This window comes from Homo sapiens, chromosome Y (genome assembly GCF_000001405.40).
Source record: "Homo sapiens chromosome Y, GRCh38.p14 Primary Assembly".
Lineage (NCBI taxonomy): Eukaryota > Metazoa > Chordata > Mammalia > Primates > Hominidae > Homo > Homo sapiens.
This window is the reverse complement of record NC_000024.10, coordinates 1,589,205-1,730,793: the sequence shown is the minus strand read 5'-3', so window position 1 is coordinate 1,730,793 and position 141,589 is coordinate 1,589,205. Positions and strand designations below refer to the sequence as shown.

Sequence of the window (141,589 nt, the reverse complement as noted above, 5' to 3'; positions counted from 1 at the left end):
TGCGCTAAAAAACCAGGCTACATGCTTTCAGACCGTTTTGTTTGCAAGACAGAGCCTTGCTTTGTCGCCCAGGCTGGAGTGCAATGGCGTGATCTCAGCTCACTGCAACCTCCGGCTTCCAGGTTCAAACGATTTCTCCTGCCTCAGCTTCCCAAGTAGATGGGACTACAGGCATGCGTCACCGCACCAGGCTAATTTTTTCTTATTTCAGTAGAGACAGGGTTCCACTATGTTGTCCAGGCTGGTCTCGAACTCCTGACCTCAAGTGATCCACCCACCTAGGCCTCCCAAAGTGCTGGGATGACAGGTGTGAGCCACTGCGCCTGGCCTCCAGGGGGTTGTTTATTTTTATTATTACTATTATACTTTAAGTTCTGGGGTACATGTGCAGAACGTGCAGGTTTGTTACATAGGTATGCACGTGCCACAGTGGTTTGCTGCACCCATCAACCCATCATCTACATTAGGTATTTCTCCTAATGCTATACCTCCCCTAGCCCCTCACCCCCTGACAGGCCCCGGTGTGTGCTGTTCCCCTCCCTGTGTCCATGTGTTCTCATTGTTCAACTCCCACCTATGAGTGAGAACATGTGGTGTTTGGGTTTCTGTTCTTGTGTGAGTTTGCTGAGAATGATGGTTTCCAGCTTCATCCATGTCCCTGCAAAGGACATGAACTCGTCCTTTTTTATGGCTGCATAGTATTCCATGGTGTGTATGTGCCACATTTTCTTAATCCAGTCTATCATTGATGGGCATTTGGGTTGGTTCCAAGTCTTTGCTGTTGTCAACAGTGCCACGAGGGCGTCTTTTAAAGCCTGATGCTGACCGGTAGATTCCGGCGCTGTTGACCACTTCTGCCCCAAAGTGCCTACCCTGGAGACAGAGAGAGAAGACAGCGTGGGGCTGCAGGTGCACAGCCAGTGTACCTGCTCCTCTCTTGGATGTGCAAGATCTCCCCATGCAAACACTGAAGCAAGATTTTACTCTCCCAGCCCTCTTCTTCCCCACGCTGGCAAAGTGCTGAATTTTGGGGGTGTTCACCCAGACCTGGGTGCCTTCAACAGCCCCAAAACGTGAAAGCACATCAGACTAAAACACGCGTGGAAATGTGATTGTCTGCAGAAATTAGTTTAGGGAAGGATAGTGTGTTACAAGCAATGTCTGTGTTCTTTACCCCTGCAAAATAGGAATGAGACAGCTTTTGGAATAGGGTCTATGAAGATATCCTTCTTTTTTTTTTTTTTTTCAGATGGAGTCTCACTCTGTCACCCAGGCTGGAGTACAGTGGCGCAATGTCGGCTCAGCGCAACCTCCGCCTCCCGGGTTGAAGCGATTCTCCTGCCTCAGCCTCCCAAGTTGCTGGGACTATAGGCCCACGCCACCACGCCCAGCTAATTTTTATATTTTTAGTAGAGACGGTTTCACCATGTTGGCCAGGCTGGTCTCGATTCTTGACCTCGTGATACGTCTGCTTCAGCCTCCCAAAGTACTGGGATTACAGGCATGAGCCACCACGCCCAGCCATGCCCAGCTAAATTTTTGTATTTTTAGTAGAGATGGGGTTTCACCATGTTGACCAGGCTGGTCTCGATCTCTTGACCTCATGATCCATCTGCCTCAGCCTCCTCAAGTGCTGAGAATACAGTCGTGAGCCACTGCGCCCGGCCGGATGTCATTCTTTTGTTTCTGTCACTTGAGGAACTGATGCTTCCATACTTTTTTTGGGAATTGCACAGAGCCCTAAGTCTCCCTCTTTCTCTGTTATTAAGATTAGGAGTTGCTTGGCCAGGCATGGTGGCTCACGCCTGTAATCCCAGCACTTTGGGAGGCCAAGGCGGGTGGATCACGAGGTCAGGAGATCGAGACCATCCTGCCTAACACGGTGAAACCCCGTCTCTTCTAAAAATACAAAAAAAATTAGCTGGGCGTGGTGGCAGGTGCCTGTAGTCCCATCTACTTGGGAGGCTGAGGCAGGAGAATCACTTGAAACCGGTAGGCGGAGGTTGCAGTGAGCTGAGATCACACCACTGCACTCCAGCCTGGGCAACAGAGCAAGACTCAGTCTTTAAAATAAAATAAAAATTAACTGAGCCCTGTCTCAGATTTTCTGGGTTCACATTTGGCTGTCTGAATTCTCTCCATTTCTGATGATGTCAGCCTTTGTTTCTGCTTTACTTTAAAAGGCATTTTCACTGGTATGTTATTCCAGGCAGACAGATTTTGTTTGTTGATTGTTGGTTTACCTTTCAGCACTTAAAACAGATCACTCTCTGAATTCTGGTTTGCATGACTTCTAAACAAGAAGACTGTTGGCATTTGTATTTTTTGTTTGTTTGTTTGTTTGTTTTTTGAGACAGAGCCTCACTCTGTTGCCCAGGCTGGAGTGCAATGATGCAATCTCGGCTGACTGCAACCTCTGCCTACCAGGTTCAAGCAATTCCCCACCTCAGCCTCTCGAGTAGCTGGGACTATATGTGTCACCACCATGCCTGGCTAATTTTTGTATTTTTAGGAGAGACAGGGTTTCACCATATTGGCCAGGCTGGTCTCGAACTCCAGACCTCAGGTGATCCACCCACCTCGGCCTCCCAAAGTGCTGGGATTACAGGCGCCTGTAGTCCCAGCTACTTGGGAGGCTGAGGCAGGAGAATCATTTGAACCTGGGAGGCAGAGGTTGTGTGAGCTGAGGTCCTGCCACTGCACTCCAGCCTGGGCGACTGAACGAAACTTTGTCTCAAAAAAAAAAAAAAAAAAAAAAAAAAAAAAGTTATGCGTGCATTTCCCACATACCTGGGATATTCACATACTTGGAAGACAATGGAAGTGTCTCATCCCTCAGACTGAGCTGCCTGGAAGGAAGACACCCTCTCTTTCGGAGCCTCCAGGATCCCTAAGTGACCTGTCTGAGCTCAACTTCCCTAGAAGTGATATCCGACGTGCACCTGCCAGATCCCCGGGGAAACCTGGAGAAAGCACGGCCCCTCCTCCCCAGGCTGCCCCAGTTTGGGGAAGAAGGTTGAGTCATGGCTCTGTCCTATTAGTCATGGGCTGTCTGCTCTAATGAGAAATCAGTTCACCATCCAGGCTTCTCTGCTGAAGCGGCATCCACCAGCCCAGGGAAATTCCGACGAGGAGGGGATAGCCGGGAGCCATTAGCAGCCAGGACTCACAGCAGCTGGGACTTGCTATGAGTCCATCACATGGCTGGGGCACCAACACAACATCCTACTGAAGCCTCATGTGTGAGGACGAAGCTCTGATTTTTTTTTTTTTTAATCTTGCCTAAATTCCTATCTAAGGGGTCTGGGGGGGAGTCATGTCATACAAACCATAATACATTCTCATCAGATGGGTTTTATTTAACCCCGTAGATCGTGACTTACTTTCCCATCTGACTCTGGCATGGCAAGGAAGAAAATCAAAATATTTTACCCCCAAAACACATTTCTCTGCCATATTTTTTTTTATACTTTAAGTTTTAGGGTACATGTGTACAACGTGCAGGTTAGTTACATATTGTATACATGTGCCATGTTGGTGTGCTGCACCCATTAAGTGGTCATTTAGCATTAGGTTTATCTCCTAATGCTATCCCTCCCCCCTCCTCCCACCCCACAACAGGCCCCGGTGTGTGATGTTCCCCTTCCTGTGTCCAAGTGTTCTCATTGTTCAATTCCCATCTATGAGTGAGAACATGTGGTGTTTGGTTTTTTGTCCTTGCGATAGTTTGCTGACAAAGATGGTTTCCAGCTTCATCCATGTCCCTACAAAGGACATGAACTCATCATTTTTTATGGCTGTATAGTATTCCATGGTGTATATGTGCCACATTTTCTTAATCCAGTCTATCATTGTTGGACATTTGGGTTGGTTCCAAGTCTTTGCTATTGTGAATAGTGCCACAATAAACATACAAAGGACATGAACAGACACTTCTCAAAAGAAGACATCTATGCAGCCAAAAGACACATGAAAAAATGCTCATCATTGCTGGCCATCAGAGAAATGCAAACCAAAACCACAATGAGATACCATCTCACACCAGTTAGAATGGCAATCATTAAAAAGTCAGGAAACAACAGGTGCTGGAGAGGATGTGGAGAAATAGGAACACTTTTACACTGTTGGTGGGACTGTAAACTAGTTCAACCATTGTGGAAGTCAGTGTGGTGATTCCTCAGGGATCTAGAACTAGAAATACCATTTGACCCAGCCATCCCATTACTGGTTATATACCCAAAGGATTATAAATCATGCTCCTATAAAGACACATGCATACGTATGTTTATAAACATAAACTCACACCCTCAGCTCTCCTGGGTCTCAGGACTTCAGACTCAGACTGGAACTCACACCATTGGCTCTCCTGGGTCTCAGGCCTTCTGACTCACACTAGAATTCACACCTTCAGACTCAGACTGGAGCTGACACCCTCAGCTCTCCTGGGTCTCAGACCTTCAAACTCACAAGCCGTCCCTTGCAGGGAAAAAAAAAAAAAAATCCACATTCTACAGAGAATCCCCTTTCCCCTGCCTTTTTTTCTCCTTCCTTTCCAGGACCAGCAGATAATCAACTAAGAGCCAGGCACCCTTTTAGGTCCGATAAGAAACATTTTACAGCCAGGCACAGTGTTTCATACCTGTAATCCCAGCACTTTAGGAGGCTGAGGTGGGTGGATCACTTGAGGTCAGGAGTTCGACACCAGCCAACATGGTGAAATCCCGTCACTGTTAAAAAATAAATATATATAAATTAGCCAGCCATGGTGATGGGTGTCTGTAGTCCTAGCAACTCAAGCGGCTGGGGCAGAAGAATCGCTTGAACCCGGAAGGCAGAGGTTGCAAAGAGCCAACATCTCGCCACTGCACTCCAGCCTGGGAATCATAGTGAGACTCTGTCTTAAATAAACAAACAAAGACACACACACAAATGTAGTATCTGATAGTTTCGGAGATCAAAAGTGCAGTGGACTGAAACTGAGGTGTCAGCAGGGCTATGCTGCCCTCAAAACTCGAGGGGAAAATCTTGCCGATTCCATTTCTAGAAGCCACCTGTATCCAGTGGCCCCTTCCTCCATCAGCAAAGCCAGCCACGAGTGCTCTTTCTCACTCTGCAGTCCCTCTCGTTCTGTCTCCCCTGCCTCCCTTTTCCACTGATAATGATGTCTGTGATGACATTAGGCTCTCCCCAGAGAATCAGGATAATCTATTTTAAGATTGCCTAATTAGAAACCTTAATTCCATCTGCCACCTTCATTCGTCTTTGCCACGTCACGTCCTTGCAGATTCCAGGGATGAAGATGCAGACTGTTTTGAGAGGGTATGGGGGAGCACTATTCTGCACCTCACAATCAGTAACTTTATTGTCTTCTAATTTATGGAAAGGCAAATAAGAATGTATTGATCTCTGCAATATATTCAAACCCTCTTCCATTTAAAAGTCCCCAAAAAAATCACCTCTGGTAAAAAATAAATTAACTTCAGAAATATATCTTCTTTCATTAAGTGCTCTGGAGCAATAGAGTTCTAATATTCTGACTTAGAGATACTTTCTTCAGTGAGCCAGTCATATAGCAGCCAGATTTCAGCTACTGGTTACTTTGAAAATCATTAATTAATTGTAACTTTTATCTACCAGAGAGAGAAAGAGAGGCAGGCAGGCAGGGTAAGTGGATGGATTAATGGATGGATGTATGGATAGACAGATATGCACATACATACATACATACATAGATACATAGACAGGCAGGTAGGGTGGGTGGGTAGATGAATGGATAGACTGATGAGCTTGAATAGAGATGGAGAGAGAGAGTGAGTGGATGGATGGATGGATGGACAGACAGACGTATGGATGGTTGATTGGATGGGTGGGCAGATGGATAGATTAGATAGCTAGATAACTAGATAGATACATACATACATACACATACATCAGTAGATAGATAGCAGGGTGAGTAGATGGATAAATGGATGGTTGGATGGATGGATGGATAAATAGATAGATAGTCAAGGTAGGTAGATGGATGAGATTGCATAGACAAGGTGGGTAGATGAATAAATGGATGGATGGATGGATACATGAATGGATGGATGGTTGAATGGATAGATCGATGGATGGATGGAAGGATGGATGAATAGATGGATGGGATAGATAGATGATTATGACAGATATATATATAGATAGATACCTCATCTACCATATACAGTCATTACAGACATGTCATGGGTCACTTGGATAGATTCTACGAAATGCATGATGACATGATTTCATTCTTGTATGTGCATCAGAGAGTGCACTTACACAAACCTAGATAGTACAGCCTACTCTACACCTAGGCTACACAATATGGCCTATTGCTCCTAGGTTGCAAACCTGGGCAGCATGTGACTGTATTGAATACTGTAGGCAATTGTAACACAACAATAAGTAATTATGTATCTAAACATACCTAGACATAGAACAGGGTACAGGAAAACTACCATATTGTAATGTTATGGGACTACCATTGTATATGTTGTCCATCATGGACTGAAATGTTATTATGTGGTGCATGACTACATATGTGTGCAGATGGATGGAGGGACGGATGGATTGGTGGATGGATGAGAACATAGATACATAGAAATATAGATAGACACGTCATCTATCATTTATCTATAGCTGTCTATGTATGTATGTATGCATGTATGTATCATCATCTATGTATCCATCTATCATCTATTGATCTATGTATGTATCTATCATCCATCTATAAGTCCATCTATGTATCTATCTATTCATCCGTCTATTATCTACCTATCATCTACCCACCAATATCTGTCATCTATCTATCATCTATGTATCCATCTATCATCTATCTATTCATCTATGTATGTATCTATCATCCTATAAGTCCATCTATCTATGTATGTATCTATCTATTCATCCATCTATTATCTACCTATCATCTACTCACCCATATCTACCTACCTATCATCATCTATGTATCCATCTATCATCTATCTATTCATCCATGTATCTATCATCCATCTATAAGTCCATCTATGTATGTATGTATCTATCTATTCATCCATCTATTAGCTACCTATCATCTATCCACCCATATCTATTTATCTATATATCTATCTACCTATCATCTATCCACCCATCTATCATCTATTCACCTGTGTATGTATCTATTATCCATCTATAAGTCCATCTATGTATGTATCTAGTCATCCATCTATTATCTACCTATCATCTACCTACCCATATCTATCTACCTACCTATCATCATCTGTCTATCTATCATCTATCTATTCATCTATGTATGTATCTATCATCCATCTATACGTCCATCTATGTATGTACCTATCTATTCATCTATCTATTATCTACCTATCATCTGCCCACCCATACCTATTATCTATCTATCTATCTACCATCTGTCTATACACACACACATAGACATACATGGAGAGAGAGAGATGGACAGAGAGACACCATCTAACAAACCTACCACATACTCCATCCACTATATGGGTTTGTATATGTGTGCATATATACATAAATAAAATAGATGAAGGTTATTATTAATTAATGATTGCCCAAGTCAACCAGTAGCTAACATCTGGCTGCCACATAACCAATTTACTGAAGAAACTATCTCTACAAATGTTAGAACTCTATAGCCCCATTGCAGAGAAGTCAATGAAAGACTCGCAGTCCCTGGAAACCAGGGATCTTTTGACTGTCCCCATCATTCTGCATTTTCCAGAATGTCATGGAGTTGGAATGCTACAGTAGGTAGCCTTTTCAGATTGACTTATTTCCCTGAGTAATATGCACTCACAGTTCCTGCGTGCTTATTCATGGCTTGATAGCTCATTTCACTTTAGCACTGAAAATCATTCCATTGTCTGGAGGCAGGTTTTACTTATTTATTTATTATTTGTTTTTATTATTATTATTTTTTGAGACACAGTCTTGCTCTCTCCCCAGGCTGGAGTGCAGTGGCGCCATCTCAGCTCACCGCAACCTCCACCTCCCAGATTCAAGCGATTCTCCTGCCTCAGCCTCCCCAGTAGCTCAGATTACAGGCGCATGCCACCACGCCTGGCTAGTTTTTGTATTTTTAGTGCAGACGGGGTTTAACCATGTTAACCAGGCTGGTTTCGATCTCTTGACCTCATGATCCGCTCACCTCGGCCTCCCAAAGTGCTGGGATTACAGGCGTGAGCCACCGTGCCCGGCCTATTTATTTATTTTAAGGACACATTTGCAGGTTTCATTGCAATGAATGGTGAGAGTCAAATTTTTTAAATCTAAGCATTTTGAAAAGAGAACAACCATTTGACCCAGCCATCCCATGACTGGGTCTATAACCAGAGGAATATAAATCATTCTATTATAAAGACACGTGCAAGGCCGGGCATGGTTTTGGAAGGCTGAGCCAGGCAGGTCACGAGGTCAGGAGATCAAGGCCATCTGGACAACATGGTAAAACCCCATTTCTACTAAAAATACAAAAATTAGCCAGGCGTGGTCATGGGCGCCTGTAATCCCAGCTACTCAGGAGGCAGAAGCAAAAGAATCGCTTGAACCCGGGAGGCAGAGGTTGCAGTGAGCTGAGATCACACCACAAGACTCTGTCTAAAAAACAAAAAAAAGACACGTGCATGCATAGGTTCACTGCAGCACTACTCACAATAGCAAAGACATGGAATACACCTAAATGCCCATCAATGATAGACTGCACAAAGCAAATGTGGCACATATACACCATGGAATACTATACAGCCATAAAAAAGGATGAGATCATGTCCTTTGCAGGAACACAGATGAAGCTGGAAACCATCATTCTCAGCAAACTATCGCAAGGACAAAAAACCAAACACCGCATGTTCTCACTCATAGGTGGGAGTTGAACAATGAGAACACATGGACACAGGAAGGGGAATATCACACACCAGGGCCTGTCGTGGGGTGGAAGGAGGGGGGAGGGATAGCATTAGGAGAAATACCTAATGTAAATGACCAGTTAATGGGTGCAGCACACCAACATGGCACATGTATACATATGTAACAAACCTGCACATTGTGCACAGGTACCCTAGAACTTAACGTATAATCATAAAAAAATAAAAAAAATTAAAAAAAGAAAATGTAGCACATAGACACCATGGAATACTATGCAGCCATAAAAAAGGATGAGTTCATGTCCTTTGCAGGAACATGGTTGGAGCTGGAGGCCATTATCCTAAGCAAACTAATGTAAGAGCAGAAAACCAAATACTACATGTTCTCACTTATAAGTGGGAGGTAAATGATGAGAACTTCTTCACACGAAGAATGAAAGTAGGGTCCACTTGAAGGTAGAGGGTGGGAGAAGGGAGATGAGCAGAAAAGATAACTATTGGGTACTGGTGGCTAATACCTGGGTAAAGAAATAATCTATACAACAAACCCCCATGATAAACTTTCACATGGTCCCTTGTACCTCAAATAAAAATTTAAAAAAAGAAAAACTTTTAAATAAAGGTAAATTTTGACTTTCAAAAAACAAAGTAAATAAAAATAAGCATGGGTTCTCTGACATATAAGCTTCAGTTGAACCACAAAATCATTATAATGAATGCATTGCTGATATTTTACTTCAGAATCCTCATGCTTTTTGCAGGCTAAAGCAATGTAAGACTTCACTTTGCAATAGGCACAATTTGCGGTTGATGACACTTTATTGCTTCTCAGTGGTTTAGAAACATAAATCACTTAGGGGAAAAAAGAATGGCTGCAGTATGATTAAAAAAAGAGAGAGAGAGTATGAAATGTTTAACGACCTCAGCAGCTTTGACAATCCTTGTACATTCTCACACAAAGCTGACAGTGTCAGTTCCAGATGCAGGCCTTTAGACTCAGACTAGAAATCACACTCTCAGCTCTCCTGGGTCTCGGGTCTTCAGATTCACACTGGAACTCACACCCTCAGCTCTCCTGGGTCTCAGGCCTTCAGACTCAGACTGGAACTCACACCCTCGGCTCTCCTGGGTCTCAGGCTTTCAGTCTGGATCTTATACTACATTCACACAGGCATAGACACACACATAGACACACACAACTAAAGAGAGAAATATAGCAGCGGCTCAAATGCGGCGTGCAATGGAGACGGCTATGTTTTTCTTTCCCGATTGATGACTGTTTTCTCAGGCATCTTCCTGGACAGATGGGCATCTTTTTCTCTTAGGAGGAAAGAGCATTTTGCCAGCATTATTCCAGAGAATGTCTGCCACATCCCAGCCACCCACATGGCATCCATTACTGTACACTCTTTGCAAAGGAAGACCCTAAAGAGTAAACCATATAATTGACCAACCTGCATTAAATGCATAGTTGCCCCTAACCCAAGCTCAATTGCGTAGACACCCCAGCCAAGGAAAGACAGCTACCGGCTGGGTGCAGGGGCTCACACCTGTCATCCCAGCACTTTGGGAGGCCAAGGCGGGTGGATCACCTGAGGTCAGGGGTTCGAGACCAGCCTGACCAACATGGTGAAACTGCATCTCTACTAAAAATACAAAAAAAAAAAAAATTAGCCGGCTGTGGTGGCGGACACCTGTAATCACAGCTACTCGGGAGGCTGAGGCAGAATTATCACTTGAACCTAGGAGGCAGAGGTTGCAGTGAGCTGAGATTGCACCACTGCAGTCCAGTCTGGGCGACAGAGCAAGACAAGAGGAAGGACGAAAGGAAGGAAGGAGGGAGGGAGGGAGGGAGGGAAGGAAGAAGGGAGGGAAGGAGGGAGGGAGGGAAAGAAGGGAGGGAGGGAAGGGAAAGAAGGAAGGAAGGAAGCAAAGAAGGAAAGAAGGAAGGAAGGAAGAGAGAGGGAGGGAGGGAGGGAGGGAAAGAAGGAAGGGAAAGAAGGAAAGAAGGAAGGAAGGGAAAGAAGGAAGGAAGGAAGAGAGGGAGGGAGGGAAAGAAGGACTCCACAAGGGAATGAACACTTGCAATGCGTGATTCCAGGTAAACAGGAATGAAAGCAACTCTAGACTCTCCTGACTTCTGGGACCAGGATGCCCCACCAAGGAGGCTGCTTTTGAGGTCCGGTGATGTCGTGCTGCAGAGGGGATGCCTGTGACATTTTTCAGCAATGCAACCTAACAGCCCACTTGCTTGTTTTTTGTCATTCAGAGGCTATTGAGGCAAGAATGGCATCAGGATGGCCAAGCCCCACCTCCTCCTGGACCCCTCCTGGTACCCTGCGTGGCCCTGAAAAGGACCATTCTCTGATGGTAGATCAAAGTCCAGGCAGGCAAAGGGGAGGAAGAGATACTGGTGTTTTTTAAAATTCCCCCGCCCAACTTAGGAGTCACCCAGCTGGAATGCAGTCTCCTGATAGCTTCTGAGATACCTCCTCTTCCTCCACTCTCATCTCTGAAACCCAAGGCCACCAGCATGAAGGAGGAAATAATTAGGGAATGGACTTGATTCATCTTTCAATAAGAATGATTTCATTATTCTTTCTACCTTGGCCCAGAAATAAACACAAATTCACACAATCACATGCAAATGTACCAGGCTTGATAAACTCAGAAGTGTGACGACATTGAAAATACAGCTGAGAACAATAATCTCAATATGGACAAATGGATTTTAAAAGCACTGAAAAAGCTCTCTGATTGAGCTGAAAGATCAGGCCTTCAGACTCAGACTGGAACTCACACCCTCAGCTCTCCTGGGTCTCAGGCCTTCAGACTCACACTAGAACTCACACCCTCAGCTCTCCTGGGTCTCAAGTCTTCAGACTCAGACTGGAGCTGACACCCTCAGCTCTCCTGGGTCTCAGGCCTTCAGACTCAGACTGGAACTCACACCCTCGGCTAAGGAAAATGCCTGCTCTTGAGTTATATGTTCCTTAGCCTTAACCACAACCTAGACAAGATGTTCAGCTTATGGCCATGAACAGAAAATCCCACATTAAAAGGAAAACCATGCAGTAACTATTCAACCTGCTCATGGCCACATCAGTAAGAATACAAGATATATATATATATACATATATATATATATTTTTTTTTTGAGACAGCCTTGCTGTGTTGCCCAGGCTGGAGTACAGTGGCACAATCTTGGCTCACTGCAAGCTCCGCCTTCCAGGTTCAAGCCATTCTTTTGCCTCATCCTCCTGAGTAGCTGGGACTACAGGCATCCGCAACCACACCTAGCTAATTTTGTGTATTTTTAGTAGAGACAGGGTTTCACCGTGTTAGCCAGGATGGTGTCGATCTCCTGACCTTTTGATCCACCCGCCTCAGCCTCCCAAAGTGCTGGGATTACAGGTGTGAGCCACCGCACCCGGCTAAGATATATTTTAAGGACTAATAATGACCATTTATTTGTATAGTTTGACCTCCTGTGTATCAATCAATCAATCAATCAATCAATGTAGAAAAGGTCTCAGAATTGATGAATGCTAGAGGCTCAAAATATACACCATTGACATTCATCATGATCTTTCCAAGTTCTGCTTATGTTGAAAATTATTTAAGGAGAAATTCAGAAACAATATGCACAATTGATTTAACAACTAGACAGAGAACAGTTAAAGAAAAATCATCTTTTGGCTGGGTGCGGTGGCTCACGCCCATAATCCCAGCAGTTTGGGAGGCCGAGGCTGGCAGATCATGAGGTCAGGAGATTGAGACCATCCTGGCTAACACGGTGAAACCCCGTCTCTACTAAAAATACAAAAAATTAGCCAGGCGTGATGGCGGGCGCCTGTAGTCCCAGCTACTCGGGAGGCTGAGGCAGGAGAATGGCGTGAACCCGGGAGGCGGAGGTTGCAGTGAGCCCAGATCATGCCACTGCACTCCAGCCTGGTGACAGAGCGATATTCCATCTCAAAAAAAAAAAAAAGAAAAAGAAAAATCATCTTTTAAATAAACATTTATTTCTCATCAACCTTTGAATGCTTCTCTGAATATGAAACACATTAGGGGCTTGATTTATTCTCTTTCTCCCTGGGTCAAGGATTTGACATTTCTGGGCTGTTTACAACAGAAAATTTACAACTTTCACTTAAAGAGCCAAGAGGCCAAAGTGCAGACACAAACATCGGTCAGACTCATAAGGATCATGGTGAGCACTGATTTTATTCTGAACCAAATGTGTTCAGAATTCTGACACGGCCGCTACCTTACCTCTAGCACTGAACCAGGACTGAGAAGAGAAAGTTGTCACAAGGTAACAACATTGGCCGTCACGCTTGAAGAAAATCTCTGGCAAACGATGTAATTATATCCCAGAGAACAGGAGATGTAAGAGGAGATTTTACATTTGATGACACAAGCGACTTCCCCAGGAAGGAAGCACTCCCACATCTGGGGCATCTTGAAGAAAAGTCAAGCAGATGTTGAGCATTTATTGGCGGCTGAGCATTTATTGCTGCCGCATATACTCATCACGCACATTCTCTTTGAGCCCGATTCTGTTCTAGGAGGTGAACGGAGCAGTGGTTGAGAACAGCCTGATGCCTTGAAACCTTAGAAAACTTGGCTTTTCCTCTTTTATTAACACCCATCTCTTAAGGAGCACATGGTTGAGTAACACTCTTTCTAGAAGCTTTGAGGTCAGATGTAGGGTATCGGTGCTGGGATCCCAGGCATCATTTCATGCTATCCCTGAAATTCACATTCCAACTGGATTCCTTTGAAGCCCAATGCAGAGGGCGGAGCAAAAAGAAGGGGAGGAGAAAAATTGATAGATAATAAATAAAGACCTAGATATGTAGATAGAGACATAGATAGGTAGGTAGGTAGGTAGATAGATAGATAAATAGGGTAGACACAGACAGATGATGGAGAGAGATGACAGATAGATGATAGAGATGATAGATTGCTACATAACTGATCAATAGACAGATGATAGAATGATAGGTACATAAGATAGATGATAGGTAAATGGCAAGATAAGTAGAAAGAATACATGAACAGATGATAGATGAATATGGATAGGTGATAAGTGATGGGTAGATAAATAGATCTATAAATAAATAGCTGGGTGGATGGATAGATGAGGTAAATGATAGATAATACATTAATAGATAATGATAGGTGATAGATAGATACATAAATACATAGATACACAGATGATAGATGGATAGATGATAGGTAGGTAGATAGAAGAGGTAAATGATAATATATGAATAGACAACGATACATGATAGGTAGATAAATAGGTAGAGATACACAGATGATAGATGGATAGATGATAGATTAGATAGGTAGATAGATAAATAGGTAGACAGAGATACACAGATGATGGATAGATGATAGATTAGATAATGGATAGGTAGATATTAATGAAGGTAGATAATTATGAAGATCTATATAAATAGATGATAAATATTCTTGAATTACAACATCTTACAAAGCAATGACAGCTTTTGCTAAGAATAAAATGGCTGACTTAGACACTACACACAAATCCCCAAAGAAGGGATTATAGAAAATAAATGAAGTGAGCTTGAAATTCATGTAAGATGCAGAGAACTTCTAATAGATGAGTCTGGGATTCAGTTAAAGATCTTTGCGCCACCCAGCTCTTGGAAGGGTTCAAAGTATAAGGCAAACTCCACATGGTTAAGTATACAAACTTTTTTTTTTTTTTTTTGAGACGGAGTCTTGCTCTGTCACCAGGCTGGAGTGCAGTGGCGCAATCTCAGCTCACCACAACTCCACCTCCCGGGTTCAAGCGATTCTCCTGCTTCAGCCTCAAGTAGCTGGGACTACAGGCATGCGCCACCACGCCCGACTAATTTTTGTATTTTTTTTTTATTTTAGTAGAGACGGGGTTTCACCATGTTGGTCAGGATGGTCTCGATCTCCTGACCTCATGATCTGCCCACCTCAGCCTCCCCAAGTGCTGGGATAAGTTCTGGAATACATGTGTAGAACGTGCAGGTTTGTTACATAGGTATACAATAGGTATACATGTGCCATGGTGGTTTGCTGCACCTGTCAACCCGTCATCTAGATTGTAAGTCCCGGATGCGTTAGGTATTTGTTCTAATGCTCTCACTCCCCTTGTCCCCCAGCCCCCAACAGGCTCTGGTGTGTGATGTTCCCCTCCCTGTGTCCATGTGTTCTCATTGTTCAACTCCCACTTAATGAGTGAGAACATGCGGTGTTTGGTTTTCTGTTCCTGAGTTAGTTGGCTGAGCAGGATGGCTTCCAGCTTCATCCATGTCCCTGCAAAGGACATGAACTCATCCTTTTTTTTTTTTTTTTTTTTTTTTTTTGGAGACAGAGTTTTGCTCTTGTTGCCCAGGCTGGAGTGCAGTGGTGAGACTTCCACTCACTGCAATCTCTGCCTCCCGGGTTCAAGCGATTCTCCTGCCTCAGCCTCCTGAGTAGCTCGGATTACTGGTGCCCACCACCACGTCCAGCTAATTTTTTTTTTTTGGAATTTTTGGTAGAGACAGGGTTTCATCATGTTGGCCAGGCTGGTCTTGAACTCCTGACCTAAGGTGAGCCGCCTGCCTCGGCCTCCCAAAGTGCTGGGATTACAAGTGTGAGCCACGGCACCCGGCCAATCCCATTCTTTTTCATGGCTGTGTAGTATTCCATGGTGTCTATGTGCCACATTTTCTTTATAGACATATGTACACGTATGTTTATTGCAGCACTATTTACAATAGCAAAGACTTGGAACCAACCCAAATGCCCATCAGTAATAGACTGGATAAACTATATAAGCTTTTTGTTGTTGTTTTGAGATGGAGTCTCCCTCTGTGGCCCAGGCTGGAGTGCAATGGCACGATCTTGGCTCACCAAACCTCTGCCTCCCAGGTTGAAGCGATTCTCCTGCCTCAGCCTCTCAAGTAGCTGGGGTTACAGGCATGGGCCACTATGCCCAGCTAATTTTGTATTTTCAGTAGAGACAGGGTTTCTCCATGTTGGTCAGGCTGGTCTCAAACTCCCAACCTCAGGTGACCTGCTTGCCTTGGCCTCCCAAAGTGCTGGGATTAAATATACAAACTTTTTACTTTCCTTTTTTCTTTTTTTGAGACGGAATCTCGCTCTGTCGCCCAGGCTGGAGTGCAGTGGCACAAATCTCGGCTCACTGCAACCTCTGCCTCCTGGGTTCAAGTGATTCTCCTGCCTCAGCCTCCCGAGTAGCTGGGACTACAGGCACATGCAACCACGCCCGGCTAATTTTTGTATTTTTAGTAGAGACAGGGTTTCACCATGTTGGCCCGGATGGTCTTGATCACCTGACCTGGTAATCTGCCCGCCTCGGCCTCCCAAAGTGCTGGGATTACAGGCGTGAGCCACTGCACCCGGCCAAGTATATAAACTTTTGATGGACCTTTTTGGTGGTTGAGAAACAGGCACACCCAGTTCCCGTCTCTTGTCTTTCCCCCGATGCCCTAATACAGGTGGAAAAGGCTGGATACTCCCAGCCACCCCCCATCAGCGAGGGCTGATGAGGAAGACACAGCTCTGAAGACCAGATACAGGATGAAGTATGCAGGGTGTGGGGAGGTTGGGGAAACACGCCTCCCTGACCGAAATGCGATAATCCCCCAAGGAGATGGCTGTTTCTGCAACAATGATGGGAAGGCTGAAAAATCAGAGCTGCCGTCCAGCTCCCAAACCCTAAATGGACGTGCTCACCTGGCCCTGAATCTGTCCCCTGCATCCTTCACAAGTGAACAATCTCCAGGTCCTTGCTGCCAAAGGCACCACTGAAGCTGAAGATTGAGGCTCCTCCTCCTCTGCAGATGGAGTAATTCCAATATGTAGGACATGTGCCATGACAAAACGCAGCAGAACTGCCAGCCGAGAAAACATTGCCCTGTGCCTTGGAATTGTCTTAGTGTCTCATCAGCATTTGCTTCTCCTAGTTTGAGAGATGGGAGGCGCGAATCTTGACATATTCATCACCAGCATTCCGTCACTAGGACCATATATAAAAAGAGAACTCTACCAGCCTCAGCAACAAAGCGAGACCCCATCTCTAGTAATCAAAAACTAGTAATCAAAAACTAGTAATCAAAAATCTAGTAATCATCAAAAACTAAAATAATTAGCAGACCTTGTAGACATGTGCCTGTAGTCTCAGCTACTCAGGAGGCTGAAGCAGGAGGATCCCTTGAGCCTGGGAGGTAGAGGCTGCAGTGAGCTATGATGGTACCACTGCACTCCAGCCTGGGCAACAGAGGGAGACCTTGTCTCAAAAAACAAACAAACAAAAAATAACAACAACAACAAAACTAGCAGCCAGAAACATTATGCAAATGATGGGGTTGACTGCATTTCAATAAAACTTTATTTACAAAAAAACAAGTGGTGGGCCGTATGTAATAGCACGTCACACACAGGCTGTAATGTGAAAAAAGAGAGAACTCTGATCCATTCCCTCTGCAGCAATTGGCCCCCAGTGGCCAAGGCTTCATTAATACCTGAAAGCTTTCCTAATTCTTCTTCCCATTTCCAATTTAAGTCCAACAAGAGGAAGTCAAATATGCCCCCTAACCACTCACCCAGGACGCCACCATGCTTCCAGTGAGCTGCCTCCAGCTTCCCTGGAGGACAAAGCCTTTCTTCAGGGCACACCTGAGCCTCCCTTTTTCCACGATAAAGCTTTTCCCCTCCTCTGTCTGTCTTTGAGTTTCTGTGATGGTGGCGGACCCCTGCTACAGCAAGCACTGAATAAGTAGCCTTTGCTTGTTCTCTTTTGTGGGGGTCTTTATCTCATTTCCACATTCTGGCAAGGAAATAAGAAACTCAATACTCCTTGAACAGAAATATGGCCAGGCACAGTGGCTGACACTTGTAATCCCAGCACTTTCGGAGGCCAAGGCGGGTGGATCACTTGAGGTCAGGAGTTCGAGACCAGCCTGGCCAACATGGTGAAACCTCATCTCTACTAAAAATACAAAAATTAGCCAGGCGTAGTGGTGGGCACCTGTATTCCCAGCTACTTGGGAGGCTGAGGCAAGAGAATCCCTTGAACCGAGGAGGTGGAGGTTGCAGTGAGCTGAGACCACGCCACTGCACTCCAGCCTGGGTGACAGAGCGAGACTCTGTCTGAAAAAAAAAAAGAAAAGAGAGAGAGATGAAAGAAAGAGAGAGAAAAAGAGAGAGCAAGACAGAAAAAGAGAGAGCAAGAGAAAAAGAGAGAGAGAAAAAGAGAAAGAAAAAGAGAAAAAGAAAGAGAAAGAAACAGAGAAAGAAGAAAGAAAAAAGGACTGATGTGTTATGTATGTATTTATAATCCAACCACATCTGTTGATTCATCTTCCTGCCCCTTCTACACTCTGAATAAATATCAAAAATCTCTTATTCACTGTGAATGTTAAAATTACTGATGAAGAGGTTTAAGAAGAAATAGGGCTGGGCACGGTGGTTCACACCATAATCCCATCACTTTGGGAGGCTGAGACTGGAGGATCGCTTGAGATCAGGAGTTTAAGACCAGCTTAGACAGTATAGCAAGACCCTGTCTCTACAAAAAAAAAAAAAAAAAAAAAAAAAAAAAAAATTAGCTGGGCATGGTGGCATGCACCTGTGGTCCCAGAGACCTGAGAGGCTGAGAGGTGGGAGGATTGCTTGAGCCTCGGAGGTCAAGGCTGCAGCGAGCCGAGATTGGGCCACAGCACTACAGCCTGGGTGGTGACAGAGAGAGCCCTATCTCAAAAAAAAAATAAGAAGAGACGGGTGTGAGGGGAAGAAAGAGAAAGAAAGAAAAAGAGAGACAGAAAGAGAGAAAGAGAGAGAGAAAGAGAAGGAGAGAGAGAGAGAGAGAGAAAGGAAGGGAGGGAGGGAGGGGAAGGCCAGGCACAGTGGCTCACGCCTATAATCCCAGCACTTTGGGAGGCCGAGGTGTGTGGATCACCTGAGGTCAGGAGTTTGAGACCAGCCTGGCCAACATTGTGAAACCGTCTCTACGAAAAATACAAAAATTAGCCAGGTGTGGTGGCACAGGCCTGTAATCCCAGCTACTTGGGAGGCTGAGGTAGGAAAATCGCTTGAACCAGGGAGACGGAGGTTTGCAGTGAGCTGAGATCATCCCATTGCACTCCAGCCTGGGCGACAGAGCAAAACTCGTTTTCAAAAAAAAAAAAAAAAAAAAGAAAGAAAAGAAAAGAAAAAGAAACAGGACATTTGCATATAGTCTTCAAGTCTATACCCCCCAACCCATTGATTATTTCCAGCACATACCACCTTCACCATCAAGATTAACATCACTAGAAACAAGATGTCAAGATGTGTAGACAGGGCCAGGTGCGGTGGATCACGCCTGTAGTCCCAGCACTTTGGGAGGCTGAGGCAGGTGGATCACGAGGTCAGGAGATCAAGACCATCCTGGCTAACACGGTGAAACCCCGTCTCTACTAAAAATACAAAAAATTAGTCGGGTGTGGTGGCGGGCGCCTGTAGTCCCAGCTACTTGGGAGGCTGAGGCAGGAGAATGGCGTGAACCTGGGAGGAGGAGCTTGCAGTGAGCTGAGATTGCGCCACTGCACTCCAGCCTGGGTGACAGAGTGAGACTCCGTCTCCAAAAAAAAAAAAAAAAAAAAAGAGTGTGTAGACATCATGGTAACATCGCCTTACACTGACATCCTAACAAACAGAGGACTTCCAAAAATGCAAAGCCTCCCTCTAACCATGAGAAAACATCAGAAAAACTCAAAATGAGGGACACTGCACAGGTCACAATGCCGCAGCCAGTCTGGAAGATCTTCCCAAGACCAACCAATGGCAAGACTTAAACCATCTGGGCCACAGAGTAAAATAAAAATAAAAATTAAAAATAGCTAAGGATAGTACTGGGTTATAACCCACCACGGAAGGCAATCTCCAGCTAGCTCAAGACATCAGCTCTGTACCTTCCTGTTTGTTAACAGATAGCCATGAGTTTACACTAGTATATATTTACTATACTAATTTAGATGACTTTACACTGATGAGTTTCTACTAACATATTTATATTATAAAAATACTGAGTTTATACTAGTATATATAGGAGTTTATACTATTAATATATAATACAAATTCTAATGAGTTTATACTAGTATATGTGTTTATGAGTTTATAATATATACTAATATACAGATACTGAGTTTATACTAGTATATATGAGTTTATACTAATGAATTTATACCAATTTTTATTGGTATATTTGGTATATTAATTTATCATATTAATATATTATACAAATACTAATGAGTTTATACTACTATATATGTTTATACTAATGAGTTTATAACAATGTATATTTATTATACTAATATTATTATACAAATACTACTGGGTTTATTCTACTATATACATGAGTTTATACTAATGAGTTTACAGTAATATATATTTATGATACTAATATATATTATACAAATACTAATGAGTTTATACTAGTACATATATTAGTTTCTACTAGAGTTTATGTTGATATTTATAATACTAATATGTATTACACTTATACTAATGAGTTTATATTAGCATATATGTTTATACTGAGTTTATACCTATATATTTATTATGCTAATATATATTATACAAATAGTAATGGGTTTATTCTACTATACGAGTTTATACTAATGAGTTTACACTAATGTATATTATACTTATACAAATACTAATGAGTTTATACTAGTATATATATTAGTTTCTGCTAGTTTATGTTGATATTATACTAATATATATTACACTTATACTGAGTTTATATTAGCATATATGTTTATACTAATAAGTTTATACCTATATCTTTATTATACTAATATATATTATACAAATAGTAATGGGTTTTTCTACTATATATGAGCTTATACTAATGAGTTTACACTAATTTATTATACTAATATATATTATACAAATACTAATGAGTTTATACTAGTATATACATGAGTTTATACTAGTATATACATGAGTTTATACTAGTATATACATGAGTTTATACTAGTATATACATGAGTTTATACTAGTATATACATGTTTATACTAGAGTTTACATTAATATATGTTATACAGCCGGAGGAGCCAAGATGGCCGAATAGGAACAGCTCCGGTCTACAGCTCCCAGCATGAGCGACGCAGAAGATGGTGATTTCTGCATTTCCATCTGAGGTACCAGGTTCATCTCACTAGGGAGTGCCAGACAGTGGGCGCAGGTCAGCGGGTGCGCGCACCATGCACGAGCCGAAGCAGGGCGAGGCACTGCCTCACTCCGAAAACGCAAGGGTTCAAGGAGTTCCCTTTCCTAGTCAAAGAAAGGGGTGACAGACGGCACCTGGAAAATTGGGTCACTCCCACCCGAATACTGCGCTTTTCAGACCGGCTTAAAAAACGGCACGCCAGGAGATTATATCCCGCACCTGGCTCGGAGGGTCCCACGCCCATGGAGTCTCGCTGATTGCTAGAACAGCAGTCTGAGATCAAACTGCAAGGCGGCAGCGAGGCTTGGGGAGGGGCGCCCGCCATTGCCCAGGCTTGCTTAGGTAAACAAAGCAGCCGGGAAGCTCGAACTGGGTGGAGCCCACCACAGCTCAAGGAGGCCTGCCTGCCTCTGTAGGCTCCACCTCTGGGGGCAGGGCACAGACAAACAAAAAGACAACAGTAACCTCTGCAGACTTAAATGTCCCTGTCTGACAGCTTTGAAGAGAGCAGTGGTTCTCCCAGTACGCAGCTGGAGATCTGAGAACGGGCAGACTGCCTCCTCAAGTGGGTCCCTGACCCCTGACCCCCGAGCAGCCTAACTGGGAGGCACCCCCCAGCAGGGGCACACTGACACCTGACACGGCCGGGTACTCCAACAGACCTGCAGCTGAGCGTCCTGTCTGTTAGAAGGAAAACTAACAAACAGAAAGGACATCCACACCAAAAACCCATCTGTACATCACCATCATCAAAGACCAAAAGTAGATAAAACCACAAAGATGGGGAAAAAACAGAACAGAAAAACTGGAAACTCTAAAAAGCAGAGAGCTTCTCCTCCTCCAAAGGAATGCAGTTCCTCACCAGCAACGGAACAAAGCTGGACGGAGAATGACTTTGACGAGCTGAGAGAAGGCTTCAGACGATCAAATTACTCTGAGCTACGGGAGGACATTCAAATCAAAGGCAAAGAAGTTGAAAACTTTGAAAAAAATTTAGAAGAATGTATAACTAGAATAACCAATACAGAGAAGTGCTTAAAGGAGCTGATGGAGCTGAAAACCAAGGCTCGAGAACTACGTGAAGAATGCAGAAGCCTCAGGAGCCGATGCGATCAACTGGAAGAAAGGGTATCAGCGATGGAAGATGAAATGAATGAAATGAAGCGAGAAGGGAAGTTTACAGAAAAAAGAATAAAAAGAAATGAGCAAAGCCTCCAAGAAATATGGGACTATGTGAAAAGACCAAATCTACGTCTGATTGGTGTACCTGAAAGTGATGGGGAGAATGGAACCAAGTTGGAAAACACTCTGCAGGATATTATCCAGGAGAACTTCCCCAATCTAGCAAGTCAGGCCAACATTCAGATTCAGGAAATACAGAGAACGCCACAAAGATACTCCTCGAGAAGAGCAACTCCAAGACACATAATTGTCAGATTCACCAAAGTTGAAATGAAGGAAAAAATGTTAAGGGCAGCCAGAGAGAAAGGTCAGGTTACCCTCAAAGGGAAGCCCATCAGACTAACAGCAGATCTCTCGGCAGAAATCCTACAAGTCAGAAGAGAGTGGGGGCCAATATTCAACATTCTTAAAGAATTTTCAACCCAGAATTTCATATCCAGCCAAACTAAGCTTCATAAGTGAAGGAGAAATAAAATACTTTACAGACAACCAAATGCTGAGAGATTTTGTCACCACCAGGCCTGCCCTAAAAGAGCTCCTGAAGGAAGCACTAAACATGGAAAGGAACAACCAGTACCAGCCACTGCAAAATCATGCCAAAATGTAAAGACCATCAAGACGAGGAAGAAACTGCATCAACTAACGAGCAAAATAACCAGCTAACATCATAATGACAGGATCAAATTCACACATAACAATATTAATTTTAAATGTAAATGGACTAAATGCTCCAATTAAAAGACACAGACTGGCAAATTGGATAAAGAGTCAAGACCCATCAGTGTGCTGTATTCAGGAAACCCATCTCACGTGTAGAGACACACATAGGCTCAAAATAAAAGGATGGAGGAAAATCTACCAAGCAAATGGAAAACAAAAAAAGGCAGGGGTTGCAATCCTAGTCTCTGATAAAACAGACTTTAAACCAACAAAGATCAAAAGAGACAAAGAAGGCCATTACATAATGGTAAAGGGATCAATTCAACAAGAACAGCTAACTATCCTAAATATATATGCACCCAACACAGGAGCACCCAGATTCATAAAGCAAGTCCTGAGTGACCTACAAGGAGACTTAGACTCCCACACAATAATAATGGGAGACTTTAACACCCCACTGTCAACATTAGACAGATCAACGAGACAGAAAGTCAACAAGGATACCCAGGAATTGAACTCAGCTCTGCACCAAGCGGACCTAATAGACATCTATAGAACTCTCCACCCCAAATCAACAGAATATACATTTTTTTCAGCACCACACCACACCTATTCCAAAATTGACCACATACTTGGAAGTAAAGCTCTCCTCAGCAAATGTAAAAGAACAGAAATTATAACAAACTGTCTCTCAGACCACAGTGCAATCAACTAGAACTCAGGATTAAGAATCTCACTCAAAACCGCTCAACTACATGGAAACTGAACAATCTGCTCCTGAATGACTACTGGGTACATAACGAAATGAAGGCAGAAATAAAGATGTTCTTTGAAACCAACGAGAACAAAGACACAACATACCAGAATCTCTGGGACGCATTCAAAGCAGTGTGTAGAGGGAAATTTATAGCACTAAATGCCCACAAGAGAAAGCAGGAAAGATCCAAAATTGACACCCTAACATCACAATTAAAAGAACTAGAAAAGCAAGAGCAAACACATTCAAAAAGCTAGCACAAGGCAAGAAATAACTAAAATCAGAGCAGAACTGAAGGAAATAGAGACACAAAAAACCCTTCAAAAATTAATGAATCCAGGAGCTGGTTTTTTGAAAGGATCAACAAAATAGACCTCTAGCAAGACTAATAAAGAAAAAAAGAGAGAAGAGTCAAATAGACGCAATAAAAAATGATAAAGGGGATATCACCATCAATCTCACAGAAATACAAACTACCATCAGAGAATACTACAAACACCTCTATGCAAATAAACTAGAAAATCTAGAAGACATGGATAAATTCCTCGACACATACACTCTCCCAAGACTAAACCAGGAAGAAATTGAATCTCTGAATAGACCAATAACAGGATCTGAAATTGTGGCAATAATCAATAACTTACCAACCAAAAAGAGTCCAGGACCAGATGGATTCACAGCCGAATTCTACCAGAGGTACAAGGAGGAACTGGTACCATTCCTTCTGAAACTATTCCAATCAATAGAAAAAGAGGAAATCCTCCCTAACTCATTTTATGAGGCCAGCATCATTCTGATACCAAAGCCGGGCAGAGACACAACCAAAAAAGAGAATTTTAGACCAATATCCTTGATGAACATTGATGCAAAAATCCTCAATAAAATACTGGCAAAACGAATCCAGCAGCACATCAAAAAGCTTATCCACCATGATCAAGTGGGCTTCATCCCTGGGATGCAAGGCTGGTTCAATATACGCAAATCAATAAATGTAATCCAGCATATTAAACAGAGCCAAAGACAAAAACCACATGATTATCTCAATAGATGCAGAAAAGGCCTTTGACAAAATTCAACAACCCTTCATGCTAAAAACTCTCAATAAATTAGGTATTGATGGGACGTATTTCAAAATAATAAGAGCTATCTATGACAAACCCACAGCCAATATCATACTGAATGGGCAAAAACTGGAAGCATTCCCTTTGAAAACTGGCACAAGACAGGGATGCCCTCTCTCACCACTCCTATTCAACATAGTGTTGGAAGTTCTGGCCAGGGCAATTAGGCAGGAGAAGGAAATAAAGGGTATTCAGTTAGGAAAAGAGGAAGTCAAATTGTCCCTGTTTGCAGATGACATGATTGTATATCTACAAAACCCCATTGTCTCAGCCCAAAATCTCCTTAAGCTGATAAGCAACTTCAGCAAAGTCTCAGGATACAAAATCCATGTACAAAAATCACAAGCATCCTTATACACGAACAACAGACAAACAGAGAGCCAAATCATGAGTGAACTCCCATTCACAATTGCTTCAAAGAGAATAAAATACCTAGGAATCCAACTTACAAGGGACGTGAAGGACCTCTTCAAGGAGAACTACAAACCACTGCTCAAGGAAATAAAAGAGGATACAAACAAATGGAAGAACATTCCATGCTCATGGGTAGGAAGAATCAATATTGTGAAAATGGCCATACTGCCCAAAGGTAATTTACAGATTCAGTGCCATCCCCATCAAGCTACCAATGCCTTTCTTCACAGAATTGGAAAAAACTACTTTAAAGTTCATATGGAACCAAAAAAGAGCCCGCATAGCCAAGTCAATCCTAAGCCAAAAGAACAAAGCTGGAGGCATCACACTACCTGACTTCAAACTATACTACAAGGCTACAGTAACCAAAACAGCATGGTACTGGTACCAAAACAGAGATATAGATCAATGGAACAGAACAGAGCCCTCAGAAATAATGCCACATATCTACAACTATCTGATCTTTGACAAACCTAAGAAAAACAAGCAATGGGGAAAGGATTCCCTATTTAATAAATGGTGCTGGGAAAATTGGCTAGCCATATGTAGAAAGCTGAAACTGGATCCCTTCCTTACACCTTATACAAAAATCAATTCAAGATGGATTAAAGACTTAAACGTTAGACCTGAAACCATAAAAATCCTAGAAGAAAACCTAGGCATTACCATTCAGGACATAGGCATGGGCAAGGACTTCATGTCTAAAACACCAAAAGCAATGGCAACAAAAGCCAAAATTGACAAATGGGATCTAATTAAACTAAAGAGCTTCTGCACAGCAAAAGAAACTACCATCAGAGTGAACAGGCAACCTACAAAATGGGAGAAAATTTTCGCAACCTACTCATCTGAGAAAGGGCTAATATCCAGAATCTACAATGAACTCAAACAAATTTACAAGAAAAAAACAAACAACCCCATCAAAAAGTGGGCGAAGGACATGAACAGACACTTCTCAAAAGAAGACATTTATGCAGCCAAAAGACACATAAAAAAAATGCTCATCATCACTGGCCATCAGAGAAATGCAAATCAAAACCACTATGAGATATCATCTCACACCAGTTAGAATGGCAATCATTAAAAAGTCAGGAAACAACAGGTGCTGGAGAGGATGTGGATAAATAGGAACACTTTTATACTGTTGGTGGGAGTGTAAACTAGTTCAACCATTGTGGAAGTCAGTGTGGTGATTCCTCAGGGATCTAGAACTAGAAATACCATTTGACCCAGCCATCCCATTACTGAGTATATACCCAAAGGACTATAAATCATGCTGCTATAAAGACACATGCACACGTATGTTTATTGCGGCATTATTCACAATAGCAAAGACTTGGAACCAACCCAGATGTCCAACAATGATAGACTGGATTAAGAAAATGTAGCACATATACACCATGGAATACTATGCAGCCATAAAAAATGATGAGTTCATGTCCTTTGTAGGGACATGGATGAAATTGGAAATCATCATTCTCAGTAAACTATCGCAAGAACAAAAAACCAAACACAGCATATTCTTACTCATAGGTGGGAATTGAACAATGAGAACACATGGACACAGGAAGGGGAACATCACACTCTGGGGACTGTTGTGGGGTGGGGGGAGGGGGGAGGGATAGCATTGGGAGATATACCTAATGCTAGATGACGAGTTAGTGGGTGCAGCGCACCAGCATGGCACATGTATACATATGTAACTAACCTGCACAATGTGCACATGTACCCTAAAATTTAAATAATAAAAGAAATAAACTTAAAAAATTTAAAAAAAAAGCAATAATTGGGAAAGGTGAATATCTTACTTAAGAATCATTGTATTCTGGGATCTTACCTATTGGAATTCTAATGTTTCCATTTTTATTTGCTATATAATAATGATGACATTTTATTTCACAATTGCTGACGTATTGATCTTTCTTTTAAAGCTCTGACTATGCCCCGTTCTTGCTAAAGGACCTACTTTCAATGCCCCTCATTGCCTACAGAATAAAGTACAAAATTCTTGTCTGATATAAAAAAAATATATATATTATACATATATTACGTATACTAATGAGTTTATACTAGTATGTATTTATACTAATGAATTTATACTAATACATATATTTATACTATTTAAGTAATAATGAGTTTATACTAGTATATATATGACTTAATAGTAATGAGTTTATATTATACCAATGCTGATGAGTTTATTCTACTATATATGAGTTTATACTGAATTCAAATATATATTTATTATGCTAATATATAATACAGAGTTTACAGTAACATATGTTTATTATACTAATATACTTTATACTTATACTAGTGAGTTTATACTAGTATATATATGAATTTATACTGAGATCATATTAATGTTATATATAGATATTTGTATTTCTTGTGTATATGTATATGGCATATTTTATGTGTATTACATATATATATATATACATTATATATACCTTTATAAAAGGATTAACTCAAACATAAACATGGGAGAAGAGCCCAACCTCCCTTACAAAAGAATTCCTATTATTCCACCAGACACTTCCCCACTACTCCAAGCAGGAGAAGTCAAGTAGAATATAATCCCCGGTAAGAGAGAGTTGCTCGGATAGTTTGGCCTGGCTTCCAAGGAGGAAATGATAGAACGAGAAACATAGCAACTTCTCTGTGGAGACACCAGGCAGAGGCCACCTCCGCTGAGTCATCGACGTGGAGACACCTGGCAGAGGCCACCTCCGCTGACTCATCAACCCTGGAGACACCTGAGAGAGGCCACCTCCGCCAAGTCATCAACGTGGAGACACCTGAGAGAGGCCACCTCCGCTGAGTCATCAATGCTGGAGACACCCGAGAGAGGCCACCTCCACCGAGTCATCAACACTGGAGACACCTGAGAGAGGCCACCTCCGCTGAGTCATCAATGCTGGAGACACCCGAGAGAGGCCACCTCCACCAAGTCATCAATGCTGGAGACACCTGAGAGAGGCCACCTCCGCTGAGTCATCAATGCTGGAGACACCTGGCAGAGGCCACCTCCGCTGAGTCATCAATGCTGGAGACACCTGGCAGAGGCCACCTCCGCTGAGTCATCAATGCTGGAGACACCTGGTAGAGGCTACCTCCGCTGAGTCATCAACACTGGAGACACCTGAGAGAGGCCACCTCCGCTGACTCATCAACCCTGGAGACACCTGAGAGAGGCCACCTCCGCCAAGTCATCAACGTGGAGATACCTGAGAGAGGCCACCTCCGCTGAGTCATCAATGCTGGAGACACCTGGCAGAGGCCACCTCCGCTGAGTCATCAATGCTGGAGACACCTGGCAGAGGCCACCTCCGCTGAGTCATCAATGCTGGAGACACCCGAGAGAGGCCACCTCCGCTGAGTCATCAATGCTGGAGACACCTGAGAGAGGCCACCTCCGCTGAGTCATCAATGCTGGAGACACCTGAGAGAGGCCACCTCCGCTGAGTCATCAATGCTGGAGACACCTGACAGAGGCCACCTCCGCTGAGTCATCAATGCTGGAGACACCCGAGAGAGGCCACCTCCGCTGAGTCATCAATGCTGGAGACACCTGAGATAGGCCACCTCCACTGAGTCATCAATGCTGGAGACACCTGAGAGAGGCCACCTCCGCTGAGTCATCAATGCTGGAGACACCCGAGATAGGCCACCTCTGCTGAGTCATCAATGCTGGAGACACCTGAGAGAGGCCACCTCCGCTGAGTCATCAATGCTGGAGACACCCGAGATAGGCCACCTCTGCTGAGTCATCAATGCTGGAGACACCTGGCAGAGGCTACCTCCGCTGAGTCATCAATGCTGGAGACACCTGGCAGAGGCCACCTGTGCTGAGTCATCAACGCTGGAGACACCTGGCAGAGGCCACTTCCACCAAGTCATCAATGCTGGAGACACCTGTTGGAGGCCACCTCCACGTCGCATGGGCAGGTACAAGATGTCAACGGGACGTCTTCAGCGATACCAGCATTGATGACTCCAGTTCCCTCTGTGGTCCGCTTCCCACCCTCCTCAGCCCCTAGCCTGAACCTGGAAAAACGTGATGGACATTTCTCAGCACACCTGTACCACGACTCTTCAAAATCGTCAAGCTCTTAAAAACAAGGGAATTGGCCAGGCGCGGTGGCTCACGCCTGGAATCCCAGCACTTTGGGAGGCCAAGTAGGGCGGATCACGATGTCAAGAGATCAAGACCATCCTGGCTAAAACGGTGAAACCCCATCCGTACTAAAAATACAAAAAATTAGCAGGGCGTGGTGGCGGGTGCCTGTAGTCCCAGCTACTCAGGAGGCTGAGGCAGGAGAATGGCGTGAACCCGGGAGGTGGAGGTTGCAGTGAGCCGAGAACGCAACACTGCACTCCAGCCTGGGCGATAGAGCAAGACGGCGTCTCAAAAAAAAAAAAAAAAAAAAAACAAGGGGCGTTTGAGGAGCTCTGCAGAGACTGCAGAAAGCCAAGACCAGGCAGTGACTAAGTGCAATATGGCACCCTGGATGGGAACTTGAATCTAAATAAAAGAAAGGACCGGAAAATCTGGCGAAATGCAAACACACTCTGCAGACTTGCTAATCGTGTTGCATCGCCGTTGACGTCTCATTGTGATAAATGCACCCAGGTTATGTAAGATAGCAGAGGAAGCTGACTGAGAGGGGTGCGAAGGACTTTCTGTACTGTTTTTGTAATCCTCCTGTAAGTCTGCAGTTGTTCCAAAATTTAAAAGTGTAGAAGGTGCAGCTATGAAAATGAATGAGATCATGTCCTTTGCAGGGACATGGATGAAGCTGGAAGCCATCGTGCTCAGCAAACTCACACAGGAACAGAAAACCAAACACCGCATGTTCTCACTCAAAAATGGGAGTTGAACATCAAGAACACATGGACACAGGGAGGGAACATTACACACCGGGGCCTGTTGGGGGCTGGGGGGCAAGGGGAGGTATTTGTCCTAATGCATGCAGGGCTTAAAACCTAGATGACAGGATGACAGGTGCAGCAAACCACCATGGCACACGTGTACCTATGTAACAAACCTGCACGTTCTGCACATGTACCCCAGAACTTGAAGTAAAATAAAATAAAATTTTTAAAAGACAGTTTAGAAGGTTGACTTATCAATTTTAAAAACGCAAAGCCAAAGTGGATGACTGGCTTGACATTATCTGCCATTTTCCCATGAATATTCCAGTTAATAATGAGAATTTTGACAGCAAAAGAGAAAAAAAGTCAAGCTTGATTTTATTTCATAAAAGCTATTAGGAATGGCCAACTCATAACTAACATGGTTAGATATTCAGAAGATTCATTATGAGAAACCTGAATTTCTCTACTAATGAATTATGCAAATATAGGAACCCTATAGGAATATAGGAACTGCCTCAGCCTCCCGAGTAGCTGGGATTACAGGCATGCACCAACATGCCTGGCTAATTTTTTGTATTCTTAGTAGAGACGGGGTTTCACCATGTTGGCCAGGCTGGTCTCAAACTCCTGACCTCACGTGATCCACTTGCCTTGGCCTCCCGAAGTGCTGGGATTACAGGTGTGAGCCATTGCACCTGTCCTCCAATTTTTAAAAATGCTTTTCATCTGCATATTTTTCAAATCACATGGCTACTTTAAAACATGCTTATGTTCATATACATAAGACACTTACAAACTAAAAGGTCAATTGATCTCTAATCTTCCATCTGGATCTCTACCTGTTCTCTATACATTGGCATGTAAGGAAATTGGGGTATTTTTCCTAATGAAATCACAGAGAGACCATTCATTGGAAAGGAAAATAGAAAGTGTAGGAAACATGTTAGTTCTTGGCTGTTCCCTAAGAAAAAGAAAAAACTGGGAAGTCATAAACTTCATCATTGTACCTTGACATCTTGTATCTCGAATATTATTCAGCCAAAAAAAGGGAATGAAGTCCTCATCGTATTAGTTACAATAGCTACGATATGGAATAACCCAAGTATCTATGAACATGGAGGAATAGATCATGGTCCACCCATAGAGAAGACTATTACTCAGCCGTGAAAAGGAATAGGAAGTCTTTGTGTTATTCACAATAGCTAAGGTATGGGATAACCCAAGTGCCTATCAACAGATGAATGGAGGAATAGATCATGGTCCACCCATACAGGAGAATGTTACTCAGCCATGAAAAGGAATAAGAAGTCTTTGTGTTATTCACAATAGCTAAGAGGTAGGATAACCTAAGTGTCTATCAATAGATGATTGGAGGAATGGAACATGGTCCACCCATACAGGGGAGTATTACTCAGCTATGAAAAGGAATATGAAGCCTTTGTTATTCACAACAGTTAACGTATAGGATAACCGTAGTGCCCATCAACAGATGAATGGAAGAACAGAACATGTTCCACCCATACAGGGGAATATTACTGAGCCATAAAAAGGGAATGAAGTCCTCACTGCAATAGTTACAATAGGTAAAATATGGGATAACCCAAGTGTCTATCAATAGATGAATGGAGGAACAGAATGTGGTCCACCCATACGGGGAATATTACTCAGCCATGAAAAGGAATAGGAAGGCTTTGTGTTATTCACAACAGCTAAGTTATGGGATAACCCAAGTTCCCATCAACAGATGAATGGAGGAATAGATCATCGTCCACCCATACAGGAGAATATTACTTAGCCATAAAAAGGGAGTGAAGTCCTCACTGTATTAGTTACAATAGCTAAGATATGGGTGTCTATCAATAGAGGAATGGAAGAACAGAAGATGGTCCCCCCATGCAGGGGAATATTACTCAGCCATGAAAAGGAACGTGAAGTCTTGGCATTATTCATAATAGCTAAGTTATGGGATAACCCTAGTGCCCATCAACAGACGAATGGAGGAACAGAACATGGTCCACCCATACAGGGGAATATTACTCAGCCATAAAAAGGAAATGAAGTCCTCACTGCAATAGTTACAATAGGTAAAATATGGGATAACCCAAGTGTCTATCAATAGATGAATGGAGGAACAGAATGTGGTCCACCCATACGGGGAATATTACTCAGCCATGAAAAGGAATAGGAAGTCTTTGTTTTATTCACAACAGTTAAGGTATAGGATAACCCTAGTGCCCATCAACAGATGAATGGAAGAATAGAACATGGTCCACCCATAGAGGGGAATATTACTCAGCCATGAAAAGGGAATGAAGTCCTCACTGCAATAGTTACAATAGGTAAAATATGGGATAACCCAAGTGTCTATCAATAGATGAATGGAGGAACAGAATGTGGTCCACCCATACAGGGAATATTACTCAGCCGTGAAAAGGAATAGGAAGGCTTTGTGTTATTCACAACAGCTAAGTTATGGGATAACCCAAGTTCCCATCAACAGATGAATGGAGGAATAGATCATCGTCCACCCATACAGGAGAATATTACTTAGCCATAAAAAGGGAGTGAAGTCCTCACTGTATTAGTTACAATAGCTAAGATATGGGTGTCTATCAATAGAGGAATGGAAGAACAGAAGATGGTCCCCCCATGCAGGGGAATATTACTCAGCCATGAAAAGGAACGTGAAGTCTTGGCATTATTCATAATAGCTAAGTTATGGGATAACCCTAGTGCCCATCAACAGATGAATGGAGGAACAGAACATGGTCCACCCATACAGGGGAATATTACTCAGCCATAAAAAGGAAATGAAGTCCTCACTGCAATAGTTACAATAGGTAAAATATGGGATAACCCAAGTGTCTATCAATAGATGAATGGAGGAACAGAATGTGGTCCACCCATACGGGGAATATTACTCAGCCATGAAAAGGAATAGGAAGTCTTTGTTTTATTCACAACAGTTAAGGTATAGGATAACCCTAGTGCCCATCAACAGATGAATGGAAGAATAGAACATGGTCCACCCATAGAGGGGAATATTACTCAGCCATGAAAAGCGAATGAAGTCCTCACTGCAATAGTTACAATAGGTAAAATATGGGATAACCCAAGTGTCTATCAATAGATGAATGGAGGAACAGAATGTGGTCCACCCATACGGGGAATATTACTCAGCCGTGAAAAGGAATAGGAAGGCTTTGTGTTATTCACAACAGCTAAGTTATGGGATAACCCAAGTTCCCATCAACAGATGAATGGAGGAATAGATCATCGTCCACCCATACAGGAGAATATTACTTAGCCATAAAAAGGGAGTGAAGTCCTCACTGTATTAGTTACAATAGCTAAGATATGGGTGTCTATCAATAGAGGAATGGAAGAACAGAAGATGGTCCCCCCATGCAGGGGAATATTACTCAGCCATGAAAAGGAACGTGAAGTCTTGGCATTATTCATAATAGCTAAGTTATGGGATAACCCTAGTGCCCATCAACAGACGAATGGAGGAACAGAACATGGTCCACCCATACAGGGGAATATTACTCAGCCATAAAAAGGAAATGAAGTCCTCACTGCAATAGTTACAATAGGTAAAATATGGGATAACCCAAGTGTCTATCAATAGATGAATGGAGGAACAGAATGTGGTCCACCCATACGGGGAATATTACTCAGCCATGAAAAGGAATAGGAAGTCTTTGTTTTATTCACAACAGTTAAGGTATAGGATAACCCTAGTGCCCATGAACAGATGAATGGAAGAATAGAACATGGTCCACCCATAGAGGGGAATATTACTCAGCCATGAAAAGGGAATGAAGTCCTCACTGCAGTAGTTACAATAGGTAAAATATGGGATAACCCAAGTGTCTATCAATAGATGAATGGAGGAACAGAATGTGGTCCACCCATACGGGGAATATTACTCAGCCATGAAAAGGAATAGGAAGTCTGTGTGTTATTCATAATAGCTAAGGTATGGGATAACCCAGGTGCCCATCAACAGATGAATGGAGGAACAGAACATGGTCCACCCATATGGGGAATATTACTCAGCCATGAAAAGGAATATGAAGTATGTGTGTTATTCACAATAGCTAAGGTATGGGATAACGCAGATGCCCATCAACAGATGAACAGATGAAGAAAATGTGGTATATACTCACAGCAGAACACTATTCAGGCTTTAAAAGGAAGACAATCCTGTCATTTTTGACCACGTGGAAATGAACCTGGAGGACATTATGTTGACTGAAATAAGCCAGTCACAGAAAGACAAATACCACATGATCTCACTTCTACATAGAATCAAAAAAATTGAAATTATAGAATCAGAGCATAGAACCATAAATCATAGAATCATAGAATGGTGGTTACCAGGCGCTGGAGAAGGTTGGAAGATGTTGGTCAAAAGATACAACGTGGCCCGGCGCGGTGGCTCACACCTGTAATCCCAGCACTTTGGGAGGTCAAGGCAGGCAGATCACAAGGTCAAGAGATCCAGACCATCCTGGCTAACACGGTAAAACCCTGTCTCTACTAAAAATACAAAAAATTAGCCAGGCGTAGTGGCACACGCCTGTAGTCCCAGTTACTTGGGAGGCTGAGGCAGGAGAATCACTTGAACCCGGGAGGCGGAGCTTGCAGTGAGCCAAGATTGCACCACTGCATTCTAGCCCGGGTGACAGAGTGAGACTCCATCTCAAAAAAAAAAAAAAAAAAAAGATACAAAGTTTAGTTAGAACGTATACATTAAAAAGCTCTATTGTACATCATGGTGACTAGAGTTTATAATGATGCATTATTATTATTATTATTATTTTTTGAGACAGAGTCTCGCTCTGTCACCCAGGCTGGAGTGCAGTGGTGCGATCTCAGGTCAATGCAACCTCCACCTCCCGGGTTCAAGCAATTCTCCTGCCTCAGCCTCCTGAGTAGCTGGGATTACAGGCACATGCCATCCACGCCTGGCTAATTTTTGTATTTTTTGTAAAGACAGGGTTTCAGCATAGCGGCCAGGCTGGTCTTGAACTCTTGGACTCAATCGACCCACCCACCTCAGCCTCCCAAAGTGCCGGGATTACAGGCGTGAGAGCCACTGCGCGCAGCCACCATGTATTATATTCCTGAAAATCACTAATAGAGTACGTTTCAAGAGTTCTCTCACAAAAATAGTAAGTATGTGAGGTTATGCAAATGTTATTTTGCTCAATTTAGCCATTTCACGATGTATACATATTTCAAAACATCATGCTGTATATAGTACATCTGTACAATTGTCTGTCAATTAAAAAGTTAAATCATAAATAGGCTGAGTGCAGTGGCTGACACCTGTAATCCCAGCACTTTGTGAGGCCAACACAGGTGGATCACCTGAGGTCAGGAGTTGGAGACCAGCCTGGCCAACATGGTGAAACCCTGCCTCTACTAAAAATACAAAAATTAGCCCTTGTAGTGGTGTGTGCCTGTAGTCCCAGCTACTGGGGAGACTGAGGCAGGAGAATCACTTGAACCCGGGAGGCGGAGGTTGCAGTGAGCTGAGATTGCATCACTGCACTCCAGCCTGGGAGACAGATTGAGACTGTGTCTCAAAAAAATAAATATATAAAAATACATCAGAAATAAACCTTTGAAAATATTCCAGATCATTCTGCAAATATAAAAATAGTAATACCTCCATATAAAATTTTTTAAAGAAAGATTTTAAAAAGTCCTGATATAGGAAACAACGGGAATGAACCTTGAAGATATCATGGCCAGTGAAAGACACCAGACACAGAAGGCCACAGAGTGTCTGATTCCATTTCTCTGAAACGTCCAGAAAAGACAAATCCATAGAGCTAGAAAATGGATTCGTGCTTCCTCGGGGCTGAGGGCAGGAGAATGGGAGCAAATGATTAATGGATAAAAGAGTTTCCCTTTGGGGGGATGAAAATATTTTGAAAGTAGAAAGCAACAGTGGTTGTACAACATTGTATTTGCTTGTTTGTTTTGAGATGGAGTCTCGCTCTGTCGCCCAGGCTAGAGTGCAGTGGCACAATATCAGCTCACTGCACCCTCTACCTCCCAGGTTTAAGCGATCCTCCTGCCTCAGCCTCCTGAGTAGCTGGGACTACAGGGTTCCACCACCATGCCCAGCTAAATTTTTTGTTTTTTTTGTTTGTTTGTTTTCAGAGATGGAGTCTCGCTCTATCACCCAGGCTGGAGTGCAGTGGCGTGATCTCAGCTCACTGCAACCTCCGCCTTCTAGGTTCAAGCGATTCTCCTGTCTCAGCCTCCAGAGTAGCTGGAATTACAGGCGCCCACCACCATGCCCAGCTAATTTTTGTATTGTTAGTAGAGACAGGGTTACCCACATGGGCTATGCCTGTCTCGAACTCCTGACCTCAGGTCATCCGCCACCCCCACCCCCAACCCCAGGTGCTAGGATTACAGGTGTGAGCCACTGCACCTGGCTAATTTTTGTATTTTTAGTAGAGACAGGGTTTCTCCATGTTGGTCAGGCTGGTCAAGAACTCCTGACCTCAGGTGATCCACCCGCCTTGGCCTCCCAAAGTGCTGGGATTACAGGCGTGAGCCACCGCGCCCGGCCTGTGCTTTTGTTCCCTGGTACTCACGGTGAATTTTGTGATGTGTATTTCACAATTAATTTTTACAAAACCACAACAGACAAACTTATGCAGGCCTGACACGCCGGCTTTTCCACTGTGGTTGTAGTTCAGCTTTCAAGAACATCGCTCGAGGGAGAGGCGATTGCTGGTGAGAAATATTATAAAATAAGCCAGATATGGTGGTGTGTGCCCGTAGCTCCATTTACTCAGGAGGCTGAGGTAGGAGGATCGCTTGAACCTGGGAGGTGGAGACTGCGGTGAGCTATGATTGTGCCACCGCACTTCAGCCTGAGCCACAGAGTGAGACACCATCTCTAAGAGAAAAAGAAAAAGGGCCGGGCATGATGGCTCATGCCTGTCATCCCAGCACTTTGGGAGGCCGAGGCGGGCGGATCACGAGGTCAGGAGATCGAGACCATCCTGGCTAACACGGTGAAACCCCGTCTCTACTAAAAATACAAAAAAATTAGCCGGGCGTGGTGGCGGGCGCCTGTAGTCCCAGCTACTTGGGAGGCTGAGGCAGGAGAATCGTTTGAACCCGGGAGGCGGAGGTTGCAGTGAGCCAAGATTGTGCCACTGCACTCCAGCCTGGGCCACAGAGCGAGACTCCATCTCAAAAAAAAAAAAGAAGAAAAAAGTCAACATGTATTCTTGCAGAATTCTTTTGCTTGCTTCACTTAGTGAAGGATGGTGCAGGGGAGTCAAAAATCTCTTAGGAAAAAAGAGCAAAATGCTGACTTTCTTTTTCTCTTTCAACATTTTTAGAGATGGGGTCAGACTATGTTGCTCAGACTGATCTCGAACACCTGGTCTCAAGCGAGCCTATGGCCTCAGCCTCCCAAAGTGCTGGGACTACAGACACAACCACACATAGCTAATTAAAAGAAAAAAAAAAAGGCCGGGCGCGGTGGCTCACACCTGTAATCCCAGCGCTTTGGGAGGCCGAGGCGGGTGGATCACGAGGTCAGGAGATCGCGACCATCCTGGCTAACATGGTGAAACCCCGTCTCTACTTAAAATACAAAAAAATTAGCTGGGTGTGGTGGCGGGCGCCTGTAGTCGCAGCTACATGGGAGGCTGAGACAGGACAATGGCATGAACCCAGGAGGTGGAGCTTGCAGTGAGCTGAGATCGCACCACTGCCCTCCAGCCTGGGAGACACAGCAAGACTCGTCTCAAAAAAAAAAAAAAAAAAAAATTGGGGCCGGGTACAGTGGCTCCCGCCTGTAATCCCAGTACTTTGGGAGGCCAAGGTGGGTTAATCACCTAAGGTCAGGAGTTTGAGACCAGCCTGGCCAACATGGTGAAACTCCGTCTCTACTAATAATATAAAAACTAGCCAGCCACAGTGGCAGGCACCTGTAATCCCAGCTACTCAGGAGGCTGAGGCAGAAGAATCGCTTGAACCCAGGAGGCAGAGGTTGCGGTGAGCCAAGATTTTGTATGAACACTTCTATTTTTTTTTTTTGGAGTTAATTTTTTTTTTAATTATACTTCTAAGTTCTGGGGTACGTGTGCAGAACGTGCAGGTTTGTTACATAGGTATCCACGTGCCATAGTGGTCTGCTGCACCCATCAACCCATCATCTACCTTATGTATTTGTCCTAATGCTATCCCTCCCCTAGCCCCCCGACTGGCCCCAGTGTGTGACATTCCCCTCCCTGTGTCCATGTGTTCTCATTGTTCAACTCACACTTATGAGAACATGCCGTGTTTGGTTATTTTTTTACTTTTTTTGAGACAGAGTCTCGTTCTGTTGCCCAAGCTGGAGTGCAGCGGTGTGATCTCAGCTCACTGCAACCTCCGCCTCCCGGGTTCAAGCAATTCTCCTGCCTCAGCCTCCCAAGTAGCTGGGATTACAGGCACATGCCACCACACCTGGCTAATTTTTGTATTTTTTGTAGAGACAGGGTTTCAACATAGTGGCCAGGCTGGTCTTGAACTCTTGAACTCAATCAACCCACCCACCTCAGCCTCCCAAAGTGCTGGGATGACAGGCGTGAGCCACCGCGCCCAGCCACCGTGTATTATATTCCTGAAAATCACTAACAGAGTACATTTCAAGGGTTCTCTCACAAAAATGATAAATATGTGAGGTTATGCGAATGTTATTTTGCTCAATTTAGCCATTTCACGATGTATACATATTTCAAAACATCATGCTATACATGGTACATCTGTACAATTATTTGTCAATTAAGTTAAATCATAAATAGGCTGGGCGCAGTGGCTGACACCTGTAATCCCAGCAGTTTGGGAGGCCGACGCAGTGTGTTAGTTTGCTGAGAATGATGGTTTCCAGCTTCATCCATGTCCCTGCAAAGGACATGAACTCATCCTTTTTTATGGCTGCATAGTATTCCATGGTGTGTATGTGCCACATTTTCTTTATCCAGTCTATCATTGATGGACATTTGGGTTGGTGCCAAGTCTCTGCTATTGTGAATAGTGCCGCAATGAACATACGTGTGCCTGTGTCTTTATAGTAGCATGATTTATAGTCCTTTGGGTATATACCCAGTAACGGTGACAAACGTTGCCATTTTAAGTTCCTGCTCCCTTGCTAACCTCATGCATTTCAAGAAAATCTCTTCTAACAACAAGCAGCCAGAAAAAGCAAACTGTAAAACACAAATAAAACAGCTCGGGCACAAAGGGAGGGAGAAGAATTTCTTGCTTAACCACCAAACTTCAAACTCATACAATGGGCCCTAATAAGCACATTCCTTTCCTTTTAGGTGCACTAAAATAGAAAAGCCGAAGGGAAACTTGGGGGTGGGTATGCCTGCAGCTGCAGGAAAAAAACAAATTAAAAAAGGAAAAAAACAAACACAGGCCAGGGGCAGTGACTCACGCCTGTAATCCCAGCACTTTCGGATCACCTGAGGTCAGGAGTTCGAGACCAGCCTGGCCATCATGGAGAAACCCCGTCTCTACTAAAAATACAAAATTAGCCGGGCGTAGTGGCGGGTGCCCGTAATTCCAGCTACTCGGGAGGCTGAGGCAGGAGAATCGCTTGAACCCGGGAGGCGGAGGTTGCAGTAAGCTGAGATCAGGCCACTGCACTCTAGCCTGGGCAACAAGAGCAAAACTCCGTCTCAAAAAATAAATAAATAAATAAATAAATAAATAAATAATACAAAAATTAGCCAGGCGTGGTGGTGCATGCCTGTAATCCCAGCTACTCAGGAGGCTGAGGCAGGAGAATCACTTGAACCCGTGAGGTGGAGGTTGCAGTGAGCCAAGATCGTGCCACTGCACTCCAGCCTGGGCAACAAGAGTGAAACTCCGTCTCCAAAAAAAAAAAAAAAAAAACAAACACACACAAAACTCTCCCTCCCAAATAAGCAAAACAAAAAAACCCACAAAAACATTCCAAGCCTGTAATAAGCTCACCCACCCTAAACCCTTAAGAACTCTTAGGTCTGTTTAAAAAAAACTGCTCCTAACCAAAATTGGCCCAAATCGTCTCTCAGGTTTATTTACCAAAATAAACCTGTCTTTAACTGTTAAGCCGCTTTTCCTATTTCTTTCCTCTTTCTTTAACTCTTACAGCCAGGGGCTGTGGGAGGGGAATGAGGAGGGACTGTTTTTTTGTTGTTGTTGTTTGTTTGATTGCAGAGGGAGTCTCACTCCGTCACCCAGACTGGAGTGCAGTGTCGTGATCTCGGCTCACTGCAAGCTCCTCTTCCCGGGTTCAGACCATTCTCCTGCCTCAGCCTCCCGAGTAGCTGAGATTACAGACGTGCGCCACCACGCCGGGCTGATTTTTGTATTTTTAGTAGAGACGGGGTTTCTCCATGTTGGCCAGGCTGGTCTTGAACTCCTGACCTCAGGTGATCCACAGGCCTCGGCCTCCCAAAGTGCTGGGATGACAGGCGTGAGCCACCGCGCCCGGCCCTGAGAGTGTTTCATGAGGACATAGTTTCAGTTGCGGAAGATAAACAAGCTTGGGAAGTGCAGGGTGGTGAAAACTGCACAATAATGAGAATGTCCTTAATGCTACTGAACTGTACATTTAAAAAAGGTTAAAAACAGGAGTTCAAGAGCAGCCTGGCCAACATGGTGAAAACTCATCTCTACTAAAAATGCAAAAATTAGCCGGGCACGGCAGCACACGCCTGTAGTCCCAGCTACTCAGGAGGCTGAGGCAGGAGAATCACTTGAACCCAGGAGGCGGAGGTTGTAGTGAGCCGAGATCGCGCCACTGCACTCCAGCCTCGGTGACAGAGCCAGACTCCTTCTCAAAAAATAAATAAATAACAGGAAGGGGAATATCACACTCTGGGGACTGTGGTGGGGTGGGGGGAGGGGGGAGGGATAGCATTAGGAGATATACCTAATGTTAAATGACGAGTTAATGGGTGCAGCACACCAGCATGGCACATGTATACATATGTAACTAACCTGCACAATGTGCACATGTACCCTAAAACTTAAAGTATAATAAAGAAAAAAAAAATTAAAAAAAATAAATAAAAAATAAATAAAAAATAAATTACCTTAGGGAAAACTGAAAAATAAATAAATAAATAAATAAATGGCCGGGCACAGTGGCTGATGCCTGTAATCCCAGTACTTTGGCAGGCCAAGATGGGCGGATCACAAGGTCAGGAGATCGAGACCATCCTGGCCAACATGGTGAAACCCCATCTGTGCCTCTGGTCCCAGCTACTCAGGAGGCTGAGGCAGGAGAGTCACTTGAACTCAGGAGGCGGAGGTTGTAGTGAGCAGAGATTACGCCACTGCACTCCAGCCTGGGTGACAGAGCGAGACTCCTTCTCAAAATAAATAAATAAGTAACTAAAAATGGTTAAACAGGTAAATTTTTTTTTTTTTTTTTGGAGCTGGAGTCTCACTCTGTTGCCCAGGCTGGAGTGCAGGGGCGTGATCTCGGCTCACTGCAAGCTCCGCCTCCCGGGTTCAAGCGATTCTCCTGCCTCAGCCTCCCGAGTAGCTGGGACTACAGGCGTCCGCCACCATGCCCAGCTAATTTTTTGTATTTTTAGTAGAGACGGGGTTTCACCGCGTTAGCCAGGATGGTCTCGATCTCCTGACCTCGTGATCCACCCGCCTTGGCCTCCCAAAGTACTGGGATTACAGGCGTGAGCCACCGCGCCCAGCCAAAACAGGTAAATTTTAGGTTACGTATACCTTACCCCCGTAAGAAACTCATTCAAGAATTTCAAAAAATTCAGAACTAAGCACTCTGTACCACCTCCTTTGTTAACTCCATGTCACTATCTCCTGACCCGCATTCCTGCAACCATCTCCTATCCTACCGGCTTACACAGTTGTTCCCCACAATTTACTTTCCCCCCTCCCCTCCCCCCGAGACAGAGTCTCACTCTGTCACTCGGGCTGGAGTGCAGTGGCACCATCTCGGCTCACTGCAACCTCCGCCTGTTGGGTTCAAGCAATTCTTCTGCCTCAGCCTCCCGAGTAGCTGAAATTACAGGTGCGCACCACCTCACCTCACCTGGCTAATTTTTGTATTTTTAGTAGAGACGGGGTGTCACCATGTTGGCCAGGCTGGTCTCGAACTCCAAACCTCAGGTGATCTGCCTGCCTCAGCCTCCCACAGTGCTGGGATTACAGGTGCGCACCACCACACCTGGCTAATTTTTGTATTTTTAGTAAAGATGGGGTTTCACCTTGTTGGCCAGGATGGTCTCGAACTCCCGACCTCAAGTGATCCGCCCGCCTCGGCCTCCCAGAGTGCTGGGATCACAGGCGTGAGCCACCGCACCTGGCTTATAATTTACTCTTGACACCGCTGTAAAGGGATCTTTTAAAAACCTTAGTGAAACGCATGTGAGTGCCCTACTCAAAAATCTACAATCTGTCCATCGAGAGAAGAGTGAAGTAACAAAATATAATTCATTCACATACGACTTCGAGTAACTCTATGTACCTCCCAAAGTCCTCATCTTCAAATATCATCACATTGGATGTTACGGCTCCACAAACGAATTTGGGGAGCAGTACAATTCAGTCCATTCAACGGTGTCTCCTCAAAAAGATATGAGTATGGCTTAACCCCCTAGAACCTGAGAATGGGACCGCGTTTGGTATAAGACTCTTTGCAGAAGTAATCTAGTTAAGGAGTTAGGGATGAGAACATCATGGATTAGGGTGAGCCCCAAGTCCACTATTTGTGTCTTTTTTTAAGACACGGAGTTTCACTCTTGTCCCCCAGTTGGGGTGCAGTGGCACGATCTCGGCTTACTGCAACCTGGCCTCCTGGGTTCAAGCAATTCTCCTGCCTCAGCCTCCCAAGTAGCTGGGACTACAGGCACCTGCCACCATGCCCAGCTAATGTTTGTGTTTTTAGTAAAGACAGAGATTCACCACATTGGCCAGGCTGGTCTCGAATGCCCGACCTCAAGTGATTCACCTGCCTCAGCCTCCCAAGGTGCCACCGCACCTGGGTTTTTTTTTTTTTTTTTTTGAGATGGAGTCTCTCTCTGTCACCAGGCTGGGGTGCAATGGCACGATCTTGGCTCACTGCATCCTCTGCCTCCTGGGTTCAAGTGATTCTCCTGCCTCAGCCTCCTGAGTAGCTGGGATTACAGGTGCCCATCACCACGCCTGACTAATTTTTGTACTATTAGTAGAGAGAGATTCACCATTTGGCCAGGCTGGTCTCGAACTCCTGACCTCGTGATCTGCCTGCCTCGGCCTCCCAAACTGCTGGGATTACAGGCATAAGCCACCATGTCCAGCCTTTTTTTTTTTTTTTTTTAAGAGATAGAGTTTCCCTCTTGTCGCCTACCTGGAGTGCAGTGGTGTGATCTCGGCTCACTGCAACCTGGCCTCCAAAGTTCAAGCAATTCTCTTGCCTCAGCCTCCCGAGTAGCTGGGACTACAGGCACCCACCACCATGCCCGGCTAATTTTTGTATTTTTAGTAGAGACAAGGTTTCTCCATGTTTGCCTGGCTGGTCTCGAACTCCTGCCCTTGGGTGATCTGCCTACCTCGGACTCTTAAAGTGCTGGGATTCCAGGCATGAGCCTATAAAGAGCTGGGATTACAGGCAGCTGATTGTACCTGTATCACTTAGATTTTAACTAGGAAAGCAAAGTCTGTTCAGTGCTTGTCTGAGTATATATTAATACATCTAGAATTCCATGCATTGCCTAAGTCTTTATCATCAAAGAAAATAGCTGTCCAAGAGCAGAAACCACTGATGAATTTGTGAGATGCTTTAGGAATATTTTGCCCAGCTGGCATTCACAGGAGGAGGCAATAGCTTCTTCCGGAGAACACCCGACCAAAACAATCACATTCTTTCTGATTTGTTTAGCTCTGATGTTGTTCAAAACTAGAGCAGATTTTCAGGCAAGACTGAAGTGGAGATAATAAGTCCTCCTTTGTGGGCTGGTGGTCCCTGCTGTCCCAGGAGAAGAGTTAAATCCACTCTTGGGAAGTGCCAAGAAAGCTTCGTGTTTTTTTATTTTTATTTTATTATTATTATACTTTAAGTTTTAGGGTACATGTGCACAATGTGCAGGTTAGTTACATATGTATGCAAGTGCCATGTTGGTGTGCTGCACCCATTAACTCGTCATTTAGCATTAGGTATATCTCCTAATGCTATCCCTCCCCCCTCCCCCCACCCCACAACAGTACCCAGTGTGTGATGCTCCCCACCCTGTGTCCATATGATCTCATGGTTCAATTCCCACCTATGAGTGAGAACATGCGGTGTCTGGTTTTTTGTCCTTGCGATAGTTTGCTGAGAATGATGGTTTCCAGCTTCATCCATGTCCCTACAAAGGACATGAACTCATCATTTTTTATGACTGCATAGTATTCCATGGTGTATATGTGCCACATTTTCTTAATCCAGTCCATGATTGTTGGACATTCGTGTTCTATGCTGCTCTGAATAGTTCCACCGTTAAATAAAAGAGGCAGGGAAAATACACTCCCTCGAGTTTTTTGTAAACCCCAAAATCCCTGGAGAAATAACACACCCCAAGAATAATTCTAAAAATTGGCACGTGCCATGGTGTTACTGTAGCGGAAATCTCAAATGCTCAAAAACAAAGTGGACAATGAAAGAAGGTAATTATGTGGAAATAGAGCCCAGACAAAGAATGCAATACTGTCCCAGAATAAACCGTCACCCATGACTCACACCGGGCGTTCAAGATGTCCACAGACGTGTGGGAAAATGAAACCCAGCCGTCTGCCTTCTCTTCTTTCTTTGAAATCTCTCATCCATCAGCAGCTCTGTTGGGCCATCCCTCCCAAGGCAGGCACCTTTTATCTGAGTGAACTCTCTGGGGCTTTTGCTAGACAAGGGATCAACAGGGCTTTGTCCTCATTCAGAAATGATGAATGTGGCTTTCAGGATTCCTTGGAAAGTAGCAAAAGTGTCAATAGGACTACCTCAAATTAGGCATGATACATGATGCTGTATAGCTTGATTCAAGTTTGCATCAATGACAGGGACACATTATAGATACATCTACAGTACCAGCCCAAAATGAAACAGTCACCGAATACCCTACATAGCTCTGTGATGGGCTAAGACCTGAGACAGACTAGAAAAAGCAGACTGTGAACATACTCTGAGGGAAAAACTACTACAGAAACCTCCTCTCTCTAGTACCTTCCTGGGGCCACTGTAATAATTTAACAAAACTAGAGGCTTAAGACCAGGCGTGGTGGCTCACGCCTGTAATCCCAGCACTTTGGGAGGCTGAGGCGGGTGGATCACAAGGTCAGGAGATCGAGACCATCCTGGCCAACATGGTGAAATCCCGTCTTTACTAAAAATACAAAAATTAGCCGGGCATGGCTAATTTTTTATCTGAGTTCACTCAGATAAAAGGTGCCTGCCTTGGGAGGGATGGCCCAACAGAGCTGCTGATGGATGAGAGATTTCAAAGAAAGAAGAGAAGGCAGACGGCTGGGTTTCATTTTCCCACACGTCTGTGGACATCTTGAACGCCCGGTGTGAGTCATGGGTGACGGTTTATTCTGGGACAGTATTGCATTCTTTGTCTGGGCTCTATTTCCACATAATTACCTTCTTTCATTGTCCACTTTGTTTTTGAGCATTTGAGATTTCCTCTACAGTAACACCATGGCACGTGCCAATTTTTAGAATTATTCTTGGGGTGTGTTATTTCTCCAGGGATTTTGGGGTTTACAAAAAACTCGAGGGAGTGTATTTTCCCTGCCTCTTTTATTTAACGGTGGAACTATTCATAGCAGCATAGACACATAGTAGCTGTAGTCCCAGCTACTGGGGAGGCTGAGGCAGGAGAGTAGCTTGAGCTAGGGAGGCGGAGGTTGCAGTGAGCCGAGATCGGGCCACTGCACTCCAGCCTGGCCACAGAGTGAGACTCTGTCTCAACAACAACAACAAAAAAACTGGAGGCTTAAAACAGTAAGAATTTCTCTCCTCCCAGTTCTGGAGGCAGAAATCTGAGATCAAGGTGTGAGCAGGACCATGCTTCCTCCGGAGGCTCTAGGGGAGGCCCCTTCCTGCCTCTCCCAGCTCCTGGGGACTCCAGGCATCCCTGGGCTTGTGGCCGCATCACTCTACTCTCTGCCTCCATCTCCACGTGGCCTTCTCCTCTGTGTCTGAGTCTCCTTTTCTGTCTCTTACAAAGACACCTGTCATTGTATTTAGGTATATCTGCAAATGCTAAGGTCCCCTTCACAGGCTCTAGAGAGATTAGGACGTGGACATGTATTTTAGGAGAAAATAATTAATCTCATTACACCTTCTAATCATCATATTTTACCCACAGAATTGGCTGATAAATTAAAGGTGTCTTACAGTGTCTACAGCAGCAAAAAACTGTCTGTATATAAGATGGACAAGAATCCCTCCAACACCCCAGAGCAGAAATTAATCTGAGAAATACACCTGCAACTTAATTCAAATATTCATAGAATTCATAAGTTCCTGATTAGGTGAAATCTCTCTTCAAGCTGGTATGTCAAGATATTTATTTTTAATAAATCTCCAAACCCATATCAGAGGTAACAAATTTCCCTTTCCAAATAATACACTTCAGCATCTCCATATATAAATAACATTCGTTATTCAGGAGCATGAAAATAGCAGCAGGGATGAAATAATTCAAACTGGAACATCAAAAGAGAAGAAAATGAAAAACACAGGTTTCAAAGTTTAGAAACTGAAAAAAAAAAAAAAATGAATTGATATATTCCAACCAGAAAAGAAATCGAGAAGGAAGACACATCTGATGATGAGTGTCCACCATCTCTTGAAGTGAACATCAGAATAGCAGAAACTATGCAGCTGCGTGTGAAGCTTATGAGAGGATCAGGTGAGAAGAAGACAAGCCTCCACCCCCACTGGCTGCCTGACAGGGGGTGGGAGGGCAGCCTCTTTGACTATCTAACCCTTCCCTGGATGATACGTGAACTGGGAATTGGCTATAGAGATGGATGCCTGACATTCATTGTCATATGTAGAAAGCTGAAACTGGATCCCTTCCTTACACCTTATACAAAAATTAAGTCAAGATGGATTAAAGACTTAAATGTAAGACCTAAAACCATAAAAACCCTAGAAGAAAATCTAGGCAATACCATTCAGGACATAGGCATGGGCAAAGATTTCATGTCTAAAACACCAAAAGCAATGGCAACAAAAGCCAAAATTGACAAATGGGATCTAGTTAAACTAAAGAGCTCCTGCACAGCAAAAGAAACCATGATCAAAGTGAACAGGCAACCTACAGAATGGGAGAAAAATTTTATAATCTATCCATCTGACCAAGGGCTAATATCCAGAATCTACAAATAACGTAAACAGATTAACAAGAAAAAAACAACCCCATCAAAAAATGGGTAAAGGATATGAACAGACACTTCTCAAAAGAAGACATTTATGCAGCCAACAAACATATGAAAAAAAGCTCCTCCTCACTGTTCACTAGAGAAATGCAAATCAAAACCACAATGAGATACCATCTCACACCAGTTAGAATGGGAATGGCGATCATTAAAAAGTCAGGAAACAACAGATGCTGGAGAGAATTGGAGAAATAGGAATGCTTTTACACTGTGGGTGAGAGAGTAAATTAGTTCAACCATTGTGGAAGACAGTGTGGTGATTTCTCAAGGATCTGGAACCAGAAATACCATTTGACCCCGCAATCCTATTACTGGGTATATACACAAAGGATTATAAATCATACTATAAAGACACATGCACACATATGTTTATTGCTGCACTGTTCACAATAGCAAAGACTTGGAACCAACCCAAATGCCCATAAATGATAGACTGGATAAAGAAAATGTGGCACATAGACACTATGGAATACTATGCAGCCAGAAAAAAGAATAAGCTCATGTCCTTTGCAGGGACATGAACGAAGCTGGAAACCATCATTCTCAGCGAACTAACACAAGAACAGAAAACCAAACACTGCATGTTCTCACTCATAAGTGGGAGTTGAACAATGAGAACACATGGACACAGGGAGGGGAACATCACACACCGGGGCCTGTCAGGGGCTGGGGGTTAGGGAAGGGACAGCTTTAGGACAAATACGTAATGTAGATGACGGGTCAATGGGTGCAGCAAATCACCATGGCACGTGTATACCTATGTAACAAACCTGCACGTTCTGCACATGTACCCCAGGACTTAAAGTACAATGAAAGAAAGAGAGAGAGAAAGAGAGAAAGAGAGAAAGAAAGAGAGAAAGAGAGAGAGAGAAAGAGAAAGAGGAAGAGAGAGAGAAAGAGAGAAAGAAAGAGAAAGAGAGAGAGAGAAAAAGAGGAAGAGAGAGAGAAAGAGAAAGAGAGAGAGAAAGAGAGAAAGAGAGAGAGAAAGAGAAACAGAGAAAGAGAAACAGAGAAAGAGAAACAGAGAAAGAGAAACAGAGAAAGAGAAACAGAGAAAGAGAAACAGAGAGAAAGAGAAAGAGAAACAGAGAGAAAGAGAAAGAGAAACAGAGAGAAAGAGAAACAGAGAGAAAGAGAAAGAGAAACAGAGAGAAAGAGAAAGAGAAACAGAGAGAAAGGGGGAGGGGGAGAGGGAGGGAGAGGGAGGGAGAGGGAGAGAGAGGGAGAGAAAGAGAGAAAGAGAGAGGAGAGAAAGAGAGAGAGAAAGAGAGAGAGAGAGAGAAAGAGAGAAAGAGAGAGAGAAAGAGAGAAAGAGAGAGAGAGAGAAAGAGAAAGAAAAGAGAGAAAAAGAGAAAGAGAGAGAGAGAGAAAGAGAAAGAGAGAAAGAGAGAAAGAGAGAGAAAGAGAGAGAAAGAGAGAGAGAAAGAGAGAGAGAAAGAGAAAGAGAGAGAAAGAGAGAAAGAGAGAGAGGGAGAGAGAGAGAGGGAGAGAAAGAGAGAAAGAGAGGAGAGAAAGAGAGAGGAGAGAGAAAGAGGAGAGAGAGAGACAAAGAGAGAGACAGAGAGACAGAGAGACAGAGAGACAAAGAGAGACAAAGAGAAAGAGAGAGAAAGAGAAAGAGAGAGAGAAAGAGAAAGAAAAAGAGAGAAAGAGAAAGAGAGCAAGAGAAAGAGAGAAAGAGAAAGAGAGAGAAAGAGAGAAAGAAAGCTAGCTTCAATTGGAAAAAAAAAGGATATACCAATTATTATTTTTTTTTCTTCCAGCTCCTAAACGTTGAAACCTGAATCTTTCATGTTCTCCTCTTTTGGTGTCTCTGTTTGAATTAATTCCATCTGTGCTGCTATTTTCCCTCTCCTGAGTAAGGAAAGTTATTTCCATATTGAAATGCTGAAGCGTATTATTTGGAAACTCCTAGGTTTGCTGACTTTCTAGAAGCATTCGCAGAAGACAGCGTGTAGTCACACTCACAGCTACGATTTATTTATTTATTTATTATTTATTTATTTATGTATTTATTTAGAGACGGAGTCTCGCTCTGTCCTCCAGGCTGGAGTGCAGGGTGTGATCTCAGCTCACTGCACACTCCACCTCCCGGGTTCACACCATTCTCCTGCCTCAGCCTCCCGAGTAGCTGGGACTACAGGCACCTGCCACTATGCCTGGCTAATTTTTTTGTATTTTTAGTAGAGATGGGGTTTCACCCTATTAGCCAGGATGGTCTCGATCTCCTGACCTCGTGATCCGCCCGCCTCGGCCTCCCAAAGTGCTGGGATGACAGGCGTGAGCCACCGCGCCCGGCCAGCTATGATTTATTATAGCCAAAGCACACAGAACAAAATGAACAAAGGGAAGATGCACATTGAGAAAAGTTTGGGAAAAGCAAGGGTCAAGCTTCAGAGTCTCCAAGTGGAATCACACACGATATACCCAGTTCTCCGAGCAACAGGTCCTGATCACACATGTCAGTCAAATGCTGTCGACCACAGAAACTCATTGGAGACTCAGCCTAATTGGGGGCTGTTTACTAGGGGCTGGTCCCATAGGCAACCACCCCCAAGTACCTCCCCAAATTCCAGGGTCCCACCCAGAAGGAAAGCAGGTGTTTGGCATAAATCACATTATGAAGAGGCTTTACACAGTGAGGCACCCTTGTCATTTAGGATGGTGAAACTTCTACACGCAAGTTCCCAGACGCCAGCCAGGAGCCAAAGTACCATGCTACCTTATCTAAAGAGAGCAGGATTTTTTTGTTGTTTGTTTGTTTGTTGTTTTTTTGAGACGGAATCTCGCTCTGTCACCAAGCTGGAGTGCAGTGGCACGATCTCAGCTCACTGCAGTCTCCGCCTCCCAGGTTCGAATGATTCTCCTGCCTCGGCCTCCCGAGTAGCTGGGATGACAGGCGCGCACGAGCACGCCTGGCTAATTTTTGCATTTTTAGTAGTGGTGGGGTTTCACCACGTTGGCCAGACTGGTCTCGATCTCTTGACTTCGTGATCCGCCCGCCTCGGCCTCCCAAAGTGCTGGGATTACAGGCGTGAGCCACGAGCCTGGTCTAAAGAGAACAGTTTTCTATATTAATTATTTCTTTATTTTTTGAGACAAGACTGATCAAAGAGACCCTTTCTACCAATAAGATACCAAATTCCCACCTAATTCTGGTATGGCATCAAAGGACAGATAGCAGGCCCTGAAGGAATCAGCATATTTTTCTGCAAAATATATTGTCTTTCACTTATCTTGGCACATCTCCGCAAAGCCATCTCTTGTGGGGGAAATTTGCATTCTGTAAAGAATCCCTATACAAAAATCAGCCGGGCGCGGTGGCAGGTGCCTGTAATCCCAGCTACCTGGGAGGCTGAGGCAGGAGAATCTCTTGAACCCCGGTGGCAGAGGTTGCAGTGAGCCGAGATCCAGCCACTACACTCCAGCCTGGGCGACAGAGTCACACTCCATCTCAAAAAAAAAAAAAGGAAAGAAGGGAAAGATTCCCTGTATTAGTCTGTTCTGATTCTGCTAATAAAGACATGGCTGAGACTGGGTCATTTATAAAGGAAAGAGCTTTAACGGACTCACCATTTCACATGGCTGCAGGAGGCCTCACAATCATGGTGGAAGATGAACACAGAGCAAAGGGACGTCTCCCGTGGTGGCAGGCAAGACGCGGTTTGGTTAGGGAAACTCCCCTTTATAAAACCACAAGATCTCGGGAGACTTAGTCACTCATTAGAACAGCATGGAAAAAACCTGCACCATGATTCAATTACCTCCCACCACGTCCCTCCCAAGACATGTAGGAATTATGGGAGCTATAATTCAGGGTAAGATTTGTGTGGGGACACAGCCAAACCATATCAATCCTCTTCTCTCATCACGTCTTCCCTGGAGAGTCCGACAGCTTTTAACCTCTGATGTGAGACATTTACCCCAGCCTGGCCAACATGGTGAAACCCCATCTCTACTAAAAATACAAAAATTAGCCCGGCTGGGTGGCAGGTGCCTGTAATTCCAGCTACTTGGGAGGCTGAGGCAGGAGAATTGCTTGAACCTGGGAGGCGGAGGTTGCAGAGAGTGGAGATTGTGCCACTGCACTCCAGCCTGGTGATAGAGCGAGACTCTGTCTCAAAACAAGAACAAAACAAAACAGAGAGACATTTACCATCCATTCTTTCTAAGCCTGCTACCTGCTGGCTTCATCTACATCACAAAAACCTTGTCTTCCACAACCCCCATCATGTAAACTGAGGCATTTCTTTCTGCTAAATTGAACGGCATATCAGAAAATCCTTGAATCCACATATGACCCCGAGGCGCCCACGTAGAGATGTCCTACCTTTCTGGCCCAAACCAATGTACGCCTTCCATGTATGGATGTATGTGTTTGTTGCAACGTCTGTCTCCCTAAAATGTGTAAAATCAAGCTGTAACCCAACCACCTTGGGCAATTCTCCAAACCTCCTGAGGCCGTGTCACGGGCCACGGTCCTTAACCTTGGCACAATAAATGTCCATATTGATGAGATCTGTCTCACATAGTTTTTGATTTACAGTTTGCAGATGGCTGCCTTCTCCCTATATCTTGATAGGATTATCCCTCTGTGTGTGTCTGTGTCCCAATATCTTTTTTTTTTTTTTTGAGACAGAGTTTTCACTCTTGTTGCCCAGGCTGGAGTGCAGTGGCACGATCTCAGCTCACTGCAACCTCTGCCTCCCGGGTTCGAGCAATTCTCCTGCCTCAGCCTCTCGAGTAGCTGGGGTTACAGGCATGCACCACCATGCCGGACAAATTTTTGTATTTTTAGTAGAGACGGGGTTTCACCATGTTGGCCAGGATGGTCTCAATCTCTTGACCTCGTGATCCACCCACCTCGGCCTCCCAAAGTGCTGGAATTACATGCGTGAGCCACCGCGCCCGGCCGTTTTTTTTTTTTTTTCGAGACAGAATCTCGCTCTGTTGCTCAGGCTGAAGTGCAATGGCACAATCTCGGCTCACTGCAACCTCCGCCTCCCCGGTTCAAGCAGTTCACCTGCCTCAGCCTTCTGAGTAGCTGGGATTACAGGCACCTGCCACCATGCCAGGCTAATTTTTGTATTTTTAGTAGAGACAGGGTTTTGCCATGTTGGCAAGGCTGGTCTTGAACTCCTGACCTCAGGTGATCCACCCACCTCGGCCTCTCAAAGTGCTGGGATTATAGGCGTGAGCCACCGTCTCCATTCCCAATGTCCTCTTACAAGAACGTCAGTCTTACTGGATCAGGGTCCACCTTAGTAACCTCATTTTACTTTAATAACCTCATTTTACCTTAATAACCTCATTTTACCTTAATTACCTCTTTACATACCCTACCTCCAAATACAGCCACATTCTGAGGCCCTGGGGTTAGGGCTTCAACCTAGGAATTTTAGAGGGGACACAGTTTAGCCCATAAAAAAAGGATCGGCCGGGCACGATGGCTCACGCCTGTAATCCCAGCACTTTGGGAAGCTGAGACGCGCAGATCACGAGGTCAGGAGTTCGAGACCAGCCGGACCAACATGGGGAAACCCCATCTTTACTGAAAATACAAAAAGTTAGCCAGGCATGGTGGTGGGCACCTGTAGTCCCAGCTGCTCAGGAGGCTGAGGCAGGAGAATCAGTTGAACCCGGGAGGCAGAGATTGCAGTAAGCCGAGATCGTGCCATTGAACTCCAGCCTGGGAGGCAGAGTGAGACTCCATCTCAAAAAAAAAAAAAAAAAAAAGAGGCTCACTCTTCTTTATCATTGAGTCGCCTGAATCAGTGAGCAATCCCTGGTCACACCCTTTGGAACTCACCCACAGACTCCTGAGCTGGATTCTCCTGGGCAGGCCTGGGACTCTGCATTGGAACATCTCTCTCTCTAGAGGGTGATTCTCCTGGAGTTAACCCAGCCCCAGCCTGAGGACCACTGCTCTAGAATCTTGCACCCTCCACCCACAGGGGCAAGACTGACACTCAGGGCCCACAGGTTCTGATATCTTCCCGGACTTTCACCCACAGTGCAGAAAAACGCTGAGTGCCAAGGCTCACTGCTACCACGGCACCTGCCGTGATTGGCGCTGATGCTTAGAGACGAGGATATGCTTCTCCTCGTCCTTTTGTGTGCTGGGTCGGGGGTACAGAGGCAGTTGGAAGCTCCTGGCCTCCCACTGGAGGGAAACTCCGATGATTCCACCCTGTCCTTCTTCCCTGAGTCCTCCCGTCCCCTCCCGGAATCCAGGCACCCACAGGTCATCTGTGACTCTCTCAGTCACCCCGCAAACCCACGAGGACCCCTTATTCTCTCTCCTTCGGTGGTGTATCAGACAGGGAAACAGAACCAATAAGATGGAGAAAATCAATAGGAGGTAGATATGATTTTTTTTTTTTTTTTTTGAGATGGAGTCTCACTCTGTGGCCCAGGCTGGAGTGCAGTGGTGCGATCTCGGCTCACTGCAGCCTCCGCCTCCCACGTTCAAATGATTCTCCCGCCTCAGCCTCCCGAGTAGCTGGGACTACAGGTGCCAACCACCATGCCCGACTAATGTTTCTTTTTATTTTTAATAGAGACAGGGTTTCACCATGTTGGCCAGGCTGGTCTCGAACTCCTGACCTCGTGATCCACCCTCCTTGGCCTCCCAAAGTGCTGGGATGACAGGTGTGAGCCACTGCGCCCAGCCTGGAGGTAGATGTTTTATACATACTTATGGACAGACATGTAAACACACATGTAGATAGGTTACAGAGAGATTTTAAGAAATTGGCTACTGGTTTTATACATATAGATATTACATATATATATATATATATATATATATACACACACACACATACACATGCAAAGAGAAATGTTAAGGAATTGTCTATATAGAAGGAATTGTCTATATAGGAAATACATATTGGCTTTAATCACACTTATATAGACACAGGTAGATAGATAGATAGATAATATATATAGAGAGAGAGAGACAAAGAGATTTTAAGGAATTGTCTGTGTAGGAGGTATATGTTGGTTTTTTACATACATATAGATATATAATGTCTATGTAGCTATTTATCTATATATAAATATACACAAAGACAGAGATGTTAAGAAATTCTCAATATTAGGATGTACATATTGGCTTTATCCATACATATCTATATAGAGATATATAATAGCTACATATCTATATGTAGGCCTGGCACGGTGGCTTACGCCTGTCATCCCAGCACTTTGGGAGGCCGAGGCGGGCAGATCACCTGAGGTCAGGAGTTTGAGACCAGCCTGGCCAACACGGTGAAACCCCGTCTCTACTAAAAATACAAAAAATTAGCTGGGCATGGTAGTGGGCACCTGTAGTACCAGCTACTCAGGAGGCAGAGGTGGGAGAATTGCTTGAACCCGGGAGGTGGAGGTTGCAGTGAGCCAAGATCACACCATTGCACTCCAGCCTGGGCAACAGAGCAAGACTCCGTCTCAAAAAAAAAAAAAAGAGGCGGGTGGGGGAGAGAGAGAGAGAGGCAAAGAGATTTTAAGGAATTTCTATGTAGGAGGTATATGTTGGTTTTTTACATGCATATATATATATATATATATACAATATATGTCTATATATACAATATATATCTATATATACTATATATCTATATATATATACAATATATATCTATATAGATACAATATATATCTATATATAAATATACACAGACAGAGACTATCTATACATCTATATATAAAATACACAGAGAGAGAGAGATGTTAAGGAATTATCAGTATAGGAGGTACATATTGGCTTTGTCCATACATATCAATATATAGATATATAATAGCTATATATCTCTATCTAGGCCGAGTACGGTGGCTCACGCCTGTAATCTCAGCACTTTGGGAGGCCGAGACGGGCAGATTACCTAAGGTCAGGAGTTCGAGTCCAGCCTGGCCAACATGGTGAAACCCCGTGTCTAGTAAAAATGCAAAAAATTAGCCAGGCGTGGTGGTGGGCACCTGTAACCCCAGCTACTTGGGAGACTGAGGCAGGAGCATCGCTTGAACCCGGGAGGTGAAGGTTGCAGTGAGCCAAGAACACACCATTGCACTCCAGCCTGGGTGACAGAGCAAGACTCGGTCTCAAAAAAGAGACAGAGAGAGAGGCAAAGAGATTTTAAGGAATTGTCTATGTAGGAGGTATATGTTGGTTTTTACATACATATAGATATATAATGTCTATATATCTATATATAGGTATACACAGAGAGAGAGATGTTAAGGAATTGTCAATATAGAAGGTACCTATTGGCTTTATCCATACAGATCTATATATAGATATATCTATATATATACATACAGAGAGAAAGGAAAGATTTTAAGGATTTGTATACATAATAGGTACATATTGGCTTTATTCATGCATAGCTATATGTAGACATATAATATCTCTATATCTATGTCTATATAAATCTATATACACAGAGAGCGACTTTAAGAAATTAACTATGAAGGAAGTATATGTTGGTTTTATACATACATATAGATATTTGAAGGAGAGACATTTTAAGGAATTGGCTACGTAGGAAGTATATATTGGTTTTATACAGACATCTATAGGTCTTGAGAGAAAGGGAAAGAAATTTGAAGGAATTGTCTAAGTAGGAGGTATATGTTGGTTTCATATATACATGTATTGATATTTGAGAGAGATTTTAAGAAATTGGCTAAGGCCGGGCGTGGTGGCTCACGCCTGTAATCCCAGCACTTTGGGAGGCTGAGGCGGGCGGATCACGAGGTCAGGAGTTTGAGACCAGCCTGGCCAACATGGTGAAACCCTTTCTCTACTAAAAATACAAAAATCAGCCAGATGTGGTGGTGGGCACCTGTAATTCCAGCTACTCGGGAGGCTGAAGCACGAGAATTGCGTGAACCTGGGAGATGGAGGTTGCTGTGAGCCGAGATCGTGCCACTGCACTCCAGCCTGGGCAACAGAGCAAGACTCTGTCTCAAAAAAAAAAAAAAAGAAAGAAATTGGCTAAGTAGGAGGTTTATGTTGATTTTATGCATGCATATATAGATATTTGAGCGAGAGATTTTAAGGAATTGTCTAAGTAGGAGGCATATGTTGGTTTTACACATACATATATAAATATCTAAGAGAGATTTTTAAGGGATTGGCCATGTAGGAGGTATAGCCATGTAGGAGGTATATGTTGGTTATATGCATGCATATAGATATTTGAGAGAGATTTTAAGGAATTGGCTATGAAGGCGGTGTATGTTGGTTTTACGCATGCATATAGATATTTGAGAGAGAGAGATTTTAAGGAATTGGCTATGAAGGCGTTATATGTTGGTTTTATGCATGTGTATACAGATACCTAAGAAAGGAAGATTTTAAGGAATTGGCTCAATGATTCTGGAGGGGAAACACTAAATTCTTCAGGTAGACCAGCAGGCTGCAGAACTCAGGAAGAGTTAATGCTGCAGCTGGAACCCGAATCCCGGGAGGCAGAATCCTTTTGTCCTTGGAAAACATTGGTCTTTGCACTTAAGACCTTCAACTGATGGGACGAGGCCCACCCTCATCGTGCGTGGTCCCTGGCTTCATTCAGACTCTGAACAAAATGTTCATCTCATCTGAAAGATACCTTCACAGCACCATGTAGCCCAGTATCTGACCACATACCAGGTACTGTGGATACAAAATTCACCATTTCAGGCAGTTCACGCTTCAAGACAGCTTGTGTGGATGGTGCCTCACCACCGCCTCCTGGTGTTCATTGAGAATATTACACCCAGGAATGCACCTCTCCCCTTCATACCTTTATGAGTTTTGTTTTTTGTTTTTGTTTGTTTTTGTTGTTGTTTTGGTTTTTTGTTTGTTTGTTTTCTGAGAAGGAGTCTCGCTCTGTCCCCCAGGCTGGAGTGCAGTGGTGAGATCTCAGCTCACTGCAACCTCCGCCTCCCAGGTTCAAGAGATTCTCCTGCCTCAGCCTCCTGAGTAGCTGGGATTACAGGCGCGCACCACTACGCCCAGATAATTTTTGCATTTTTAGTAGAGACAGGGTTTCATCAGGTTAGCCAGGCTGGTCTCGAACTCCTGACCTCGTGATCTGCCTGCCTCAGCCTCCCAAAGTGCTGGGATTACAGGCGTGAACCACCATGCCCGACCCTTTTCATATCTTTTCAAAGCATTTGCAAGTCCCCAGACGAGCTGAATCTCATCTCAGCCTGAGCTCAAACCCTGGAATGGAGATTGTGAATTCCCTTTGGACACAAAGTGAGGGGAGAGGTAAGGCAATTCTGCGGTAGGCAGCATTCTACTAAGAAGTATTCTTATGAAAGGCCAGGCGTGGTGCCTCACGCCTGTAATCCCAGCACTTTGGGAGGCTGAGGTGGGCGGATTACTTGAGGTCAGGAGTTTGAGACCAGCCTGGCCAACATGGCGAAACCCTGTCTCTACTAAAAATACAAGAAATAAGCTGGGCGTGGTGGTGCACGCCTGTAACCCCAGCTACTCAGGAGGCTGAGGCAGGAGAATCACTTGAACCCGGGAGGCAGAGGTTGCAGTGAGCTGAGATGGTGCCATTGCACTCCAGCCTGGGCGACAGAGCGAGACGCCATCTCACACACACACACACACACAGACACACACACAGACACACACACACACACACTGGGCGACAGAGAGAGACTCCATCACACACACACAGACACAAAAGAATTGTTTTTATGAAAGTTAAGACTCAGGGCCAGCATGGTGGCTCACACCCGTAATCTCAGCACTTTGGGAGGCCAAGGTGGGAGGCTCACTTGAAGTCCAGAAGTTTGAGACCAGCCTGAGCAACATACTGACATCCTGTCTATAAAGAAATGATTTTATTTATTTTATTGAAATTTCATTTCAGACAGGGTCTCAGTCTGTCACCCAGGCTGCAATGCCACGATCTTGGCTCAATGCAGCCTCGATGTCCCGGACTCAGGAGATCCTCCCACCTCGGCCTCCCAAAGTGCTGGGATTACAGGAATGAGCCACTGCACCCAGCCAAAAAAATTTTAAAAACACCTAGCCAAGCATGGTGGCACAGGCCTATAATCCTAGCTACTCACATGGCTGAGGCAGGAGGATTGCCTGAGCCCAGGAGTTTGAGACTGCAGTCAGCTAGGATTACACTACTACACTCCAGCCGGGGCAACAGAGCAAGATCCTGTGTCTAAAATAAATAAATGAATAAAAGTTAGACATCAGTGCTTGCAAGAAATTTAGCGTCTTCATTCATTCATTGATTTTCCCACAGTTATCAAATGTCTCCTCTGAGCTAGGGTCCACTCTAACGGGGCCCGATACAGTAACAACCAGTGTTCACAGAAATAGCAAGCTCTCAGCTTCCTTCTCTCCTGCCTCTTAATTTCAAAATCTCTTGCTCACACACATCGGTGTCACACGCGTCCGTGTGAAGAGAGTCCGGGCTGAGTCCATAAAAAAGAGTCAGCAAAGGGTGGCGGGATTATCATTAGTTCTTATAGGTTTGGGATAGGCAGTGGAGTTAGGAGCAATTTTTTCTAGGCAGGGAGTGGATGCCACAAAGGACATTCTCAACGGTGGGGAGAATATTACAAAGTACCTTCTTTTTTTTTTTTGAGATGGAGTCTCGCTCTGTCGCCCAGGCCGGACCGCAGTGGCGCGATCTCGGCTCACTGCAACCTCCACCACCCGGGTTCACGCCATTCTCCTGCCTCAGCCTCCCGAGTAGCTGGGACTACAGGCGCCCGCCACCACACTGGGCTAATTTTTTTGTATTTTTAGTAGAGACGGGGTTTCACCGTGTTAGCCAGGATGGTCTCGAACTCCTGACCTCGTGATCCGCCCGCCTCGGCCTCCCAAAGTGCTGGGATTACAGGCGTGAGCCACCGCGCTCGGCCTACAAAGTACCTTCTTAAGGGCGGGGGAGGATATTACAAAGTACCTTTCCAAGGGTGAGGAGGCTGTATCGTACAAAGTACATTCACAAGGACAGGGGAATATCACAAAGTACACGACTGCAAGGGCGGGGAGGGTGTATTGTCCCAAAGTCAACTGATCAGTAAGGGTGGAGCAGGAACAGATCACAATGGTAGAATGTCATCTTCTGTGGTCCTTCAGTTGCTCCAGGCCATCTAGATGTATACATGCAGGTCACAGGGGTGACCTGACAATCAGTCCACAAAGGAGCTGTCCAAGGCTGCGTCAGTGGCGTGGAAAACAATACGTATGGAAATTTTAAAGACCAGTGTTGGGTCTTTGGCTGTCCTAGACACCTGCGGACGCCTGAAAGTCTGGAAATGCACTGTTTGTAAGAAAAGGCCTTTGAGAGGCAAATGCACCCCTAAGCAGTAACATGAAGTTGGAAGAGGATACACAGAGGAGTTTAGGGATGGAAGAAAGCTTAAAGTGGGTGAGAAGAGCCCGGTGCAGTGGCTCACGCCTGTAATCCCAGCATTTTGGGAGGCCGAGGCGGGCGGATCACCTGAAGTCAGGAGTTCGAGACCAGCCTGGCCAACATGGTGAAACCCCGTGTCTACTAAAAATACAAAAAAAAAAAAAAAAAAAAAAAAATAGCTGGACGTGGTGGTGGGCGCCTGCAGTCCCAGCTACTTGGGAGGCTGAGGTAGGAGAATCGCTTGAACCCGGAGGCGGAGGTTGCAGTGAGCCGAGATCACACCATTGCACTCCGCACTGGGCAGCAGAGTGAAACACCATCTCAAAACAGAAACAAAAAAAAACAAATGGCTGAGAAGGACCAGAGACCCCTCCAAAGGTCCTGCCACCCCCCACCTCGAGGCATGGAAATAAAAAGAAAAATTGTGAGTTTCTTCAAGAGACATTCTGGGCAGCTAGCTAGCCCTACAACCATTCGGGGCGTGAATGAATAACACAGTAAACAAGCAAATAGTAACTCAAACAATAGCCACCCCTAGTAAGCCAGACTCATAAGATGTTTGATTCCCCATAGAAATGAAAGAAAACATAATGATATATGTCTCTGAGTTGTTTTTGTTTTTCTTTCTTCTTTGTTTGTTTGTGAGATGGAGTCTCGCTCTGTCGCCCAGGCTGGAGTGCAGTGGCACAATCTCAGCTCACTGCAACCTCCGCCTCCCGGGTTCATGCCATTCTCCTGCCTCAGCCTCCTGAGTAGCTGGGACTACAGGCACCCGCCACCATGCCGGGCTAATTTTTTGTATTTTTAGTAGAGACGGAGATTCACCATGTTGGCCAGGCTGGTCTCAAACTCCTGACCTTGCGATCCGCCTGCCTCAGCTTCCCAAAGTGCTGGGATTACAGGCATGAGCCACCGCGCCTGCCTGTTTGTTTTTGAGACGGAGTTTCACTCTGTCGCCCAGGCTGGAGTGCAGTGGCGCAATCTCGGCTCACTGCAACCTCCGCCTCCCGACTTCAAATGATTCTCCTGCCTCAGCCTCCCAAGTAACTGGGATTACAGGCACACACCACCAAGCCCGGCTAATTTTTATATTTTTAGTAGACACGGAGTTTCACCATGTTGGCCAGGCTGGTCTCAAACTCCTGACCTCAGGTGATCTGCCCGCCTCGGCCTCCGAAGGAGAGCCTGTCCCAAAGACAGGTTATACCTGTCTCAGCCTTTTCCTGCTCACAGGCGAGTGCCCAGAAAGCCTCATGAACGTTGCTGGAAATGAAAATCATCTCTCTTAGCTTCAAAGAAAGAGGAGTCAGAGGGGGTGAAAAGTGAAGTGGCCGGCACGCCCGGCGGGCTGCGGTGAATGAAATGTCAGGTTTCCAGGTGTAAAACGGTCCCCTGCGGACATCAGAAACAACCTTTCCACTCCTCAGCCTGCAAATGCTCAATTAGACAAACGGAACCTTGTGGCAGCTTTTATCTTTCTCTCTAATGGTCATTAAACGTACTGGCCTTTGATTTTAAAAGTCCAGGACCTGTCCGGGCGCGGTGGCTCACGCATGTAATCCCAGCACTTTGGGAGGTCCAGGTGGGTGGATCACAAGGTCAGGAGTTCGAGACCAGCCTGGCCAATATGGCGAAACCCCGTCTCTACTAAAAGTACAAAAAAATTAGCTGGGCGTGGTGGCACATGCCTGTAATCCCAGCTACTCCGGAGGCTGAGGCGGGAGAATTGCTTGAATCTGGGAGGCGGAGGTTGCAGTGAGCCGAGATTGTGCCACTGCACTCCAGCCTGGGCAACAGAGCAAAACTCCATCTCAAAAACAAAGAAACAGCCGGGCGCAGTGGTTCATGCCTGTAATCCCAGCACTGTGGGAGGTCCAGGTGGGTGGATCACAAGGTCAGGAGTTCGAGACCAGCCTGGCCAATATGGCGAAACCCCGTCTCTACTAAAAATACAAAAAAATTAGCTGGGCGTGGTGGCACATGCCTGTAATCCCGGCTACTCGGGAGGCTGAGGCGGGAGAATTGCTTGAATCTGGGAGGCAGAGGTTGCAGTGAGCCGAGACTGTGCCACTGCACTCCAGCCTGGGTGACAGAGTGAGACTCCGTCTCAAAAAAAAAAAAAAAAAAAGTCCAGGACCTGACTTTCATCCCTGGAGATGTCCCAAGCAAGATAAAAATCCTGTAATCCTTACCAGCGAAAGCACGCCAATTCACCGGGCACAGAAATAATGAATTTCTCTAAACTATTATTATTATTATTATTATTATTATTATTATTATTATTATTTGAGATGGAGTTTCCCTCTTGTTGCCCAGGCTGGAGTGCAGTGGCTGGATCTCGGCTCACTGCAACCTCCACCTCCTGGGCTCAAGCGATTCTCCTGCCTCAGCCTCCCGAGTAGCTGTAATTACAGGTGCCCACCACCACACCTGGCTAATTTTGTATTTTTAGTAGAGATGGGGTTTCTCCATGTTGGTCAGGCTGGTCTCGAACTCCTGACTTCAGGTGATCCGCCTGCCTCGGCCTCCCAAAGTCCTGGGATTACAGGCGTGAGCCACCGCGCCCAGCCGAATTTCTCTAAATTATAAAGCACAGAAGGCAGAAACCACTATGGACAGGTTTGTTCAAGAGTTCTCAGAGCTCCACAGTCGGCTCGGGAACATTTTAGAGAATGCTTGATAAACACAAGGAATGAACAATTCATGATTCTATGAATGAAATGAGTTCATTTCCTTCCCTAATCAAGACGCTGTACTGGGTTAAAATGTATCCCCCCTCCAAAACAAATTCACGTCTACCCAGAACCTCAGAGTGTGTCCTTAATTGTAAGTAGGGTCTTTCTACATGTGATATAGTTAAGGATGTTGAAATAGGATCATCTTGCATTTAACTTGGGTCCTAAATCCACTGACAGGTGTCCTTCTAAGAGACAGAAGAGGAGACACGGACACAGAGGAGAAGGCCATGTGGAGACGGAGGCAGAGACTGGAGTCATGCGGCCACAAGCCCAGGGACACTTGGAGCCCGCAGGAGCTGGGAGAAGCAGGAAGGACCCTCCCCAGAGCCTCCGGAGGGAGCTGCATGTAGTTGAAAGATCTGTTCACGTGCTATTGTCCACAAGCTGCAGTGGGACATTATTTGGAAATAGTGTCTTTGTAGATATGATTACTTAAGTATGTAGAGATGAGGTCATATGGAGTTAGGGTGGACCCTAAATGCAATGACAGGTGTCCTTCTGAGAGACAGAAGAGGAGACACAGACACAGAAGAGAAGGCCACGTAGAGATGGAGGCAGAGATTGCAGTGATGCGGCCAGAAGCCCAGAAATGTCTGAAGCCCCCAGGAACTGGGAGAGGCAGGAAGGACCCTCCCCTAGAGCCTCTGGAGGGAACCAGACACAATTGCAAAGACTTGAATGGTGATCCCCAAAAGATCTGTCCATGTCCTAACCCCCAGAATCTGTGAACCGGACCTTATTTGAAAATAAGGTCATTGCAGATGTAATTAGTTAATGATCTTGAGAGGAGATCATCCTGGAGCAGGGTAGGCCGTAAATGCAATGACAGGTGTCCTCCTAAGAGACAGAAGAGGAGACACAGACACAGAGAAGAAGGCCACGTGGAAACAGAGACAGAGACTGCAGTGATGTAGCCACAAGCCCAGGGATGCCTGGAGCCCCCAGGAGCTGGGAGAGGCAGGAAGGACGCTCCACTGCAGCTTCTGGAGGGAGCTGAATACAACTGGAAGAGATTGAGTGGTGTCCCCCAAAAGATGAGTCCACATCAAAACCTGAGAACCTGTAAATGGGACCATATTTGGAAAAAGGGGTCTTTGCAGATGTAGTTATATTAAGGATCTGGAGATGAGATCATCCTGCAATAGGGTGGGCCCTAAATGCAATGACAGGTGTCCTTTTAACAGACAGAAGAGGAGACACAGATGCAGAGGAGGTGGCCACGTGGAGATGGAGGCAGAAACTGGAGTGATGGGGCCACAAGCTCAGGGACACCTGGAGCCCCCAGGAGCTGGCAGAGGCAAGAAGGACCCTCCCCTAGAGCCTCCACAGGGAGTGTGGCCCTGAGACTCCTGGTCTACAGGACTGAGAGAGAATGAGTTTCTGTTGTTTCAATCCCCTAGTACCTATCAGTGAGACTTTATTTGGAAATACGGTTTCTGCAGATATAATTAATTCAAAAGCTCGAGATAAGATCATCCTGGACAACAGTGGACCCTAACTCTAATGACCACAGTCCTCATAAAAGACAGACGAGGAGACACGGACACAGAGGAGAGGGCCATGTGGAGACGGAGGCAGAGACCGGAGTGATGCGGCCACAAGCCCAGGGACACCTGGAGCCCCCAGGAGCTGGGAGAAGCAGAAAGGACCCTCCCCTAGAGCCTCCAGAGGGAGCACGGCCCTAAGACACGTTGTTCTGAGACTTCTGTTCTCTAGGAGTGAGAGAGAATGAGTTTCTGTTGCCTTAAGCCCCTAGTACCTGTCAGTGACACTTTATTTGGAAACAGCGTGTCTGCACACATAATTAATTCAAGGAGCTTGAGATGAGATCATCCTGTAGGAGAGTGGACATAAATCTAATGACCACTGTCCTCACAAGAGACAGAAGAGGAGGCCGGGAGTGGTGGCTCACGCCTCTAATCCCACCACTTAGGGAGGCCGACGCGGGCAGATCACGAGGTCAGGAGATCGAGACCATCCTGGCTAACACGGTGAAACCCCGTCTCTACTAAAAATATAAAAAAATTAGCCGGGCGTGGTGGCGGGTGCCTGTAGTCCCAGCTACTCAGGAGGCTGAGGCAGGAGAATGGCGTGAACCCGGGAGGTGGAACTTGAAATAAGCCGAGATGGCGCCACTGCACTCCAGCCTGGGCGACAGAGTGACACTCAGTCTCAGAAAAAAAAAAAAAAAAAGAGAGACAGAAGAGGAGACACAGACACAGAGGAGAAGGCCACGTGGAGACGGAAGCAGAGACTGCAGCGATGAGGCCACAAGCCCAGGGACACCTGGAGTCCCCAGGGGGTGGGAGAGACACGATGGACCTTCCCCTAGAGCTTTCGAAAGGAACTGGATGCAACTGAAATGGATTGAACTGTAGTCCAGCAAAAGCTACCTGGCAATGCCTCATGCACAGTCCCTCTCTGCATCTTGAAAGCCAGCTGTATAGCCTCTTCCAATCTCTCTGACTCTGCCCATGCTACCTCCTCTTCTGAGAACCCTGTGAAGACACTGGGTCCATCCAAGATGCAGGATCATGTCCCATCTCCAGATCCTTACCTTTATCGCACCTGCAACATTCATTTTGCCACGTGAAGTCACATGTTCACAGGTGCAGGGATCCAGGAATTAGGATGTGGCCATCATCATGGGTGTTATTTTCCCTACCCATATACCCCAATCCGAGGGATGAACGATAGCTCTGAAGTCAGTGATTATAGCAAGATTACCACCTACCCTTGAAAACATCAAATGTATTGACTTTTAGAGGTTGTGAGGGACCATTCCCTCAAGTCCAAAGACACAAAGACACAAAGGGTCCTTGTCTTGACAAACCCCATCATCCTCGTGTTTTGGAGGGTTTTGTTTGTTTGTTTGTTTTATTGAGATGGAGTTTCACTCTTGCTGCCCAGCCAGTGGCGCGATCTCGACTTACCGCAACCTCCACCTCCCGGGTTCCAGCAATTCTCCTGCCTCAGCCTCCCGAGTAGCTGCGATTACAGGCACCTGCCACCACGCCCGGTTAATTTTTGGATTTTTAGTAGGGACGGGGTTTCACCATGTTGACCAGGCTGGTCTTGAATTCCTGACCTCAAGCGATCCACCCACATTGTCCTCTGAAAGTGCTGGGATTGCAGCTGTGAACCACCGTGCCCTGCCAGCTTTAATGTTAATAGCTGTATTTGTGGTATTTGAATATGTGTTTTTGTTAACCTGACCTGCAATTCCCTAGAGCACTTTTTAAAAGCCTGCTTTATCAAATCTGAAGTTGTACGGAGAAAGGTGATCTTTCTGGTACTTGCTGGAGGTGTTCTATTTTTTTTTTTTGTTAATGTCTCTCAAACTGCCACATGAATGCACCACTTTAAAAGGACTGAATAGTCAAATGTTCATCAAAGCAAAATACAGATACTCCTTGACCTAAAATGGCTTACGTCCTGATAAACCCATTGTAAGTTGAAAAGATCCTTGCTTGAAAAGACATTTAATACAGCTAGCCTTCCAAACATCATCGCTTAGCCTGCCTTAAACACAGTACTCACATTTGTCTACAGTTGGGCAAAATCACCTAACGCAAAGACTATTTTAGAATACAGTATTGACTGTCTCATGTAATTTATTAAATACTGTGCATAACATCAATTTTTTGTTTGTTTGTTTTGAGACAAAGCCTTTCTCTGTTGCCCAGGCCACATTGCAGTGGCGTGATCTCGGCTCACCGCAACCTCCACCTCCCGGGTTCAAGCGATTCTCCTGCCTCAGCCTCCTGAGTAGCTGGGATTACAGGTGCCCGCCACCACACCCTGCTAATTTTTGTATTGTTAGTAGACACGGGGTTTCACCATTTTGGCTAGGCTGGTCTCGAACTCCTGACCTCAGGTGATCCGCCTGCCTTTTAAAAATTAAAAAAAAAAAAGACAAAGAGAGTCTGTCTCTGGAGTGCAGTGGCTGGAGTTCAATGGCGCGATCTCAGCTCACTGCAACCTCCGCCTCCCAGATTTAAGTGATTCTCGTGCCTCAGCCTCCTGAGTAACTGGAATGGCAGGCACTTGCTACCACGCCCGGCTAATTTTTTTTGTATTTTTAGTAGAGACAGGGTTTCACTATGTTGGCCAAGCTGGTCTCAAACTCCTGAGCTCAAGTGATCCACCCGCCTCGTCCTCCTTAAGAGTTGGGATTACAGGCATGAGCCACCACACACAGCCTGAATAAAGTTTTGACAGCATTACTGATTACTGTTCTGAGTGACATTTATTATTTTATATTTTTTTCTTCCCGGAGAGCTATTATGTCCATATGAAAACAATTATTAAAGCGTACAAAATTACAGCTAGACACGTGGAATAAACTCTAGTGTTCTAAAGCCCTGTAGAATGATGATAGTTAACAATAATATATTCTACAGTTTCAAATAGTTGGAAGGAGGATATTAAATGTTCCCTACACAAAGAAATGATGGGCATGGTAGCTCATGCCTGTAATCGCAGCACTTTGGGAGGCCGAGGCAGGTGGATCCCCTGAGGTCAGGAGTTCCAGACCAGCCTGGCCAACACGGCAAAACTCTGTCTCTACTAAAAAAACAAAAATTAGCTGGCTGTGGTGGCACATGCCTGTAATCCCAGCTACCTGGTAGGCTGAGGCAGGAGAATTGCTCAAACCCTGGATGTGGAGGTTGCAGTGAGCCGAGATCATGCCATTGCACTGCAGCCTGGATGAGAGAGCGAGAGAAGAAAGAAAGACAGAAAGAAAGAGAGAGAGAGACCAAAAGAGAGAAAGTGAGACAGAGAGACAGAAAAAGAAAGAGAGAAAGAAAGGGGAGAGAGAGAGAGAGAGAGAACGGAAGGAAGGAAGGAACAAAGGAAGGAAGGAAAGGCAGTTCGACGTGATGGACATGCTATCAATCATCTCATTATAGATTATATGGATCTGATCATTAATTATACATTGATCATTATATGCTATAAGGATCTGATAATTACACACTATATGGATAGAAACATCACTATGTATCCCGTGAATATGTGCCATTTTTCTCAATTAAAAAGAATAAAATAAGGCCGGGTGCGGTGGCTCACGCCTGCAATCCCAGCACTTTTGGGAGGCCGGGTGGATCACGAGGTCAAGAGTTCGAGATCAGTCTGACCAACATGGTAAAACCCCGTCTCTACTAAAAAATATATATATATATATATATATATATATACAAAAAAATTAGCCGGGTGTGGTTGCGCTTGCCTGTAATCCCAGCTACTGAGGAGGCTGAGGCAGGAGAATCGCTTGAACTCGGGAGGTGGAGGTTGCAGTGAGCTGAGATCGCACCACTGTGCTCCAGCCTGGGAGGCAGAGTGAGACTGTCTCAAAAAATAAAAAATTTTTTAAAAAAAGAATAAAAATTTTAAAAAGCACAGAATTTGTATAACTCATTCTGACAAATAAAAGTCACTTGTTCTTTTTTAATCGAATAAATGGATACGAGGTTTTGCTATGTTGCCCACGTTGGTCTCAAATTCCTGGGCTCAAGTGATTCTCCCACCTCGGCCTCCCAGAGTGCTGGGATTACAGGCGTGAGCCACTGTATACGACCTAAAAGTCACTTTTTTTTTTTTTTAATACGGAGTCTTGCTCTGTTGCCCAAGCTGGAGTGCAGTGGCTCGATCTCGGCTCACTGCAAGCTCCGCCTCCCAGGCTCAAGTGATTCTCCTGCCTCAGCCTCCCAAGTAGCTGGGATTACAGGCACCCCCCACCACGCCAGGCTAATTTTTGTATTTTTATTATAGACAGGGTTTCACCATGTTGGCCAGGCTGGTCTCGAACTCCTGACCTCAGGTGATCCTCCCACCTTGGCCTCCCAAAGTGCTGGGGTTACAGGCGTGAGCCACTGCGTACGGCGTAAAAGTCACCTATTTTTAAACAAAAAACAAAAGAACAATGTGACCGAAGAGAACAGCAGTAAATGACACAGAACTCACTCTGCTGCTTTCACAAACCCTCCATGCCCCGCATCTCACCGGATCCCCGGAAGCTGGTGGCCCCAGATGAATTTGTAAGCTTCCTTCCTGCCAATGCTTCGTGCAAGTGCACGCCGGGGCAAGCCCATCGAGAAGCCGAATTGCTTCTGCCGCTTCCCCTCTAAGCGCTGTTGAAACTTGGCAGCAACGTGCCAGGGGGGACCCCTTCCCACTGTGCAGGCGCTGACGTGATTCACAGGGTTCGCTAGATTCGCACTCAACCCAACTCTGGGCTGTGGTGGGCCCTGTGTGATTGACAGCTGCCTGGCTCTATAGCGGGGTGACTTCAGCTAGACTCAGCCAATGGGGAGCAGGTGCAGGGGCTAGGGGGCGGGAAGAGAGAGAGAGAGAGAAGGCCCTGTGTAATTGACATCTGCCTGGCTCTGCTTGACATCACCTGGCTGGGTGACTTCATCAGGGTTCAGCCAATGGGGAGCAGATGCAGGGGCTAGGGGGCGGGAAGAGAGAGAAGGCCCTGTGTAATTGACATCTGCCTGGCTCTGATTGACAGCACCTGGCTGGGTGACTTCAGCAGGGCTCAGCCAATGGGGAGCAGGTGCAGGGGCTAGAGGGCGGGAAGAGAAGGCCCTGTGTAATTGACAGCTGCCTGGCTCTCATTGACATCACCTGGCTGGGTGACTGCAGCAGGGCTCAGCCAATGGGGAGCAGGTGCAGGGGCTAGAGGGCGGGAAGAGAAGGCCCTGTGTAATTGACATCTGCCTGGCTCTGATTGACATCACCCTGGCTGGGTGACTTCAGCAGGGCTCAGCCAATGGGGAGCAGGTGCAGGCACTAGGGGGCGGGAAGACAGAGAAGGCCCTGTGTAATTGACATCTGCCTGGCTCTGACTGGCGTCACCCTGGCTGGGTGACTTCAGCAGGGCTCAGCCAATGGGGTCCAGGCGCAGGGGCTAGGGGGCGGGAAGAGAAAGAAGGCAAAGAACGGATTCCTTCTCCTCTACCTTTAGCCCTGGGCGTCAGGACTTGATAGAACAGCCCCTCCCTTGCTCCTTGAGGTCTGGGATTTGCATCAGCCTCCCTGGCGTTTTCTTCTCATTTGACCCGCCCCCCCTTCTCAGTGACCCTCCTTTTCTCCAAGGCTCTGACGCCACGGAGCAAGAAGTCAGTTCGCCGCCTGTACACTGACCTATGTAGGCAGATATTATTATTATTATATTATTATTACATTTTTATTATTATATTTATATTTCATTTTACTTTATTTTACTTTTTATCTTATTTTATTTTAGAGACAGAGGCTCGTTGTGTTGCCCAGGCTGTAGCGCAATGGTGCAATCTCGGCTCACTGCAACCCCCAACTCCCGGGTTCAAGCGATTCTCCTGACTCAGCCTCCTGAGTAGCGGGGATTACAGGCATGCGCCACCAACCCTGGCTAATTCTTGTATTTTTCAGTGGAGATGCGGTTTCTCCATGTAGGCCAGTCTGGTCTCGAACTCCTGACCTCAAGCGATCCGCCCGCCTCGGCCCCCCAAAGTGCTAGGATTACAGGCTTAAGGGTCATTTTTAAGAAGACTCCTTGTTCAAAGAAGTCTGCTGAGCAGTGAGTTTGTGCTAAAACAGCTTGCGAAGCTCGGAGAGGAGACTGTTCGCATTCCCGAACTCGTGTTGGGTCACACACGCCGCTGTTGGGAAGACAATGGCACCTGCCGCTCAGACCCATCGAGGCCGGACAGGGGTTTTATCAAGGTCAGCCCCAGGTCGCTTCCCGTCTGTAAATGGAGTCTCGTGGTGCCCGAGGTCGGGGGTGGCGATGCCCGGAGATCGTGCAACGGCTCCTGGGAGGTAGGAAGATCTCTGGTGCCGTCCGGGTGCACTCTGGGTGTGAGCACTAACCAGCGAGCCCCCTGGCCTGCAGAGACGGCCTTTCCTCCACACTCAGGTCACCTGTGAGGAATGTACCTATGGCCCAAGAAGCCGAGATGGCCCAGAGCGCAGGGCTCTCTCGGGGCAGGTTGTGCTTTTTCACACCTCGGACGCTGCCCTGCTGTTCCCTCCGCTACCACATCCACCCAGGGCTGAACGCACCAGGCTCGTTGCCACCAGGCCTCACCTGGGACCACACAGAGAGTGTCTGCCTGTGCCCCTCCTCTCACACACACAAATCAGCATGTGCCTATACACATACGCACTTGCACATACACGCACACACATAGATGCACACATGCAGACACACGTATACACACATGTGCAAATGCTCACATTCACATACACAAATACAAATACAAATGCATACAGACACTAACAGGCATACACACTCATACATATCCATATCTACACACACCCAAATATACACATGCACAAACACATACACACAAATGCATACAGACACCAGCATACACGTGCATACATATCCATATGTACACACACAAAGGCACACATGCACATATGCACACATACACACAAATGCATACAGACACTAATATACATGCTCATACATATCCATATCTACACACGCAAATATACACATGCACATACACACAAATGCATACAGACATTAATATACACGCTCATCCATATCCATATCTACACACACAAATGCACACATGCACATATGCACAAATGCATACACAAACAACTGCACACACACTAGCATGCATATACACACACATGCACACACACAGACACCCAAATATACACATGCAGAAACACACTCATGTGCAAATACATAATACACTTACACAGACATAAATACACAAATATAAACACACACATTCACATGCATACACAAAGAGGCAAACACACACAGACAGCCATACATATACAAACACACATCCACAAAGACACACACATATGTACAGACACAAACATAATCACAAGCAAAGATAACACACAAACACATACACAGACACACGCAGAAACACACACGCATACACACATTCCTGAAGCTCTCCACCTCTACCAGCCACACAACCATATGCACACACATACACATTTCTTAGTTAAGAAAAATAGACCGGGCGCGGTGGCTCACGCCTGTTATCCCAGCACTTTGGGAGGCTGAGGTGGGCGGATCACGAGGTCAGGAGTTCGAGACCATCCTGGCTAACACAGTGAAACCCCGTCTCTACTAAAAATACAAAAAATTAGCCAGGCGTGGTGGCTCATGCCTGTAATCCCAGCACTTTGGGAGGCCGAGGCGGGGAGATCGCGAGGTCAGGAGATCGAGACCATCCTGGCTAACACAGTGAAACCCCGTCTCTACTAAAAATACAAAAAATTAGCCGGGCGTGGTGGCGGGCGCCTGTAGTCCCAGCTATTCGGGAGGCTGAGGCAGGAGAATGGCGTGAACCCGGGAGGCGGAGCTTGCAGTGAGCTGAGATCGCCCCACTGCACTCCAGCCTGGGCGACAGAGTGAGATTCTGTCTCAAAAAAAAAAAAAAAAAGAAAGAAAGAAAGAAAAATAGAAAAACACATCTTTAGAAACTATCACCTGCAAACTGCAAAACAAACAAACAAACAAACAAACAAAAAAGTGTGCTGGGGCTTGGATACCACAACTGACAACCTAAATTATTGAGGTAGCAAACTGCCTAGAAGAGGTAGACATTTGCGGCCCTGAAATCAGGACCCGGCGGTGAGAGACACCGCCTGCGTTGTTTTTACAGTTTTATTAGCCACATCCCTCAGGGAATCTCACCGCAGGTCTCAGGAGCTCTCTCTAATCTTGTTAACCTTCTGCGCCTCTCCTCCCGGAGTACAAACTAATCTTTCTTAATGCAAGAGGACAGGGCAGCTTTGGAAAGGCCGTCACCAGACAGCCAGCGTTCCCCATCCTCACAACTGGACCTTGGAGAGCTTTGGTGTATGGAAACCGGCTCCCCTGGAGGGGGGAGGTGAAACGTTGAAACCCTGACAGACGGTGTCACTGAGCTTAGAGCTCATGTTTCTAGAAAAGGCAACAGATGCAGTGTCTGATGACGAAGCTTAATTTGGGATGTGCTGAGCAGGAATTATTTAAACCAATCCGTTGATGAATTTGTCTTTAAGGAATATGTCCTTTCTCTCGTGAGTCACTCAGGCTCCTGGACACCTGCCTGCCAGCCCTCACTGAATCTCCCCAGAGGCTCTTCATGTCTGCTGCCTGACAATTTTCTCCAGAGTGTACAAAAGCAAAGGAGAGAGCTCCCCTCCCAGACTGCTGGAGGGATGTGGGGACTTACCGCATGGCTGATGCTCTCAGGTTCCAGCCAGACTTAATGTCCTAAAATGCACCCAAGACAGGCAGGCCTGGGTCCAGACGGCCAGCGGGGAGGGCTGCCCGGGCTCGTCTGCAGAGCCCGGAAAAGGAGGAGGAGGTGAACAGAGGAAGGAGGAAGGGTGATGGGGCCTGCAGGGTGTGATATGACGTGAGTTATCACCTCCCTTTGTGCTGCTGCTGTTTCTTACTGTGGGAAAATACCCATCACACACAGTTTGCCATTTTAAAAATTGCACAATGAAGAGACGATTTAGTGCACTGAGCATTTTACACAACCACCGGCCCTAGCTAGTTCCAGAACACCTTCGTAACCCAAAAAAAAACACCCCATACCCATTAAACCGTCACTCCCCAGTCTCCCTGCTCTCAGCCTTAAGCAATCACCCATCTGCTCTCTGACTCTGCAAGCAGTCTTATTCTAGACACTTCATGCAAATGATATTGTGCCATTTTGCACTTTTGTGCCTGGGTGTTTTTTGTTGTGGTGGTGGTGGTGGTTGTTTTGTTGTTTTTGTTTTCACTCCGTTACTTCTACACCAAACTAATACATGATGTATTCAGTCAGAGGCTATCAAGGACTCAAAAGAATACAACCTTTTCTCTTTTTTTTGAGATGGAGTCTCACTCTGTCACCCACGCTGGAGTGCAGTGGCGTGATCTCGGCTCACTGCAACCTCCGCCACCCGGGTTCAAGCGATTCTCCTGCCTCAGCCTCCCGAGTAGCTGGGATTACAGGTAACTGCCACCATGCCCGACTAATTTTTTTTGTATTTTTAGTAGAGATGGGGTTTCACCATGTTGGCCAGGCTGGTCTCAAACTCCCGACCTCAGGCGATCCACCCACCTCGGCCTCCCAAAGTGCTGGGATGACAGGCGTGAGCCACCACACCTGGCCCCCATTTTTATGGTTATTTCTTGATGATATGCTAAACTAGGAGTGGATTATTCATATGGACTCTTTTTAGACCATATACATTGTATTAGTCAGGGTTCCTTAGAGGAATAGAACTAATAGAAGATATATACACACACACGCACACACACACACACATATATATGTATTGTGTGTGTATATATATGTGTGTGTGTATATGTGTGTATATATGTGTGTATGTGTGTATATATGCGTATACACACGTGTATATATGCGTGTACACACGTGTATATATGTGTGTACACACGTGTATATATGCGTGTACACACGTATATATGCGTATACACACGTGTATATATGCGTATATGCACATATGTGTACATGCACATATGTGTGTATACACATGTGCATATACACATATATGTGTATACATGTATATATACACATGTGTGTGTATACACGTGTATATATGTGTGTATATATACACGTGTATATATACACACATATACGTACATATATATGTGTGTGTGCGTGTGTGTGTATCTTCTATTTGTTCTATTCCTCTAAGGAACCCTGACTAATACAATCTATATGGTCTAGAAAGAGTCCACATGAATTATATATATATGAAGGGGAGTTTATTAAGGAGAATTAACTCACAGAGTCACAAGGTGAGGTCCCACCATAGGTCATCTACAAGCTGAGGAGGCAGGAAGCCAGTCTGAGTCCCAAGGATTAAGAACTTGGAGTCCAGTGGTCCAGGGCAGGAAGCATCCAGCAAAGGAGGAAGATGGAGGCTGGGAGGCTAAGCCAGTCTAGCCTTTTCACGCTCCTCTGCCTGCTTTTATTCTGGCCAGACTGGCAGCTGATGAGACGGTGCCCACCCAGATTGAGGGGGGTTCTGCCTCTCCGAGTCCACTGACTCTAGTGTTATTCTCCTTTGGCAACACCCTCACAGACACACCCAGGAACAACGCTTTGATTGGATCTTTCAATCCAATCAAGCTGCCATTCAGTATTAACCATCACGCCCAGGAAACTCACTCACGGGTCACGATATGCGAAGGTCACTCTAAAATCACTCTAGCTATAAGAGATATTACCCGGGCCTGGCGTGGTGGCTCACGCCTGTCATCCCAGGACTTTGGGAGGCCGAGGCTGGTGGATCACTTGAGGTCAGGAGTACAAGACCAGCCTAACCAACATGCTGAAACCCCATCTCTACTAAAAATACAAAATTTAGCCAGGCATGGTGGTGCGCACCTGTAGTCCCAGCTACTCGGGAGGCTGAGGCAGGGGAATCACTTGAACCTGGGAGACGGAGGTTGCAGTGAGGCGAGATCGCGCCATTGCACTCCAGCCTGGGTGACAGAGAAAGACTCTGTCAAAAAAAAAAAAAACAACCATCAGCTGGTCTGCCTTATTCCAGGAGGCCCACAGAAAGTCTTGGGCAAAATGAAACAGCAGACTCTGGTCCCAGCTCTCTGGCTTTACACATCTACAGACCCTGGGTACCCCCAGCAGGCAGCACCCAGCAGGCCTGAATTATCCTGTCTCCCCCTCCTCCCCAGACGCGGTCTTGAGCCATGTCCTGTTTTGGAACTGTGGCTAAGGGGAGCTTGTGGGTATCAAGTCTCCAGGTATCAGCAGCTCCTCTCATAAACCAAAAATAGGCCGGGCGTGGTGGCTCATGCCTGTGATCCCAGCACTTTAGGAGGCTGAGGCAGACGGATCACGAGGTCAGGAGTTCAAGACCAGCCTGACCAACATGGTGAAGCCCCATCTCTACTAAAAATTAAAAAATTAGCCAGGCATGGTGGCGGGCGCCTGTAGTCCCAGCTGCTTGGGAGGCTGAGGCAGGGGAATCGCTTGAACCCGGCAGGCGGAGGTTGCAGTGAGCCGAGTTGGGGCCACTGCACTCCAGCCTGGGCAACAGAGCGAGACTCCTTCTCAAAAAAATAAAAAATAAATAAATAAAGCAAAAATAAAAATCTGAATGGACTCCCTCCTTGGCCAGGACACTCTAAAATTTAACATGAAATTATTTCAATTTCAATTTAAAGTTCATGCCATGTTGGGAAGTGGAGGTTGGCCAGGCCTCGCCACACCCCTCTGTTACCAGAAAGGGGTCCTCATCCAGATCCCAAGAGAGGGTTCTAGGATCTCATGCAAGAAAGAATTGAGGGCAAGTCCATAGACCAAAGGGAAAGCGAGTTTATTGGGAAAGTAAAGGAATAAAAGAATGGCTACTCCGTAGACAGAGCAGTCCCCAAGGTTGCTGGTTACCCATTTTTATGGTTCGTTCTTTCTTTTCTTTCTTTCTTTCTTTTTTTTTTTTTTTTTTTTTTTGATTTTGAGACGGAGTCTTGCTCTGTCACCCAGGCTGGAGTGCAGTGGCATGATCTCGGCTCATCGCAACCTCTGCCTCCCAGGTTCAAGCGATTCTTCTGCCTCAGCCTCCCGAGTAGCTGGGACTACAGGCATGCACCACCACGCTGGGCTGATTTTTGTATTTTTAGTACAGATGGGGTTTTGCCATGTTGGTCAGGCTGGTGTCAAACTCCTGACCTCGTGATGCGCCCGCCTCGGCCTCCCAAAGTGCTGGGATGACAGGCGTGAGTCACCGCACCTGGCCTTTATGGTTATTTCTTGAAGATATGCTAAACAAGGGGCGGATTATTCATGCCTCCCCTTTTTAGACCATATAAGGTAACTTCCTGACGTTGCCATGGCATTTGAAAACTGTCATGGTGTTGGTGGGAGTATAGCAGTGAGGACGACCAGAGGTCACTGTTGTGGCCATCTTGGTTTTGGCGTGTTTTGGCTGGCTTCTTTACTGCAACCTGTTTTATCAGCAAGGTCTTTATGACCTGTACCTTGTACCAACCTCCTATCTCATCCTGTGACTTAGAATGCCTTAACCATCTCGGAATGCAGCCCAGTAAGTCTCAGCCTCATTTTACCCAGCCTCTATTCAAGGTGGAGTCGTTCTGGTTCAAACACCTCTGATATTTTCAGCATGAACATCAACACAGACCTTAAGTCTGGTAAGAAACATCTGGAGTCTCTGGTCGGGTGCGGTGGCTCACGCCTGTCATCCCAGCACTTTGGGAGGCCGAGGCGGGCAGATCATGAGGTCAAGAGATTGAGACCATCCTGGCCAACATGGTGAAACCCCGTCTCTACTAAAAATACAAGAATTAGCTGGTCATGGTGGTGCATGCCTGTAATCCCAGCTACTCGGGAGGCTGAGATAGGAGAATCACTTGAACCTGGGAGTCGGAGGTTGCAATGAACCAAGATTGCGCCACTGCACTCCAGCCTGGATGACAAGAGTGAAACTCCGTTAAAAAAAAAAAAAAAAAAAGAAAAGAAAAAGAAAAGAAAAAAAAAACATTTGCAGTCTCTTCTCTCAGAAGCCTGCTACCTGGGAAGCTTCATCTGCATAATAAAACCTCGGTCTCTACAACACCATCATAAGCCAGACATTCCTTACTACGGATAATAACTCTTTCAACCAATTGCCAATAAGTATGTTTTTGTTTGTTTGTTTGTTTGTTTTGAGACAGAGTATCCATGTGTCGCCCAGGCTGGAGTGCAGTGGCGTGATCTCGGTTCACTGCAACCTCCACCTCCCAGGTTCAAGCAATTCTCATGCCTCAGCCTCCCTAGCAGCTGAGATTACAAGCATGTGCCACCACGCTGTGCTGATTTTTTTGTATTTTTAGTAGAAACCGGGTTTCGCCATGTTGGCCAAGCTGATCTCAAACTCCTGGCCTCAAGTGTTCAAGCGATTCTCCTGCCTCAGCCTCCCAAGTAGCTGAGATTACAGGTTCACACCACCACACCCAGCTAATTTTTTTTTTTTTGACAGAGTCTCGCTCTGTCTCCCAGGCTGGAGTGCAGTGGCGCAATCTCGGCTCACTGCAAACTCCTGCCTCAGCCTCCTGAGTAGCTGGGACTACAGGCACCCGCCACCACATCAGGCTAATTTTTTTTTTGTATTTTTAGTACAGACGGGGTTTCACCGTGTTGGCCAAGATGGCCTCGATCTCCTGACCTCGTGATCTGCCCGCTTCGGCCTCCCAAAGTACTGGGATGACAGGTGTGAGCCACTGCGCCCGGCCTGATTTTGTATTTTTAGTACAGACAGGGTGTCACCATGTTGGCCAGGATGGTCTCGAACTCCTGACCTCAGGTGACCCACCCACCTCGGCCTCCCAAAGTGCTAGGACGACAGGTGTGAGCCACCGCGCCCGGCCCTGAATATGTTTAAGTGTAACCCCGCTTTGAGTCACCCTGCCGTTCGAGATAGAACCAACGTACATCTTACATGTATTGACTGATGCTTCAAGTCTTCCTAAAATGTATAAAAGCAAGCTACACCCCAACCACCTTGGGCCCACGTCATCAAGACCTCCTGAGGTTATGTCGTGGTGTCCTCCACCCTGGCAAAGTCAACTTCCTCAATTATGGACACCTGGCCTCAGATCCTTCTCGCCTTACAATTCGAAGAGAGAAAACGATGCTTCCTCCCCCTAGTGGCCATCAGGACAATTGCTTCCATTCAAGGCAAAGTTCTTCCAGAGAAATCTCTTCTGGATGTGGCTTACCAGGATCCATACTAGAAAAAAATGCAGAAACAGCGCCTCGGTAATTTCTGACATTAGAGTTCATGGTGACCGGGTGTGGTGGCTCACACCTGTCATCGCAGCACTTTGGGAGGCTGAGGCGGGTGGATCACGAGGTCAGGAGTTCGAGACCATCCTGGCTAACATGGAGAATCCCTGTCTCTACTAAAAATATAAAATTAGCTGGGTGTGCTGGCACATGCCTGTAGTCCCAGCACTTTGGGAGGCCGAGGCAGGCGGATCATGAGGTCAGGAGTTCGAGACCAGCCTGGGCAACATGGTGAAACCCTGTCTCTATTAAAAATACAAAAATTAGCCAGGTGTGGTGGCACATGCCTGTAGTCCCAGCACTTTGGGAGGCCGAGGCAGGCGGATCATGAGGTCAGGAGTTTGAGACCAGCCTGGGCAACATGGTGAAACCCTGTCTCTATTAAAAATACAAAAATTAGCCGGGTGTGGTGGCACATGCCTGTAGTCCCAGCACCTTGGGAGGCCGAGGCGGGCAGATCACGAAGTCAGGAGTTCCAGACCAGCCTGGGCAACATGGTGAAACCCTGTCTCTATTAAAAATACAAAAATTAGCCGGGCATGGTGGTGTGTGCCTGTAATCCCAGCTCTTTGGCAGGCTGAGGCAGGAGAATCGCTTGAAACCGGAAGGCAGAGGTTGCAGTGAGCTGAGATCACACCATTGCACTCCAGCCTGGGCAACAAGAGCGAAACTCTATCTCAAAAATAACAATAATAATAGAGTTCACGGTCCAACAGTGAAGTGTGATAGAAAAGGAAACGGTACAGTCCCATCTTGAAGTCCACTTTTAAATAATAAGGTGCTCATTGGAAGGCAATCGAATCAAAACATAAGGCTGAGATGAGGAACAGCCCAAGCCATACATGTTCAAGGTGTTAAGGAAATAGAATTAAAAAGCAAAATCTCTACCAGGAGTGGTGGCTCATGCCTGTCACCCCAGCACTTTGGGAGGACGAGGCGGGCGGACCACTTGAGGTCAGGTGTTCGAGACCAGCCTGAGCAACATGATCAAACCCCATCTCTACTAAAAAATACAAAATTAGCCAGGCCTGTAATCTCAGCTACTCAGGAGGCTGAGGCAGGAGAATCGCTTGAATCCTGGAGGCAGAGGTTGCAGTGAGCCGAGATCAGCCACGACACCCCAGACTGAGTGACAGGGACTCTGTCTCAAAAAAAAAAAAAAAAAAACAACCAAAGGCCAGGTGCAGTGGCTCACACCTCTCATCCCAGCACATTGGGAGGCCAAGGTGGGCAGATCACTTCAGGTCAGGAGTTCGAGACCAGCCTGACCAACATGGAGAAACCCTGTCTCTACCAAAAAAATACAAAAATTGGCCGGGTACGGTGGTTCACGCCTGTAATTGCAGCACTTTGGGAGGCCAAGGCAGGTGGATCACCTGAGGTCCGGAGTTCGAGACCAGCCTGGCCAACATGGTGAAACCCGTCTCTACTAAAAATACAAAAATTAGCTGGGCGTGGTGGCACATGCCTGTAATCCCAGCTATTAGGGAAGCTGAGGCAGGAGAATCGCTTGAACCTGAGAGGCGGAGGTTGTGGTGAGCTGAGATCACGCCATTGCACTCCAGTCTGGGCAACAAGAGAGAAATTCTATCTCAAAAAAAAAAAATACAAAAATTAGCCAGAGATGATGGTGCACAACTGTAATTCCAGCTACTCGAGAGGCTGAGGCAGGAGAATCGCTTGAACCGTGGAGGCGGAGGTTGCAGTGAGCCGAGATCTTCCAGGGCACTCCAGACTGAGTCACAGGGACTCTGTCTCAAAAAAAAAAAAAAAAAAAAAAAAAAAAAGCAAAAAAATCTCCTCCCGATCCAGGAACTCCTTCCTTAACCCCTCTCCTCAAGGGTAGAAGAAAAAGAAAACCATTTTTCTACAGAACAAGCATTCAATTCAAATGTGATATACACCCCAGGCCATCCGTGAAAGGGATCAGAAACACAGAAAGAAATCTCACCCTTTTATGGGCCGGGTGTGGTGGCTCACGCCTGTCATCCCAGCACTTTGGGAGGCCGAGGCAGGTGGATCACCTGAGGTCGGGAGTTCGAAACCAGCCTGACCAACATGGAGAAACTTTGTGTCCACTAAAAATACAAAAAATTAGCCGGGCATGGTGGTGCGTGCCTGCAATCCCAGCTACTCGGGAGGCTGAGGCAGGAGAATCGCTTGAACCCGGGAGGGAGAGGTATCCGTGAGCCAAGATCGCACCACTGCACTCCAGCCTGGGTAACAAGAGCAGAACTCCGTCTCAAAAAAAAAAAGAAAAGGAAAAAAAGAAAGAAATCTCATCCTTTTACGCAGCAAAGTGGAGACAGCCCTTTCCTTTCGTTTTCTGAAACTAAACAAGGACTCATTTTGACTGGAGGTGTAGGCTTTGCAATTTGGAGTGAGGTGACAGATTAAATTAAGCTCTTCTCCTCTGTGGACCCCGGGGGATGAGGCTTTTTTTCCTCCCCCTTGGGGATCACATTTCAAAGAGATTCCTCCCAGACACTGCAGGAAACATTCTTGAGCTATGGTGCCGCTTTCTTTAAAAGATTTACACACATTTGAAAAAGGCCGACAAAGAACTTGCAGCTACCAGTTTGCTGGGGAGGGGGGCGGGGCGGAAAGTGGGAAAATATCCCTCTCCTCATTTTTCAACAAGAGAAAATGTAAGCCTCCGATTTTTTTTTTTTTTTTTTTTTTGAGACCGAGTTTTGCTCTTGTTGCCCAGGCTGGAGGGCAGTGGCGCGATCTCGGCTCACTGCAACCTCCACCTCCCGGGTTCAAACGATTCTCCTGCCTCAGTCTCCCGAGTAGCTGGAATTACAGGCGCCCACCACCACGCCCAGCTAATTTTGTGCTTTTTAGTAGAGATAGGGTTTCACCATGTTGGCCAGGATGGTCTCGAACTCCTGACCTCAACTGATACACCCCCTTCGGCCTCCCAAAGTGCTGGGATTACAGGCATGAGCCACTGCGCCAGGCCAGCCTCTGAAGTTTTAGTGTATCTGCCCTTGATGGGGGAAAATAATGAAAAAATCCTTTTGGATGTGGGATTGTTTTTAGTGAAAACCAACATTTAAAACAGCAAAGCAGACTGGGCACGGTGGCTCACGCCTGTAATCCCAACACTTTGGGAGGCCGAGGCGGGCGGGTCACGAGGTCAGGAGTTCGAGACCAGCCTGGCCAACATGGTGAAACCCCGTCTCTACTAAAAATACAAAAAAAAAAATTAGCCGGGCGTGGTGGCAGGTGCCTATAACCCCAGCTACTTGGGAGGCCAAGGCAGGAGAATCGCTTGAACCCAGGAGGTGGAGGTTGCAGTGAGCCGAGATCTTGCCTTTGCACTCCAGCCCAGGCGACAGTGCGAGACTCCATCTCAAAAAAAAAAAAAGCGGCAAAGCACTAAAGTTGGGGCGGGGGGTTGCTTTTTCCCCATTCATGGTCACCCCAGCCCTGACTGCCTCTGACAGGTGCAATCTTGGAGCGAAGGAAGCCGGGTTACATCAGCTGCCCCATGCTGCCACCTGCTGGCAGGCACCGGTTCTCGCTCTTCCGGAATGGTCCACATGTTGCCATGGCCCCAAGAGGGTTTCCCTGAAGAACTGGGCTGTCCAGATCTAACGTATGTTTGCAAAGAGCATTCAAGCCCAGGCGGGCTACATGCATGAGCCTGAGCCACTTTAGGGGTGGTCACAGTGCTTATAATTTTTTTAGGGGGTGGAGAATCTATATACTCACAGAGGGATGCCCCTTGACTTACAGTGGGGTTACCTCCCCACAAGTCTATCATGGGTCCACATACCTTAACTTAAAAATGCATTTAGTATCTTGATACACTGATCGTAACGCTGAAAAGTTGTAAATCCAACCACTGTAAGCTGGAAACCGTCTGTATATATGAACGTATACACACGCTTTTATTTTACTTATTTATTTATTTTGAGATGGACTCTCGCTCTGTCGACCAGGCTGGAGTGCAGTGGCGCGATCTCGGCTCACTGCAACCTCTGCCTCCCGGGTTCACGACATTCTCCTGCCTCAGCCTCCCTAGTAGCTGGGGCTACAGGCGCCCGCCTCCATGCCTGGCCAATTTTTTGTATTTTTAGTAGAGATGGGGTTTCACCATGTTAGCCAGGATGGTCTCCATCTCCTGACCTTGTGATCCACCTGCCTCAGCCTCCCAAAGTGCTGGGATTACAGGCGTGAGCCACTGCGCCCAGCCAGATGTCCACATCCTAATCCCCATGTGGTAGACAGAATAATGGCCCCAAAGATGTCCACATCCTAATCCCATGTGGGAGACAGAAAATGGCCCCCAAAGATGTCTACATTGCAATCCCATGTGGTAGAAGGAGTAATGGCCCCCAAAGATGTCCACATCCTAATCCCCACGTGGTGGACAGAATAATGACCCTAAAAATGTTATCAACACCCAAATCCCCATGTGATAGACAGAATAATGGCCCCAAAGATTTATACATCCCACTCCCCATATGGTAGAGGAATAATATCCCCCAAAGCTGTCCACATCCCAGTCTCTAGAACCTGTGAATATGTGACCTCACCTGGAAAAACACACTTGGCAACTGTGGTTTAATTAGTGATCCTAAGAGGGGGGCTGTCCTGGATTCTCTGGGTTGGCCATCTGTCATCAGAAGGCTCCTTATGAGAGGGAGGCAAGAGGATCAAAGTTATAGAAGAGGTGACAATGGAAGCAGAGCCCGGAGTGATGTGGGTGTGGGTTTTGCAAGTGGAGGAAGGGACCATGAGCCAAGGAAAGCAGGCAGCTTCTGGAAGCTGGCAAGGCAAGAAAATGCATTCACCTCCAAAGCCTCTAGAATAAAGCAGTCCTGCCAACACTTTTATGTTAGCCTAGGGAAACTGACTTCAGCCTTCTGTTCTTCATAACTGCAAGACAGTTAATTTGTGTTGTTTTCAGCTACCACATTTGTGATAACTTGTTACAGCAGCTACAGGTCACTAATAGCTACAGGTCACTACCCAGCCAAATACAACCACCCAATGAAACTGTCTGCAAGAAGAAAAAGCAGTGACAAATGCTCACGTTTTTTCTTCTTTTTACGACTTAGAGCATTAGATAGATAGAAAATCAGAAAGGGGAAAGAAAGAAAGAAAGGAAGAAAAGAAAGAAAGGAAAGAAAGGAAGAAAGAAAGAAAGAGAGAAATGAAAGGGAAGAAAGGAAGAAAAAGAAGAAAGAGGTAAAGGAGGAAAGAGAAACAAGGAAAGAAAGGAGAGAACAAAAGAGAGAAGAAAGAAGAAAGAAAGAAAGAAGAAAGAGAAAGAAAGAAAGAAAAAGAAAGAAAGAAAGAAAGAAAGAGTGAATCTGGGCGTGATGGCTCATGCCTGTATTCCCAGCACTTTGGGAGGCTGAGGCAGGTGGATCACGAGGTCAGGAGATTGAGACCATCCTGGCTAACATGGTGAAACCCCGTCTCTACTAAAAATGCAAAAAATTAGCCGGGCATGGTGGCAGGTGCCTGTAGTCCCAGCTACTCAGGAGGCTGAGACAGGAGAAAGGCGTGAACCTGGGAGGCGGAGCTTGCAGTGAGCCGAGATCACACCACTGCACTCCAGCTTGGGAGACAGCGAGACTCTGTTAAAAAAAAAAAAAAAGAAAGAAAGAAAGAAAGAGAGAGAGAAAGAAAGAGGGAAGGAAGGAAGGAAGGGAGGAAGGAAGGAGAGGAAGAAATAGGAGGAAAAAATAGATTTTGGTACATTATGTCCTCAATTAACTCACCAGGACTTGGAATTTAAGGACAAAAGGGAAAAAAAATCCCAAATATATACACCTTCCCACTCCCAGTAACCCCAGCCCAGTGGCATAAGTGACAAAAAACTTTGGGTGGGTGGGAAGGAATTAGCATCTGTCTGAATGCTCTGCCTCAGGAAAGAGAAGCTGGGGTCTCCTCCCAGACAAGAGAAAGAAATCCCAGAAAACCACTCATAAAGATTGAGGGGAGCCTACAAGAAGACAAGAGGAGCTGTCTTTCTCTGCTAAGTTTCTGGTTAGGAAGAAAACTCCCTGTGCCTACTTGACCTGGGGCAAAGAGGGTCCAATGGGGAGTGATGGTATAATGGGCACCTTCTAGAACCCCCTGGCTCCTGAACTTGGAAGAGGAGCCCATGAGGTTCTCATGGTGAATGGAGAGGCAGGACAGTGGTGCTGATGAGGTGGCTCCCAGCCAAGCACAAGGCATGCCCACCCCAGAAATTCTAATGGAGACTCCTTGGCTGTCTCTAAGAGGATCTCTGAATACAAAGGAAGACAGGATGGCAATGAACAATGCCCACCATAGCCATGTCTACCACATGGATGGGGACTTGGAAAACCAGCCAGGCTCCAGCATCAAAAGGGTCAGCCTGGACAGAGACCATTGCCCACCTCCAACCCCTTCAGTAGGGATGGAAGACCCTGCCTGCTCTGGTCCTCCTCTCTGCCCAGAAGGGGAGGCAGTTCCCAAGTCAGACCCTAGCCCTTCCTCCATGGAGCAGCCATCAGGGAGGAATGTCTCAGCACTCACCATGCAGGAAAGTCAGGATCTTAGTTTTAAAAACTGAAGTTTTCTTTAAAGCTGATAGGGGCTTGGGGCTGGGTGCAGTGGCTCACGCCTGTAATCCCAGCACTTTGGGAGGCTGAGGTGGGCAGATCATGAGGTCAGGAGATCGAGACCACAATGAAACCCTGTCTCTACTAAAAATACAAAAAAATTAGCCAGGCGTGGTGGTGGGCACCTGTAGTCCCAGCTACTTGGGAGGCTGAGGCAGGAGAATGGCATGAACCCAAAGGTGGAGCTTGCAGTGACCCGAGATCATGCCACTGCACTCCAGCCTGGGTGACAGAGCGAGATTCTGTCTCAAAAAAAAAAAACACAAAAAAAACCTGATGGGGCTTGGGAACTCCATTCGATCAGATAATTATGGTAATTAATAAAGTTCTGTTACTTGGGTGAAGAAAATTTGACAGGGCATTGATGGGGCAAGAATTAGAAAGATCAAATAGGCCAGGTGCAGTGACTCATGCCAGTAATTCCAGCATTTTGGGAGGCTGAGGCAGGAGACTCACTTGAGACCAGGAGTTTGAGAACAGCCTGGGCAACATAGCAAGATCCTGTCTCTAAAAAAAAAAAAAAAAAAAATCGATTAGTTGAGCCTGTAGTCCCAGCTACTAGGGAGGCTGAGGCAGGAGAATCGCTTGAGCCCATGAGTTGGAGGCTGCAGTGAGCTATCACTGTACCACTGTACTCCAGCCTGGGAAACAGAGCAAGACTTCATCTCTGAAAAATAAATAAGAAGATAAAATCTTCATTCCTTATTAAATAAGCGTTCCCCTATAATTAGTTGCCTGTGCATCACTGAATACCCAGGAAAAGGTCCTATTTGCAGCAGGGCACACAGGGCACTCTGAGGGACTGGACTCCACTACTCTTGGCATGAATAAGGCCTCCATGGACTTGTGGTGAATGCATGTTCTCGGGGATGACCACCAGCTGCAACTCCCAGCAACTGACATAAGCATGTTTTTCGAAAGAGTTCATTTCCAAACTTCAGCTTGAACATTTTGAAATTAGACCGTTTAGTTTATGAGAACTCCTCAACAGAGAATTAAGATGTCCCTGAGTCTCTTTTCTTCCTGTTTAATCTAATTTTAAAAGGTGTCATGCAACTCTGCAAATATTCCCAAATCACACTCTCTGTGAAAGATGCCTTTTAAACAGATTAGACATTGCAAAAAGAAGCAGATTCTCTTGTGCTTTTTCAAACTTAAAATTTGAAATGTGCACACCATTCCTTACCTTTCTTGTAGATGAGTTTGTTAGGACCACCTAACATGGTGAAACCGTGTCTTTACTAAAAATACAAAAAATTAGCTGGGTGTGGTGGCGGGCACCTGTAGTCCCAGCTACTCAGGAGGCTGAGGCAGAATGGCGTGAACCTGGGAGGTGGCGCTTGCAGCGAGCCGAGATCATGCCACTGCACTCCAGCCTGGGCAACAGAGCAAGACTCCATCTCAAAATAATAATAATAATAATAATAATAATAATAATAATAATAATAAACTTGCCCAGTGCTGCAAACTAGAATTCTGAGATCAAGATGTTGCAGAGCTACATTCCCTCCAGAGGCTCTAGGGGAGGACTCTTCCTGCCTCTCCCAGTTCCTGGGGGCTCCAGGTGTCCCTGGGCTTGTGGCCGCATCACTCTAGTCTCTGCCTCTGTCTCCATGTGGCCTTCTCACCTGTGTCTGTGTCCTCATGTGGCATTCTCCCCTCTCTTCTGTGCGTTTCTGTGTCTCTTGTTTTCTTATAAGCACATCAGTCATATTGGATTTAGCGCTCATCCTAATGACCTCATCTGAACTTGATTTCATCAGCAAAGATCTTACTTCTAAATAAGATACCATTCACAGGTTCCAGGGGCCACAGCCTGGACATATCTTTTGGGGAACAGAATTCAACCCACAACAACTTGCTTTGACGATTATTCCATTTTGTTTTGTTTTCTCATCTTTTTAGTTGAAAAAAACAATGTTTAGACTGAGAGTAAAGAAAGTACCAAAATAATCTAAAATGTACACTAGAGGAAAACAAGAAGTAGAAAACCTTGTTGACATTGCGGAAGAGGTCCAGGGAGAAATGGGTATGAGATTGGTAGGAGGGAAATATTTTCCTCTTCTGTAGCATCTGCTGATTTCTCTGTATCCACAGATGTGGCGTGATCTAATCTGGCGGCAAATGCCCGCACTCTCATGGTGGCTACATGAAGAGATTTGAGTACAGATCCATACAGGAGAGACAGATGGGACTGTCTGAGGCAGAGAGAGAGAGACAGAAAGCCTCACCTTTCTCACGGTTGAAATGGCATCACTAATAAGTCACAGAGCTGTGCAAGGCAGCCTGAAAGGAGAACCTCATATTTCATAGACACCTATAGTTGCTACATCCATCACTGGTGCCAAAGTTCTGTTCAGGGTGAAGCTTCTAACAGACACCCCTCAAGGTGAACACTGGAGTCCCACTTTACAGCATGAAGAGGACCAAAACTTTGCTTACAGTCAATATCAAAGCTGAGCTCACACCCCCATCAGCGTGGTCCTCAGTAAAGCCTGGGAAATAATCTACAAAGTAGAAGCAGTCCAACCCTGTCCACAGAAGCCTCCAGTCACTTATCATGTGAACACCAAGAACAAGAAGCCACTGGAGGTACATGTCTTTATTATTATGTCTTGTGTGCTTTGACGTTAGTTCCAGGTCACAAGAAACAGTTATTTCCTGGCTAAAATGGCATCATAAATGGCTCCTGTTTTCTTAAACTGGAAGTCTCTGAAGCCAGCAGAAGAGAGGAGCATGTGGTAGTGGGTGGGGGTCCTCTCCTGCCCTTCCGTCTGCACAAGCATGTTCAGAGAGTAGAGCTGCGTGAGCAGAGGACCTCGCCTGTCTTCATCCAGGAGGCTTTCAATTACCAGAATGCCACCACCTAGAAAGGGAGGGGCACAGTCCACATCACACACAAACACACAGACAGACTGTGCCAAAGTCCCAGTGAACCATAAGGACAGCCAGACCTCAGAGGACAGTCAGGGCACCGTCCCCATCACACACTCAGAGGCTGTGCCCACGTCCTCATCGATCATCAGGATGGGTGAACCTCACAGGACGCTGGGACACTGTCCCCATCACACACATAGAGGCTGTGCCCATGTCCTCATGAACCATCAGGATGGATGGACCTCACAGGAGAACTGGGACACCGTCCCCATCACACACACACAGAGGCTGTGCCCACATCCTCATGGGCCATCAGGATCGATGGACCTCTCAGGACACTGGGACACTGTCCTCATTACACACAGAGGCTGAGCCCACGTCCTCATGAACCATCAGGATGGGTGGACCTCACAGGACACTGGGACACTGTCCCCATTATACACACAGAGGTTGTGCCCATGTCCTCATGGACCATCAGGATGTATGGACCTCACAGGACACTGGGACACTGTCCCCATCACACACACAGAGGCTGTGCCCAAGTCCTCATGAACCATCAAGATGGGTGGACCTCACAGGAGAGCTGGAACACTGTCCTTATCACACACAGAGAGGCTGTGCCCATGTCCTCATGGACCATCAGGATGGGTGGACCTCACAGGAGAACTGGGACACCGTCCCCATCACACACACACACACAGAGGCTGTGCCCACATCCTCATGGGCCATCAGGATGGATGGACCTCACAGGACACTGGGATGCTATCCCCATTACACACAGAGGCTGTGCCCACGTCCTCATGAACCATCGGATGGGTGGACCTCACAGACACTGGGACACTGTCCCCATCACACACAAAGAGGTTGTGCCCACATCCTCATGGACCATCAGGATGGGTGGACCTCACAGGACACTGGGACACTGTCCCCATCACACACATAGAGGCCATGCCCAAGTCCTCATGAACCATCAAGATGGGTGGACCTCACAGGAGAGCTGGAACACTGTCCTTATCACACACAGAGAGGCTGTGTCCATGTACTCATGGACCACCAGGATGGGTGGACCTCACAGGAGAACTGGGACACTGTCCCCATCTCACACAGAGAGGCTGTGTCCATGTACTCATGGACCACCAGGATGGGTGGACCTCACAGGACACTGGGACACTGTCCCCATCACACACACAGAGGCTGTGCCCACATCCTCATGAACCATCAGGATGGGTGGACCTCACAGGAGAACTGGGACACTGTCCCCAACACACACACAGAGGCTGTGCTCACGTCCCCATGAACCATCAGGATGGATGGACCTCACAGGAGAGCTGGGACACTGTCCCCATCACACACAGAGCGGCTGTGTCCACATCCTCATGGACCATCAGGATAGGTGGACCTCACAGGACACTGGGACATGGTCCCTATCACACACACAGAGGCTGTGTCCACATCCTAATGGATCATCAGGATGGGTGGACCTCACAGGAGAGCTGGGACATGGTCCCTATCTCACACACAGAGGCTGTGCCCACATCCTCATGAACCATCAGGAGGGATGGATCTCACAGGACACTGGGACACTGTCCCCATCACACACACAGAGGCTGTGTCCACATCCTCATGGATCATCAGGATGGGTGGACCTCACAGGAGAGCTGGGACATGGTCCCTATCTCACACACAGAGGCTGTGCCCACATCCTCATGAACCATCAGGAGGGATGGACCTCACAGGACACTGGGACACTGTCCCCATCACACACACAGAGGCTGTGTCCACATCCTCATGGATCATCAGGATGGGTGGACCTCACAGGAGAGCTGGGACATGGTCCCTATCTCACACACAGAGGCTGTGCCCACATCCTCATGTGCCATCAGGATGGATGGATCTCACAGGACACTGGGACACTGTCCCCATCACACACACAGAGGCTGTGTCCACATCCTCATGGATCATCAGGATGGGTGGACCTCACAGGAGAGCTGGGACATGGTCCCTATCTCACACACAGAGGCTGTGCCCACATCCTCATGAACCATCAGGAGGGATGGATCTCACAGGACACTGGGACACTGTCCCCATCACACACACAGAGGCTGTGTCCACATCCTCATGGATCATCAGGATGGATGGACCTCACAGGAGAGCTGGGACATGGTCCCTATCTCACACACAGAGGCTGTGCCCACATCCTCATGTGCCATCAGGATGGATGGATCTCACAGGACACTGGGACACTGTCCCCATCATACACAGAGGCTGTGCCCACGTCCTCATGAAGCATCAGGATGGGTGGACCTCACAGGAGAGCTGGGACATGGTCCCTATCTCACACACAGAGGCTGTGCCCACATCCTCATGAACCATCAGGAGGGATGGATCTCACAGGACACTGGGACACTGTCCCCATCACACACACAGAGGCTGTGTCCACATCCTCATGGATCATCAGGATGGGTGGACCTCACAGGAGAGCTGGGACATGGTCCCTATCTCACACACAGAGGCTGTGCCCACATCCTCATGAACCATCAGGAGGGATGGACCTCACAGGACACTGGGACACTGTCCCCATCACACACACAGAGGCTGTGTCCACATCCTCATGGATCATCAGGATGGGTGGACCTCACAGGAGAGCTGGGACATGGTCCCTATCTCACACACAGAGGCTGTGCCCACATCCTCATGTGCCATCAGGATGGATGGATCTCACAGGACACTGGGACACTGTCCCCATCACACACACAGAGGCTGTGTCCACATCCTCATGGATCATCAGGATGGGTGGACCTCACAGGAGAGCTGGGACATGGTCCCTATCTCACACACAGAGGCTGTGCCCACATCCTCATGAACCATCAGGAGGGATGGATCTCACAGGACACTGGGACACTGTCCCCATCACACACACAGAGGCTGTGTCCACATCCTCATGGATCATCAGGATGGATGGACCTCACAGGAGAGCTGGGACATGGTCCCTATCTCACACACAGAGGCTGTGCCCACATCCTCATGTGCCATCAGGATGGATGGATCTCACAGGACACTGGGACACTGTCCCCATCACACACACAGAGGCTGTGTCCACATCCTCATGGATCATCAGGATGGGTGGACCTCACAGGAGAGCTGGGACATGGTCCCTATCTCACACACAGAGGCTGTGCCCACATCCTCATGAACCATCAGGAGGGATGGATCTCACAGGACACTGGGACACTGTCCCCATCACACACACAGAGGCTGTGTCCACATCCTCATGTGCCATCAGGATGGATGGACCTCACAGGACACTGGGACACTGTCCCCATCATACACAGAGGCTGTGCCCACGTCCTCGTGAAGCATCAGGATGGGTGGACCTCACAGGAGAGCTGGGACACAGTCCTTATCTCACACACAGAGGCTGTGCCCACATCCTCATGTGCCATCAGGATGGATGGACCTCACAGGAGAGCTGGGACATGGTCCCTATCTCACACACAGAGGCTGTGCCCACATCCTCATGAACCATCAGGATGGATGGATCTCACAGGACACTGGGACACTGTCCCCATCACACACACAGAGGCTGTGTCCACATCCTCATGGATCATCAGGATGGGTGGACCTCACAGGAGAGCTGGGACATGGTCCCTATCTCACACACAGAGGCTGTGCCCACATCCTCATGAACCATCAGGAGGGATGGATCTCACAGGACACTGGGACACTGTCCCCATCACACACACAGAGGCTGTGTCCACATCCTCATGGATCATCAGGATGGATGGACCTCACAGGAGAGCTGGGACATGGTCCCTATCTCACACACAGAGGCTGTGCCCACATCCTCATGTGCCATCAGGATGGATGGATCTCACAGGACACTGGGACACTGTCCCCATCACACACACAGAGGCTGTGTCCACATCCTCATGGATCATCAGGATGGGTGGACCTCACAGGAGAGCTGGGACATGGTCCCTATCTCACACACAGAGGCTGTGCCCACATCCTCATGAACCATCAGGAGGGATGGATCTCACAGGACACTGGGACACTGTCCCCATCACACACACAGAGGCTGTGTCCACATCCTCATGTGCCATCAGGATGGATGGACCTCACAGGACACTGGGACACTGTCCCCATCATACACAGAGGCTGTGCCCACGTCCTCGTGAAGCATCAGGATGGGTGGACCTCACAGGAGAGCTGGGACATGGTCCCTATCTCACACACAGAGGCTGTGCCCACATCCTCATGTGCCATCAGGATGGATGGACCTCACAGGAGAGCTGGGACATGGTCCCTATCTCACACACAGAGGCTGTGCCCACATCCTCATGAACCATCAGGAGGGATGGATCTCACAGGACACTGGGACACTGTCCCCATCACACACACAGAGGCTGTGTCCACATCCTCATGGATCATCAGGATGGATGGACCTCACAGGAGAGCTGGGACATGGTCCCTATCTCACACACAGAGGCTGTGCCCACATCCTCATGAACCATCAGGAGGGATGGATCTCACAGGACACTGGGACACTGTCCCCATCACACACACAGAGGCTGTGTCCACATCCTCATGGATCATCAGGATGGATGGACCTCACAGGAGAGCTGGGACATGGTCCCTATCTCACACACAGAGGCTGTGCCCACATCCTCATGTGCCATCAGGATGGATGGACCTCACAGGAGAGCTGGGACATGGTCCCTATCTCACACACAGAGGCTGTGCCCACATCCTCATGAACCATCAGGAGGGATGGATCTCACAGGACACTGGGACACTGTCCCCATCACACACACAGAGGCTGTGTCCACATCCTCATGGATCATCAGGATGGATGGACCTCACAGGAGAGCTGGGACATGGTCCCTATCTCACACACAGAGGCTGTGCCCACATCCTCATGTGCCATCAGGATGGATGGACCTCACAGGAGAGCTGGGACATGGTCCCTATCTCACACACAGAGGCTGTGCCCACATCCTCATGAACCATCAGGAGGGATGGATCTCACAGGACACTGGGACACTGTCCCCATCACACACACAGAGGCTGTGTCCACATCCTCATGGATCATCAGGATGGATGGACCTCACAGGAGAGCTGGGACATGGTCCCTATCTCACACACAGAGGCTGTGCCCACATCCTCATGAACCATCAGGAGGGATGGATCTCACAGGACACTGGGACACTGTCCCCATCACACACACAGAGGCTGTGTCCACATCCTCATGGATCATCAGGATGGATGGACCTCACAGGAGAGCTGGGACATGGTCCCTATCTCACACACAGAGGCTGTGCCCACATCCTCATGTGCCATCAGGATGGGTGGACCTCACAGGACACTGGGACACTGTCCCCATCATACACAGAGGCTGTGCCCACGTCCTCGTGAAGCATCAGGAGGGATGGATCTCACAGGACACTGGGACACTGTCCCCATCATACACAGAGGCTGTGCCCACATCCTCATGAACCATCAGGAGGGATGGATCTCACAGGACACTGGGACACTGTCCCCATCACACACACAGAGGCTGTGTCCACATCCTCATGTGCCATCAGGATGGATGGACCTCACAGGACACTGGGACACTGTCCCCATCATACACAGAGGCTGTGCCCACGTCCTCGTGAAGCATCAGGATGGGTGGACCTCACAGGAGAGCTGGGACACAGTCCTTATCTCACACACAGAGGCTGTGCCCACATCCTCATGTGCCATCAGGATGGATGGACCTCACAGGAGAGCTGGGACACTGTCCCCATCACACACAGAGGCTGTGCCCACATCCTCATGTGCCATCAGGATGGATGGACCTCACAGGAGAGCTGGGACACTGTCCCCATCACACACAGAGGCTGTGCCCACATCCTCATGAACCATCAGGATGGGTGGACCTCAGAAGTCAGTGGGGCACTGTCCTCATCACACACACAAATACTAGCCTAATTCTGAAAGAATTTCACCAAAGTGAGGCCACTGAAGTTTCAGAGGGCCTTTCACTTTTTCCATCTTTATGTGGTTTTATCAATAGAATAGAAATTAGGACCCTATTTATTTCAGGTCGTTATCTAAAAGGAAAGCCATATTGGGCAGGATGTCTACCCTTACCTGTGGGATGATTTCAGTGCCTGCCTTCTAAATGTGACTCGTACAATTCTGCCCCGTGTCACAAGCACACGCTGAAATGCAAACCCCACAACTTACCTGGCTTGCAAGTGTGGTAGATCCTCTCCAGCAGGTGTGAGCACTTTCCGTCTGCCCAGTCATGGAGGACCCTGGCCAGGATGTACAGATCAGCTTCCGGAAGAGGGTCTTTGAAGAAATCCCCTGGAACACAGGGCAGGCACACCGAGGTCAGCCTGCAATCCAATCCCATTTGACTAAACCTATTCTGGGCACAAAAGGTCACCTGGATGGGTCACGCCTTTCCCAGGTCTTCCAGGCTAGTCACCTGCAGACCTAGCCTCAGAAAACAAAAAGGCTTAGGAGAAAGATAAGAAAATACTGAGGTCGGGCGCGGTGGCTCACGCCTGTAATCCTAGCACTTTGGGAGGCGGAGGTGGGCAGATCACGAGGTCAGGAGATCAAGACCATCCTGGCTAACACGGTGAAACCCTGTCTCTACTAAAAATACAAAAAAAATTAGCCGGGCGTGATGGCGGGTGCCTGTGGTCCCAGCTACTCGGGAGGCTGAGGCAGGAGAATGGCATGAACCCGGGAGGCGGAGCTTGCAGTGAGCCGAGATTGCACCATTGCACTCCAGCCTGGGCGACAGCGAGACTGTCTCCAAAAAAAAAAAAAGAAAGAAAATACTGAATAAGTGTGGCCTCTTTCTCTCCTCCTCCTTTAAAAAAAAATCATAATATGGTTTCTTTTTTGTTTTTTTGTTTGTTTGTTTGTTTGAGATGGAGTTTTGCTCTTGTTGCCCAGGCTGGAGTGCAAGGGCCTGATCTCAGCTCACCGCAACCTCCACCTCCTGGTTTCAAGCGATTCTCCTGCCTCAGCCTCCTGAGTAGCTGGGATTACAGGCACCCGCCACCACGCCCGGCTAATTTTTGTATTTTTAGTAGAGATGGGATTTCTCCATGTTGCTGAGGCTGGTCTCGAACCCCCAACCTGAGGTGATCCGCCCGCCTCGGCCTCCCAAAGTGCTGGGATTACAGGCATGAGCTGCTGTGCCCGGCCCATGTTCTTTCTTTCTTTCTTTCTGATGTCCCCTGCAAAAGCACTGCTGCTGATATCACCCAAAGCCGTGGATTCCAGGAGTCCCTGGGAATTCGGTCAGCAGCTCCTAACTGATGAGCTGAACTGAACCTACAGTCAAGACCTGTTCTCCAGATTTAAAGTAAATACGCAAGACTGACCCTTTATGTGTGTGCGATGTGAAACGCTCAAGTCTTGTCATAGTTTTCCCGCAAAATGATAAGGTGCCAATCTTGGGAGAGATCTTGGTGAGCTCTGTGCAGTGAAGAGTTAATTCAGGCCAGGCGCGGTGGCTCACGCCTGTAATCCCAGCACTTTGGGAGTCTGAGCGGGGCAGATCACGAGATCAGGAGATTGAGACCATCCTGGCTAACACGGTGAAACCCCATCTCTACCAAAAATACAAAAAAAAAAAAAAAATTAGCTGGGCGTGGTGGTGGGCGCCTGTAGTCCCAGCTACTCGGGAGGCTGAGGCAGGAGAATGGTGTGAACCCGGGAGGTGGAGCTTGCAGTGAGCCGAGATCCCACCACTGCACTCCAGCCTGGGTGACAGAGCGAGACTCCATCTCAAAAAAAAAAAAAAAAGAGTTAACTCAGGCCAGGCGCGGTGGCTCACTCCTGTAATCCCCAGCACTTTGGGAGGCCGAGGCAGGTGGATCACGAGGTCAGGAATTCAAAACCAGCCTGGCCGAGATAGTGAAACCCTGTCTCTACTAAAAATACAAAAAATTAGCCAGGCATGGTGATAGGCACCTGTAAAATCTCAGCTACTTAGGAGGCTGAGGCAAAAAATTGCTTGAACCTGGGAGGCAGAGGTTGCAGTGAGCTTGGATCACGCCACTGCACTCCAGCCTGGGTGACAGAGTGAGACTCCGTCTCAAAAAAACAAGAAAAAAAAAGGGGGGGGGTTAACTCAGCAGGCCTGTGTTGTCCAAACCCTCCACATTCTAAAGAGAGGATTGGCACTTAATTGGCAACTGTAATCTCTAAGAATGTCCTACCTCACAAGGGTATCTTTGTTCAGCTGGGTCTCTGGGCCACCCAGGATAGTTTGTACTAACAGTGGGATTTACTATAGGATCACCTTGGGAACTCTGGAAGAGGTGAAGATTGGAGTCAGCCATGCAGGGTGTCTGCCATGTCTATGTAACCAGTCTCCAAGAAAATCCTTGGATGTCAGGGATTGCGGAGGCTCTCCAGGCTGGCAGTGAGTGGTGTGTGTTGTCAAACCTTGTTGTTGGGGGAATTGATTGCTGTCCACAGCTCCACTGGGAGAAGACAACAAGAAGCTCACATGTGGTTTCTCCCGAACTCTATCCCATGCTCCTTTCTCCTTCGCTGATATGCATCTGTATTCTTTCATTGTTGTAAATATAACTATGTGTATGATGGCTCTTCTGAGCTCGGTGTGTCCTTCTAGTGAATTATTGAACCTGAAGGTAGTCGTGGAGACCCTGGCCACACCCTTCACTGCAGAAATGATATGACTGGCTGGGTGCGGTGGCTCACGCCTGTAATCCCAGCACTTTGGGAGGCCGAGGCGGGTGGATCTCCTGAGGTCAGGAGTTTGAGACCAGCCTGGTCAACACGGTGAAACCCCATCTCTACTAAAAATACAAAAAGAGGCCGGGTGTGATGGTTCACACCTGTAATCCCAGCACTTTGGGAGGCCAAGGTGGGCGGATCACGCGGTCAGGAGATCGAGACCATCCTGGCTAACACAGTGAAACTCCACCTCTACTAAAAATATAAAAGATTAGCCAGGTGTGGTGGTGGGTGCCTGTAGTCCCAGCTACTTGGGAGGCTGAGGCAGGAGAATGGTGTGAACCCGGGAGGCGGAGCTTGAAGGGAGCCGAGATCTGTCACCACACTCCAGCCCGGGCAAGAGAGTGAGACTCCATCTCAAAAAAAAAAAAAAATTAGCTGGATGTGGTGGCGCATGCCTGTAATCCCAGCTACTTGGGAGGCTGAGGCAGGAGAATTGCTTGAACCCAGGAGGTGGAGGTTGCAGTGAGCCGAGACTGCACCACTGCACTCCAGCCTGGGCGACAAAGCAAGACTCTGTATCAATAATAATAATAATAATTGTAAGAAAACTGTATATCTACACCCAGCTTTCCATCCATCATGAATAACAGACAGTGTTGAGTTGAGGGTGTTTCCGGGAGTGAGAGGAAAACCACATCACATCTTCTTCATTTCCCAGAAACATCCAGTCCCCCTGGAGAAGCCGTGAGACACATCTCTGCTTCCCCACGGACACAAACACACCTTCCTGGAAGTCAATCTGTTCTTCCTCCTGGAATGAGAAGTGCTGCTTTGCCGTCCACACCACTTCTGGGATGTCAAAAACGGTGATCTTACATCCAGGGTACAGAGACATGCATTCCTTAGCCAGAGCTCCAGCCCCACCTGGAAGGGGACACAGCCCGTTTGACCCTCAGAGATGAACCTGAGAGACATCGCTCACCCTCCACACACCATGGACTCATGAAGGGTCCAACCCAGGAACTTGGGTCCTTCCGCCATGTCTGGTCTTTTTTTTCTTTTTATTATACTTTAAGTTCTAGGGTACATGTGCAGAACATGCGGTTTTGTTACATAGGTATCCATGTGCCATGGTGGTTTGCTGCACCCATCGACTCGTCATTTACATTAGGTATTTGTCCTAGTGCTCTCCCTCCCCCAGCCTCCCAGCCCCCCAGGCCCTGACAGGCCCCAGTGTGTGACGTTCCCCTCCCTGTGTCCATGTGGTCTCATTGTTCAGTTCCCACCTATGAGTGAGAACACGCGGTGTTTGGTTTTCTGTCCTTGCGATAGTTTGCTGAGAATGATGGTTTCCAGCTTTATCCATGTCCCTGCAAAGGACATGAACGCATCCTTTTATTTATTAATTTATTTATTTTTGAGACAGAGTCTGGCTCTGTCGCCCAGGCTGGAGTGCAGTGGCACGATTTCCGCTCACTGCAAGCTCTGCCTCCCGGGTTCACGCCATTCTCCTGCCTCAGCCTCCCCAGTAGCTGGGACTACAGGCGCCCGCCACCACGCCCAGCTAATTTTTTTATTGTATTTTTAGTAGAGACAGGGTTTCTCCGTGTTAGCCAGGATGGTCTCGATCTCCTGACCTCGTGATCCGCCCATCTCGGCCTCCCAAAGTGCTGGGATGACAGGCGTGAGCCACCGCGCCCGGCCGAACTCATCCTTTTTTATCCACCATGTCTAATCTTGACGGTGACGTGATTGTCTACAGGCCCCTGAGTTCAGGTGGTCTTTCTGGCTGGGCTGACCCAAGCTCCAAACTTCCATATGGCCACGCACTTAACTGTGTGTTCTTGAAGCCGGCGCACCTGTCCAGCCAAGGGCGGCCAACAGCTAAGAGAAGGATGTAATAACAAGCCCCATTCAGAGGCCCCGGTAAGTCGTGCACACAAAATCCATCATGGGCCACAGAGACTTCCAGCCCCATGCTCCTTGTCCATTATTTCTGTAGAAAGTCAGTCTTTTTATTTATTTTGAGATGGAGTCTCACTCTGTCACCAGGCTGGAGTGCAGTGGCGCGATCTCAGCTCACTGCAACCTTCACTTCCCGGGTACAAGCGATTCTCCTGCCTCAGCCTCCTGAGTACCTGGGATGACAGGCACCTACTGTCATGCCTGGCTAAGTTTTTGTATTTTTAGTAGAGACCGGGTTTCACCCCGTTGGTCAGGCTGGTCTCAAACTCCTGACCTTGGGATCCGCCCGCCTCAGCCTCCCAAAGTGCTGGGATTACAGGCATGAGCCACCGCACCCAGCCTTTTTTTGTATTTTTAGTAGAGACGGGATTTCACCATGTTGACCAGGCTGATCTCGAACTCCTGACCTCAGGAGATCCACCCGCCTCGGCCTCCCAAAGTGCTGGGATTACAGGAGTGAGCCACCGCGCCCGGTCTGCTTGTTCATTATTTTCTTCCCAAGCTGCTCCCCAGGCAGGGGGATCCTGAACTCTATCTATCCCTGCTCACAGTGACTAAAAGTAATAAACTTGGAGAAGCTCCTCACTCTGCAAAGGGCCTTCTACCAGCCAGGAGCTGTTCTGAGTGATCCACTGAGTCACAGGAGGGAGATAGGGTGGGTGGATCACGGCCTGGAGTGTGACAGCCCTATGGGGTAGAGGAGGTGCTTAAGGGGTGAGCTCGGGGTTGGGGATTTGTATTCAAAAAGCAAGCTCAGCCTGGGTGCAGTGGCTCATGCCTGTAATCCCATCACTCACTCTGGGAGGCCGAGGCAGGAGGACTGCATGAAACTGGAGTCTGAGACCAGCCAGGGCAACATAGGGAGACTCGTTCTCTACAAAAAAGTTTGAAAATGAGCTCGGCGCAGTGGCTCATGCCTGCAATCCTGGCACTTTGGGAGGCGGAGGCGGGTGGATCACGAGGTCAGGAGATCGAGACCATCCTGGCTAACACGGAGAAACCCCGTCTCTACTAAAAAAAAAAACAAAAAATTAGCTGGGCGTGGTGGCGGGCGCCTGTAGTCCCAGCTACTCAGGAGGCTGAGGCAGGAGAATGGCGTGAACCCGGGAGGCAGAGCTTGCAGTGAGTGGAGATTGCACCACTGCATTCCAGCCTGGGTGACAGAGCAAGACTCCATCTCAAAAAAAAAAATAAATAAATAAATACAAGTAAATAAATAAATAAATAAATAAATAAAACAAGCTCAGCTCAGCCTGGGTGTGGTGGCGGGCGCCTGTAATCCCAGCACTTTTGGAGGCTGAGGCAGCAGGATTGCATGAGCCCAGGAGTCTGAGACCAGCCAGGGCAACGTAGAGAGACTCAGGCTCTACAGAAAAGTTTTTAAATGAGCTAGGTGTGGCGGCAGTCATCTGTAATCCCAGCTACTTGGGAGGCTGAGGTGGGAGGACCACTTGAGCCTGAGAGTCTGAGGCTGCAGTGAGCTATCAACACACCATTGCACTCGAGCCTGGGTGACAAACAGGACCCTCTCTCAAAAACTAAAAACAAGACCGAGGCGGGTGGATCATGAGGTCAGGAGTTCGAGACCAGCCTGGCCAACATGGCAAAACCCCGTCTCTATTAAAAAATACAAAAATTAGCCTGACAGAGTGGTGCGCACCCATAATCCCACCTACTCGGGAGGCTGGGGCAGGAGAATCGCTTGAACCCAGGAGGCGGAGGTTGCGGTGAGCCGAGATCGTGCCACTGCACTCCAGCCTGGGCGACAGAGCGACACTTCATCTCAAAAAAAAAAAAAAAAAAAAAAATTAGCCTGGTGTGGTGGCAGGTGCCTGTAATCCCAGCTACTCGGGAGGCTGAGGCAGGAGAATCGCTTGAACCCAGGAGGCAAAGGTTGCAGTGAGCCGAGATCATGCCACTGCACTGCAGCCTGGGCGATGGAGCAAGCTTCCATCTTAAAAAAAGAAAAGAAAAAGAAACGTGTGCTCGCAGAGGAGATGTTTGCTGACTCTAGGAAGTGCCCAGTGCTGGGAGGAATGATTCCTCTAAGACCAGTAAGGCCGCACATGTCAAAGCATCAGAATGCAGAAAATAAAAGACATGAATAACACATTCCCCATACAGAACAGAAGCCACACCTCCGAGGTATTAGTGGTGAGGGGTACTTACCACCAAGGTCACACATAAGTGGGAACACTGACAGGTCAAAGGCGGTCAGCACGCTTCTCCCGTTGACGCTCCAGACCTCCTGCAGAGCTTGCATGAACTGTAGCCGCTCGCCCTCGGACCTGGCATGCAAAACCACGCTTGTCAAGATGGTGAGGATCTGGGGACGTGCCCAGAGCAAGGGTGTACATAACCCCCTGTTGAGAACGGAGCTATACCCCACAGGTGCACCTGGAAGGCTTGCATTTGTGAAATGGAACAGGAAGTCATTCGGGATGGGGGAACCATAGGTCAGCCAGCAAAGTGTACCCAGCTCCGGGAAACCTGGAGTTGATTCAGAACGGACGATTGTTCTCTGGATGGGAAGGGATTTCTATCTGAAGAGGAGTTTAGATGTTTTCTAAGAGGAAAGTCAATAATACGTTCCCCCATCCACAGAGCTCAGCCCCAGAGGACAAATCCAGGAAGCGGGTGGGAGGTCCACACATCCTGGGGAAGAGGCTAGAGAAAAGGCAGGAACTAGGAAGGGAGGCAGGTGAGATGGAGCCAAGAAGGATAGGTGGACACAGAGGCGGACAGGGCTCTGGTGTTGGAAGCATTTCCTGCTCCTCCCCCCCCACAGCTCCCTCTCTCCTCCTGTCCTCTCTGCAGAGCCTGCTGTAGGGGTTTGCCTCAGAGTAGCGAGGGCTGAAAAATTGCCTCTTAGGTACCACGGTCACTATTCAGGTGATGGGCACACTAAAAGCCTAGGCTGCAAGGTGCAACATGTAAGCATGGAAGACATGGGTACTTGTGCCCCCTAAACAGATACATATATTCACATACACATACACATGTATACACACATATATATATATATAAAGAAAGGAAAGAAGGAAGAAGGAAGAAAGAAAAAGAAAGAAAGGAGGGAGGGAGGGAAGGAAGGAAGGCAGGCAGAAGGAAAGAGGAAGGAACGAAGGAAGGAAGGAGAAAGAAGGAAAGAAAGAAGGAAAGAAAGAAAGAGAGAGAGAAAGAAAGAGAGAAACGGGGGAAAGGAAAGCAGACCGAGGAGAAGAGAGGAGGAGAAAAGGAGGTGAAATACGGGGCATGAAAACAGAGAAGATGAGAGAAAGAAGACGGGAGAGGAGAAGGAGAGAGGCAGGTGAAGGGAGGGGAAGGGAGGCGAGAGGAAAGGAGAGAGGGAAGAAGAGAGAGGAGACAAGAGAGGGAAGATGGGAGAGAGGAGGGGGAAGATGGAGAGGAAAAGAGAGGAGAGAAGAGAAGAGAAGGAAAAGGAGAGAAAGAGAGGAGGATGGAAGAGGAAAAGAGAGGGAACAGGACAGAAGGAGAAGAGAGGGGAGGGGAGAGCAGGGGAGGAGAGGAGAGGTTGGGGGGCAGGCGAACCACTCAGGCATCCCCTTGTCCTTCATACCCTTCCCTACTCCATGCCTCAGCCAGCTGGAACACTGGACGGGCCCATCAATTCACCTCCATCTGGGAATTCTAGGTAAGAGCTTCGGGCAAAGGCCAAAGCTGTGTCCACATCGCAAAGCAAAGTGAAGAGCTGAGGTCTCACCTGGCCTCACCTTCACCTCTGACCAAATCAAAAACTGGGCCTCTATATTCTTTTCTTTTCTTTTTTGAGATGGAGTTTCACTCTTGTTGCCCAGGCTGGAGTGCAGTGGTGCGATCTCAGATCACCGCAACCTCCGCCTCCCGGGTTCAAGCAGTTCTCCTGCCTCAGCCTCCCGACTAGCTGGGATTACAGGCGTCCGCCACCACGCCCGGCTAATTTTTGTATTTTTAGTAGAGACGGGGTTTCACCCTGTTGGCCAGGCTGGTCTCGAACTCCTGACCTCAGGTGATCCACCTGCCTCGGCCTCCCAAAGTTCTGGGATGACAGGCGTGAGCCACCGCGCCCGGCGCGTGCCTCCATTTTCTACATAAACACTGAGTTTGTGAGTAGTCCTTTCGAAGGAAGGGTCACGTTGCACCTCCTCAGGAATTTGATCAATTTAAACATCAGATGAGCAAAATCTGGGGTAGTAGTGGGGATAGGGGATGTTATTTTAAATTAAATGGCAGCTTCCTCCTGGGTTGTGCCATTTGAGTAAATGGATTGGGTTTCCTAAGTCCTTTAAAAATAAACAGAATCTTATCTGAGTTGTTGGTTTCAAAGTGATGGGTGTTACCTGTAGATGGCCGTAAAAAGCTCTTCAGCGGGAACGCCAAACGTCTCCAGGTACTGGTTCCTTCCTTCTCTAAGAAAAGAGAGAGAAGGCTGATTTTCATTTCATTTCATTTCATTTCATTTCATTTCATTTCATTTCGTTTCATTTCGTTTCATTTCATTTCAGCTCTGTAGCCCAGGCTGGAGTGCAATGGCACGATCTCGGCTCACTGCAACCTCTGCCTTCTGGGTTCACGCCATTCTCCTGCCTCAGCCTCCCGAGTAGCTGGGACTATAGGCGCCCGCCACCACGCCCAGCTAATTTTTGTATTTTTAGTGGAGACAGGTTTCACCATGTTGGTCAGGCTGGTCTCAAACTCGTGACCTCAGGTGATCCACCCGCCTCGGCCTCCCAAAGTGGTGGGGTTACAGGTGTGAGCCACCACACCTGGCCTTATTTTATTTTAGGAGATGGAGTCTCGCTGTGTCGCCCAGGCTGGAGTGCAATGGCACGATCTTGGCTCACTGTAATCTCCGCCTCCCGGGTTCAAGCGATTTTCCTACCTCAGCCTCCCGAGTAGCTGGGATTACAGGCACCTGCCACCGTGCCTGGCTAATTTTTGTACTTTTTAGTACAGATGGGGTTTCATCATGTTGGTCAGGCTGGTCTCGAACTCCTGACCTCAGGTGATCTGCCCGCCTTGGCCTCCCAAAGTGCTGGGATTACAGGCGTGAGCCACCGCACCTGGCCTTATTTTATTTTATGAGACGGAGTCTCGCTGTGTCGCCCAGGCTGGAGTGCAATGGCGCGATCTTGGCTCACTGCAATCTCCACCTCCTCGGTTCAAGCGATTCTCCTGCCTCAACCTCCCGAGTAGCTGGGATGACAGGCACCCGCCACCATGCCTGGCTCATTTTTGTATTTTTTAGTAGAGATGGGGTTTCACTATGTTGGTCAGGCTGGTCTCGAACTCGTGACCTCAGGTGATCCACCCGCCTCGGCCTCTCAAAGTGCTGGGATTACAGGCGTGAGCCACCGCGCCTGGCCAGCTGTTGCTTAATTGTTTAAACCTGAGGACTTAATTGTTACACGTGACCTTTTTCTTCCTTGCCCAAATTCTTATCTAAGGGGCCTAGGGAGTTATGCTCTATAACTATAAAGTCTCGTGAGATGGGTTTTATTTAACCCTATATTACGTGGCTCACTTTCCAACCTGACTCTGGCATAACAACCCATCACAGATAAAGAAGAAAATCAAAGGCTGGGCGTGGTGGCTCACACCTATAATCCTAACACTCTGGGAGGCCAAGACGGGGGCAGATAGCCTGAGCTCAGGAGTTGGAGACCAGCCTCAAAGACAGGGTGAAACCCCGTCTCTACTAAAACACAAACAATCAGCCAGGTGTGGTGGATGCCTATACTCCCAGCTACTGGGGAGGCTGAGGCAGGTGAATCACTTAAACCCAGGAGGCGGAGGTTGCAGTGAGTCGAGATCATACCACTGCACTCCAGCCTGGGCAACAAAACAAAACTCTGTCTCAAAAAAAAAAAAAAAAAAGGAAATAAAAATATTTTAGCCCCAAACATGTTCTCTTTACCATAGCTTGAAATACTCCTGTAAAGCTACCTGTTGTGGAGAAAATCTACGTTCTGGAGAGAATCACCTTCCTTTTCCTTCCTTTTTTCTGATCCAGGAGAGAACCAAGTCAGATAGGAAACAGTAACAGTCTATTCTTTCTGAAGCCTGCTACCTGGAGATTTCATCTACATAATAAGAATTTGGTCTCCACAACCCCCTATGTTAACCCAGACACCCCTATTTTTTTTTTTTTTTTTTTGAGATGGAGTCTCGCTCTGTCGCCCAGGCTGGAGTGCAGTGGTGCGATCTTGGCTCACTGCAACCTCCGCCTCCCGGGTTCACACCATTTTCCTGCCTCAGCCTCTCCGAGTAGCTGGGACTACAGGCGCCCGCCACCACGCCCGGCTAATTTTTTGTATTTTTAATAGAGACGGGGTTTCACCGTGTTAGCCAGGATGGTCTCGATCTCCTGACCTCGTGATCCGCCCGCCTCAGCCTCCCAAAGTGCTGGGATTACCGGCATGGGCTACTGCGTCCGGCCACCCAGACACTCCTTTCTATTGAGTCCAGGTCTTCTCTCTCTCTCTCTCTTTCTTTCCTTCCTTCTCTTTCTTTCTCTTACTTTCCATTATTTCCCTTCTTTCCCTCCCTCCCTCCCTCCCTCCCTCCCTTCCTTCCTTCCTTCTCCCCTCTCTCTCTCTTTCTGTTTCCTTCTTTCTGAGACAGAGTTTTTGCTCTGTTGCCCAGGCTGCAGTGCAGTGGCACAATCAGCTCATTGCAGCCTCTGCCTTCTGGGTTCAAGCAGTTCTCCCACCTTAGCCTCCTGAGTAGCTGGGACTACAGGTGCCTGCCACCATGTAGGCAGGCAGATCACGAGGTCAGGAGATGGAGACCATCCTGGCTAACATGGTGAAACCCCGTCTCTACCAAAAACACAAAAAATTAGTCGGGTGTGGTGGCGGGTTCCTGTAGTCCCAGCTACTTGGGAGGCTGAGGCAGGAGAATGGCGTGAACCCGGGAGGCATAGCTTGCAATGAGCCGAGATGGCGCCACTGCGCTCCACCCTGGGTGACAGAGCAAGACTCCATCTCAAAAAAAAAAAAAAGAAAGAAAAGAAAAGAAAAAACAAAGAAAAAGAAACCTTCCCTTTCACCTCCTCCACTGCCACTTCACCAGCCCCTGGCGGTAGTCCTGAGACTTGGTCACTGCCTGGATGCAGCCCCCACCTCCCAGCATCTGCCTGGGGTCAGCCCCCACCTCCCAGCATCTGCCTGGGTGCAGCGCCCACCTCCCAGCATCTGCCTGGGGTCAGCCCCCACCTCCCAGCATCTGCCTGGGTGCAGCCCCCACCTCCCAGCATCTGCCTGGGTGCAGCCCCCACCTCCCAGCATCTGCCTGGGTGCAGCCCCCACCTCCCAGCATCTGCCTGGGGTCAGCCCCCACCTCCCAGCATCTGCCTGTGGTCAGCCACCACCTCCCAGCATCTGCCTGGGGTCAGCCCCCACCTCCCAGCATCTGCCTGTGGTCAGCCACCACCTCCCAGCATCTGCCTGGGGGCAGCCCCCACCTCCCAGCATCTGCCTGGGTGCAGCCACCACCTCCCAGCATCTGCCTGGGGGCAGCCCCCACCTCCCAGCATCTGCCTGGGTGCAGCCCCCACCTCCCAGCATCTGCCTGGGGTCAGCCCCCACCTCCCAGCATCTGCCTGGGGTCAGCCACCACCTCCCAGCATCTGCCTGGGGGCAGCCCCCACCTCCCAGCATCTGCCTGGGTGCAGCCACCACCTCCCAGCATCTGCCTGGGGGCAGCCCCCACCTCACGGCGTCTGCCAGGTGGCCCCAGCACCGGTAGCTGGTCCTGCCCATGTACTTCAGCATGCTGCATTGTGACGTCGGGCTGACCGTGGTCAGGTAGTCGCTGGACAGCTCTGTGTTTCGATAGAAAGCTGAAACACACACAAAAAAACAGGGAAAAAGCAGTGAGATTCCGAGTTCCTGCCGGCGGACGCTCCCCAGCTCGACAACATCGTGATTTCAACATGATTACAAGCCCATCTCTTCTTTAGAGATGGGGTCTTCCTCTTGCCTTGTACAGCTGGAGCCTTCTGTGGAAGGCGCAAAGGTGACCTGGGGCGGCTAGCACCCCCGTCGGGTTCGGTTTGTACAAATCCCCATCGGGAGTTTGGGTGCAGCAAGTACAAAGGCAGATGAGCCACGAGAGGAAACGTACGTTACATTCCACAGAATGTCTAAAATAACTTATTGAGGCCGGGCGTGGTGGCTCACACCTGTAATCTCAGCGCTTAGGGAGGCCGAGGCGGGTGGATCACCTGAGGTCAGGAGCTCGAGACCGGCCTGGCCAACGTGACGAAATCCTGTCTCTACTAAAAATAAGTGGCCCAGGCTGGTGGATCACCTGAGGTCAGGAGCTCGAGACCAGCCTGGCCAACGTGATGAAATCCTGTCTCTATTAAAAATACGTGGCCCAGGCTGGTCTCGAACTCCTGGGCTCAAGGAATCCCCCAGCCTGGGTCTCACACTCTGGCAGCTTTGACGTCCCCAGGGCAGAGGTCGGTAGCTGCCACAAAAACCACACGACCCCCAAACCTGCAAATACAGATGGAGTCTCGCTCTGTCGCCCAGACTGGAGTGCAGTGGCACGATCTCGGCTCACTGCAACCTCTGCCTCCCGGGTTCATGCCATTCTCCTGCCTCAGCCTCCTGAGTAGCTGGGATGACAGGTGCACGCCACCACACCCGGCTAATTTTTTGTATTTTTTTTAGTAGAGACGGGGTTTCACTGTGTGAGCCAGGATGGAGACTGTTTCACTTTTTACAGAACACGTGGGCTGCAGAGGGTGTCTATGTAAAATGCCTCCTTCAAAACGCCCGTGTCCTCACCTTTTCCTCCCCTCGTCTCCACTTTCAGCAGCTTCAGGGACACACAGATGTCCAGCAGGAGCTCTGTCCCATGGGCGCTGGCCCTCACACCTGCAGCCACTGCCGCCACGTCCAGGGGCCCTGGGGCCTCGGCGAGAAGGTCAAACACGCCCAGCTCGCAGGCGGCGAAGAGAACCTTGGAGCAGGAGCGGAAATAAAAGGTCAGGGCTCAGCCTCCTGGGAACCACAGTCTTAGAAACACCCCATACCATGGCAGGCTAGGGAGGAAAGCATTGTTTTATTTATATTCTTATTCATTTATTTATTTTTTTTTTTGAGACAGAGTCAAATGAGATTGCACCACTATGGAAAACAGTCATATTTATTTATTTATTTTTATTAATTAATTAATTTATTTATTTTGAGTTGAAGTCTCACTGTATCACCCAGGCTGGAGGGCAGTGGTGCGGTCTCGGCTCACTGCAACCTCTGCCTCCCGGCTTCACACCATTCTCCTGCCTCAGCCTCCCGAGTAGCTGGGATTACAGGCCTGTTCCACCATGCCTGTCTAATTTTTGTGTTTTTAGTAAAGATGGGGTTTCACCATGTTGGCCAGGCTGGTCTCGAACTTCTGACCTCGTGATCTGCCAGCCTCGGCCTCCCAAAGTGCTGGGATGACAGGCGTGAGCCATTGCGCCTGGCCCCACCCTGTTTTCCATAGCCGTGCAACCTCATTTAAAAATGTCTCCTGGCTGGGTGCTTTAACTCATACCTATAATCCCTGCGCTTTGGGAGGTGGGTGGATCACCTGAGGTCAGGAGTTTGAGACCAGCCTGGCCAACATGGTGAAACCCCATCTCTACTAAAAATACAAAAATTAGCCGGGCGTGGTGGCTCATGCCTGTAATCCCAACTACTTGGGAGGCTGAGGCAGGAGAATCGCTTGAACCTGCTAAGCGGAGGTTGCAGTGAGCCGAGATCTCACCACTGCACTCCAAGCCTGGGTGACAGAGTAAGACTCTGTCTCAAAAACAGAGACAGAGGACCGGGCGTGGTGGCTCACGCCTGTAATCCCAGCACTTTGGGAGGCCTAGGAGGGTAGATCACTTGAGGTCAGGGGTTCGAGACCAGCCTGGCCAACATGGTGAAACTCCGTCTCTACTAAAAATACAAAAATTAGCCAGGCATGGTGGTGCGCACCTGTATCCCAGCTACTCGGGAGGCTGAGGCAGGAGAATGGCGTAAACCCGGGAGGCAGAGGTTGCAGTGAGCCAAGATCGCATCACTGCACTCCAGCCTGGGCTGGACAGAGTGAGACTCCGTCTCAAAAAAAATAAATAGGCCGGGTGCGGTGGCTCACGCCTGTCATCCCAGCACTTTGGGAGGCCGAGGCAGGTGGAGCAACTGAGGTTGTGAGTTCGTGACCAGCCTGACCAACGTGCAGAAACCCCATCTCTACTAAAAATACAAAATTAGCCTGGTGTGGTGGTGCATGCCTGTAATCCCAGCTACTCGGGAGGCTGAGGCAGGAGAATCACTTGCACCCGGGAGGCAGAGGTTGTGGTGAGCCGAGATCGTGCCATTGCACTCCAGCCTGGGCAACAAGAGCGAAACTCCGTCTCAATAGATAAATAAATAAATACATATAAAAATAAAATAAAGCAGTAATCAGGTAATGCCTTCAAATAATACACAAACTATAAAAAATGAATAAATCAGCCAGGCGTGGTAGCTCACGCCTGTAATCCCAACATTCTGGGAGGCCGAGGTGGGCGGATCACCTGAGGTCAGGAGTTCAGGGCTAACCTGGCCAACATGGTGAAACCCCATCTCTACTAAAAGTATAAAAATTAGCTGGGCATGGTGGTGTGAGCCTGTAGTCCCAGCTACTGGGGAGGGTGAGGCAGGAGAATTGCTTGAATCCTGGAGGTGGAGATTGCAGTGAGCCAAGATCGCGCCACTGCACTCCAGCCTGGGCAACAGAGCGAGACTCCATCTCAAAAAAAAAATAAAACAAGAATAAATCATCCATGCATTTCTTTTCTTGCACACATCGTTTTGGATGGGTGCCAAGGCTCAGGCAACCTTAGTGACAGGAAGTCATAAACAAACCACAGGGAAAGATGGTTTCTTCAGGCCACGTGTCTTCCAGGATACTTACAGTTAGCTTTATTTCAACAGCATGGGGAAAGAAACACAGATTACACCTACCACTATCTTTTTGTTTGTTCTTTTTTTTGAGACGGAGTCTCGCTCTGTCACCCAGGCTGGAGTGCAGCGGTGCAATCTCGGCTCACGGCAACCTACGCCTCCCGCGTTCAAGTGATTCTCTTGCCCCAGCCTCCCGAGTAGCTGTGATTACAGGCACGTGCCACCACACCCGGCTAAATTTTTGTATTTTTTTTTTGGTATCTTTATTTGTTTATTATTATTATCATTATTTTTTTGAGACAGAGTCTCGCTCTGTCGCCAGGCTGGAGTGCAGTGGCACGATCACGCCTCACGGCAACCTCCACCTCCCAGGTTCAAGCCATTCTCCTGCCTCAGCCTCCCGACTAGCTGGGACTACAGGTGCCCGCCACCATGCCAGGCTAATTTTTTTGTATTTTTAGTAGAGGCGGGGTTTCACCATGGTCTCGATCTCCTGACCTCGTGATCTGCCTGCCTCGGTCTCCCAAAGTGTATTAGTTGTTTTTCTTATGAAGGTTGTAGTAAGATATATTCTATTCAAGTGGTATTAGCTTTTTTATTAAACTGTTATCAATTCCTGTTTGGTTAAGGTTGCATTGACTGTTTGTTTCAGTAAGTCTGCATAAAGTTTATTATTCTAAGCTTGTATTAGCTCCTTTTCTATTAAAGCTATATTAGGCCAGGTGCAGTGGCTCACACCTGTCATCCCAGCACTTTGGGAGGCCAAGGCAGGCAGATCACTTGAGGTCAAGAGTTCGACACCAGCCTGGCCAACATAGTGAAACCCCGTCTCTACTAAAAATACAAAAAGTAGGCATGGTGGTGCACGCCTGTAATCCCACCTATTCGGGAGGCTGAGGCAGGAGAATCGCCTGAACCCGGGAGGCGGAGGTTGCAGTGAGCTGAGATCATGCCACTGCCCTCCAGCCTGGGCAACAGAGTGAGACTAGGTCTCAAAAAAAAAAAAAAAAAAAAAAAGCTATATTAATTCTTGTTCTTTAATGTTGTATTAACCTTTTTCTTTTTTATTTATTTATTTATTTATTTATTTTGAGACGGAGTCTGGCTCTGTCACCCAGGCTGGAGTGCAGTGGTGCGATCTCGGCTCACAGCAAGCTCCGCCTCCCGGGTTCAAGGGATTCTCCTGCCTCAGTCTCCCGAGTAGCTGAAACTACAGGCGCCCACCACCACGCCCGGCTAATTTTTAAAATATTTTTAGTAGAGACGGGGTTTCACCGTGTTAGCCAGGATGGTCTCAATCTCCTGACCTCCTGATCCACCTTCCTCGGCCTCCCAAAGTGCTCAGATTACAGGCATGAGCCACCACGCCCGGCCCGTATTAACCTTTTTAAATTAGCGTTCTGTTTTGTTTTATTCATTAAAGTTGTATTCATTCCTTTTGGGGTTGTCTCAATTAATTGTTCTTTTAAGGGCATATATTAAATGTTACCTTCTTATGGCTGAGTTCACCCTTGGTCTATGAAAGGTGCATTAACTGTTTCTGTTAAGGGTACGCTAACTTTGATCTTTTTTTTTTTCTGCTCCCAAAGACTTTTTATTATTATTATTATTATTATTATTATTATTATTATTATACTTTAAGTTCTGGGGTACATGTGCAGAACGTGCAGGTTTGTTGCACAGGTATACATGTGCCATGGTGGTTTGCTGCACCTGTCAACCCGTCACCTACATTAGGTATTTGTCCTAGTGCTCTCCCTCCCCAGCCCCCACTTTTTTTTTTTTTTTTTGAGACAGGGTCCCGCTCTGCCCCCAAGGCTGGAGTGCAGTGGCGTGATCTCGGCTCACTGCAACCTCCACCTCCCGGGTTCACGCCATTCTCGTGCCTCAGCCTCCCAAGTAGCTGGTACTACAGGTGCCCGCCACCACGCCCAGGTAATTTTTGTATTTTTAGTAGAGATGGGATTTCACCATATTGGCCAGGCTGGTCTCGAACTCCTGACCTTGTGATCCGCCCGCCTCGGCCTCCCAAAGTGCTGGGATTACAGGCGTGAGCCACTGTGCCTGGCCAAGGGTATACTAAATGTTATCTTCTTAAGGCGATATTCACTCTTGGTCTATGAAAGCTGCATTAGCTAATTGTTTCTGTTAAGGGTGTACTAAGTTTGATCCTCTTAAGGTGGTATTAACTCTGCATTAACTCTGGTTCTGTGAAACTTCTGACAACTCCCATGACATGGTATCATGTGCCTTAAAGTGACTGCTCTTCCAAGATTTAGAACCCACCAGACCACCTCCCTGAACACCGCTGTGAACCAGCGACAGTCTTTGAATGAGCAGTCAATAGCCCCAGCAGGAGGCCTGCGGTCAAAGGAGGCAAAGGTAGCAAGTTACTGTTGTCTGGGACAGTAACAGAAATCCCACCTTTACTAAAAAATAGAAAAATTAGCCAGACATGTTGGCTCATGCCTATAATCCTAGCACTTTGGGAGGCTGAGGCAGGCAGATCACCCGAGGTCAGGAGTTCGAGACCAGCCTGGACAACATGATGAAACCCCGTCTCTACCAAAAATACAAAAAATTAGCTGGATGTCAGTGGCTCACGCCCGTCATCCTAGCACTTTGGGAGGCTGAGGCAGGCAGATTGCCCAAGGTCAGGAGTTCAAGACCAGCCTGGCCAACATGATGAAACCTCATCTCTACCAAAACTACAAAAAATTAGCCAGAGGCAGTAGCTCACACCTGTAATCCTAGCACTTTGGAAGGCCGAGGCAGGCAGATCGCCCGAGGTCAGGAGTTCGACACCAGCCTGGCCAACATGATGAAACCCCGTCTCTGCCAAAAATACAAAAATTAGCCGGGCGTGGTGGTGGACGCCTGAAATCCCAGCTACTCAGGAGGCTAAGGCAGGGGAATTGCTTGAACCTGGGAGGGAGAGGTTGCAGTGAGCTGAGATCATGCCACTGCACTCCAGCCTGGGCAACAACAGTGAAACTCCATATCAGAAAAATAAATAAAAATAAAAATAAAAATAAAAGTTAGCCAGGCTTGGTGGCAGGCACCTGTAATCCCAGGTACTCAGGAGGCTGAGGCAGGAGAATCGCTTGAACCCCGTAGGCGGAGGCCGCTCTGCGTATCAGTGGCTGGGGAATAGGTATTTTTAACCCTTGGGGGCCTAGAGGTAAAATTCACGGGCTCTACAAACCAGGAAGGAGAAGAGACTTCACTCTAATTTTCACTACCTCTTCCTAAGATGTGGTGTTCCCTTCAACCATGAGCGTACTGGCAAACCACAGCCATGATAGAAGAAAGTGTGGGGGCCAGGAGGATCACCTGAGGTTGGGAGTTCGAGACCAGCCTGACCAACATAGAGAAACCCCATCTCTACTAAAAATACAAAATTATCTGGGCGTGTTGGAACGCGCCTGTACTCCCAGCTACTCGGGAGGCTGAGGCAGGAGAATCGCTTGAACCCGGGAGGCAGAGGTTGCAGTGAGCCGAGATAGCGCCACTGCGCTCCAGCCTGGGCGACAAGAGGGAAACTCTGTCTGAAAAAAAAAAAGGAAAAAAACAAACAAAAAAAACCGGTGGCTTGCTGACGGAGAGAAACCACAGATATTTTCAAGTCACACGAGAGCTGCTGCAGACATCTCAAAATATCGTCAGCACACGACCCCCTTTCACGATGATGCTGGTTTTTGGTTTTTGTTCTGAGACAGAGTCTCACTGCGACACCCAGGCTGGAGTGCAGTGGCATAATCTCGGCTCACTGCAACCTCTACCTCCTCCGGGTTCAAGCAATTCTCCTGCCTCAGCCTCCCGAGTAAATGGGATGACAGGTGCCCACCATCATGCCTGGCTAATTTTTATACTTCTAGTAGAGACGGGGTTTCACCATGTTGGCCAGGCTGGTCTTGAACTCCTGACCTCAAGTGATCCGCCCACCTTGGACCCCAAAAAGTGCTGGGATGACAGGCATGAGCCACCGCGCCCTGCCGTTTATTTTTTAAAGAGACTCAGTATTGCTCTGTCATCCAGGCTGGAGTGCAGTGGTGCAATCATAGCTCACTGCAGCCTTCATCTCCTAGGCTTAAGCGATCCTCCCGCCTCAGCCTCCTGAGTAGCTGGGACTACAGGTGTGCACCACCCCACCTGGCTAATTTTTAAAATATTTTTGGCCAGGCACAGTGGCTCACGCCTGTAATCCCAGCACTTTGGGAGGCCGAGGCGGGCGGATCATGAGGTCAGGAGATCGAGACCATCCTGGCTAACACGGTGAAACCCCGTCTCTACTAAAAATACAAAAAATTAGCCGGGCGTGGTGGCGGGTGCCTGTAATCCCAGCTACTCGGGAGGCTGAGGCAGGAGAATGGCGTGAACCTGGGAGGTGGAGCTTGCAGTGAGCCGAGATCGTGCCATTGCACTCCAGCCTGGGCGACAGAGCGAGACTCTGTCTCAAAAAGAAAAAAGAATTTGTAGAAATGGGGGGTCTCACTATGTTGCCCAGACTGGTCTCGAATTCCTGGGCTAAAGCGATTCCCTCGTTTCGGACCCCCAAACCGTTGGGATGACAGGTGTCACCGCTGAGCCCGGCCATCATTAACCCTTTTCAAGCATAATTCAGGGGCACTTAGTACATTCGTGATGTTGTATAGCCAGCACTTCCGCCGGGTTCCAGAACATTTGCATCACCCCAAAAAGGGACACTGTCTCCGTTAAACACTCCCTCCGCAGTCCTGCCCAGCCTCTGCAAACCACCAGTCCACTTTCCACCTCGAAGGATTTGCCTGCTCTGCACATTTCATATAAATGAAGTCATACCATATGGGGCCTTTCACGTCAGCCTTCCTTCACTGAGCACGATGTTATTCTGTGAGAAGAAGAAATGAGGCCTTGGGAGGCCGAGGCAGGTGAATCACTTGAGGTCAGGAGTTCGAGACCAGCCTGGCCAACATGGTGAAACCCCATCTCTACTAAAAATACAAAAATTAGCCGGGCGTGGTGGTGGGTGCCTGTAATCCCAGATACTCGGGAGGCTGAAGCAGGAGAATAGCCTGAACCCTGGAGGCGGAGGTTGCAGTGAGCCAAGACCGTGCCACTGCACTCCAGCCTGGGTTACAGAGTGAGACTCCAGCTCAAAAAAATAAAAAAAAGGAATGAGGTGTTGCTCCTCTACGGGTGAACCCTCAAAACTCACCTCTATGATAAACGCACAGTGTAATTATTTACTGGGTTAATAAACAACCACATATACTACTCTATCATGAAATGTTTTAAAAATTTCAACACTTGCAGTTCAATAAACATTGTCTTGTTTCTAATCCTATGTATTTCATCTTAAGCTTTGTTTCTTTTTTTTTGTTGTTTGTTTGGTTTTTTTTTGACACAGAGTCTTGCTGTGTCCCCCAGGCGGGAGTGCAGTGGTGCGATCTCGGCTCACTGCAACCTCCGCCTCCCAGGTTCAAGCGATTCTCCTGCCTCAGCCTCCCAAGTAGCTGGGATTATAGGCATGTACCACCAAGCCTGGCTAATTTTGTATTTTTAGTAGAGATGGGGTTTCTCTGTGTGGGTCAGGCTGGTCTCGAACTCCCGACCTCAGGTGATCCGCCCGCCTCAGCCTCCCAAAGTGCTGGGATCACAGGTGTGAGCCACCACGACTGGCCCAATGTACTTACATACATTGATTGATGACTCATGTCTCTGTAAAATGTATCAAACCAAGCTGTCCCCAGACCACCCTGGGCACATGTCCTCAGGAACTCCTGAGGCTACATCGTGGGTGTACGTCTTTCACGGTGGAAAATAAACCTCCTAAAATGATGGAGACTCATCATTTTTCTCGACTGACACAACAATGGAACGTGAGTGTGATGAACGGAAGTCTATTCCCCCTTGTCCCACAGAGCGTATCCTACCTGGGACACCATGAAGCCGTTGGCGTAGTCATTAAGGAGGCGATAGGCCTGGTCCTCTGAGGATCCCATCTTGTCTCCAATCCAGCCGTGGCTTCCGGAGCCTCTGGAGCGCTTGCTTCAAGGAGCACAGAGCCTGCTGGCAAGGTGGGGAAGAGCCACCCGCTCACAGCTGCTGCCTGACTCTCCCTGCTGCCTGCCCAGTACTCAAACAAAGACGGATCACTCTAGAAATTTGCATTAACCGTATTAGGGGATCACAAAGCGTGTGGCGATTCCCTGGCTTTCTGGGCGCCCCTCCGCAGCCCTAAAATAGTCTGCATCAGGCCCCCCCGAGCCCTTGACTCATCAGCTGTAGAACTGATCCCAAACCAATATGCTCACCCATCATTAGCACTCATTAATCGTCTTATGGATTGAGCAGGTCCTGCATTCATTTCTGGGGGTCGTGCGAATTTCTGCAAACTGGGTGGCTCAAGAAACCAGTTCTCTCACACTTCTGGAGGCTGGAAGTTCAACATCAAGATGCCAGCAGGCCAGCCTGGGCAACATAGTGAGACCCCTTTTTTTTTTTTTTAGATGGAGTCTCGCTCTGTCGTCAGGCTGGAGTGCGGTGGCACCATCTCAGCTCACTGCAACCTCTGCCTCCTGGGTTCAAGCGATTCTCCTGCCTCAGCCTCTCGAGTGGCTGGGACTATAGGCACACACCACCACACCTGGCTAATTTTTGTATTTGTAGTAGAGACAGGGTTTCACCATGTTGGCCAGGCTGGTCTCCAACTCCTGACCTAAGGTGATCCACCCACCTCGGCCTCCCAAAGTGCTGGGAAGACAGGCATGAGCCAATGTGCCTGACTAATTTTTTAATTCTTTGTAGAGATCGGGGTGGGGGGGGGGTGTCTCACTATGTTGCCCAGGCTGGTCTTGAACTCCTGACTTCAAGAGATCCTCCCACTTCAGCCTAGATATCTTGCAACGTTTATTTGGACAATCTAAATGCCTGCACATAATTAAAATGTGACCGTGCCAGGGCTGGGCGTGGTAGCCTGTCATCCCAGCACTTTGGGAGGCCGGGGCAGGCGGATCACAAGGTCAGGAGATCGAGACCATCCTGGCTAACACAGTGAAACCCAGTCTCTACTAAAAATACAAAAAATTAGCTGGGCGTGGTGGCGGGTGCCTGTAGTCCCAGCTACTTGGGAGGCTGAGGCAAGAGAATGGGTGTGAACCCGGGAGGCTGAGGTTGCAGTGAGCCAAGATCGCGCCACTGCACTCCAGCCTGGGCGACAGAGCGAGAATCTGTCTCAAAAAAAAAAAAAAGTGACCGTGCCAGGTCTCTACCCCATTTCTGAGGATGCATGTCTCGCCGCAACCTCTGCCTCCCAGGTTCAAGTGATTCTTCTGTCTCAGGCTCCCAGTAGTTGAGATTACAGGCACCCACCACCACGCCCGGCTAATTTTGTATTTTTAGTAGATACGGGGTTTCTCCATGTTGGTCAGGCTGGTGTTGAACTCCTGATCTCAGCTGATCCGCCTACCTCGGCCTCCCAAATTGCTGGGATGACAGGCGTAAGCCACCACTCCCAGCCTCCAGAGTGATTTTCTAGGGGAAAAATATAAACACAGCCTGTCATCCCAGCAATGTGGGGCAGATCACATGAGGTCAGGAGATCGAGACCAGCCTGGCTAACACGGTGTAACCCCGACTCTACTAAAAATATAAAAATTAGCCAGGTAAGGTGGCTCATGTCTGTAATCCCAGCACTTTGGGAGGCTGAGGTGCGAGGATCACTTGAGGTCAGGAGTTCAAGATCAGCCTGGTCAACATGGTGAAACCCCGTCTCTACTAAAAATACAAAAATTAGCCGGGCATGGTGGCAGGTGCCTGTCATCCCAGCTACTTGGGAGGCTGAGGCAGGAGAATCACTTGAACCTGGAAGGGAGAGATTGCAGTGAGCCGAGATTGGGCCATTGCACTCCAGCCTGGGCAACACAGTGAGGTCTGTATCAAAAAGAAAGAAAGAAAGAGAGAAACAGAGAGAGAGAAAGAGGAGAGGAGAGAGAGAGAGAGAGAAAGAAAGAAAGAAAGAAAGAAGAGAAAAGAAAGAAGAGAGAGAGACAGAAATGGAAAGAAAGAAAGGAAAGAAAGAGAGAGAGAGATACAGAAAGAAAGAAAGAAGGAAGGGAGGGAGGAAGGAAGGAAGAAAAAGAAGGAAAGAAAGAAAGAAAAAGAAAGGAAGAAAGAAAGGAAGGAAGAAAAAGAAAAGAAGGAAGAAAGAAGGAAAGAAAGAAAGAAGGAAAGCAAGAAAGAAAAAGAAATCCTTGAAGTTCAGAGCGATGAAGGGTCCTTGGGGACACCTTACCTGGAGACAGAAGGGGCTGGCCCCCAATCATATTTGCTTAATGGAATCCCAAAGCTACTGTCAGGAGACCAAATCTCTGCCTGCTGTGGGGATTTCTCAGGGATCTGAGTTAAGGCGATTACCTTAGGAATTGAGAAGGGCAGGAACACGGTTACTAGAGAGTGGAGTCTTACAAAGGACATGAACGGACACTTTTTCTTTTTTCTTCTTTTTCCTTTTGAGACAGAGTCTCGCTTTGTCACCAGGCTGGAGTGCAGTGGTGTAATCTTGGCTCACTGTAACCTCCACCTTCCAGGTTCAAGCGATTCTTCTGCCTCAGCCTCCCGAGTAGCTGGGATTACAAGCACCTGCCACCATACCTGGCTAATTTTTGTATTTTTCGTAGAGACAGGGTTTCACTATATTGGCCAGGATGATCTCGAACTCCTGACCTCAGGTGATCCGTCTGCCTCAGCCTCCCAAAGTGCTGGGATAATAGGCATGAGCCACTGAACCCAGCCAACAGGCACTTTTCCAAAGATGACACACACGTGGCCAACAAGCATATTGTATTAGTCCGTTTTCATGCTGCTGATAAAGACATATCTGAGACTGCGTAATTTTGGGTAATTTTTTTTTTTTTTGAGATGGAATCTCGCTCTGTCACCAGGCTGGAGTGCAGTGGCACGATCTCAGCTCACTGCAAGCTCCGCTTCCCGGGTTCAAGAGATTCTCCTGCCTCAGCCTCCCCAGTAGCTGGGACTACAGGCGCCCACCACCACACCTGGCTAATTTTTTGTAATTTTAGTAGAGACGGGGTTTCACCGTGTTAGCCAGGATGGTCTCGATCTCTTGACCTCGTGATCCGCCCGCCTCGGCCTCCCAAAGTGCTGGGATGACAGGCGTGAGCCACCGCGCCCGGCCAACAGACACTTCTCCAAAAAAAGACACACACGTGACTGACAAGCATATTAGTCCATTTTCATGCTGCTGATAAGACATACCTGAGACTGGGTAATTTTGGGTAATTTTTTTTTTTTTTTTTTGAGATGGAGTCTCGCTCTGTCACCAGGCTGGAGTGCAGTGGCTCGATCTCAGCTCACTGCAAGCTCCGCCTCCCGGGTTCGTGTCATTCTCCTGCCTCAGCCTCCAGAGTAGCTGGAACTACAGGCACCAGCCACCACAGCCAGCTAATTTTTTGTATTTTCAGTAGAGACAGGGTTTCACCGTGTTAGCCAGGATGGTCTCGATCTCTTGACCTCGTGATCCACCCGCCTCGGCCTCCCAAAGTGCTGGGATGACAGGAGTGAGCCACCGCGCCCGGCCAACAGACACTTCTCAAAAAGAAGACACACGCGTGGCTGACAAGCATATTGTATTAGTCCATTTTCATGTTGCTGATAAATACATATCACACTCATGGCAGGAAAGCCAAGGAGAAGCAAAGGCATGTCTTACCTGGTGACAGGCCAGAGGGCGTGTGCAACAGGGGACCTCCCATTTATAAAACCATCAGATCTGGGCCAGGTGTGGTGGCTCACATGTGTCATCTGGGCAGTTTGGGAGGCGAAGACAGCTGGATCATTTGAGGTCAGCAGTTTGAGACCAGCCTACCAACATGGTGAAACCCCATCTCTTCTACAAATACAAAAAATTAGCTGGGCGTGGCAGTGCATGCCTGTTATCCTAGCAACTTGGGAGGCTGAGGCAGGAGAATCGCTTGAACCCGGGAGGTGGCGGTTGCAGTGAGCCGAGATCGCGCCGCTGCACTCCAGCCTGGGCGACAGAAGGAGACTCCATCTCAAAACAAAGAAAAAAAAAGATGAAGATGTTAGAAGGTGATTTGGGGGTGTGGACAGAAGGGGAGGGGAGGGAGAGCTGGATTTTGGGGTGAAGGTGGTTTTGGAAGTCTTTGAAATCCGAGGCAGGAGGGACCGGGTGGGTGCTCCCAGGAAAGACCGTCTCTGCCAGAGGGAACAGCAGGTGCGGAGGCCGTGGGGTAGCGGCAGTGCGTCCGGGCTGTTCAAAGAAGAGACAACAACCCTGCATGGGTGGAGCATCTGGAAAGACAGAGGGAGAGGAGGGGAGGGGGCCGATGGACAGGAGACAGGGTGGCTTTAAAAGCCCTCAGGGACATTGCACGGAACCCCTCACCACCTTGAGACAGCGTCTGGCAGGACGGTTTCAGGAGAGGCCTGCATGGTCTGGACACAGTCAGAAGCTGCCATTTTGGGGATGGGATGTTTGGGACACAGAGTTGGCCGGAAAGCCCAGGAGCTTTTGTATAACTTGGGTGAGTGGGACGGGCTGAAGTTTTGGCTGGAGTAGGGTCAGGGGTGGCCTGGAGTCTTAGCTGGAGTAGGGGCAGGGGAGGCCTGGAGGTTTGGCTGGAGCAGGGTCAGAGGCGGCCTGGAGGCTTGGCTGGAGTCGGGGTGGGGAGAGAGGCCATTTATTTTACTATCTCCTGTCTCTGAAGAGAAGGAGGAAGTAAAAGTTGAAAAACAACAGGAATGAAGTCAGTGGCAAGACCAGCCGGCACCCCTGACCAGGCCTGAGGTTAAAACATTAACCCCCGACTCTAACCACACGTGCTCTCAATCTATCAGAACCCTTTCACGTGGAACCCCTTAGAGTTGTAAGCCTTTCAAAGGGCCAGGAGCTCTGTCTTCGGAGAGCCCGGTTCTCGAGACGTGAGTCCGCCAACGCTTCCGGCCGAATAAAGCCAAAACCTTCCTAAACCTGGTGTCTGAGGGGTTTTATCCGCGGCTAGTCCTGCTACAGGGGCAGGAGTGGCCTGGAGGTTTGGCTGGAGTAGGAACGGGGGCGACCTGGACGCTTGGCTGGAACAGGGGCAGGGGCGGCCTGGAGGGTTGGCTGGAGCAGGGGCGGGGCGGCCTGGAGCTTTGGCTGGAGCAGGGGACAGGGGTGGCCTGGAGGCTTGGCTGGAGGAGGAGCAGGGGCGGCCTGGAGGCTTGGTTTGAGTAGGGGACAGCGGCGGCCTGGAGGTTTGGCTGCAGTAGGGACAGGGGTGGCCTGGAGGCTTGGCTGGAGTAAAGGAAGGACTGGCCTGGAGGCTTGGCTGGAGTAGGTGACAGGGCCTCCTGGAGGCTTGGGTGGAGTAGGGGACAGGGGTGGCCTGGAGCTTTGGCTGGAGTAGGGGCAGGGGCGGCCTGGAGCTTTGGCTGGAGTAGGGGACACGGGCAGCCTGGAGGCTTGGCTGGAGTAGAGGACAGGGGCGGCCTGGAGGCTTGGCTGGAGTAGAGGACAGGGGCGGTCTGGAGGCTTGGTTTGAGTAGGGGACAGGGGCGGCCTGGAGATTTGGCTGCAGTAGGAACAGGGGTGGCCTGGAGGCTTGGGTGGAGTAGGGGAAGGGCTGTACTGGAGGCTCAGGCACCTGAAGCTTCCTACAGGCCTCGGAGTCTCACCGCGGCAGCGGCAGCAGGAGAGGAGGGGCCCGAGAGAGATTGAGAAGAGCCTGGGACCCTACCGACCAGCGTGGTGTCCCCATGTCCCCAGAATGCAGAAGACCCAGGGCTGGGGTTTGGCGGGGATGTGTGGAGTCTGAGATGCCTGTGGGGTGACTGGCCCTGGATGGTCCAGTGTGCAGGTCCTGCCCTGGGGCAACTGTAAACAGCCGCCCCCTCCGTTCTCCCAGGGGAACATACTGTTGCTTTTTTTTTTTTTTTTTGAGACGGAGTCTCGCTCTGTCACCCAGGCTGGAGTGCAGTGGCGTGATCTTGGCTCACTGCAAGCTCCGCCTCCCGGGTTCACGCCATTCTCCTGCCTCAGCCTCCCCAGTAGCTGGGACTACAGGCACCTGCCACCACACTCGGCTAATTTTGTTTTTGTATTTTTAGTAGAGACGGCATTTCACCGTGTTAGCCAGGATGGTCTCGATCTCCTGACTTCGTGATCCGCCCAACTCGGAGTCCCAAAGTGCTGGGATTACAGGCGTGAGCCACCGCGCTCAGCCCCTGGAGTAGGGACAGGGGTGACCTGGAGGCTTGGCTGGAGTAGGGGCAGGGGTGACCTGGAGGCTTGGCTGGAGTAGGGTCAGGGGTGGCCTGGAGTCTTAGCTGGAGTAGGCGCAGGGGTGGCCTGGAGAGGTAAAGCCTGTTGCCTTTACCTCCCAATGACCCTGGCACAGATGGGCTTCCGGACTGAGTGCCTCGGTGGTCTCTGGCAGCCTGGACAGCCTGGACAAGAGTCATTTGCTGCAGAGAGGGGACGGGACGGAGTGATGGGAAAAGTTTTTCACCAGGAGCAGAGGCATGAGCTGAGTGAGGTGGGGTGCAGGGAAAAGCCCCTGCCATCTGGGACGGAGGCGGCAGCCCCTGTGCAGGCCGATCCAGTGGCCGGGTGCAAACTCGGGAGGTTTGCTGGGGCAGCGTACAGCGGGGAGGGTAGGGGGTCGAGCTCCCGCTCTGAGTCAGGCTGTGCAGGAGAGCAAGGCGGGAGACACAGGATGCCCCAGCTCCTGGGCAGGTGGACGGGGCTTGAGGACGCCACCAGGAGGGTGTGCGTGTCCTCCACCAGGTGGGAAGGAGGATGAGCTAGTGAGGAGGGGCAGGTGCCCAGGAAGGAGGCATGGGAGGAGGTCCCAGACGGGATGCCTGGGTGATGCAGCTCCGCTCACCCCTGCCCGAGCTGGCCGGTCCGGCCGCAGCTTCAGCATCCCCTGGGAAGCCGCTGTTGGAGATGCTGGAGGCCTGCGGGGCGGGCCAGGGCAACACATCACCACCTGGACATCCATGGCTACGGCTGAGGGCTGGGACCTCTCCTATACCCCCCATGCATGCATGTTTTTCTATACTCTTTATTGTTTTACTTTTTTTGAGATGGAGTCTCGCTCTGTCGCCCAGGCTGGAGTGCAGTGGCGCAATCGCCTCTCACTGCAAGCTCCGCCTCCCGGGTTCACACCGTTCTCCTGCCTCAGCCTCCGGAGTAGCTGGGACCACAGGCGCCCGTCACCACGCCCGGCTAGTTTTTTTTGTATTTTTAGTAGAGACGGGGTTTCACCGTGTTAGCCAGGATGGTCTCGATCTCCTGACCTCGTGATCCGCCCGCCTGGGCCTCCCGAAGTGCTGGGATTACAGGCGTGAGCCACCGCGCCCGGTCTGTTTTTCTTTTTAGAGACAGAGGGTCTCTCTTTTAGAGATGGGGTCTCACTCTGTCGCTCAGGCTGGAGTGCAGGGGCACCATCATTTCTCCCTGCAGCCTTGAACTCCTGGGGTCAAGCGATCCTCCTGCCTCAGCCTCCCGAGTAGCTGGGGCCACAGGCACCCACCACCACGCCCAGCTACTTTAAAAACTTTAAAGTTTCTGTATGTTTGCTAGAGACAAGCTCTCACCATGTTGCCCAGGCTGGTCTCGAATGCCTGGGCTCAGTCAATCCTCCTGCCTCAGCCTCCTGAGTAGCTGGGACTACAGGTGCCTGCCACCAAGCCTGATTAATTATCTTTGTAGAGATGGGGTCTTGCTATGTTGCCCAGGCTGTTCTCAAACTCCTGGGCTCAAGCTATCCTCCTGCCTCGGCCTCCCAGAGTGCTGGGATTACAGGCATGAGCCAACCTACGCATTTGTAATATTATCTAAAATTTTTCAAAAATGCAGATGGTGCCATTTTAGACATAGAATATGTAATTTTTCAAAAACTCTTTGCTTCATCCCGAAGGCTGCGGCCTATGGAATTTGAACATGATCACAATCTGGTAACCGTATTCACCCATTTTAACAATACAGGTGAACAAATTAACAGCAGTTCATGTCATATTGGCACTTTTGAAATACATTTTATTTATTTATTTATTTATTTGAGATGGAATCTCACTCTGTCATCCAGGCTGGTGTGCAGTGGGGTGATCTCGGCTCACTGCAACCTCCGCCTCCCGGGTTCAAGCGATTCTCCTGCCTCAGCCTCCCGAGTAGCTGGGACTACAGGCACGCACCTCCATGTCCAGGTAATTTTTGTATTTTTAGTAGAGATGGGGTTTCACCGTGTTGGCTGGGCTGGTCTGGAACTCCTGACCTCGGGTGATCTGCCTGCCTCAGCCTCCCAGAGTGCTGGGATGACAGGCGTCAGCCACTGCACCTGGCCCATTTTTTTTTTTTTTACCTTGATGTATTATTATAGATTTAGGGCATAGAAGTGCAGTTTCGTTACCCTGGAGGCCGTTACTTTAATTGAAATCACAGAGACACAGAAAGTCAAACGCAGCGTGTTCTCACTTCTGAGTGGGAGCTGAGTAATGTGTTCACGTGAGCACAGAGAGTGGAATCGTAGACACAGCGCTGCTTTATTCACACGTACCCGTATCCCCATCCTCCTTCCCTCTGGAATTCCAAGCTGCACTTTTGAACTTGAAAGTTTACCTGGTGAGGCTGGGTGCGGTGGTTGATGCCTATATTCCCAGCACTTTGGGAGGCAGGTGGATCACCTGAGGTCAGGAGCTTGAGACCAGCCTGGTCAACCTGGTGAAACCCCATCTCTACTAAAAATTAAAAAAAAAAAAAATAGCCAGGTGTGGTGGCAGACACCTGTAATCCCAGCTACTTGGGAGGCTGAGGCAGGAGAATCACTTGAACCCGGGAGGCGGAGGTTGTGGAGAGCCGAGATTGTGCCACTGCACTCCAGCCTGGGCGACGGAGCGAGACTGTCTTGAAAAAAAACAAAAAAACGGAAGGAGCCGAGGATGGTCACCGTGACACAGGCCATACTCAACAGGGAAGTTTGATTTTTTTGGCTGAAAGAGATCCTGAGATCCCAACTGAAGACACGAGGCAAATCGGTTCAGAACTAAGTGTCATAAAAGGGTATGAACGAGAGAATCACACTTTCTCACTCGTATTTTGCAATAAATCCATTCGTTTTCTGTTCTGCCACATGGAAGTGAAATTCCTTGTGGATTTTTATTTTTTATTTTTTATTTTTTGTGAGACAGAGTTTCACTCTTGTCGCCCAAGCTGGAGTGCAATGGTGCGATCTCAGCTCACCGCAATCTCCGCCCCCCAGGTTCAAGTAATTCTCCTGCCTCAGCCTGCTGAGTAGCTGCGACTATAGGCATGTGACAACACGCCTGGCTAATTTTTGTATTTTTAGTAGAGACAGGGTTTCTCCATGTTGGTCAGGCTGGTCTTGAACTTCTGACCTCAGGAGATCCACCAGCCTCGACCTCCCGACGTGCTGGGATTACAGGGATGAGCCACTGCACCCGGCCTATTGTGGATATTTTAAGTGGATAATAATCCCAATCACTAGAAAGGGACTGAACACAAAGTGCCCTAAATCACAAGACCGAGAGAGACAAAGAGAGACTAAAATAGAGATAGGGAGAGAGGGCAAGCAGAGGGGAAGCTGGGCGAGAGGAGAGAAGGAAGGATTAAGAGAGGAGGAGAGACAGGCCGGGAGCGGTGGCTCACGCCTATAATCCCAGCATTTTGGGAGGCCAAGACAGGTGGATCACGAGGTCAGGAGTTCAAGACCAGCCTGGCCAAGATGGTGAAACCTCGTCTCTACCAAAAATACAAAAAATTAGCCGGGCATGGCAGCAGGTGCCTGTAATCCCAGCTACTTGGGAGGCTGAGGCAGAGAATTGCTTGAACCCAGGAGGCGGAGGTTGCACTGGGCCGAGATCGCGCCACTGCACTCCAGCCTGGGCAACGGTGAGATTCCATCTCAAAAAAAAAAAAAAGAAAGAAAAAAAAGAAAGGAGGAGAGACAGAGACAAAAACAGAGATCAGAAGAGAGTACAAGCAGAGGGGAAGCTGGGCGAGAGAAGAGACAGCAGGGAAAAACAGGGGAGAGACTGACAGGGGTTGAGAGAGGGAGGAGGGCAGGGCACGCACACACCAATCTCCTATGCTCCCCCCAGAAATCTGTGGGGCAACATTCCTCGGGTCGAATGCTTCCATTTCTTCCTTCCAGGCTCAAGTGTAAAGACAAAATCTAATCAGTAACAGCGTTGCTTCAATTAATCTCCATTCTCACCTATCAGCCGCTACTTACTGCTACTGACCCCTACAGCAAAGAAGAGAAATTTCAGCCGGGCGCGGTGGCTCACGCCTGTAATCCCAGCACTTTGAGAGGCCGAGGCTGGTGGATCTCCTGAGGTCAGGAGTTCAAGACCAGCCTGGCCAACATGAAGAAACCCTGCCTCTACTTAAAAATTCAAAAATTTTAGAATTTTTGAATTCGTCTCAAAAAATAAAAGAGAAATAGGAAAGAGGGAAGGAAGGAAAGGAAAAAAGAAAGAGAAAAGGAAAGAAAAGGAAAAGAAAGGGAGGGAGGGAAGGAAGGAAGGAGAGAGAGAGAGAGCACGAGCGATAGACAAAAGAGAAAACAGAGAAAAGGAGTTCAGATTCCTAAATCTCTTCCATAGATACCCAATTCTATAGGCCTGGGGGTGGTGCTCTCCAGCTTTCCTAGACTGCCCACATCTAACATATCACAAGGCAACACGCATTCAATTTCTGCCACCTTCTCTCCCATCAACCCCTAGCCCAGTCCACCAGCACTTCAAGCCGCCACACTCATCACACTCCCAGCTTACAGCCCCTCTTGCTTCTCGTCCCAAAAGTCTGGAGTGGGTCAGCCTCATGAGTGCGATCAGCTCCATGTCCACCTTTCCTGCTTCTCTTCTGCCTACTCCTTCCCCCGGCCACATGCACTTCTTGACCTCAGACACACCACGTCCACCCTTCTGTCTTGCGCACACAGCTCTCTCGAGAAGCTATCACTGGGACTTCTCATCCCTGTATCTACACATTCCTCAGCGTTGCAGGGAGTGCTGTCTTTTCCAGCACCATATCCCAGGTGCCCAGAGCAACACCTGGTCCTAGCAACGTTGTTTGTTTGTTTGTTTGTTTTTGAGATGGAGTCTCGCTCTGTCGCCCAGGCTGGAGTGCAGTGGCGTGATCTCGGCTCACTGCAACCTCTGCCCCCCAGATTCAAGCGATTCTCCTACCTCAGCCTCCCGAGTAGCTGGGATTACAGGTGACCATCCCCACGCCCGGCTAGTTTTTTGTGTTTTTAGTAGAGACGGGGTTTCACCATGTTGGCCAGGCTGGTCTTGAACTCCTGACCTCAGGTGATCCACCTACCTCGGCCTCCCAAAGTGCTGGGATAACAGGTGTGAGCCACCATGCCCGGCCCTGGCAACGCTCTAATAACTACTGAACAGGCAAAAAGCTCAGTGCTGGGCTGGACAGACTGACACAGATACACAGCTTTTTTTTTTTTTTTTGACAGGAGTCTCGCTCTGTCGCCCAGGCTGGAGTGCAGTGGCGCGATCTCGGCTCACTGTAAGCTCCACCTCCCCGGTTCACGCCATTCTCCTGCCTCAGCCTCCCGAGTAGCTGGGACTACAGGCACCCGCCACCACGCCTGGCTAATTTGTATTTTTAGTAGAGACGGGGTTTTACTGTGTTAGCCAGGATGGTCTCGATCTCCTGATCTCGTGATCTGCCCGCCTCGGCCTCCCAAAGTGCTGGGATGACAGGCTTGAATTGCCGCGCCCGGCCAGATGCAGACTTCTGAGAGGTCCGTGTTTGCAAACACTCTGTGTCTGGACGCATCTTGTCAGTTGGTCTCAGGCCAGACAGAGCCGTTTGAGAGAAAGGTGTGTGTGTAGTGCTCATCTGTCTGCTAGTGATATGAGCTTGGGGGTGCAACAGGCACGTGTCCAGCCCTCCAGTCCCCAAGAACGTTTGTGTTTTAATTAAACAGAGGAACAGACTATTCCACCCTGGGTCAAGCAGGCAGTGCCTACGCTACCTGTGACCACTACTTTAGGCGGGGAAAAGAACCGTCTTTGGCCGGGCGCGGTGGCTCACGCCTGTAATCCCAACACTTTGGGAGGCCAAGGCAGGCGGATAACGAGGTCAGGAGATCGAGACCATCCTGGCTAACACCGTGAAACCCTGTCTCTACTAAAAAATACAAAAAAATTGGCTGGGCACGGTGGCGGGCGCCTATAGTCCCAGCTACTCGGGAGGCCGAGGCAGGAGAATGGTGTGAACCCGGGAGGCGGAGCTCGCAGTGAGCTGAGATCGTGCCACTGCACTCCAGCCTGGGTCACAGAGCGAGACTCCGGCTCAAAAAAAAAAAAAGAACGACCGTCTTTTAAATTTGCTTTAAAAACAGCTCCTTGGCTTTAAAAAAGATTGGTTTTGGGAATTTGGCTAAGTTTATGTTCTCAGCAAACAAATCAGATGCCTCTTAAGAGCCAGGATTCTCCTCTCAGAAGGTTACTACCGTACAGCTGCGGGAGAGCTGTGGGATATGTCATCGTTGAATCAGCAGTTCTAGGAAAAGCGAACGATCTCTACTGGTTTCACGCACACTTGGCTAGCCTCAGCTGAATAATGCAGTCCAAGGAACATAAAAACACAAAAATCGTAAGCGTGAAAAATTTTAGTTCATTGGAAAAGGATTTTATTTCACCATAAAAATGCAAACTGGAATAAACACCATCTTTCCTAACGCGAACGTTACAGCTATTTTTAGGTATTTCTGAGCTTCACTTGGAGAAGCAAACGATTATAAAACAAGTTTGCAGCCTGAAATCTGTTTGAAACATTCCAAGTAAAAATAATTTAGCAAAACAGCTTCTTAAAAAAACCACACACACTAACCTTTACTAGAAACCAAAGCTTTTAACCAATCTTTTTTATGCTTAATTCCTTGACGTTGTAAAAAGTGAATGTTTTTGAAGGAGCATCAGACCATTTTGTACCACTCCCCACATACCGACACCTTAGAAAGAACGGCCCGTTTGAGTTTTGATCTTAAAGGACTTGTACCTTCCTCATCCGTGACTCAATGTCAGCACGACGATTCGGCATCCCACCCAAACTGCACTTCCTGATCAGTTAACATTACAAACGGGGGGGAAAGAATCACCAGGGCAACGCTTTCTTTTCAGTGCCAGTGTGACTATGGTGGCCCGTGCACCTCCTAGGCCGTGCACGCAGGGAGGTCGCCAAGCAGACACAGAAATCCCCGTGTGGGGGAATGCAGCAGCTCTGCCATCCTCACGACTGTCGGTCTGTGCAATTTTCCTGACTGAGAGAGGACCGGCCGCATTAAAGCTATCGGATCAAGTTTTAAAGGACTACGTGTTTGAAACTGAAGTGCCAAGTACGCTGCGGTGAGTGGAGAAAGATGGATCTCTAAAGCATGGTGTCTTCCTTCCTGCCGGCGGGCTCCGTGGACATTCGTGGCTGCAGAAGGGTCTTGGCTTTGCAGGGGTGGACGGAGAGCGGCCAAGGAGCGGCCAGGAGGCTCGAGCAGGTCCTGGTCTTTCCCGGACAGGCCGTGGGGAGGCCGTGCCCGTCATTACCTGTTCCAGGTACTGCGGTGCCTGCTCGGGGACCGGGAGCGCGACCGCTCGCTTCGGCGGCGGTGGCGGCTGTGCTTCCTGCTGGCGCTGCCCCTCCGCTCCCGGCTCCGCTCCCTCCGGTGCCTGTCTTTGCTGTGGGACCTCCGGGACCGGGTGTGGTCCGGGCTCGTGCTGCGCCGGCGGGGGCTGTCATCCTTGTAGGCGTGCTTCTTGTGGGGCCGCCGCTCCTTGCGTGGCCTCCCGTCCTCCCTGCTGCTGGCCCGCCTGGCCCGGCTCCTCTCCCGCTTGTGCCGGTCAGCAAGCCCGTCTCCGGTGGCCCGGCCCCGGCCCTTGCTGGGCTCCCGGTTGCACTTGTCCTGTTCTGACCGGGTGTCCTTTCTGGAGACATTCTGCTCGCAGGCAGGGATGCCCTTGGGCTGTTGGTTGTTGTCAGGAATGCAGGAGAGGACGCCGCCCGGGCACCTCTTCTCTGGAGAGCCATCCTCGGGGACCACACGACAGGAGCTCTGAACCTCCTTGCATGGGGCCTCCTCGGCCACGCTCCCGTTCACGCTTTTGGGAGCGCCGTCGGCCTCTGGGTGGGCCGGGCTCTCCTTGGGGGCACCGGCCGGGGGCTGGCCCCCGAGGGGGTGCAGCGTGGTGGCGCTCACACAGCCGGACGACACGGTCTGCAGGATGTCCAGGACGGGCTGCAGCAGGTCGGCGTGTGCCACGCCCAGCTCGTCGTGTGTGTGGCTGTCGTCCGGCTTCTTGCTCAGCAGGATGCTCAGCAGCCGCTCGCGCAGCTCCCGCTCTTTCCGCTGCAGGCCCAGCGCGCGCTCCTTCTCCTCCTCCACGCGCCGCAGCTCGGCCTCCTGCAGCCGCCGCCGCTCCTCCTGCTGCTGGAGCCTCAGCTTCTCCTCCTTCTGCTCCTGTTCCCGTAGCTTCACAGCCTGCGGGGAAGAGGAAAGTGCAGCTGAGCCCGGTTCCTGAGCCTGGCCGGACACGTGGGACAGGAGCTGGGAAGGTGTTTGGAGGCCCCATGGTCTGGGGATGCAGGATCAGCGGCCTGGCTGGACTCCAGCCCAGGGGTGGGGGGCGTCTCCTACGGCGAGCCAGGTCCAGCCCGTCCATCCCTCGGCTCCCGCGGCCACACCTGGGGCCATCATGCGTCTGAGTGAGAAGGAAACCCCTTGGCAAAGCGGCTCGGCGCAGCCCCAGGGCGGGCCTCTTGGGCAGAGCCGAGCCCTGCCGGGAGCCCCACCACGTTGCACACAGGCGCCTGCGGTTAGGTCACAAGCGGCCGCCAGCAACAGGGAGCTGAGATGACGCCGCAGACGCATGCCACCGCCGTAGCTGCGGGGCGAGCCTGGCCTAGCCTGGGTTAGTGTCTTCAATATTCACCATGAGGTAAGGACTGGGCTGCCACATGTCTCAGCCTCTTGTCATGCTCCTTCCCGGGGACTTATCACAACTGTAATCAGACAACAGGTTATGGGGTCGCCCCGCGTTGGACTCCAGGGGGACGCAGCCCTCCTGAGGACAAGGAGCGTGCCGGGGACGTCTGTCCTGGGGAGGTCTGTCTGTCTGTGGGCCCTGGCCCCGGGCTCATGGGAGTTACCAGTCGCGCCTGCAGGAGGAGCAGGGAGGCTCTTGGTGCTGAGGGGGTCGTCAGTACCGGCGCTGGTGAGACCTGTCAGGTTCACGCTGCGGAGGAGGGACCCGGGCCCACGGCAGGCCCCCTCTGTGCGCTCAGCCCTCCCCCCAGCCCACCTTGCCCCTCTGCTCTGGGCCACTGGTGAGGTCACAGCCAGGCCAGCTGACCACACACAGAGGCGCGGGCCAGAGGGAGCGGCCCCCTGCACTCTCTGCCACTGCCCCGACCCAAAGGAAACAGAGAGCCTCTGCCCTGGCCCCCGGGAGGCTGCCAGCCTGCTCGGGGAACCTGAATGCACCAGCTTTGCAAAAGGAAACCGTCACAGCTCTGAAATCATCGGGAACGACAGACGAGCGCTACACCCTCCCGGGAAGGAGCCGTCATCCTCGGCATTAAAGCTGGTTTCGTAGCTACAGCTGCAGCCGGCGGGGAAACGGCGCCGTGACGCCGCCCGCATTTCAGGGGAGGGCACTGAGGGCAGCCCGGGCGCGGCTGGCGGCTGCAGAGGGAGCCCCCGGGTACCTTGGCTCTGCTGAGCAGCTCGGCGATGAGCCGGATGGACTGCAGGTTCCTCTGGGCCAGCAGCAGCTTGCGCTCCTCCAGCTTGATCTTCTCCTGCAGCTGCTTCTGCTCCTCCGCCTGCAGCTTCTCCAGCTTCTTCTGATTCCGGCGCAGCTCACGGTCCCTCTGCTTCTGCTCCCTCTTGCGAAGCTTCTCTTCTCTTTTCCTCTCTCGCTCCAGCTCTTCCAGCTCCTTTTGTTTCCTGTGTGGAACACACCGGGGGTGGTCACAGAGAGCGCCGCAGCCAACACACCACACACCATACAAGCGGCTTTCCAAACACGGCGGAACAGGCCACGGTCCAACGATTAAGCATTTAACTCTTTATCCCAAGGTGGACCTCGGTTGACTCAAAGCAGCCCGAGAGGTGGAAGGAGTGAGCCGGGCGAGGACCTCCGTGACCTTCCAACACACCGTCCTGCTAAGTGTGACCCAACCCTGAAACCACGAAGAAAACGACCACTGGACCGACCACATCAAAAGCCACGCCCCCAGTCAGGGGAAAGACGGATGGGCAGACGGACGGGTGAAAGAGGAACCCCAGCAGGCCCAACAAGGCCCCGGGATGCACAGCGGCGCGGAGGACGCCGGTTCTGCCCACCAGGAACCGCGCTGGGTGACTCCTTGTTGTGCAGGACTCCTGTGAGGGCACCACACAGCACTGGCACGGGGGGACCTCTCTCTAAACAAATCCAACCACAGCCACGCCACTCAGCTCCTTGCACTTTTCCTGTGGAGAGGGGTGTCCAGGAAGTGAGGATGAATGCGGCCGGGGAGGGGCGCGGTCCCCAGAGAGAGTCCACAAGAGACAGTGGGGAGTTCCCTAGCTCAGCCTCCCCCGCCCCGCAGCTCTCAAATGCATTTCAACCAACACCGGACATGGGAACAAGTCGCAGCTGTTCCTATGGAACACGACACGGAGGCGGAGACTTCTGAAGCCCGGGTGGGCGCCGCCAACCGCCTAGTGAGGCCACAAAGCCCGCCGGGGTGACACAGACCCACGCAGACACCAAGGGGAGAGGAGACACGGGGACAAGGAGGAGCAGGCCGGGAGAAAAGGCATCCCACGCTCTGCCACCCCAAGAAGGGGGCCGGGCCAGGTGCCGACGCCCAGACAGTGATCCACACGGTCTCCGGGCGGGGCATGCAGGTCCTCAGGCAGTTTCATGTGCTGAAGGTTTAACCGCCCTGTGAGCTGTCACCGCCCCACGAGCTCGGAGGGCGGCTCAGGGCAGCCCAGCACACAGCACGCCCTTAGGCGGGACCCACAGCGACGCCTCGAGGCTGGGCAGCTTTCAGAGGACAGCTCTCATCAAGCTCAAAGTTACACGTGAGGGCTGAACAAGCAAACATGCCTCATCTCCACCCACCAGAAAGAAATGCAGGAGGCTGCCCTGGGCCTCCCCTCATGCTCAGCCTCTGAGGAAGGACAGTGGGGGACAGCGGGGACAAGTACGGCCCTGCGTGTGGAGCCCTCCTGGCCAGCTCCCCCAGACAACAGGCCTGCCCCTCCCCGGGGCTCTGGACACCCCATCCTGCTCTCGAGAACCTCATGGCCCGGCCCCGCTTCCCCCAATCCCTCTGTGGTCTGGCCAGGCAGACGGGGTCCCTTCCCTGCAGAGACACACTCCACTACTCCAACGTCCATCTCTCCTCAGGGAAAGATCAAGGATGCAGCTTCTTCTCCGCACCCGCAAGCTGCTTTCTGAAATGTTGCGGGGACACTCCTGCGACACCGAGAGGTCCGAGGCTCTGAGTCCCACTCCACACTTCCAGAATGTGGACAGGCACATTCAGCCAGGCCTGGGCTGTGTCTGCAGCCTGGAAGAGTCCCTGTAACGCCCCAGGACTGTCTCCCACCCCAGCTGTCCTGCTCGGCCTGACAGTGGCTGACACAGGGGACCCGGACTCAACCCCACATCCGAACCGCCCCTCCCAGGGACCGCCTCCCAGGATGGCGACGCAGCAGCATGTCCCTCCCTCCCAGGGCGTCTGCCTCTCTGTGCTGCCTGCCTTAGGTCCTGGGAATCCTGACGGCTGACATGGGCCCCCCCAGCACATTCACGGCCACTCGCTTACACACTGCACCTGCCTCACCTAAGGAGCCCTCGGGGTTCAGATTCAGAGGCTGACAACCCGACTCTCCCCTGGGGAGGCAACGGGGGCTACGTAAAGAACACCACGGGCAGGATGGACCTGCTCCCAGGAGTTCAGTGCCGGGACTCTCGTGCAAACATCACCAGCCACACACATCAACACGCTGGCACCAGCGTCACATAAAGCAGTGAGAAATGGAAACAAAACGGACCAACTCGGTCCCACCAGAGGCTGTCCAGGAGCCCCCCAGCCAAGTCCAACACGTCCCAGACTTGATATCGGCGACATGAAGCGCAACAGACGTGCAGGACGCACCAAAGTCGTCAGAGGACACAGCGGGAGGGACGGAGGACGAAGAGGAGTAGGAGGAGGAGGATTCCGCCTCACTAGGAGGGTGGGAGGGACGGAGAAGGAGGAGGAGGAATCCACCTCACTAGGAGGACACGGCAGGAGGGATGGAGGAGGAAGAGGACGAATCCGCCTCACTAGGAGGGCACAGCGGGAGGGATGGAGGAGGAAGAGGAGGAGGAGGAGGAATCCACCTCACTAGGAGGGTGGGAGGGACGGAGAAGGAGGAGGAGGAATCCACCTCACTAGGAGGGTGGGAGGGATGGAGGAGGAGGAGGAGGAATCCACCTCACTAGGAGGGTGGGAGGGATGGAGGAGGAGGAGGAGGAATCCACCTCACTAGGAGGGTGGGAGGGATGGAGGAGGAGGAGGAGGAATCCACCTCACTAGGAGGGTGGGAGGGATGGAGGAGGAAGAGGAGGATTCCGCCTCACTAGGAGGGTGGGAGGGATGGAGGAGGAGGAGGAGGAATCCACCTCACTAGGAGGGTGGGAGGGATGGAGGAGGAGGAGGAGGAGGAGGATTCCGCCTCAGGGGATTCACAGAAAGTTGTTGGTTCCCTCCTGCAATGCTAAGAAGATAAAAGGGGCTACAAAGAGTGACCTGAGGTTGTCTCTGGTACCCCAACCACAGTGAACGACCCAGGCAATTGCTTTAAAGGCCTCTTATGTGAAACCGGGTTTTTGTCCTATCATTGGTTTTTTGTTTTTTTTTTTTTTTTTAAATCTGGCCATCACCATCAACCCTCTACTTCATTTTGTAAATGTAGCCTCAACCTAAATGCAAACTTGCAAACAGCCAAGGCATTCTGCTTGTTTCAGCGGGAGGTGTGAACAGCATGTGGAGGGAGAAGAGGTGGCTCTTCGGGCAAGGCGCGGTCCTGGGAGCCGGCAGAGATCGTGTCAGACCACGACGTGTGACAAGAAAAAGAGAAACATTCATATTCTGCTGCGTCTCAAACAGCCACTCACGCAGGTCCTCACGTGCACAGCTGAGCACCCACAGGCCTGCACACACACCCATACGTGCACACACAAGTACACACACGGGTTCACAGGCACACACGCATGCACACAGGCACATGTGTGCTATGTGCCGATACAGAAGCACACACATGTGGGCACACGTGCACATACACACACAGGTACACACACGAGCTCACACACATGCACGCACACACAGGCACACGTGCACACAGATGCTCAGGCACACACTCGGGCGCACATAGGGACATACAAAGTACACACACCGGTTCACAGGCACACGTGCGTCCATGCACACAGGTACACACACAAGCTCACAAGCATGCATGCACACACACACGCACAGGAATACATGCAGACACACGCACACGGGTCTGCGCACACTCCCAGGTGCCGGACACCAGCGCCGAGGGCCCGCTCCCGCAGAAGGTACCTTTCCTCCGCTCGCTGCCTCTCCTCCGCTTCCTTCTCTCTGCGCTTTTGTTCTTCTCTTTGCTGCTCCAGTTCCTGAAGCTTCTGCCTCTCCAGCTGCCGCTTCTTAATTGAGGCATCACTCAGGTGTTTGGTCGAATCAAAAGAAACCTTTAAAAGCAAAAACAGTGTCAGATGGCCTTCCCCCAAAACCCCCCAGACACACGGCCAGGCGCCCTCTCCTGGGCCGTAGGGCCGAGTGGCCTCAGAGCCTGAGCGCCCGCTCACCGCTCACCGCTCACCACTCATGTCCGGTGCAGACCCAGACAGTGGAGCCCAGAAGCCAAACCAATCCCTTCAAGTCACCATCAGTGGCTCAAGACTTAGCTCATCCCACGGAGTTACGACTCAGCGAGGAACACCAACTAGCCCTCGCCACTTACTGAACACAAGTGACACGCCACCGCTGCGAGACACAGCTCCCCTTCCGCTACCCGGCTCCACCATTCCCTGTGGCCACAGTCACTGAGCAGGCCGCCTGCCCACACCCACAGGGCACATCTTAAGGCCACAAAACCCCCTCCAGGAGGCTGGCTCATTTGTCACTGTGAAGCCAACACGGTCAAAACACGAGGCTAGGCTGAGCGCAGTGGCTCACGCCTGTAATCCCAGCACTTTGGGAGGGCGAGGCAGGCAGTTCATGAGGTCAGGAGTTCGAGACCAGCCTGGCCAATACGGCAAAACCCTGTTTCTACTAAAAATACAAAAATTAGCCAGGTGTGATGGCACGCGCCTGTAGTCCCAGCTACTCGGGAGGCTGAGGCAGAAGAATCGCTCGAACCCAGGAGGCGGAGGATGCACTGAGCAAAGATTGCGCCACTGCACTCCAGTCCAGGAAACAGATCGAGACTCTGCCTCGAAAAAAAAATAAAAATAAAAAAAATAAAAAAAATAAAAAAGCACATGAGGCTAAAGGGAACGTTCAGCCCTGGTTTCAAGGTGCATTCTGGGAAGGCCGGGTTCTCTTGGTTCTGACACGGTTCAAATCCCTGTCAGAGTTCCTGAGGCTCCATCCCTCACCTACTATATGACCTGTGTCTCCCCCACATCTTCCTTAAGATACCAAATTTCCAAAACCACAGCACGGGACCCCTACTCCACCTCACGCCTGTGCCTCTGAAATTGGACAGGCACAGGACTGTTGCTGCCATTTTACTTAGGGGAGGTCCCCACAGCCTCAGGGGTGTGGCTGGGAGCGTTCTGCTGACCCTGCTGGAAGGAAGTCGCCAGAGGGAGGAAGCGCGTGGCTCTCTCGGTGCCCAGGACTCACCTTGATGTTGCAGGCCACGGCCTTGCCGTCCTCGCCCTTGTACATGAGTTTCATCCCGCGCAGGGCGCTCATGGCCTGGATGAAGCCCATGTACTCGCGGTACTGCACATAGGCCTCGAAGTTCAAGTGCCCCCCGAAACTGAAGGTGTGGAAGTTGCGGCCCGTCATCTCCTCCCGGTAGGGGTCCAGCATGGGGATGTCCACATTCCGGATCTCCCCGAACTTCTCAAACACCTTGACCAGGACGTCCTCGCTGGGCTTCTCGGAGCCCGACTCCTTCAGGGCGAACCACTTGCAGGGCAGCCCCTCCAGGTGGATGGTGTCCGGCCGCTCCCCCGGCAGGGTCTCGTTCATGTCCTTGGCGTCGCGGAAGAAGGAGTCCCAGTCGTGGCGGGTGGGGAAGTCGATCTTGAACTCGGCCGCGCGCACCTTCAGGATGTCGGAGAAGCCGCTGAGCTTGATGGTCTTGCCGTCCAGGCAGGCCAGAAAAGACTTGACCAGGCTCTTGTTCTCCACCTCCCCCTCGAAGCGGATGAAGTCCATGGTGCTCTTGGAAATACGCAGCGTGGAGAACTGGTGGTTCTGCACCATGCCCTTCAGCCTCTCCATCACCTCCCAGTTGGAGATGGACTTCCCCGGCTGCTTCAGCTGCGGGAGTGCCACGCTGATGGTCATCTTGGTGATGGGCTTCAGGTACAAGCCGTAAGCAGGGCAGAGCTCCACGGCCTCAGACGTGTCGTGCACGATGGTAGCCGCTGCCATAGCCTCCGGGACCTTGGGCCTGAAACATAAGACGCAGACAGTCAGCACCAGCACCCCCCACCTCCCCCGCCAATGAGGAGGGGCCAAGCCAGCAGGCACTTTCTGGACCCGGAGAAGAGAAACAGCAGTGTCTCTCTGCCGTGTCAGAGACCGGTTTCCACTTTGTTAACAGCCATCTCAACGGAGTTCTTTACTTTTTGAAATCATTAAGAGTACACCAAAGGGGAAAGAGCCGAGCTGATAAAGAACAGGTTAGTGTCAAAGCCTCGGTCAGCACTGCCCGACACCCTACATCCAGCAGCCAGCAGCTCCCAAGGCCTGCAGAATAGGAAGCTGAGCACGACCAGGCCCCTCACACAGGTCAAGTAGGAACGGGGACGCTACAAACGCCTAGCTCCACGGGAAGGGGCAGAGAGACACTGGGGAAGGGAAGGGGCCAGGGAGAGCACAGCTGCAGGCATCTGGAAAGGTTTTGTGGAGGGGGCGGCGGCCCTGTACTTGCCCTGATAAAACAGGAAGTCTCGGGCTGCAACAACAATCCAGAACCATGAACCCTAGTAATCTCCACGAAGGCCAAACGTATCCCAGCTTTAACCCACTCAAAGCCAAAAAGTACAACGAACTTTCCACAAGTTAGGGGCCGGAGTCCCCCGTCTGCGCCTTCTTTCTCCGCCCACCTTCATTAACCCACCTCTTCCCTGCTGAGCTGACGGGCAGCCACTTCCTGACGGCCAAGTCCAAGTAGAGGAAGCTTCACTCGCAGAAACCCAACCATCTCAGGTGACCGCCTCCGGCCCGGCCGCCCACCCCATCAACCTGGAGGCTTCCTGCCAGGCCCAGGAGACGGCCTCCTCGCCCAAGCCCGAGGTGGGAGGTGCGAAAGAAGGGAGGGAGGGTGGAGAAGCGACCAGAAAAGGTCAGTGGGGCACCAGGGAGGGGCTCCAGTCTGGACAGAGACCAGTGAACCCTCCCCCAGAACCCAAGCGGCCCCAGCAACTTCACCACCGAGGAACCCTCCCCACTCTGGCCTCCAGCGCCCTCCGACCACCCCGGTACACCTGGCTGCCCAATCCCCAGTACGCGGCATTGCCCCTGGTATTCCCACCTACCGCAGCCCCCCAGCATGGCCTCAGGCTGCCGCTGGCACCCCTGGCAGGGCCCCACACATTCTCAGGCCCTTGGCCACTCGGTACCCTCAGCTCCTCAGTTCCCCGCTCCCCACCACCCTCCTGGATGAGCCCCAATACCCCAACCTACACAGCACCGCCCCAGCCTCCGAAAACCCCGGACAGCCCCTTGCTTCCCACTGTAGACCTAGGAGCGACCGCAGCGCCACGTCCCCTAGTCCCAGGCCTCCTAGTCTCCCGCCCATCCGATCCCCCGAGCTCCCAGCCCTCCGACACCGCTCCAGGCCTCAGCTCCTTCGGTGCAGTCCCAGGAACCGCTCCAGCCCCTACCCCTACTTCCAGGGACCCCCGGACCCCGACCGCAGACCTCCCCAGCCCCCGATTCCCCCGTACAGTTTCAGGCGCTCCCAGCCCCCCGGTGGCACCCCACGCCCCCCAACCCCAGCCCCGTCACCTCCGAGGCCCCTAGGCGCCGCCTCCCAAGCCCCGGCCCCCCGGGCCCGGCCCTAGGAGCGAAGCGTTCGCCGGCTGCAGCCAGGCCCGGGAGGCACGGGGGCGGCACTCACCTGCGCGGGGCTCCGCCTGCGTCCCAGGCCGCCGCCGCCGCTGGCCCAAGCTCCCGCCGTCCCTCGACGATCCCCGGACAGGCGCGGCCTCACCGCCGGGAGCCGCCACCGTCCCCCGGAGGCGCCTCCGACGCCGCCACCGCCGTCGCCGCCCGCCCTCTATGACGCATTTCCACTTCCGGCGCGCGGGCTCGCGGAAGAGGCCGCGCGGCAGCACCGGGTTTCTCCTTCTTGCCCTGGCTCCGCCCCCGGGAGGAGGGACTTCCGGGAGCCCGACCTTTTGCACTGCGCGTGCGCGAGTCCGCCCCGCCCCCATGGTGCCACCTGCCTGCGGGTAACCAGGGGAGGTACTTGGGCCAGGGTCTGTGGTCATAGCCCTTAAGCCAAACAGGAGGGGGGCCGGTGTGGGGTCTAAATTCCAATTGTAGAGTCAAATATATATAACAAAATTCTAAAATGTAATAGGATCCTATAACGGGATTCTATACTATACTTGCAAATTATGGGTAATATACTTGAATAATATAATTTATGTATAAATTAGATATCATATTCTATGACGTAATTATAGAATTACATATAAATTGCTAGTTAATTAACTATTAATTGAATGGTTAATAATTATTAATTGTATATTAATAATTATTAACGCATACCATTACATAATGTAATTATGAAATAATAAATGATAACTTACAATGGTATTATGAAATTAATAATAATTTATATTGCAATTATGAAATAAATGATCATTTCTAATTATAAGATAATTTATAATGTAATTATGAAATAAATATAATGTAATTTAAAAATAAATGATAATCTAATGTAATTATGAAGCAAATGCTATTGTATAATATAATCATAATTTATAATGTAATTTTGGAATAATAAATGATAATCTATAGTGTAATTATGAAATAAATGAAAATATATAATGTAATTCTGAAATGATCATTTATAATGTAATTATGAAATAATAAATGACAATTTATAATGTGATTACAAAATAATAAATGAGGCCAGGTGCGGTGGCTCACGTCTGTAATGCCAGCACTTTGGAGGGCCAAGGCGGGCAGATCACAAGGTCAGGAGTTCAAGACCAGCCTGGGGCCGGGCCCGGTGGCTCATGCCTGTAATCCCAGCACTTTGGGAGGCCGAGATGTGCGGATGATGAGGTCAGGAGATCGAGACCATCCTGGCTAACACGATGAAACCCCGTCTTTACTAAAATACAAAAAATAATCAGCCGGGCGTGGTGGTGGGCACCTGTAGTCCCAGCTACCAGCTACTCGGGAGGCTGTGGCAGGAGAATGGCGTGAACCTGGGAGGTGGGGCTTGCAGTGAGACCGTGCCACTGCACTCCAGCCTGGTTGACAGAGCGAGACTCCATGTCAAAACAAAACAAAAAAAAGACCAGCCTGGCCAGCATGGTGAAACCCCGTCTCTACTAAAAAGACAAAAAACTAGCCGGGTGTGGAGGTGGTTGCCTATAGTCCCAGCTACTCAGGAGGCTGAGGCAGGCCCGAGAATCACTTGAACCCAGGAGGCAGAGGTTGCAGTGAGCGAAGATGGCGCCACTGCACTCCATCCTGGGCAACAGAGCGAGACTCTGTCTCCAATAAATAAATAAATAAGTAATGATAATTTATAATGCATTATTCATTTTTTATTATAATTTATTGTTTATTAAGTATGCCATGCTCTATGTGAGAGGTACGTGCTTCTGACGTCCCAAATATGTCACAAGTCCCCAAACTGGATATCCAGGGTCAGATAATCAGAACAGAAATCTTGCATTGCTCAACATCAGCTATCAACAAAGGAGAAAGCCAACACACCAGGGGCCTGAGGAAGACGGAACATTCTGTGAACCCAGGCAGGCTTCAGAGGGGCCGGGCTGTGTAAGAGGGTTGCTATGCCTTCCATGTTTCTGTCCTTCCAAAACTCAAGTTCAAACTCAGTTCCCACTGCAAGAGTATTAGAGGTGGTGCTTTTAGGAGGTGGTTAGGTCATGAGTGGGATTTGTGCTCTTAGAAGACAGGCCCCAGAGAGCTCTCTCACCCCTTCCACCATGTGAGGACACAGCCAGAAGGAACCACCTGTGAACCAGCAAGCGGGTCCTCACTAGACACTGAACCTCCCACTCATTGATCTTGGACTCTCAGCCTCCAGAACCGTGAGACATAAAAGTCTGTGATTTAGGCCGGGTACAGTGGCTCATGCCTGTAATCCCAGCACTTTGGGAAGCCGAGGCGGGTGGATCACCTGAGGTCAGGAGTTTGAGACAATTGTGGCCAACATGGTGAAACCCTGTCTTTACTAAAAATACAAAAATTAGCTGGGCGTGGTGGTGCGCACCTGTAATCCCAGCTATTCAGGAGGCTGAGGCAGGAGAATTGCTTGAACCCGGGAGGTGGAGGTCGCAATGAGCCAAGATTGCGCCATTGCACTCCAGCCTGGATGACAAGAGGAAGACTCCATCTCAAAAGAAGGGGAGGGGAGGGGAAGGGAGGGGAATGGAGGGGAAGGGAGGGGAAGGGAGAGGAGGGGAGGGGAAGGGAG

At 48.6% G+C, this 141,589-nt stretch overlaps 2 protein-coding genes across 5 annotated transcripts, besides 9 other annotated features; both read right to left on the bottom strand.

The window, feature by feature from the left end:
- Nucleotides 21,045-21,544: an enhancer, noted in NCBI's record as "H3K4me1 hESC enhancer chrY:1778143-1778642 (GRCh37/hg19 assembly coordinates)". NCBI's record gives its function as "activates a minimal SCP1, AML or CMV promoter by ChIP-STARR-seq in naive H9 embryonic stem cells {active_cell/tissue: H9 hESC(naive)}" and the evidence as "EXISTENCE:reporter gene assay evidence [ECO:0000049][PMID:30033119]".
- Nucleotides 51,508-52,075: an enhancer, noted in NCBI's record as "OCT4-NANOG hESC enhancer chrY:1747612-1748179 (GRCh37/hg19 assembly coordinates)". NCBI's record gives its function as "activates a minimal SCP1, AML or CMV promoter by ChIP-STARR-seq in naive and primed H9 embryonic stem cells {active_cell/tissue: H9 hESC(naive and primed)}" and the evidence as "EXISTENCE:reporter gene assay evidence [ECO:0000049][PMID:30033119]".
- Nucleotides 72,495-72,994: an enhancer, noted in NCBI's record as "H3K4me1 hESC enhancer chrX:1776693-1777192 (GRCh37/hg19 assembly coordinates)". NCBI's record gives its function as "activates a minimal SCP1, AML or CMV promoter by ChIP-STARR-seq in primed H9 embryonic stem cells {active_cell/tissue: H9 hESC(primed)}" and the evidence as "EXISTENCE:reporter gene assay evidence [ECO:0000049][PMID:30033119]".
- Nucleotides 72,995-73,496: an enhancer, noted in NCBI's record as "H3K4me1 hESC enhancer chrX:1776191-1776692 (GRCh37/hg19 assembly coordinates)". NCBI's record gives its function as "activates a minimal SCP1, AML or CMV promoter by ChIP-STARR-seq in primed H9 embryonic stem cells {active_cell/tissue: H9 hESC(primed)}" and the evidence as "EXISTENCE:reporter gene assay evidence [ECO:0000049][PMID:30033119]".
- Nucleotides 80,725-81,244: an enhancer, noted in NCBI's record as "OCT4-NANOG-H3K27ac hESC enhancer chrY:1718443-1718962 (GRCh37/hg19 assembly coordinates)". NCBI's record gives its function as "activates a minimal SCP1, AML or CMV promoter by ChIP-STARR-seq in primed H9 embryonic stem cells {active_cell/tissue: H9 hESC(primed)}" and the evidence as "EXISTENCE:reporter gene assay evidence [ECO:0000049][PMID:30033119]".
- ASMT (acetylserotonin O-methyltransferase) lies at nt 87,713-115,735 on the bottom strand. Of its 3 annotated transcripts, NM_001171038.2 has the most exons (9): nt 115,526-115,735; nt 107,481-107,655; nt 106,396-106,525; nt 103,023-103,091; nt 100,855-100,973; nt 98,007-98,090; nt 97,504-97,644; nt 94,234-94,356; nt 87,713-87,991 (listed from the first exon to the last, which is right to left on the bottom strand). In NM_001171038.2, the coding sequence occupies exons 1-9, from the start codon at nt 115,592-115,594 to the stop codon at nt 87,780-87,782; spliced, it is 1,122 nt and encodes a 373-aa protein (NP_001164509.1). In that variant the 5' UTR covers nt 115,595-115,735; the 3' UTR covers nt 87,713-87,779. The 3 variants fall into 3 exon arrangements, with proteins under 3 accessions (NP_001164509.1, NP_001403454.1, NP_001164510.1); NM_001416525.1 differs by lacking the exon at nt 98,007-98,090; NM_001171039.1 differs by lacking the exons at nt 97,504-97,644; nt 98,007-98,090 and having other exon boundaries at nt 115,526-115,661.
- Nucleotides 111,647-112,284: an enhancer, noted in NCBI's record as "OCT4-NANOG-H3K4me1 hESC enhancer chrX:1737403-1738040 (GRCh37/hg19 assembly coordinates)". NCBI's record gives its function as "activates a minimal SCP1, AML or CMV promoter by ChIP-STARR-seq in naive H9 embryonic stem cells {active_cell/tissue: H9 hESC(naive)}" and the evidence as "EXISTENCE:reporter gene assay evidence [ECO:0000049][PMID:30033119]".
- Nucleotides 120,162-120,744: an enhancer, noted in NCBI's record as "H3K27ac-H3K4me1 hESC enhancer chrY:1678943-1679525 (GRCh37/hg19 assembly coordinates)". NCBI's record gives its function as "activates a minimal SCP1, AML or CMV promoter by ChIP-STARR-seq in primed H9 embryonic stem cells {active_cell/tissue: H9 hESC(primed)}" and the evidence as "EXISTENCE:reporter gene assay evidence [ECO:0000049][PMID:30033119]".
- Nucleotides 120,745-121,329: an enhancer, noted in NCBI's record as "H3K27ac-H3K4me1 hESC enhancer chrY:1678358-1678942 (GRCh37/hg19 assembly coordinates)". NCBI's record gives its function as "activates a minimal SCP1, AML or CMV promoter by ChIP-STARR-seq in naive H9 embryonic stem cells {active_cell/tissue: H9 hESC(naive)}" and the evidence as "EXISTENCE:reporter gene assay evidence [ECO:0000049][PMID:30033119]".
- Nucleotides 122,346-122,518: a silencer, noted in NCBI's record as "fragment chrX:1727169-1727341 (GRCh37/hg19 assembly coordinates)". NCBI's record gives its function as "represses an EF-1alpha promoter that drives an FKBP-Casp9 reporter gene in an ReSE screen in HepG2 liver carcinoma cells {active_cell/tissue: HepG2}" and the evidence as "EXISTENCE:reporter gene assay evidence [ECO:0000049][PMID:32094911]".
- AKAP17A (A-kinase anchoring protein 17A) lies at nt 128,274-139,190 on the bottom strand. 2 transcript variants are annotated; one of them, NR_027383.2, is made up of 6 exons: nt 139,025-139,190; nt 136,570-137,350; nt 135,262-135,410; nt 131,362-131,602; nt 130,587-130,656; nt 128,274-130,135 (listed from the first exon to the last, which is right to left on the bottom strand). NR_027383.2 is itself a non-coding variant. In NM_005088.3 (5 exons), the coding sequence occupies exons 2-5, from the start codon at nt 137,329-137,331 to the stop codon at nt 129,200-129,202; spliced, it is 2,088 nt and encodes a 695-aa protein (NP_005079.2). In that variant the 5' UTR covers nt 137,332-137,350; nt 139,025-139,190; the 3' UTR covers nt 128,274-129,199. The 2 variants fall into 2 exon arrangements, 1 of the variants encoding a protein (NP_005079.2); NM_005088.3 differs by lacking the exon at nt 130,587-130,656.

What these genes read in the sequence shown, in the direction of transcription:
- ASMT (NM_001171038.2), bottom strand. Translation starts at nt 115,594, where the DNA reads ATGGGATCCTCAGAGGACCAGGCCTATCGCCTCCTTAATGACTACGCC. An exon ending in GGAGACGAGGGGAGGAAAAG is followed by an intron (nt 106,526 to 107,480) that starts GTGAGGACACGG and finishes TGTGTGTTTCAG; the next exon opens with CTTTCTATCGAAACACAGAG. An exon ending in CACCTGGCAGACGCCGTGAG is followed by an intron (nt 103,092 to 106,395) that starts GTGGGGGCTGCC and finishes CTCTTTTCTTAG; the next exon opens with AGAAGGAAGGAACCAGTACC.
- AKAP17A (NM_005088.3), bottom strand. Translation starts at nt 137,331, where the DNA reads ATGGCAGCGGCTACCATCGTGCACGACACGTCTGAGGCCGTGGAGCTC. An exon ending in CCGTGGCCTGCAACATCAAG is followed by an intron (nt 135,411 to 136,569) that starts GTGAGTCCTGGG and finishes TTGCTTTTAAAG; the next exon opens with GTTTCTTTTGATTCGACCAA. An exon ending in AGGCAGCGAGCGGAGGAAAG is followed by an intron (nt 131,603 to 135,261) that starts GTACCTTCTGCG and finishes TGTTCCACACAG; the next exon opens with GAAACAAAAGGAGCTGGAAG.